Source organism: Carcharodon carcharias, chromosome 23, assembly GCF_017639515.1.
Source record: "Carcharodon carcharias isolate sCarCar2 chromosome 23, sCarCar2.pri, whole genome shotgun sequence".
Lineage (NCBI taxonomy): Eukaryota > Metazoa > Chordata > Chondrichthyes > Lamniformes > Lamnidae > Carcharodon > Carcharodon carcharias.
In genome coordinates, this window is record NC_054489.1 from 10,699,279 (window position 1) to 10,843,457 (window position 144,179).

The following is a 144,179-nucleotide window of genomic DNA, read 5'->3' on the forward strand; positions in this document are numbered from 1 at the left end:
TGTTTGTTGTTGGTGGACAGAGTGAATGTTTGTGGATTGGGTGCCAAACAAGCGGGCGGCTTTTTCCCAGATGGTGTCAAGCCAATGGATCAGATCTAAACTCTGCAGTCCTCCACATCATTTGTGAAAGATGGTGGACAATTAAACAACTCACTGGAGGAGGAGGCTCTATAAATATCCCGATCCTCAATGATGGGGGAACTCAACACATCAGTGCAAAAGATAAGACTGAAGCATTTGCAACAGTCATCAGCCAGAAGTGCCAAGTGGATGATCCATCTTGGTCTCATCTGGAGGTTCCCAAATGCCAGTCTTCAGCCAGTTTGATTCATTCCACGTGATATCAAGAAATGGAAGGATCCCCTAGGAAACAGAGACCATAATATGGTAGAATTTAGCATTCAGTTGAGAGTGAGAAAGTTGGGTCAGAAACAACTGTGCTAAACTTAAATGAGGGTAATTACAATGGAATGATGGCAGAGTTGGCTGGAGTGGACTGGGAAAGCAGTTTAGCAGAAAAGACAGTTGATGAACAATGGCAGATGTTTAAGAAAATAGTTCATGACTCACAACAAAGATATATCCCAGTGAGGAAGAAAGATTCAAGGAAGGAGATAAACCAACCATGGTTAACCAAGGAAGTTAAGGACAGTATCAAATTGAAAGAAAAAAAAAAGATTAGTGGTAAGCCAGAGGATTGGGAAAGTTTTAAAAACCAACAAAAGATGACCAAAAAATAAAAAAGAGTGAGAAAATAAACTTTGAGTGTAAACTAGCAAGTAATACAAAAACAGACAGTAAGAGCTTATTTAAATATATAACAAGAAAAAGAGAGGCCAAGATGAACATAGGCCCCTTAGAGAATGAGGCTGGGGAAATAATAATGGGGAACCAGGAAATGGCAAAGGAACTGAATAAATACTTTGCATCAGTCTTCACGGTAGAAGATACTAATAGCATTCCAAAAATACTAACTAATCAAGCGGCAAAAGGCATAGAGGAAATAAATACAATAACTATCACTAGAGGAAAAAGTACGAGGGAAACTGATGCGGCTAAAGGCCGATAAGTCCCCTGGACCTGATGGGTTGCATCCTAGGATATTAAAGGAAGTAGCTACAGACTGGTAGTGATCTTCCAAGAATCCTTAGATTCTGGAAAAGCCCCAGGGGATTGGTGAATGGCCAATGAAACATCCTTATTCAAAAAGGGAGACAAAACAACAGGTAACTATAGGCCAGTTAGCTTAACATCTTTCATTGGGAAAATGTTGGAGTCTATTATAAGGAATGTAATAGCAGAGCATTTAGAAACACATAATCTAATCAAGCAGTGTTGGCATGGCTTCATGAAGGGGAAATCATACCTAACAAATTTATTAGAATTCTTTGAGGAGGTACCAAGCAGGATAGATAAAGGGGAACCAGTAGATGTAATATATTTGGATTTCCAAAAGGCTTTCGATAAGGTACCGCACATAAGGCTACTTAATAAGATAAGAGCCCATGGTGTTTGGGGAAGTATATTAGTATGGATAGAGGATTGGCTAACTAATAGAAGACAGAGAGTTGGGATAAGAGGGGCATTTTCAAGATGGCAACCTGTAACTAGTGGAGTGCCACAGGGATCAGTGCTGGAGCCTCAATTATTTACAATATATATTGATGAATTAGATGAGGGAAGTGAATGTACTATCACCAAATTTGCAGATGACACAAAAATAGTTGGGAAGGCAAGTGGTGAGGATGACACAAAGAGTCTACAGAGGGCTATAGACAGGTTAAGTGAGTGGGCAAAAACTTGGCAGATGGAATATATGGGAAAATGTGAGGTTATGCACTTTGGCAGGAAGAATAGAGGAGCTGAATGTTATTTAAATGGAGAAAGACTGCAGAAAGCTGCAGCACAGAGGGATTTGGGAGTCCTTGCGCATGAATCACAAAAAGCTAACATACAAGTTCAACAGGTAATAGGGAAGGCAAATGGAATGTTGGCCTTTGTTTCAAAGGGAATGGAGTATAAAAATAAGAAATAATAAAATTGTTAAAACTATACAAGGCACTAGTTAGACCTCACCTAGAATGCTGTGAACAGTTTTGGTCCCCTTCTCTAAGCAAACATATTGGAGGCAGTCCAGAGATTCTGGGTTGATACTGGGTTTGAAGGGATTTTCTTATGAGGAGAGGTTGAGGAGGTTGGGCCTGTACTCATTGGAGTTTAAAAAAATGAGAGGCGACTTTATTGAAACAAATAAGATTCTTAGAGGAAAAAAACAAAAAACTGCGGATGCTGGAAATCCAAAACATAAACAAAAATACCTGGAAAAACTCAGCAGGTCTGGCAGCATCTGTGGAGAGGAACACAGTTAATGTTTCGAGTCCGAATGACCCTTCAACACAACTCAGTAAAAATAGAAGAGAGGTGAAATATAAGCTGGTTTAAGGAAGGGTGGGACAGGTAGAGCTGGATAGAGGGCCAGTGATAGGTGGAGATTGCCAAAAGATGTCATAGACAAAAGGACAAAGAGGTGTTGAAGGTGGTGATATTATCTAAAGGAATGTGCTAATTAAGGGTAGAAAGCAGGACGAGCAAGGTACAGATAGCCCTAGTGGGGGTGGGGTAGGGTTGAAGGAATCGAAATAGGCTAAAAGGTAGAGAAAAAAACAATGGATAGAAATACATTTAAAAATAATAGAAATAGGTGGGAAAAGAAAAATCTATATAAATTATTGGAAAAAAAAGGGGGGGTCGGATAGGGGGTGGGGATGGAGAAGGGAGTTCATGATCTAAAGTTATTGAACTCAATATTCAGTCCGGAAGGCTGTAAAGTGCCTAGTCGGAAGATGAGTAAGGTAATCAAAGGTTATGGGGAAAAGGCAGGAAAGTGGAGTTGAGGATTATCAGATCAGCCATGATCTTATTGAATGGTGGAGCAGACTCAATGGGCCGAACGGCCAACTTCTGCTCCTACATCTTATGGTCTTATGGCTAAAAGCATTGGATTTGCAAAAGCTATGGGCCCTGACAATATTCCGGCATAATACTGAAGACTTTTGCTCCAGAACTTGCCGTGCCCCTAGCCAAGCTGTTCCAGTACAGCTACAATGCTGGTATCTACCCAGCAATGTGGAAAATTGCCCAGGAATGTCCTGTACACAAAAGGCAGGACAAATTCAACCCGCCAATTACTACCCCATCAGTCTAATCTCCATCATCAGTAAAGCGATAGAAGGGTTCATCAACAGTGCTAACGAGTGGCACTTGCTTAGCAATAACCTGTTCACTGATGCTCAGTTTGGGTTCCACCAGGGTCACTTAGCTCCTGACCTCATTACAGCCTTGGTTCAAACATGGACAAAAGAACTGAACTCCAGAGGTAAGTTGAGAGTGACTGCCCTTGACATCAAGGCAGCCTTTGACCAAGTTTGGCATCAAGGAGCCTGAGCAAAACCAGTGTCAATGGGAATCAGGAGGAAAGCTCTCTGCTGGTTGGAGTCATACCTAGCCCAAAGGAAGATGGTTGTGGTTGTTGGAGGTCAATCATCTCAGTCCCAGGACTTTACTGCAGGAGTTCCTCAGCTTAGTGTCCTAGACCCAACCATCTTCAGCTGCTTCATTAATGATCTTCCTTCCATCATAAGGTCAGAAGTGGGGATGTTCGCTAATGATTGATCAATGTTCAGCACCATTCACAACCATGCAGATACTGAAGCAGTCCATATCCAAATGCACAAAGAACTGGACAATATCCAGGCTTGGACTGACAAGTGGCAAGTAACATTCGCGCCACACAAATGCCAGGCAATGACCATCTCCAACAGGGGAGAATCTAACAATCGCCCCTTGCCATTCAATGACATTACCATTGCTGAATCCCCCACTATCAACATCCTGGGGGTAACCATTGACCAGAAACTGAACTGGACTTGCCAAAAGACTATTTTTAAAATTCTTTCATGGGACCTGAGTGTTGCTGGCTAGGCCAGCATTTATATTGCCCATCCATAAATGCCCTGGGGAAGGTGGTGATGAGCTGCCTCTTGAGCCGCTGCAGTCCATCTGGTGCAGGTACACTCACAGTGCTCTTTGGAAGGGAGTTCCAGGAGTTTGACCCAGAGACAGTGTAGGAACAGCGATGTATTTCCAAGTCAGGTTAGTGTTTTGGCTTGGTTGGGAACTTGCAGGTGGTGGTGCTCTCAGTGAGTGATTACACAATGAATGTTTAGAATTTGGAATGCGTTTCTTAACAGGCTGGTAGACACAGATTCAATATTGGCTTTTAAAAGAGTTAAAAACTCGGGAAAAAATGTGTTATGTGCAGGAGAAGTGGGACGAACTGGATCGCTCTTTGAAAGAGCTGGTGCAGACTCAATGGGCTGAATGGACTCCAGTTGTGCTGTACTATCCAATGATTAAATATTCTGTAAACTTTAAAAAAATAGTTGGTGCCTTTGCTGGAGATTAAAGTGTTTCATGTTGCTCAGGACATATTGAACAAGAATTTGAGCTGTATGAGCTGAACCTTATTCCGAGGAATGTTGGACACAACGAAACACTGTAAATAGCACCTGGTCCCCCAGGTTTGGAAAAAAAAAACCTGTTTTGATTTACTGTAGGCATCGGGGAGAGGAAGTCCCACCTTCTTCGGTGCCATTGGTTCAAACAGGAGAAAAGACACACAAAACATGCCAGTGATTGGCTCCGCAGCCTGTCACTGAACCTGATCTTGCTGGGGAAATTAATGCAACAAATAAATACTAGGGGCGATATGCGCTAAATGAGATTCAATTCTGATGTGGCTTTTGGTGCCATAAGTGCCTTGTAACGGGATTTCCTCTATATTTGCCTCCCCACTGAATCATAGCATTCCCCTATTTCACAGTTGCACCGCGAGCTGTAACCTTAAATAATTGTATGCCAACGCCGGTGATGATGTGCGGATGAAAGGTCGGTGTGGAAAGGGGAACCACTGACTAATCCCATGACAGGACATTCTTATCGGACACGACATTTGGGGAGGATACAGCCAAGTGGCGGGGAGCCGAGATGCACCAGCAATCGGACAAAGCTGCCCCACTCTTGGTGCCAGTCTCAGGGATTCACGTTTTGACCTTCGCTGTGAACAACTGATGTGCCTTTTTCTGTCGGAGCCCCCCCGGGTGGGGAAAAGAAAAATTCCATTTGGATTAACAGAACAAGAAACGTTTTAATTTGCCTGGTGCATTTCAACAACCCGTCTTGATCGCTATGGCCCGTTCCATATGTACCCTGAGATTAATGCTGTTAAGCTTTGGGATTCTCATTTTCCTGTGTGGGATACTTGTTGTGAATTTTGAAGAGCTGCTTCATTACAGGTATGTAATTATATCTTTCAACCCCCCAAAAAATACTCCTTTTGGCTGAATGCGGGTTAGTTTACAATTGGACTTCTGTTGCAGGACGCATTGTCATGTACCGCAGTCTGCGCTCTGCTGAAGTTTTTGACATGTCTTTTGTACACAGGATGCAGGCCATCTGTCTCTATGGAGGATGCATAGGGTTTTCAGTTCAGAATAACTGCGACCCCGTGCAGAAAGGTTTCCCACTCGCTTCTGTGGTGCCACTGAATTTTCCGACAGAGACCCAACCAAGTCTCGTCAATCGCAGCCCCAGTTTTCTCTTTCCTGAACGTGGAAACTGTTTAAGAAAGTTTGCTTTGAACGATCACGCCTGCGCGCTGTTCTCTCTTACTTAAGATACACACACACACACACACCTGACCCTCGAGAGCTGTTTACATTCTGCTCCTGAGTTTTGGATTAAGGTTTCCTAATAAAACCAAATGTCTTGCTGAGGGTTGTGGGGACTATTTTACTGCTTTCTTTAGCGGAACTGCAGGGGAAGCTGGTGTGTGATGATGTGCTACTGGCTGTTTCTGACCTTGACTACACGATCAGCAAAGTGAGAGAGCCTCGGGCAATTCTCCACATGATAAGAGACAGATTTAGATGAAGTGCCTCCATGGGAGCCTTCTTGTACGTATTCTAGTAATTGGGTTACTGAACAACATTAACGTAGATATGGGAACAGGATAGCTGCCTGATATCTCAGGCAAGCCTTGGCATTTGAGTTTGGGAGGTCTAAATACAAAGAGAAAATTAATTATATTTTTGTTTATAAAAATACAAAAGGGCAATTGCTCAGTATCGCAGTGATAGTCTCTCATCCCCACTTTAGCCACGAAGCAAGACCTGCAATGTTGCAAATGCCTGTGTATTCCCTGATGACATGTTTTCTAAAATAAAATAACATGTTATATTTTTCATGTTGGGCGAGGCAGTACTTTGTTTTGCATATTGTGGCAAAGGATGTTTTCTGCTGACTAACCCCTCACTAGGGAAGTTTTGTGTTTGAATGCTAACACTGAGTAACTCTCACTATCCAATGATACAACCCTGAATGAGGTCATTTGGCCCATCATGTCTGTGCCTGGTTCTTTGGTAGAGCTATCCGATTAACCACACTCCCCTGCACTTTCCCCATCACCATATAATTTTATTTTGCATCAAGCGTTTAATCTAGATATCTATCTCATGTGTCATGTGCCCTACCTTATGACTTGTGCTACAGTTTGTTAATGCTGTGCCTCAAATATAAAGTCTAGTTATGTAAATATTATCTGTAGAATGTGGGCGTGTCACCATAATGAAGAAGGTCCCACCTCCAATCCAGCAACTACCACATAGGCCAGTTGAAGAGGAGAAGATACACAGCAACCACAGAGACTCAGGCTTTCTTTAACCGGTTTTATTCAAGCTTATGCAAGGGAACCTAAGAATGAAGACCCAGCTCCCTGATTGATTACATTTCGTTACTTTTGTACTTTTTCTTATCATTATACAATTGAGTACATTTGAAAACATCCAGTTGGTAGCCGACATGTTAACACTATCCTATTGAGTACATAAACATGTGTTTTGCTAACCAATTACTCTAAAGGATGTATACACAATTATATTATCCAATCAAAATTAAAACATGTACTCAAAGACCTTGGTTCTCACAACTCAAGACTGTTTGTGTTTCATCAAAGTCCCCTCTTTGTCTATTGTATGTCCTCCCATATCTAAGCTAAAACCATCTGTCCCTTCCCTTTCTGAGGGAGGAGTATACTTAATCCAACTTTATGCCATGTTTTATCTCCAGTCTAGCTCTCAAGGCTTCACCACATCATTGAATTGTCCTGCCTGTTACTGGACATTAGCTCATCTCTTGACTTCTGTGTAAATCACACAAAACCTCAAAGCCTCTTTGTGTGCAATGTCCATCTGCTTATCTTCAACTGTTAATACGCTTAGCATCAATGGCTGCCTGGAGTTTTTAAGTATGTTCAGCAAATTCTTACTGTGTTCTCTGTTTTTAATATATATATTTAATTCCCCCCTAACAATAGCTACTAGCCATGATGTATAATATTGAAAAATGTAGCTGTAAATTTTGAATCTGTTAACAGCTGAATAGAGGAGTGTATATCTCAAAAATGACATGTAAGTGCAGGTCATATTTGAAATGCAAAGAGGATAATCAAGCAGGTCTATTGTTGCTCAATTTAGTTGTTATCATAATAACCATAATTTACAAAATAGTAGAATACTGGCTTACTATGAAAACCAGATTTGATTCACATGGACTCACTCATAAATCCTGTGAATTTGTAAAACAAGAAATACAAGTTCAGCATCGTATTGTATTACTGATCATGATGTAATCTGTTTAAAAATTATTTCCTGGAATATGGTCATTGCTGGCAAGGCCAACATTTGTTCCTTCTCCACTTGTATTTGAACAGAGGCTTGAACAATCCCCATCCAACACCACACTCCCCCACCTTCCCTCACTGAATAATTTCTCCTTTAACTTCCTCTCACTTCCTCCAATTAAACGGGTGTGGCTATGGGTACCTGCATGGGCCCCAGTTATGCCTGTCTTTTTGTGTGGTATGTGGAATATTCCTTGTTCCAGTCCTACTTAAGCCCTCTCCCACAGCTCTTTCTCCGGTACATTGACGAATGTGTCAGTGCTCTCGTCTGGAACTGGTAAAATTCATTAATTTTGCTTCCAATTTCCACGCCCCTCTCTCCTTCACATGGTCCATCTCTGATACTTCCCTGCCTTGACTTCTCTGTCTCCATTTTTGGTGATAGGCTGAATACCAATTTTCATTACAAGCCCACCAACTCCTACAGTTATCTCGACTACACCTCCTCACACCCTGCTTCCTGTAAGGGCTCCATTCCATTCTCCTAATTTCCCTAACTCCATCTCATCTGTCCTGATGATACTACCTTCCACAGTGGTGCTTTTGACATGGTTTCCTTTCTCCTCAACCAAGGTTTCCTCCCTATGGTGGTTGACCTTTTCCCTCAACTGTGTCCAACCCATCTCCCGCACTTCTGCTGTCACCCCTTTCCCCCCACCTCTCAGAACCACAAAAGGGTTCCCCTTGTCCTCACTTTCCACCCCATCAGCCTCTGTATTCAAGGGATCTCCCTCTGCCACTTCCACCAACTCCAGCATGATGCCATCACCAAACACATCTTCCCCTCATCTCCTCTGTCAGCATTCTGAAGGGACTGTTCTCTCTGAGGCATCCTGGTCCAATCCTCCATCACCCCCAATTTCTCATCCCCTTCCCATGCAATCACAGGAGATGTAATAACTGCCCCTTTACCTCCTTGCTTCTAACCGTCCAAGGCCCCATACACTCCTTCCAGTGAAGCAGTGATTTATGTGCACTTTGTTTAATTTAGACTATTGTATTCGCTGCTCACAATGTGGTTTCCTCTACACTGGGGAGGCTAAATGCAGACTGTGTGACTGCTTTGCAGAACACCTTCACTCAGTCCACAAGCATGATCCCAACCTTTCTGTCACTTGCCATTTCAATTCACCATCTTGCCCTCATGCTCATATTTCTGTCTTCAGCCTGCTAAATTGTTCCAATGAAGCCAAATGCAAATTGCAGGAACAGCACCTTCTCATTTTCTGATTAGGCAATTTACAGCCTTCTGGACTCAATGTTGTGTTCAATAACTTTAGTCCAATAACTCAATTTTCACATTTCACCCCCCGCCCCCACCGCCGCCCCTGTCCAATGCCAGTCTGTATCTTGTTCTCATGGTTTGCTTTCAGACAGTGCTGATCTTTTTTCTGCTAGTAACACCTGCTTTAGTCTTTAATACTATCCTTACCACTTTCTTTGTCCATGACACCTTTGTCACTTAATCTCTCCTGCCCTCCAACCTATCCCTCACCTTCTATTTTGCTCCTCCTGCCCCGCCCCCCTTTTCGACACCATAAAACCCATCACATTTATGCATCTCCCCAGTTCTGATGAAGAGTCATAATTGGAGTCAAAATGTTCCTCTCTCCACAGACCGTCTGAGTTTTTCCAGTATTTTCTCTTTTTTAATTTCAGATCTCCATCATCCACAGTATTTTGCTTTTATCCCAATTTCCCTTGAATTGAGTGGCTTGCTAGGTTATTGCAGTGGGCAATTAAGAGTCAGTCACACTGCTGAGGGTCTGGTGTCACATGTAGGCCAGTTTTGGTAAAAATGGCAGATTTCCTTCCCTAAAGATTGTGAGTGAACCAGATGGGTTTTTATGACAATTGTTGATAGTCTCAGTAATGATGATCATGAAACTATCTTTATGTTCCAGATTTTATTAATTGAATTTAAATTCTACCAGCTGCCATTGTGGGATTTGAATCCATGGCCCCAGAGCATTAACCTGGCCTCTGGATTACTAGTCCAGTGACATTACCACAATGCCACCATCTCCCCTTAACAGCCTCTATAACAGTAGGAATTTTAGCAAAATGATTTAAGACAATCGCCTAGAAATTACTGCTGATAATGGATGGTATAACAATAGCAACCTTTCACCTCTCTGGATGTGGTTTCCAATCTTGCTCGTACTGATGTCAGGATGGCTGCCATGTACCACTTGTGAGAGTCCTATGTAGAATAAGTTTGAACAGATTCAACCCAAATCTATGTGGGCACATATTAGTACAAGGTATCTCTGTATTGCTGATGTCGTTTAGAAATGACTATTGAGAGAAATAGGAGGAAACCACACTGATGAAATACTATGGTGCTAAGGTTGGGAGTTGACACAAATTCGAGGCATCTGTGTCTGAATGCTATAGCCTGCAAGTGCTTCTAGAAAACATGTTCAGGTCACCTCTGACTGACATCCTTTAGCTTACATATATCTATCATAAATTGCACAAAAAGTGCATAACAAAATCCGGGAGTCAGTGATCCATTGTTTTTCACACAACCGCTGGTGACTGGTGAAAGATATAAAATGGTACATAATTTGTTCTTAAAGCTAAAAGTCCTAAGGTGTTCTACTATTTGGTGTTCTATTATTTGAGAGTAGTTTAGGTGGAAGGCCAAAAGCATGGCTTGAGAGAAAGGCTTTGCAGAGGATTTTGGGGAGAAAATCGAAGTCTTGAGTGGTTTAGGAGTGGTTTGGGGATATTTTGGCTGATATTACTGCAACCAAAATGGAGGAGTAGGTGGGGAGACACAGTAGGCGACAGTGGAGGATGAGCGCTGTGACATCAATTTGGAGACTCCTGAGGGACTGTGGAGCAATTTGAGGATTTTAAAGATCAGGAGGGGGTAAGGGAGTACATTGGAGGAATCAAACATACAGATGATGAGGATGTATTGGAGGGTTTCAGTGGCGGCATTGAGGTAAAGGTCAGGGGCATGTGGTATCGTGAAGTATTTTTCACACATTTTTAAATTCAATTGACCTTGAACTGAGTGGCTTGCTGGGCCATTTCAGGGGGCGGTTAAGAGTCAACCACATTGCTGTGGATCTGGAGTCACATGTAGGCCAGACCAGGTAAGGATGGAAGATTTCAAAGGGCATTAGTGAAAGAGATGGGTTTCTACGACAATTGATGATAATTTCATGGTCACCATAATTGAGAATAGATTTCAATTCCAGTTTTTTTTTTAAATTTATTGAACTTAAAATTCACCAATTGCCATGGTGGGATTTGAATTTGTTTCCAGGGCATTAGACTGGGTCTCTGGATTACTAGCCAAGCGACATTAACATTACACCACCATCTCCCCAAAAGTGGAGAAGAAGGTGATTTTGCTGAATGGCTTGATGTGGGTATCAAAGTCCAGCTCCAGATCAAGCACAATACTAAAGTTGGGTGCCACTGAGGTCAACGTCAACTGGTTTCCCTGAAGAGGAACTGAATCTTCATTTAAAGTGCTGAATTTCTAGTGGGAAATGAACAGGATGTTTGGGTCTTGTTGATGTTGACTGCTCCATGATTCATTATGGAGAGGGGAAAGTTTGGGTATTTTCAGCATATATATGGAAATTGTCTCTGGTTGACCAATGCCAAGAGCACCATTCTCTCCTTTTATGAAAGCTTATGCTAACTATTTCCCACCCTGATCTTATTGTCTTAACCCTGAAGGCCATTGTAAATGTGAAAAAAAAAGAGTACAGGGTCTTTGCCAGAGTATCTAATTCCTAAGCAAATGTACAGGCAATAGAAGGAAAGGAACAAAAGAAGACATGTTATGAGGTAAAACATGTAACTATTAATTTAGCATTGTAGGTCTACCTACACCACACAGACTGTAGCAGTTCAAAAAGGCGGCTCATCACCAACTTCTCAAAGGCAATTAGGGATGGGCAATAAATGCTGGCCTTGACAGAAATACTCATATCCCAAGAACAAATGGGAAAAAAAATATATTTGGACTAATTCAGATTTAGGTTATACAAGTTTGATGCTTCTTCTACATATGGTTGCTGTTGGTTCCTGGATGTGAGTATAATGTTGGCTACCTGCCTTTATACTTTTTGATATCCATTTATAAGGGTGTTGGCAGCTTGGAGTCTGATGCGTGAAGACACGTAGTGATTTAGTACATGTGTGCTTCTGACTCCTTGCAGTTTAGTGCAGGATACAAGTTATTTCACTAATAGCTAGGTGCCCATCAAACCTAAGGCTGCTGAGTGCATCTTTGGTCTCCAGTTCTCAGGTTTCAATGCCAATATGTGTCAGTTCTTGATGGTCTTGTGATGGCTATGAAAGAAAAGATGAAGAACAAACTTGCACTTTTGTCTTTCACATGATTAGAACATCCCAAGGCACTTCACAGCCAATGAAATAATTTTGAAGCATAGTCACTGTCCTAAAGTAGATGGTCACTGATATTACAGCAGTGGAGCCTAGTTGAGTGATGGAATGGAAAGGATGTTTTTTTCCCAGCACTCTGACTGTCCTGGAAAACTCTTATATCAAACTGCTTTCCAGGACATTCTAATTTTGGACATCCTTCCTGAACCATGTTATACTGCATTCATTGTTTTACCCTTTGTACAATTTGTGGGGATTATTTGAGCCCTTACATCATCCACTATGGGCTATCTGTTTTAAAAAGAAAAATGAACAGGAAAAGGAAGAATTGTTCTATGACAAAGAAACATGTAGTATTTAACAACAATGCACATTAAATGATTTTATCTTATAAATGTCTCAGCTTTTAAAGTTCTAATCCTCCCTAGGCCGTTGCCATTCCCTATCTCTATACCTTCCTACAACTCTCCAAGATCTCTTCGCTCTGCCATTATCTTGTGTATCCCCAATTTTAATTGCTGCACCATTGCTGGCTGCGCCTTTGTCTGTCTGTACCCAAAGTGAAATCTGTCCTATTCCCTCTCTAAACCTCTCCACTTCCTTGGCTCTCTTTCCACCTTTAACATGTTCCTTTTACAACCTAGCTCTTCCCTGTCTTAATATCTCTTTATGTAGCTTGTTATGTAGCAAATTATGTTTGATAACACTCTTGTGAATATTTCAGATTCTAGCGCCTTCAGTTGCTTAGGGCCTAGGTTCTGGGATTCCTTCAATACATCTCTGCATCTCTCTATCTTGCTTTCTTCCTTTAAGACACTTCTAAGCAAGTTTTGGTCATCTGAATTAATATCTCCTTATGTGGCTTGGTGTCATGCTTTGTTTTATAATGCTCATGTGAAGCACCTTGGGATGTTTCTTTATCTTGAAGGCACTATATAAATGTGAAGTGTTCTTGTTCTACTACTATGTTAAGGTGTTGTATAACTGCAAGTTATTGTTGTAGCTGTTGTGTTTTATTGTTGTCTGTGATCAAAATGTTTTAATGTGAGAAGATAGTGTATTTTCTTACCCTTGGTGAATTGTCCCAAGTTAAATAATTTCTAGCAGCAAGCTTTTGTGAATTTAAAAATAAAGAAGATTTTTTATGAGCATACATTTATCCTTGAGATTTAAACATGACATTATACACACACTATTACACACACAATGACTAGATACAGATGAAGAGAAAAACAATACGGTTCCAATCTGAAATGATTTCAGTTTCATGCGTAGCAGGCCTGTAGCTTCTTGGATGAATTGATGAGTGGAGGTCTTGTGAAAACAGAGGATTCTCAGTAAGCTGTGAGGCTTCTTGTAGTTGAATTCCCAGGAGGTCTTCTCATCTCACGGGTATAGCTGTTTATTAAATTGGCTGTGTAGCTATCCGCAGCTGCTTTGTTGGCTTATTTCTATTTTTTCTATTTTAGAACAGCTTCTACTGTTATATTTTCAAAAGCCGGTCACAGACATTGCTGTCTTACCCATGTGACCACTGACAACTTCAAAGTCCTTTTCCAAATAAGATGTTGTGTTAGATCGTTAACCTTCCTGTGTTGTGGCCTTTCACACCTGAGAGTTTCAGACAATCAAAGCCTTTGTGTTTGAGATGAGGAGTCAGAACAACACACTGAAAGGTCGAAGAGATCCATTTCATATTCGTCTAACACCCATTCGGTTTTGATGTCTCTGTTGTCCATGGTCTTTTCTGTTGATGGACCCTCCTTAACAAAAGGAATGGGTGAATTTCACAAGTGGCTATGATTGCCCATATGTACTTAGATATTTGCTTGCATTTCAGGTATGTATGGAGCTGTACACTGCCAAGTCACAGGATATGCTACAGCTGTCTTAAACAGCTTTTGGTATCCACTACTAAAAAATATATCTTTAAAATTTGGAACATCTTCATGTCTGTACTGGGCATGACATAGTAAAGAAACCGCAGTAAGAAAACCATTGTGTCCATTGTCACTGATGCTTTGTTGCTGTTGCTATCGGCTTGGTGGCTGTTTTGTCTTCCAGGTTTACACAGCGGCTGTCAAAACTGAAGCTTAATTATGTGTTTGGTTCAAGGTTACAAGTCAATGACACTGAAGCAAAGAGAATAAATTACAGTGAGAAAAAAGCAGGTGACAGAGACTGCGACACGTGTACTTACAGGTAAGAAGCTGGGTTGAATTTCTACAATTGTTTCCACTGATTATTGTCATAACTTGGCAGAAGATCCCTGGAGAAATGGCAAAAATTCAATCCTAGTGGTAGAGTTTATGAGCTGACCATAGAACTGATAGTTAGAGAGAAAGTTTTGAAGGAGACGGAAATGAGAAGAAAATTTATTGGTTATTGGTCTGTTCAGTAGGACAGAAGACTTAAGCACATAAATGAAAATGTAGGAAGGAACAATGTTCAGTCACCTCATTCTAGTGTTTCAAATGCCGTTTCAAAGTGTGTTGTGACCGTCTTTTTTTTTGTTTCCCATAACACACGCATACTTCTACTCCTTTTTTGAAGTGACAAACTGGTTCAGTTTCCTTTCAAATGCATCAGCTGCACTAATGTTTATTGCTTGACTTAGTTATCCATCTTACAGGGTAGAAATTTGGCCACACAATCCCCATGTTTCTGGTGTTTAATGGCGTCTTAAGCCTGCAATATGGAATCCAGGAAGCACATGCTCACCATGAGCTGGAAGTGGACCAAAAAACCGACATGCATTGTCCATACCTGAAAAAGGTGTTCAACTCCTTTTGAATATACAAGGGGCCATCTGCCTCTTTGAAGCCCCCGCACCCCCCCCTTGCATGATTGATTTTCCCTGAGGAAAACCAGACCTTAACCAACATGATGCATTTTTAGAACATACTTAAGATGAGTGGGAATGTTCTCTAGATGATCCATAAATTGCATTCTTAGATTGTGACTGATCCTTTAACCATATTGTGTGGTTCCTCAGATCTGGTTCTGCACAGGGTAATGCTCTGTAGATCCATGATCATCTACTTTCATTATTTTGGATAGTCTTTGGATCATGTTCATCTTTCCTTAACATTTTTCCCCATTTTCTTTCATCTTGAAATCTCTCTGTGCCACACTCATTCCAGAGTCCAGTAGACAACATGGTGGCCAGTTTTTGAATGTCCCATTAGAACCACTCCCTGGAGATACCAAGGGTATCCCTGGAGGATTTGCCTTCTATCCCTACCCTAACTGATATTTCCCTTGCTCCAACAAAGGGTGCTGGATCCTATTGTTACTCCAGCTCAGATGAGAGTAAAAACAGGAGCATTTTCAAGAAATTCAAGAAAACCTCAGCTGACTCAGTGTTCTTCAAATCATTCATGGGATGTGGGTAACACTGGCAAGGCCAGCATTTAATCAATTTAATACATTTTGATGAATCAATGCCAATGTCTCAATGTAATCTTCAAACAGGTGATCCTCATTGACTGAATACAAATTGGAAAATTGCAAAGTTATTTTCTTGTTCTTTTCTTTCAATTACCCCGGTGTTTTTTGATGAAACATTAATGCATGTGAATGACACACACTGTTTATTAAGCTGCTGACTAATTTGCACATTGTGCTGAGGAAGAGATGCCCGTGAATTGTAAATCATGAGAAGTTGCCAGATGATTTGTGCTGTTCCATGAACTTTACAACAGCAATGTCTTGCCCTCAGTCTCCGCAGGATTTTCATGAATTTACTGCATTTGCACATTAGTTGCCCATTAACCTCACCACAGAATGTTAGGGCTGGTAAGTAATAGAGTAAGTACCCTTTGAACAATATAATGATTGCCAATCAACTTTCCTGGTCCAGAAAGTGACTAGTTCTTCAGGCATAGAATTGTTACTGGAGATTTCAAAAATATAAAATATCAAATTAAAAATTTATTTTTGTTCTTTTCCTTTCTATTCCTTCTTCTATCTCTTAATACAACATTTCTTTCCATCTCTTGATTTCTCTTTCTTGATTTGACATTGAATTCCCCCACTCTAATTCACCAGCTTTCTCAGTTGCCCCTCTGTTCTCTTAATTGTCAATTCTTAAATCTCACTGGTTAAGGAGCTACACTGTTAATGTCATCATTCACCAAGATCACATACCACTTGCCCCTGCTACCCTGTTATCAGTTCACACTTTCAGCAACTTCGTTATGGCACAGTTGATGGTAATAGCTGAGTTGTTCAAATCCCAGTTGTTCAAATAACTACAACTAATTTTGAAATTTGTATGTTTTGAGATGAGGGCTTTGAATTCAATAGTAATAAGACCAAGTCTTATAGGCTTTTACAAAACATTTATTAATAAGAGAAATGATTTAAAACACATACATAGATCTACAAATTACTACTATGATAACTTCTAAATTCCGTATTTAATCTAACCCCCAGTTACACTTTCGTTAAGGCAACAGTTATACACATAGATTTTAAAAGACCAAGGCAAGTAACACACAATATCCTGAACCAGTTGAATTCAAAGTGAGTTTTCTTAACTTCAGTTCTTTGAAAACAGCAGCTTGAGGCATAGATGCTGAAGGCTTTTCACACTTGTTAGATCTTAAAAATGCCTACCCTTACACACAGCTTTCACTCCTTTATACGTATTTTCCCCTTTGAACACAAATTCCCATTGTTTCACTATGTCTTTGGACTTTATCTTTCTGATAATAGAACTATCTCATTGCACTAGATTTTACCAGTAAACTTTGGGAAAAATAAACACACTGTTTCTAAACTTCACCTGGCTCGGTGACGCATTTCACCCCTCCTTTCAAAACAATCTAGACTGGTTTATTTGAGAAAGCAAATGTCCTTTTACACCTTACATTCTAAACCTCCCCCATGTTTACATCAAAGCCTTCAGACCAGCTGCTTTTAATCCAATTAAGTCTCACACATATGCACACACACACACACACACACACATACAAACACAGATATCACTATTTTACAATAAATTCCAATAACAGTATGAGAATTACTATATCTTCCTGACACTTCTAAGGCAAAACATTTATGAGCTGAAATGTGCAGGAAAATGTCTAACCAATCGGGAATGCCACATAATAACCCACTCTAGCAAATTCTGGCTTGTTAATAGGCAGCACAATTTTCCTTCAGAATAGAAGATAGCAGGTAAAACTCTCCAAGACTAGCAACATCCACACAAGTCCAGTACTGCCAACTCACTTGAACCAGCCTCTTTATTACTATCTCTTAGAAAAGGTAAGGATTTTTAAAATAAACTGATTAGCAAAGAACAGTGAATTCAACTGGGGAAGGTCCCAATCAGAAATCCATTAAGATACCAAAACCCATAAGTGTACTACAACTTAAGGATGTTGAAATTGGACATTGGCGGAGATGCAACGGAGACAGAATCTCATTGCTCATGTGTTATAGACCCCGCCTAATATTCAATTCCATTGACTTTGTTCAGTCTTTGTTCAATTTCACCTGCTATAAGTTTGCTCATTACAAAGCATTGAATTATTTTAAATCTATGGACTATCACTATGGTATTAGATGACGCACTGAGCAGGGGCAGTATGACATATTATAGCTTCATTAGTGGCCCATTTAATCCTCTTGCCTTTTCCTCTCCAATTTATTTCTCCTAAAGGCACCAATCTGTATTGGGGAACAGTAGTCCCAGCGGCACTTGCTGCACTCTGTTACCACCTCCAAGTAACCATTGTTCTTATTGCTGTCTGGCTGAAATTAGCGTAAAGTGGCAAGTTATGCAATGGGCTCTTAAAAACATAGAAACTAGGAGCAGGAATAGGCCATTCGGCCCTTCGAGCCTGCTCCACTATCCATTATGATCATGGCTGATCATCCAACTCAATATCCTGCTCCCACTTTCTCCCCATACCCTTTGATCCCTTTCGCCCCAAGAGCTATATCTAACTTCTTCTTGAAAGCATACAATGTTTTGGTCTCAACTACTTTCTGTGGTAACGAATTCCACAGGCTCACCACTCTCTGGGTGAAGAAATTTCTCCTCATCTCAGTCCTAAATGGTCCACCCTATATCCTCAGACTATGTCCCCTGGTTCTGGACTCCCCCACTATCGGGAACATCCTTCCTGCATCTACCCTATTTAGGCCTGTTAGAATTTTATAGGTTTCTATGAGATCCCCCCTCATTCTTCTGAACTCCAGCGAATATAATCCTAATCGACTCAATCTCTCCTCATATTTCAGTCCCGCCATCCCAGGAATCAGTCGGGTAAACCTTTGCTGCTCTTCCTGAGCTTCAATGATTAAATACCATTAGTAAGGTGCAGAACTATTGTTGTTTAACCGTAACGTGTTACAAAGGATTCTTCATGGGAGAATTGTTATTTATATCAGATGGTTCATTCTAAATGCAAAGAGCTTTTGAGGCAACGTGTTGGCCACTGTAGAAAGCTTGTGCCTCAACAAATGTTATCACTGTCTGATTGAAGCACAAACATTTACAATAAAGTGGCCTTTATCTTAGACAATTATTATATCTCACCTCCCTTTCTCCATTCCTCGAAGGTTGCATCATGTAAACTGATGGTCAGCTGACCTATTTCTGGTTTTCTAGCTTTGCCACTCTTAGGCCAATCATTAAGGTGCATGTAAGAGTTTCCACAGCCCGATGTTCTTCTCGCCCCTCTGAAGAACTCATTTTGTGCTTGTTAACTGCCCATTCCATGTAATCCAAGATGGCAGAGAAGTCTCCTACAAGCCATCCAATGGCAGAATTTATGAAGCATTGAATCATCAACAATCCTTCCTCTTCACTGCATTCCTGAAATAGCCCTGCCAGAAATCTGGACAATGAGAGAACTGGGTTATATTTTATAATATAAACTCCATAGAATACTGTATGTACCAAGTTAGTGATTACATAGATTACATACTTACGGCACAGTTCTGCACTTAATGACACTTTTTTGTTTAGTCAGGTGCTGAACTTCTGGCAAAAGCAATTAACAAGATGTGTGAGGATTTACAGGGAGATTGCATCATCTCCCATTCAAGGGTGAGACATCCTTTAATAATTTCTTAACACCCTGCATTCTTGCAAGCAGTCTCAAAAAGGAAATGCTGATTAGATTCACAAGTGACATGCTTATCTCTGCGAAGTTTGCAGTTCTATTTCTGTCCTACCTCATTAATTGTTACTTTCAGGCTAAGTTCTATAGCTCAAGACAATGCACAGGTGAAAGGATGGGTAGGGTGCCCTGCTCCTATTGTTGCTCTTTGACTGCCAATGAGGTGATGTACCAGAGCAGCATGGGCATAGTGGAGGAGCCCACACTCTGTTTTACCACTGTTTCTTGGGCCTGGCTTCCAGCCAACAGCCTTCCATCTCCAGATGGCCAGGAAGAGAACTTAAACTCTGTCAAAACACATCCCAAAGCATTCTGTATTTCCATTCATAATTCTTCCTTTCCATAAACATGCCATCTTCCTCTCACTATCAATGTGTATCATTATTGTCATGACGATTAGTGCTCTGTAACTCAGACATGCCGAACAGCTTACGGTAGGAGAATCCCAACATAAATGGACACACTATTACAGCGAACAATACTTGAAAGACAAGAAAGTGACATAGAGAACCTAGGAATTGCTGGATGACAATGAACCAAAGTTCCACCTTATTTGCCGTCTACCATCCTGGTTGGCACACGCAATGATGAATGACTTCTTTTGAAAAATGTAGTTATCAACTAGTCTATAGCAGACTCAAAAATGACAAGTGGAGAACTCCAGTGGTGGAGAGCTTTGGGCACCATAGGTCCAAAGTCCCCTTTTCCCGTCCAAGTGTGCTTCACTCACCCACACAAGAAGGTTATTGCAATGGGCATCAAGCTGTTTATAAGGGTCAAAATCCTGGAACTCCCTCCCTAACAGCACTGTGGGTGTACCTACACCACAGGGACTGAAGCAGTTCAAGAAGGCAGCTCACCACCACCTTCACAAGGGCAACTAGGGATGGGCAATAAATGCTGGCTTGGACAGCGACGCCCACATCCTGTAAATGAATTTAAAAAATCATTTTACATTCCAACTACTTGGAGAATGAGGTACCATGTTCTATTCCTTTATCACATTAAAGGGACACTGTCTACATAAAAACAGGGTTTGACAATCTGTTCTTTATTGATTTCCAAACAAGCATGCTGCTATGATGTCAAATGGAGGAGTGCTACCATGGTACTTGTTGATGAAATCATCGAGAGGTCAGTTTTGCAGAGGCTCTTTATTCTCTCCGGATGATAAAAGAGTTTACCCTAACTTGGCTATATCATTCCAAGAAGCCTTTTTAAACAAAAAGACTTCATCTTTATATAGTGTCTTTCGTAGCTTCAGGACATCCCAGACCCCTTAATAGTGAATAAAATAAATTTGAAGCATAGTCACTGCTCTAATGCAGGAATCATGGCAGACAAATTGTACACGGCAAGCTTCCACAAACATCGGTGTGGTAATAACCAGACAATTTGTTTTAGTAATGTTGATTGAGGGATAAAAGTTGGACATAGGTTAACTCCCCTGCTCTTTAAAATAGTACTGTGGGATTTTTACATCTGCTTCAGTTTAATGTCTCATCTGAAAGATGACTTCTCCGATCATGCAGCACTCACTTCGTCTGCACTAGAATGACAGCCTAGATTTTTGTGCTCAAGTTTCTGGAGGGGGTTCTTGAATCTACAACCTTCTGACTCGGGTGAGGGTGCTACTAACTGAGTCATGAATGACACATAGACAAACTTAAAGGTAACTGATAAGGAAGCAACGATTAAAAATTCACTTTGGCATGAGGTGCCATTTTCTGGTTTGGGATAAAGAAGATATCTAGGGTCCAGTCAAAGGGTTTTAGTCTATAGCTGGCTATCCTATGGCAGTGCTTGACCAAGCCAGAAAAAAAGTTCTACTGACCAGCAAAATAAGTGCAAAATAGGCCAAATCTTTTTCAATGCAGATAGTGTACACTTCAAAGTGTTTAGTAGAGAGACAAATATTCTAACAAGGTAGTAGATGCATTAGTGCTAATTTTCCAAAATTCCCTAGATTCTGCAAAGGTTCCATCAGACTGAAATGTAGCAAATATATCCCCTCTATTCAAGAAGGAAAGGAGGCAGAAAACAGGAAATTATAGGCCAGTTAGCTTGAAGTCTGTCATGGGGAAGGTGTTAGAATTAATCATTAAAGAGGTTATAACTGGGCACTTAGAAAAACACAAAGTAATTGGGAAGAGTGAGCGTAATTTTGTGAAAGGAAAATCATGTTTAACGAATTTACTAGAGTTCTTTGAAGGAGTAACATATGCTGTGGATAAAGGGGAGCCTGAAGATGTACTGTACTTGGATTTCCAGAAGGCATTTGATAAGGTGCCATATCAAAGGTTATTTCAGAAAATAAAAGCTTGTGGTGTAGGGGGTAACATATTAGCCTGGATAGAAGATTGGCTTGCAGGCAGAAAGCAGAGAGTATGCATAAATGGGTCTTTGTCTGATTGACAGGATGTGATGAGCGGAATCCTCTAGGGGTCTGTGCTGGATCCTCAACTTTTTACAATTTATATCAATGACTTAGCTGACAGCAGTGAAGGTTTGGTAGCTAAATTTGCAGATGACACAAAGATAGGTATCAAAGTTTCTTGTGAAAAAGATATAGGAAGTTTGCAGACGGATATAGATAGGTTCAGTGAGTGGGCAAAAATCTGGCAGATGGAGTATAATATGGGTAAATGTGAAGTTGTTCACTTTGGCAGAATGAATAAAAAAAGCAGAATATTACTTAAATGGAGAATGACTGCAGAATTCCGAAGTGCAGAGGGATCTAGGTGTTCTCTTGCATGAGTCACAAAACGTTAGTATGCAGGAACAGCAAGTAATCAAGAAGGCTAATGGAATGCTATCCTTTATTACAAGAGGAATTGTCCATAAAAGTAAAGATGTTATGCTTCAGTTATACAGGGCATTGATGAGACTGCGTCTCGAGTAGTGTGTGCAGTTTTGGTCTCCTTATTTAAGCAAGGATGTAAATGCATTGGAGGCGGTTCAGAGGAGGCTTACTAGATTGATACCTGGAATAAACGGGTTGTCTCATGAGGATAGGTTGGACAGACTGGGCTTGTTTCCACTGGAGTTTAGAAGAGTGAGGGGGTGAGTTGATTGAAGTCTATAAGATCCTAAATGGTCTTGACAAGGTTGGTGTGGTGATTCCAGAACTAGAGGGTACTGTTTTAACATTGGAGGTCACTTTTATGGGACAGAGATGAGGAGAAATTTTCTCTCTGCGGGTTGTGCGACTTTGGAATTCTGCCTTAGAAGGGCAGCGGAAGCGGGGTCACTGAATATTTTTAAGGCAGAGATTCTTGTTAGGCAAGGGAATCAAAGTTAATTGGGAGTAGATGGGAATGTAGAACTTGAAACAGAAGCAGATCAGCCATGACCATGAATGGTGGATCGGGCTTGAGGGGCCGAATGGCTTACTTCTGCTCCTATTTCGTATGTTCATATGAGATGACATCCTGTCTTTACATCGAGCATATCCTCCATCGTGTTGTGTGGCATTACCGTCATGCTAAGTGGGATAGATTTCAAACCGATCTAGCAACTAGAGACTGGGCATCCATGAAGTGCTATGGACCATCATCAGCAACAGGATTGTATATGCCACAGTCTGTAACCTCATGCCTGGCATATCCCCCACTTTACCATTACCACCAAACCAGGGGATCAACCCTGGTTCAATGAAGAGTGCAGGAGGGCATGCCAGGATCAGCACCAGGCATACCTAAGAATGAGGTGTCAACCTGGTGAAGCTACAACACAGGACTACTTACCTGCTAAACAGTGAAAACAGCATGTGATAGACAGAGCTAAGCGATCCCACAACCAATGGATCAAGTCTAAGCTCTGCGGTCCTGGCCACATCCAGTTGTGAATGGTGGTGGCCAATTAAACAACTGATTGGAGGAGGAGGTTTCTCATATTTTCCCATCCTCAATGATGGGGGAGCCCAGCACATCAGTGTAAAAGACAAGGCTGAAGCATTTGCAGCCATCTTCAGCCAGAAATGTTGAGTGGATGATCCATCTCAGCCTCCTCTGGAGGTCCCCAGCATCACAGATGCCAGTCTTCAGCCAATTCAATTCACTCCACGCGATATCAAGAAACAGCTGAGGGCACTGGATACTGCAAAGGCTATGGACACTAACAGTATTCAGACAATAGTACCGAAGATTTGTGCTCCAGAACTTGCTGCGCCCCTAGCCAAGCTGTTCCAGTACAGCTACAAACTGGCATTGACCAGGCAATGTGGAATATTGCCCAAGCATGTCTTGTCCAAAAAAAGTAGGATAAATCCAATGCAGCCAATTACCACCCTGGCAATCTACTCTCAGTCATCAGTAAAGTGATGGGATTGTTGTTGGCAGTGCTACCAAGCGACACTTACTCAACCATAACATGCTCACTGACACCCAGTTTGGTTTCCGCCAGAGTCACTCAGCTCCTGACCTCATTACAACCTTGGTTCATGGACAAAAGAGCTGAACTCCAGAGGTGAAGTGAGAAAGACTGCTCTTGACGTCAAGGCAGCATTTGACTGAGTGTTGCATCAAAGAGCCCTAGCAAAACTGGAATCAATGGGAATCGGGGGAAAGCTCTCCACTGGTTGGAGTCATACCTAGCACAAGTGGCTGTACTGAAACATTTAAGTTATGAAGAGAGGTTGGATAGACTTGGGTTGTCTTCGTTGGAGCAGAGAAGACTGAGGGGCGACCTGATTGAGGTGTACAAGATTATGAGGGGCATGGACAGGGTGGATAGGGAGCAGCTGTTCCCCTTAGTTGAAGGGTCAGTCACAAGGGGACATAAGTTCAAGGTGAGGGGCAGGAGGTTTAGGGGGATGTGAGGAAAAACTTTTTTACCCAGAGGGTGTTGACAGTCTGGAATGCGCTGCCTGAGAGGGTGGTGGAGGCGTGTTGCCTCACATCCTTTAAAAAGTATCTGGATGAGCACTTGGCACGTCATAACATTCAAGGATATGGGGCAAGTGCTGATAAATGGGATTAAGTAGGTAGGTCAGGTGTTTCTCACGTGTCGGTGCAGACTTGATGGGCTGAAGGGCCTCCTCTGCACTGTGATTCTGTGTGAAAGGAAGATGGTTGTGGTTGTTGGAGGTTAATTATCTCAGTCCCAGGATTTCACTGCAAGTGTTTCTCAGCGCAGTGCCCTAGGCCCAACCATCTTCAGCTGCTTCATCAATGACCTTCCCTCCATCGTAAGATCAGAGTGGTGGAGGCACCCACATTCTATTAATGAATTTTTTAAAAATTCTCTCAATGAATACCATACATAATTGAAAGTGGTTATTCATCTCCTGGTTATTCTGTACTGATGTCAGCCCTCATTGTCACTGCACCTGAGATTGTTTCACTTGACACTTCTGGTCTTATGAAACACTTTGAGACTTCTGGATGTGATAAAGCAGTACTTAAAAATAATTCATTGAATATAAAGCATGGTGATCGTGAATGGCGCTACATAAATGTAACTCTTTCTTCCTTTCTCTGGTACATGTAAGGCTGCATTGAGGATTTTCGGGCTCAGTATGTCTGTGGTTTTATAACAACTCTTTCAAAAGTGACATCATTTCTCCAGGGTTACAAGAGTGGGTGCTGCAGAAGAGAATTACAAGAAGCACAAGATATTTATAAAAGTGAAAATGTGTTAAAGCTCTTCGCAAATAGATGTAAGGAAGATGAATATTCTATTCCAGATAGCCGGTTGGTGAAGGACAGAACTTGAGCCAATCTTTACACACTCTTATAAGCGTTTATTTACAGAGCCACACATCACAAGCACACACGTTCTAAGTCAATAATCTCAGTTTCAGTTTGTGACTATTCTGTGTCTATTTATAGGGGCACAAATTAATCTCCATTACCTGTGTACAATTAAACGCAAGTAGTAATGAATGATGACCTAAGAGGGGTGTAATTGAAATCTTGGCCTAAGAAACAAGCTTTTTAAAGGTAGAAACGGGTGGAAAGATTTAAGGAGAGAACTCCATATAGAGTAGAATTTAGCTGGCAGAAGATTCTGTCATCAATAGTAGGACATAAGGAGGTGATGGAATGCAGATAAGGAGGGCTTATAGAGGGCTGTCTGAGATTGCAGAGGTAGAGTAGACAAAGACCATTGAACAATTTATGGACAAACATTTTTAAAAGTGGTCTTTTTGGAGGTTGAGAGTCAGACTAAGTCAGGACAGGTGAGTGGGTAATGGAACATGTGCAGCAGAAAAAAAGAGATATGCGTTCAAAGCAAACTCATGTATGGGCCCAAGACCACCACTTTCAGCCTTGAAAAGTGTCCAGTCTACCTCAGATTACCCTGAAAGTGTAAGGTATCTCAAAAATTTGAGCAACAGGGGATGTTTGTTATTTCACACTGTTACTATGTGGAGGAGTACGAGTGGTATTCTCCACCAACAGGATGCTGTCATCAAGCCAGAAAGACATTCTGACTCTCACACAAATGAATAATGTGGAATTTGAATTTCAATGCCAATGTAATGTCAGGTATGTACATTGTACATCCCAATGACTGACAGATCATATCAAACAGCAGGTTCCTTTGGCCGTGTGCAATGGACAAAGTATTGACTGTACCCAACCAGCCCGTGCTTGCAAAACTCAATACAGTGTCCAACATTAGATGTGATTCCATGATTGGGCGATACTTGCTAAACAGCCCTGATTGTGCTAAGGATTACACAAAGTTAATTTCAGATTATCAGTTAAGCTTGCAGTGTAACTCACTTATGTGTGCTAGAAGCTACAGATATTCACACACAGGGCCCTGCCCTTTACAGACAGAAGGCACACATTCACACATTATGCCTTTTCTAATTAAACAAAAGCTTGGTGGACCGCCATTCCCTGGTTCATTCCTCATGGCAATGCCTTGACCAATCAGACTTGACCTACCTGGTTTGAATTTGAAACAAAAGCTTGGCAGTTAACTGTTTTCTGCTGCATTCTCCATGGCAACACCATTACCAATCAGAATTCATTTGTCAACCAATCAGTATTCTCTTCTCATGCAGTATAAACTGTTGTTCCCTTTACTGTTGGTTTATCCTCCGTAGCTATCCTGATGAGTGCAACATGAAAAGCTTTAACCGCATGTCTCTTTTATCAGCAATACGGAAGCTCTGTATGACCAAATGACTATGTTTAGCAAGTTTTGCACCAGTTGGTGTTCATGGAGGATGGAGAAGGGGAGTTCAAGAATGAAAGCATCAGAATATTAAACTCTGGGGGTGGAAATGGTATGGATAAATATTTTGGTGGCGGACGAGTTGAGGAAAATGTGGAAGTGGACAATGTTCTGAAAATGGTGATGTGGCAAAAAGGGTGTTTTTTAAATTATTTCATGGGATGTGGGCATCGCTGGCTGGGCCAGCATTTATTGCTCATCCCTAATTGCCCTTGAGAAGGTGGTGGTGAGCTGTCTCCTTGAACCGCTGCAGTCCATGTGGTGTAGGTACACCCACAGTGCTGTTAGGGAGGGAGTTCCAGGATTTTGACCCGGTGACAGTGAAGGAACGGCCGATATATTTCCAAGCCAAGACGGTGACTGGCTTGGAGGGGAACTTGCAGGTAGTTGTGTTCCCATCTGCTTCCCTTGTCCGTCCAGGTGGTAAAGGTCACAGGTTTGGAAGGTGCTGTCGATGGAGCTGCAGTGCATCTTGTAGATGGCATACACTGCTGCCCCTGTGTGTCAGTGATGGGAGGGAGTGAATATCAAATGGCATGCCATCCACAAACAATCAAGCAGATTTTTTTGTCCTGGACGGTGTCAAGCTTCTTGAGTGTTGTTGGAGCTGCACTCATCCAGGCAAGTAGAGAGTATTCCATCACACTCCTGACTTGTACCTTGTAGATGGCGGACAAGCTTTGGGGAGTCAGGAGGTGAGTTACCCTCTGCAGAATTCCCAGCTCCTGACCTGCTCTTGTAGCCACAGTATTTATATGGCTGGTCCCGTTCAGTTACTGGTCAATGGTAACCTCCAGGATGTTGATAGGTGTAAAGTTCAGCTCAGGGTTAAACAGAAATTCAGTTCAACCTGAGACAATGGCTGGGATAGGGGGAATGGAATCATTTAAGGGAGTGAAGTTTGTTGCTTTGATTTTAATTGAAGCTAAACTTGTCGAACTAACTTGATGTTGATGTTCCTGTTCAAGTATTTATCCACTTCCCTTTTGAAAGTTACTATTGAATCTGATTCCACCATCCAACAGACACTGCATTCCAGATCATAATAACTTGCTGCATATATATACGTATATAAAAAAAATTGCCCCCCCACCTCTCCCTCTTTGCCCAATTATCTTAAATCTATGGCACAAAAGCAATCAAAGCATTGAGATGCGTTGAAATAAGAACAGGAAATACTGGAACAACTAGCAGGCCAGGCAGCAGCTGTGGAGAACAAAACAGAATCTGGCTGAATATTGCACAAATTTCAGCTCAATGGGATTTTGTCAGGGGACAGGTATAGGATTTTTTTATGGATGATGGGATTGATGGAATGCAGGAGAACATTTAAGCAAGATACTGAAAACCTGGGAAGAAAGTCTGTTAAAGTCGATTGGAAAAAATTTTGAAATCTTAACATTGGGTAAAACAAACATCAGTAAAAGACAAAAAGGAAAGAGTCTGCCATCCTGACTTTACACTGAGGTAGGAGCTCGATCCTACTTCTGATCCTTTCTGCATTCTTTCATAAGAATAGAGCAAGGACAAGCTTTTTTGACCCATCAAGACCATTCCTTCCAGAGGCCAGTTATCACTGAACCTCTCAGTGACTTTCCTCAAAATAATTAATTACCCCAGGGGTAACTTGTGTTTAATACTCTTGGATCACCGAAGGGAATTGAGGAAAATTCCAAAAAATTAATTGGTGCTTGCATCTCCATGACTCAGCCTGGCCTGTTGCACTTTGTAGAACCAAACCCAATCCAGCAGCACAAAATCTATGGTAGCCATAAATGGATCCTGCAGCGCTGGAGGTGGCTGTCTGGCCCATCCTGCCTAAGCTGACTCCCTGAAGAAGCCATCCCAATTAGTCCCACTCCCCTGCTCTTTCCCCCTGGCCCTGTAAATGTTCCTGTTCAATATTTATCCGCTTCCCTTTTGAAAGTTTGAATCTGATTCCACCATCCAACAGACACTTCATTCCAGATCATAATAACTTGCTGCATATATTTAAAAAAAAATTGCCCCCTTACCTCTCCCTGGCTTCTTTGCCCAATTATCTTAAATCTATGGCGTCTGACTATCCTGACTTGTAACCCTATAATTCTTCCTATAACCTGCAATCACAATCCCAACTAGCTATTTATCCAAAAAGAAATCATCAGCTCCACCTTGGCTGCTTTTGCTGAGAGTCTATCCCACGTTCGCAGAAATAAAGTGCAAGTCGGGGCAAAAAAGCACTTTTTTGAAAGTCAATGGGAACTTGTCCATTTGAGACTCCTCTCACTCTTCTGTTGCTGACAGCCTAAGTCAAATAAACTGCTTATATCATCATGTCCTTCTGCGTTTTGAAGAAATCAATAATTCTCTTCTCTCGAAGCCCCTCATCTGTTTTTTTTCTCTCTTACATTCAATTGCAGGCAGACTGAAGAGGATGTTATTAAAAATATCACAGAGCTTCAGAAATGCCCGTGGCACAAACAGGAGCTAGCAACTGAAGAATTCAGGTACCACCCCAGGGCTCTAAGGACAAGTGAAATCTTTAAGATCTTTTATGGAGTGTTTCACATTATTTATCGTACAGAGCAGGCCGTTTGGTTCGACAGGTCCTTGCCAGTGTTTTCTATGTTCCATACATGTCTCTTCCTATCCCTCTCCAGCTGACCTCTTAATCATATCCTTCTACTTCATCCTTATTTAACTTTGCCTTGAATTCATCCAACTCCACAACCTTTGAGATACCTGTGCTGCCCTAATTCTGACTTCTTGTACATCCCCAGTTTTAATTGCTCCTCCATTGGTGGCGTTGCCTAGGCCCCAAGCACTGAAACACCCTCCCTACACCTCTGACCCTCTAGCCCGCTTTCTTCCTTTAAGTCCTCCCTTAAAATCTTCTCCTTCGACCAAGCTTTTGGCCATCTGACCTAACATCTCCTATGTGGCTCGGTGTCAAGCTTTGTTGTATAATTCTGCTGTGAAGTGCCTTGGGACATTTCATTACGTTGAAAGCGCTATTTAAATATAAATTGTTGTTGAATTCATCCATGCTATTTGCCTCCACCACTCCTGCTGGTAGCAAGTTCCACATTCTAACCACTCTCTGTGTAAAGGGGTTTCTCCTGAATGACACATTTGATTTACTAGTGACCATCTTATATTTATTGCCATTAGTTCTGGTCTCACCCGCAATTGGAAATACCACCTCAAAGGATATCCTACCAACCACTTCCATAATCTTAAAGATCTCTCTCAGGTTAATCCCTTCTCTACAGAAAAGACTGTCAGCCTATTTCAATATTTAATGAAATGGTTACCTGCAGAGCTCTGGACCACCAAGAAGAGTGTTGTTCACTGTTAAGAACAGTGAACAGTAATTATAAGCATAATAATCCATAATAGAAGGGGCATCTGAACTGTAATTTTAAATAGGTGCTTCTGAATTCCGATAAAGGGTCCCACCCTAAAACGTCCACTTTGTATTTTCTCATTTCACATGTTGAAGAGCTCGCTACACTTTGTCAGTATTTTCTATTTTCAATCACGTCCCTTCTTAGAAATGTTATGAAGTAAGAATTTGGAAAGGAGGAACCATACTGAAACTGTTAATCTGTCGGTGGGAGTCGGTTAGCTTGGATGGCTGATTAGTGACACCAATCAGTGTTGGTTCAATTCCTGTACTAGCTGAGGTCATCCATGAAGGCCATGCCTTCTCAACCTTGCCCCTTGCCAGAGTGGTGACCCTCAGCTTAAACTCACCACCAGTCATCTCTCTCTAATGAGAGAGCAGGACTAATGTGACTTTCATAATTTGTTGGCAGGTCCATAAAAATGTCTGGCTCGCTGCACCAACTAGTTTAACATATTAAGTGAGCTCATGATCTAATATTAAAACATGGGTATTAGACTTGATCCCACGTAGAGTCATTGAATTTTACAGTGCTGAAGCAGGCCATTCAGCCCAACAAGGTTGTGCCAACTGTTTGAAAACAGCAATCCAATTAGTATCATTCTGCTGCTCTTTCCCTACAGCCTGAAATTTTTTTCTCTTAAAATATTAAATAGTTCCCTTTTGGAAGTTATTATTGAATCCATTTCCACCTCCCTTTCAGGCAGTGTGTTCCAGATCATCAGAACTTGCTGCGTTTAAAAAAACCCCTCCCAATCTCACCTCTGGCTCTTCTGCTTGTTGCCTTAAATTTGGTTACTCACCCCCCTGCCAGTGGAAAATGTTTCTCCTTATTGGCGTTATTAAATCCTTTCATAATTTTGAACTCCTCAATCATATCTCATTATATTCTACACTCAGGTGTCCATTTTACTGTCCTTTGAAGGCATTTACTTTGCAAGAATGCAACACATTAAAATTCTTGGAGTTGAGAATGCTATTATTGGACCAAGTGTTCATTTGGCGGCACTCCAGCTTCCTGAGTTGGAAGGTTGTGTTTTCAAAGCCCACTTCAGGGCCCAAGCACATAGCTAGGCTGACACTTCAGTACGACTGTAAGGTAGTTCTGTATTGTTGGAGGTGCCACCTTTTGAATGAAGCCTCTTGGAGACCAGTACGAGAGTGTGAGAGAAGTGGTTTAAGATGTCTTCAGGCAGAAGTGTTTTTTTTAAAAAAAGGAAAAAACTGTGGATGCTGGAAATCCAAAACAAAAACAAAAATAAAAATACCTGGAAAAACTCAGCAGGTCTGACAGCATCTGTGGAGAGGAACACAGTTAACGTTTCGAGTCTGAATGACCCTTCAACAGAACTAAGGAAAAATAGAAGAGAGGTGAAATATAAGCTGGTTTAAGGGGTGGGTGGGACAAGTAGAGCTGGATAGAGGGCCAGTGATAGGTGGAGATTGCCAGAAGATGTCATGGACAAAATGACGAAGAGGTGTTGACAGTGGTGATATTAGCTAAGAAAAGTACTAATGGTGACATTAAGGGTAGAAAGCAGGACGAGCAAGGTACAGATAGCCCTAGTAGGGGTGGCGTGGGGGAAAGGAATTGAAATAGGCTAAAAGGTAGAGATAAAACAATGATGGAAATACATTTAAAAATAATGGAAATAGGTGGGAAAAGGAAAATATATATAAATTATTGGAAAAAAGGGGGATCGGAAAGGGGGATGGAGGAGAGAGTTCATGATCTAAAGTTGTTGAACTCAATATTCAGTCCGGAAGGCTGTAATGTGCCTAGTTTTATTTATTCATGCCTAATTGCCTTTGCTTAGAGGGCATTGCTGTGGGCCTAGAGTCACATGTAGGCCAGAGCATGTAAGGACAGCAGATTTCCTTCCCTAAAGGACATTAGTGAGTCCAAAAGGTTTTTAACAACAATTGGCAATAGTTCATGGTCATGATCGGACCAGATTTTTATTGGATTTAAAATTCAATATGCGCCATGGTGGGATTTGAACCCAGGCCCCCAGAGCAATACACTGGGTCTCTAGAATACCAATCCAATGATACTCAGAGGCAGCTGAGCACATACATGGCTGTGGGCCCTGACAATATCTTACCGGAAAAGAAAATTGCATTTAAATATCATCTTTCACACCCTCACAATGCTGTAAAATACTTTACAGCCATTGGATTACTTTGTGTAGAGTAAAAGTTTAACTCTCATAAGAACATACTCAGCATGTGCAAATGAAGCAATGCTGCAGTGATGTCACTCACAGAGAGGATGTCTGTATAGCAACTTAGAGGGCATCTCTATTTATATGTTAGTCTTATTTAACCTTTGTAAATAGTTAGCATGTAAATAAATGTTTTTTGAACAAAGACCATCGCCTCCAGTGAGATCTCTTCCAGAATAAGGGGCTAACGAATCCCAGGACATCATAACCAACTTTGGAACTTTTATGCTGTAGGAAACCCAGCAGCCAATTTGCATATGGATAATGACCAGCTGATCCATCTTTTGTCCTAAACTGATATTGATTGAGGGATAACTATCGGTCAGGATACCAGGGAGAATTCTCCTGCTCTTCCTTGAAGTAGTACCATGAGATGTTATATATCCTCCTGAGGGAGAGAGCAGATAGGACCTCGGTTTAACATCTCACCTCAGAGATGGCATCTCCAACACTCCCTCAGCACTGGAGTGTCAGCTTAGCTTTTGTGCTCAAGTCCCTGGAGCGGGACTTGAACTCACAACCTTCTGACTGATAAACGGATCCCAAGCCAGATGGTGAAGTATCTTTTTCTTGATAGTCCCTTTATTTACAGAATGCAGCTTTACCTATGTCTCGGTAATTCACTAACCCAACGTCCTAGCAGTCTCTCCTTATAGTCTGAGTAAAACAAATCAAATTGACATCCCCTTAAAAGGGGCACTGTGACAAAAACCCAAACTTTAGAGGAAACTTATATAATTTAGGTTAAAATAATGTTTTGGGGGAGATGATGCATTCCAGCCCCTTTGGAATAACCTCCCTTCATACACTTTTTTGAGTACCACTGGAAAATTAAACTAATTAGCCAATAAAGAAAAGCCAATTAAGCCAAGTGATAGCCCTTTAAGGGGCACTGCAATTAAAAGAAAATTTAAAGGAATCTTACATAATTAAATAAGAATGTTGTTTTGGGGGCTGATAATGCACTGCAGTCCCCAAAACCCATTGCTCAAAGGTTGTGGAAGGCCTCAAGAGCCAGGGGACCCCGTGTGCTCCCCCTCCAAGGACACCCAGATGTGCACGTAGCTGTGGAAGAAGGGGCAGACAGTCCAGCTGGGCAACCCCACTGCTTGGACCTATTAATGGACAACTTGGCCAGGCCCAGGAGCAGGCTTACAAGGAGGTCCTCCCCTCTTCACATTCCCCCCACCCCCACCCCTTCCCCTCTGCACCAGGCGGCCAAAGGTCAGGAGCATGGGGCTGAAGTGCAGCCAAAACTGGAGGAGCAGCCCCTTCAAAAAAAAGCTAAAGAGGAGCTGCAGGCTCTTGCACTGAGTAAGCATGGATACAGACTTTCCAAGGCCACTGAAAATACAGACAGCCTGAGAGTCCATGAACCATCATAGGCTATGGTTGTATGGGACAGTCTCTCTTTATATGCTCTTTTAAACAAAACCATAAATCAATAAAATAAACTAAAAGAAGGGTTGACAGCCCCCGATGGGGCACTATAACAAAAACAAAAACTTTAAAGGAAACCCACATAATTAAATTCAAATGTCATTCCCGGGACGGATGATCCACTCCAGTCCCTGTGGTGCCCACTGGCCACAGAAGGCCCCAAATGCACCAGAGGACACCCCGTGCTCCCTCTCCAGGGAGACCCAGCTGTGAACACAGCTGCAGAAGAGGGGCAGTCAGGCCAGACAACCCCCTCAACCGCCTGCTGCCTGGACCGGTTAATGGCCACCTTGGCAGGGCCCAGGAACAAGCTTACATGGAGGCCCTACTCCCTCCTCACCACCACACATCACCCCTGCACCAGGTGGCCACAGGTCAGGAGTGTGGGGCTGAAGTACAACCAAACTTTGAGGAGCAGCCCCTTCAAATAGTTAAAAAAGGGGCTGCAACCTCTGACACCATTTAAATATGGAACACAGACTCTAGGGCAGCAGAAAATACAAGCAGCCTAGGAGTCCGTGAACCATCTTAGCCTCCTATTGCACAGGACTGTCTCTCTTTATACTCTTTTCAACACATCAGTTAAAAAAATGGGCAAATTAACAAATGCATTAAAGTGTTACAGTGTGCCTTAAACAGACACACTGTAACAAAAACAAAACTCCAAAGAAAACTTATCTAACTAAATCAAAATGTTGTTTTGTGGGCTGATGAAGCACTCTAGCCCCCGTGGTGCCCACTGGTTGCGGAAAGCGTCAATGCCAGTGGACACCATGTGCTCCCTTTCCAAAGACACCTGACTGCTAACATATCTGCAGAAGAGGGGCAGACAGTCGGGCCAGACAACTCTCTCAGCCGAGTCTCTTTTCGTATTCTTTTGATCTCAAATTATATCAGGTGGGCAAATTAACAAAACAAATTAAAGTGACAGCCCCTTAAAGGGGCACCAGACCCCCTTTATACTCTTGAGCGTATCAAATAAGCAAGAGGTCAATTTAACAAGTTACCAAAGTAATTTAAAGTAATAGACCCTAAAGGGTACAGTAACTAAAGAAAAAATTCAAAACAATTTTACCAAATCGAACTAAAATATCATTTTGGGGCCCACCAGCTGCAGAAGGCCTCAAGCCACTGGACACCACATACTCCCTCTCCAGGGATATCCGGCCACGAACGTAGCCATGGAAGAGGGGCAGGCAGACAGTCAGGCTGGCTGACCCCCTTGACCGAGTCTCTTTATATATGCTCTCTTAAGAAAACAATAATCAACTAAATAAACTAATGAAAGGGGTGACAGCCCCTGATGGACTCTGAGTTTCTCTTTATATGTGCTCCAAGTACTTAAACTATGCCCTTCATCTGTGTATCATAACAATATAATTAACATACCATTAACACTGACTCAGTGGCGACAGTGCTACCTGCTGACCATGATTGACACTATAAAAGGCCTTGACACCAGAAGTAACAGTTACCCTAGACAAGCTTTTCCAGTATAATGATGACATTGTCATTAACAAAATAACGTGGAAGATTGCCTACAAGAACAAAGACTGATCTAAAGTTATTGCCCTTTTTACACTCCTGTTAGCTGACCCAGTAAACTGATGCAAGGTCTGCTATTGTTGGGTTGTCTCCAAAGACATTGTAGTAAGAGATCTAGCTATAAATAAAGTTCTTTCCTTATAAGTACTTTTACTTACATGACTAACTACGTACAAGATTGCAGAACATCAAGACAGAGCTACTGCTCCTCGTAAGTTCTTCGTACTGATCTCTCGCTGAGTGACATCATGACTTAGCTTCTTACGCATATACTCAGTAGCTATTATTAGAGTAGTGTTAGACTTAAACCTTTACTCTACATCTCCCCCCAAATCTTTATCCCTACGTTATCATACACACATCCCCCTACACCTCTCCCAAAAGCCTCTATTTTTAAAGGGATAGTCTCCTTGGTGGTTTCACCAATCTCTCTGAATGTATTCAGGCTTCTTTCTGAGGTTGTTGTTGATCTGCTCACTCCAAACTCATTCCATCGGAATGGCCACTCCTTGTTTCCCTTGTTAGTGGTTCTTTAGGTGTACGTTCTCCTGAGGAGCAGGATATGCAGCCCATCCTGTTCATGGTTTCTTGTTCATTGAAATCAAGGCACTCCTGTCTCTTTGGATGACACCTGTCTCTGGCCCAGATATGACCTTGGTTCTTGTAATTTCTCCATTAGGATACCTTCTCACTGCTGGTCTCCAATCCACACTATCTCTCCCTTCTCAGAGTGGGAATGTCATGAACCCTGTGTTGTTGGTTAAAAGTGTGGGCTCAGCCTGTTCTATGACTTTCTTCCTTTTGCCTGGCATGGCCAAGGTCTTCTAGTGTGACGTCTGGTTTCAATGTGTAGGGAAGGAAAGGAAGTTGACCTCTTAGCCTGCGGCCCATCGAAAGTTTGCATGGGGTGAAGCAGTCCTGCAATGGTGTAAAGTGATAACTGAGCAGGGCTAATTCAAAACCATTGTTTTTTTCTGGGGAGGTCTTTAATGGTATGTACCCCTCTCTCAGCCACTCCATTGATTGAGGGTACTTTGGCGAACTTATGACGTGGACAAATCCAAATGAAGCTGCAAAGGATTGGAAACACATGTTTGTGAATTGTGGTACACTGTCAAAGATGACAGTGTCCGGATTGGCACGAGTGGAAAAGATCCTCGTCAGAGAGATTATAACAGCCTCAGAGGTGAGGCCAAGTAGCTTTTGCAGCTCTATCCGATGGGAATAATAATCCACAATGATAAGAAATACTTTCCCTTTGATTTCAAATGGATCCATATCAAGGCAATCCCGTGGCCTGGGTCGGAAAGACGAGGACAGAAGTGGCTTTTTCTGTTCCCATTTGTGAATGGTGCAGGTGACACAGTTGGAGATCGTGTCTTTGACTGAGCTGAGATACTTGGACCACATTATGGACTGTTGTGCCCTGGCTCGACACTTGGTAACACTAAGATGTCCTTGGTGAATCTTCTGGAAGGTTTCCAGGCAGAGAGCCTGTGGTACCGTCAACCGCTCATCATGGACCAAGAGGTCGTCTATGATGCTAATATGGTGACGTTGTTCAAAGTACTGCCTCAGGACGGGGTTGCTAGCAATGTACTGGGGCGATCCATCAAGGCAGTATGTGCTAATATGCATACATTCTTCATCTTGCCTTTGAGCCCCTCAGTTCTTGCAATCTCCACCCTGCGCTGGCAAATATTGAGTGATTAAGGTCATGAAGGCCTTGACTTCCTCAATGACAGTTTTACCCTCTTGTTCATTGACTTCACCTACTTTAAGGACTAAGTTCAGACCAGTTTAACGCTCAACAAAGAGCGTTCCTGATTCTGAATGACATATCGTGTCTCAGACATTTTTCTATCTTTGTATTTTAATGTTGCTAATCAGGCTAACCTTTGAGGCTTAGCATGATTCCTCCTGGACCATGGAGTTGGAGTGAGGAAGGTAGCAGAGTAATTTTTTGCAGCCACTGAACTCTATCATATAAAACTGAGACTCCAGCTCCTGTATACAATTTAAATTATGTATGATGTCCATTGACTTCTAGAACTAGGGGTCACTGTTTAAAAATAAGGGCTTGCCTATTTAATAGATGAGGAGAATTTTTTTTTCTCAGAGGGTAGTGAGTCTTTGGAACTCTCTTCCTCAAAAGGTGGTGGAAGCAGAGTCTTTGAATATTTTTAAAGCAGAGCCAGGTAGATTCTTGATTAGCAAGGGGGTGAAAGGTTATCGGGGGGTAGGTGGGAATATGCAGTCGAGGTTACAATCAGATCATCCATGATCTTATTGAATGGCGGAGCAGGCTCGAGGGACTGAGTGGCCGACTCCTGCTCTGAATTCATATGTTTGTATGTATGTATGTCCCTATGTTCAAATATTAGCACTCCAGTATTGGCTTTTTATTTTCTTCTGTTTCCACTAGAAAGGTGATTTCCTGGTTGTCTGGTTCCTGTATTTCTTGTGTAGGGCTTCTTTGAAAAGACTTTGCTTTTTGGTTTGTTTTTTTGAATGAAGTACTGTTTTAAAATGACCAACCTTGCCACGCCCAGGGCACTGTGCAGTTCAGACAGGTCATTCATCGAGCCTGTGAACATTCTTTCTGCCACAGCCGGGAAGTTGGAAAATGGTGGCTCCTTCAGTGCACTTCCCTGATTGCTGCTGCGATGCACTTTCAGTTTTGCACCCGACAAACTGAATGACTTCATTGGACTGTTCTTGAGGGATGAGAGAGGGCTTTCTCTCTCACCCCTTACAAGGACTTGATTTTATCGTTATTCTTTGGCCTGCCTAGCCAGTTGTAGAGTTTTACTCAGTGTCAAATCTTCTTGAGATTGTAGAAAGACTGACATGGTTTCTTCTAAAACACCGACCACTGTTCTATCTCTTAGCAAGTTGTCTTTCAATGTTCTGTACCCACAATTGTCAGCCAAACGGCAGAGGTAATTTATGAATGAATTGATTGCTACACCTGGTCTTTCGCTTCATTGATTAATTTTGCCCTCTCTATTATGATCTTTCGACGGAGACCAAAGGCTCCGATGACATCCTTGTAGGAAGCTGTCTCTTCATTCACCCCTGGTCTGGCCAGCACATCATTTGCATGCTACCAACAGCATTTAACAATGTGCTAACCTGGTCCTTGTTATTCTTGCTTGCAAGGCGCAAGGTGCAAGGCATTGCAATAATGAGTGAAACGCCTTCTCCAGTTTTGCCATTGTTCAGCCTGTCTGGGGTCCTCTACGTTCTGGAACGATTCTGGGAGAGATAAGGTAGAAGTCATTGCTCACCCTGGGTCAAGGTTCCCATTTTTCCTGCCGCCTTCTGTGCTAGTTGCTGGGCTGTTCTTGTGGTTTCTAACTACTGGGTGGCCTTGAGGCCTTGAAGTCCTTCAGCCGCTGCTGTCTGCTGCTGCTGGGCTTCACTTCAGGCTGTTTCCTCCCATTTTGTACTGTTTCTGTGTGGGGGTAGTCATTGCTGTTATCTGTTATTGTTGGCTGGTTTCAGAAGACAATGGGTGTCTTCCCCTAGTATGAGATCTGGCTGGCGGCAAAGACTTTCCTTAAAAGTACTTTTACTTACATAGCTAACTGTAGAAACAGTTTATTTACACGAGAGCTTCTGTGGCTGCTTGTATCCAGCCAGCCCCTCATAGTCATCTTTTTTAATAGGAAATCCCTCCCTAGGAATTATTCCCCTGTGCTAGCCACACATTGGTTGAACAAATCATTGACTCCTACTCAGTTGAACTGATCTTAAAGTGACAGTCATCACACTAACGGTATACAAGTTTGCAGAACATCAGAACAGATGTTCTCTTTGGGAGAGATGAGAAAGAAGAACCTGAGTGACATCATTATGACATTGTTCCTCATGCACATGCTCAGTAGCTATTCTTAGTGTTAGAGTTCATCCTTCACTCTAGACAGGGAACTATATTTCTTCCCATTAAACAATACCAAGCCTCCAAACAAGCTGGCACAAAGGCTCAGTTTGGGTTCTGCCAGAATCACTTGGCTCTGGCCATTGTCACAGCCTTGATCCAGATATGGACATAGAGCTGAATGCCAGAGGAGAGGCAGAATAGGGTAGAGTGAAATGCCAAGGAGACTTGTAAAATTGAAGTCATTGTGCATTAAAGAGAGAAAAACTCTCAAGTTGGCGGAGGCTTAGGGAGTGGGAGGTGGCCCTTAAATTGGCAATTAATTGCTTCAATTGGCTCCCACCACTGGCAATACATCATGGCAACAGGAAAAAGTCAAGCTCCCCTCCTGACACCTTGCCCTGCCATATTGCCAGACCTCCTTCCTCCCAGCCAACCTCCAAAGGGCTGAGAAAATTCAGTCCCTAGTTGCTGTTCCTCCCCCTTCTTAGCCATGCAATACTGAAGGCCCCACAGTCACCCTTGTTGACAACAGTTACGTCAACATAGTGGATCAGTCTATGGTACTGTGCCCACAGCGAGAGTCAGAGCTTTGAGGGGTGTCAGTGAGAAGTTGGAAGGGAACAGTAATGATGCTTGAAAAGGGAGAATTCCAACTTAGATTGTTATTGAATAATTTTTTTCAGAGCCTCATTATGACTTTCACTGCCTTATATAGACTACAGGATGGTGTTTGTATCACATTGTCTTGACGGTTCATGATTTTAAATAGAGTATAATTTGCAGAAAATGTTAGTTTTGAGAATTTAGCATCACATTTAAGAATGGAAATTCCATTCATGTTTAGTCTGAAATCTGTTCCTTTATTCAGCTGTATAAAGCTCAAACAGTCTTATTTATATGTTCATATACATTAAATAATCCAAATAATGCACGTTCAAGTTTGTTTGAATACCAAGACAAACCAGAACTCCTGAAAATTGTTTTTTTTGGAAGCGGTGTCTGCTTATTTATGCAGTTGAATGAATTAAGAATTGAATGACACATTGGACTGGATTTTCCAGTCTGACCCTGTATGACATTGGAAGGAACTTTGGTGGCAGACAAAGACAGGCCAACTTCTCACTGCCACCCCTCAAGGTTCTGACTCTCGCGGCGGGCACAGTACCATAGACTGATCCACTATGTTGAAGTAACTGTCGTCAACAAGGGCGGAGGTGGGGCCTTCAGTATTGCATGACTAAGAAGGGGGAGAAACAGCAACTAGGGGTTGAATTTTCTCAGCCCTTTGGAGGTTGGCTGGGAGGAAGGAGGTCTGGCAATATGGTGGGACAAGGTGTCAGGAGGGGAGCTTGACATTTTCCTGCTGCCATGATGTATTGCCAGTGGTGGGAGCCAATTGAAGCAATTAACTGTGAGCCCAGTGTCCTCACACCATCCTGACCCAGACGGACCTCCACCCTTCATTAAGTCTCCCTCATTGGGAGTGCCAATGGCTGCTTCTCCTTTATTTGCTGCATTCAAACGACAGGACGGGGGTAAAACATTCAGGGTGATTGTCCTGGTTTCAGTTCAAGTTACTGCTGCTTTCTGGGCTAGGGTTGCCAACCCTCCACGATTGTCCTGGAGACTCCAGGAATTAGGAACATGGCTGTGAGCAAACCCAGGAGAAAGATCACAGGAGGGGTGTTTAAAAATAATGTGGATTTCCTTTTCAATTTCTTTACAAAATAAAAATTGGTGGTGGGTTAAAAGAGATGCCCAACTGGACAGAGCAGTCAGAGACAGGGAGATCATTTGATGAAATGTCCCAGAATATGTCCAACCAGAGTTAGGAACCTTACTGGAGTCGACAGGTAGAAGGTGTCTGTAGGTCAAGGAGGAGTAATGTCCTCGAGGAAAGGAAAAATAGAGTTTAAATAGAGGCCACATCTTGGGCCCAGCACCTGCCCATTGTATTCCTCAATAGAGGCTTTGATGCAGAATCTGGGGTGTGTGTGTGTCTGTGTGTGTGTGTGTGTGGCCTGAAGAGCTAAATGGGCCCCTCCTTCTCTTCCCATTTTTTTAAATGGAAAAGGAAAGGCCTTCCAAAGGTAAGTAGGAATGTGCCTCCAGAGCATGCAGAAAATCATCTACTACCCCAGGACCCCCACCTACCACCTATGGGTCCCCCACAACTGATCTCACTGACAATGGCTCCAGATCAATTTCCAGTCTTCGACCTGGCTTTAACCCACATCAAGATACTTCTCTACGTGCTGGAAAGGATCCTACCCACAGGGAAGTTTAATTAGTATTGAGTTACTAAGAAAAACAGCAATTACAGACAATTACAGATCAAAAAGTCAAAAGATTATTTCCCCTCTAAACTCTGCTCAGCATGATCCTGATCAACACATCTTGTTCAGACTTGCACAAAAGCAAAATGATTGGAATCTGAAATTAAAAATGTAAAACAATGGAAGATCTGAGGCAGTGTCAATGGAGAAAGAAACAGAGTTAACATTTCAGGTATCTGACCTTTCATTGGAAACTAAATTTAGAAATGTTTTTATGCAAGGACAGAGTCAGGGAAAATGTGGTGAGGGTGCAGACGGACGGAAGGAAAGGACATAAGGGAATGTCTGTGATAGTGTGGAGGACGGAATGATTAAATAACAAGAGGGATGATGGTGCAAGCTATGTCCTTGAAATGAGTAAACAAAAGCAAAAATACCTGGAAAAACTCAGTAGGTCTGGCAGCATCTGCGGAGAGGGACAGGGTCACTCGGACTCGAAATGTTAATTGTGTTCCTTTGTACTCGAAACGTTAACTGTGTTCCTCTCCGCAGATGCTGCCAGACCTGCTGAGTTTTTCCAGGTATTTTTGTTTTTGTTTTGGATTTCCAGCATCCGCAGTTATTTGCTTTTATTGAAATGAGTAAAGATGGTCTGGAGGAAGTGTAAATGGTTACAGCAAAATCATTATTAGCACCTTCTGACCAAGAAAATGAAAGCAATGGTTATGATTTAAAGTTGTTGAAGCGAATGTTTAGCCTGGAAGGCTGTAAAAGTGCCCCATCCAAAAGTGAGGTGGCATTTCTTGAGTTCGCATTGATCCTGGTTGGAACAGTGTTGGAGACCAAAATTAGAATCAGAATATTAGGAAATTAAGATGACATTTTTTTGTTTCTGTTTTTGTTCTGACCTCCCTCCATCTCCCCTGTGCAAAAATGATCACAGGCACTGAGATCTCGCACGTTAGTGACATTAGTATTGGTTGAATAGTCGCTAACTGTCTGCTTTTCAGATCAGAACTGAAGAGATGCTGTAATGCTGCTTACAGCTGCCTGGTCACTCAAAAGAACACACCAGTGGGGACCGAGCTAGCTTATGATGCAGAGCCCAAGAAGAAAATAAAAATCACTCATCAGATTTTTACGATTTTTCCCAAGGTAAGTGCTGTGCATTTAGACTGCACACCATTGTTCTGCAATTGGCTTGAGTTTCTTTCCCTATGAAATGTTGCTTGCAGTGTTGAAAATTGTTCCTGTGCCTCTCTCAACATGGTTGCTTGTCTTACGGCAAGAAGCCAAGGTTGCATATTTTTCTGCCCAGGTATGACAGTTTGGCGGCTGCTGAAACTGCCCTCATCTGACGATGTGTTGTTTCAGCTTATCATGCACACATACTAAAGCTGTCTTGTCCAACCTGTTCGCTTAGGGGAAGTGGAGGAGCACATTTCCATTCTTTCCTCACTCAAGGCGCCATGAAGCCAATTTCGGAAAGGCAAGGTTCGGCGCAACTTTAAACCGAATTTCAAAAAAAAAGGTTGTGGTATTAAGAAAAGAAACAACATGCTGAGCAATAATGAAACAATGTCTAAGCAAAAAATTGTTCAGTTAAAAGAATAGTAATTAATAAAAATGACCAGAGTGTGAGAGGGTCAAAGTGCCGTGTGCCATGCTCACTCCCAGTTTCAGAGTGCTCACTCATTCGCTCCCTCAGCCCCACCCTCTTGGTGAGCGTTTGTTGCTGTCTGGTGGTGAGTGTGAGTGAGAAACCTGAGACTGGGAGTTAGGCAGGCACACAATAACACTCTCACTCACTCTCTCAGTCCCACAGATACACATGCACTCACTTTTTCACTCCCATAGACACACATGCACTCTCTCTCTCACTCCCACAGACACAAATGCCCTCATTTTCTCCCTCCCACACATGGAAACACACATACTCTCTGACTCCCACAGAAACACACGCACTCACTCTGTCCCACACATGGACACACATGCACTCACTCTCACTCCCATAGACACAAACTCTCATTCCCACACACACACTCTCACACGTATATACACACTCACTCCCCTCACTCCTGTACACACACATCAATCTCTCACACCTACCAACCATCCTCTTCCCCACCCTCCCTCCTCTGATCCCAAGCTCCACAGCATCTGACTTCCAGGCCTCACAGCCAGCCTCCCTTTCCCAAGGCCCCAGCGCTCTCCTCACCCACTGCCCATGGCACTCTCTTTCTCTCTGTGGTCTGTCCTTCCAACCCACCTGAAAGAAAGCCTCTTTACCAGCAAACCCATGGCCGCTGGTGTTCACTGCTCCTCCAATCACTGACTTTTTCTCTCCTGCGTTCGCTTCATCACTAGCGAGCCCATTAGCAGCAAATAAGGGAGATTCCTTGCAGAATCTTCCACTCCAACTTACCTGTTTGACCAGCATTTTGAAAACTGGCTCCGGGGGCTGTGTGGAGGGGCTTTGGGGGCCGGATGCAGCTGTGGGATGCTGGTTGGACAGACCTGTTCTAAAGGGATCTGACACGCCCTCAGAGAAATGCTTCCACATAAGGAAGGAAGGAAAGGCCAACTGGTCCATTTTTCCTGGGCCAATTCCCTCAGTCTCAGGAGCCTAGACCCAAACTGGTTTTGGCCAAATTTAATAGCTGGGGGTGGGTTGCCTGGGATGAGTTAATCAGCAAAATATATTTAGCTCTGTATTTCTTTTGGAGCAAGGTTCGTCCCTTCATTTATGTGCATTGGACTTTGCTCCTTCCCTCTGTGGTCTTGCCCCCCCCCCCCCCCAACGTCTCTGTAACATGCCCTGGCCTCCGAAATCTCTGCACTCCTCCAATTCTGCCCCCTTGTGTATCCCTGAGATTCATTGGTCCCCCATTGGTGGCTGTGCCTTCAGCTGCCTGGGCCCCAAGCTCTGAACTTCCCCACAAGGAAATCCTAAAAGTCTTCACTTAAGGTGCTCTTCAAATTCTACCTCTTTGTCCAAGCTTTTGATCACCTGTCCTCATATCTCCCTACGCGAGGCTTGCCGTCAAATTTTGTTCAAGTGTGCTCCTGTGAATTGCTCGGGGTTGCCTTATTATGGTGAAAGGTGCTATCTAAATGTCAGCTCTTGTAAGGGGAAGCACTGAATCACTTTCCCTGCTTTGATGTCTTGTTCTTGGTTTGCAGGAATCGTCCTTCAGCAGCCGGCAGTACAAGCGATGTGCAGTCATTGGCAACGGCGGGATTTTGGTCAATAGCAGTTGTGGGGCTGAAATTGATCAGGCTGATTTTGTTTTCCGGTAAATTTTTCACAGAAACAAACAAGGCTTTCTGATGGCTCTGCCAACTGAATGAGTCCATTCACCAGGAAAAGAGATTATGATCCAGAGGAGGGGAGGGAACAGGACCAACAATCAAACTGAGATGTACAAAATGAACAGCAGAATCCTGCTGTACCAGCATGTTATTCATCCACTTTGCAAACAACGATTATCTGTATTAAAATCAGAACTAACTCATTTTTGCCCAAGGACTTAAAACTGTGAAACTCTTGAGTCATTTTGTTTTTGTGTGATAGTGTAAAATGGGAAAGGGAGATAGAGGAGAGAGAAAAGAGAGAGCGAGAGAGAGAGAGAGAGAAATTGGCCTTTCACAACCTCAGGTTATCCCATAGAACTTCAGGGAAAGGTGGTGGCTTAGTGGCCATGTCATTGGACCAGGAGCTCAGGCTAATGCTCTATGGACAGGGGTTCAAATCCCACCATAGCAGCTGGGTTAAATTTAAATTCAATTAATAAATCTGGAACCTAGGCCGGGATTTTCCGGCCCTGTCATGGGTGGGACCTGCCGCAGGCGATGCAGCTCCCCAGCCAGAAGTCCATTGACTTGCGGCAGGACCCAAAGATCCTGACAGTGGGCGGATCTGGAAAACCCTGTGTACCATCTACAAGATGCACTGCAGCAACTCACCAAGGCTCCTTCGACAGCACCTTCCAAACCAGTGACCTCTACCACCTAAAAGGACAAGAGAAATTTTTGATGGCCCTGGGTATAAAAGGATATGGAGGCAAGGATGGAGTTAAGATAAGATCACTCACCATCTCATTGACCGGCAGAACAGGCTTGAGAGGCCAAATGGCCAATTTCTGATCCTGTAATTATAATTAAGCACTAAGTACTGTTTTGAAAGTGTGGATGGTATGGTTGGGGCATTGGCGGTGAGAAGTGGGGCAGATTACTTAATATCCAATAGCTCTGAGTGGGTCACATTCCCACTCTGTGAAGGACCAGGACTGGAAGATTCTGGTGGCACTAGCAGGTATTAATGGGACACTCGTGGAGAGGTGAATGTAATTTTACAGTTTGTCCAAGTCATGATGCCAGCCTCCCAAGTATGAGCCCTTCTGTGGAGTTCTTGAGCTGAATGTTCATGTTCTTTTCCAGGTGCAACCTCCCTCCCATAGGTGGGGAGTTCAGCCAACACGTGGGAACAAAAACTAATTTGGTGACGGCAAATCCAAGCATAATCACGGAGAGGTGAGTGGACACTTCCACCAGCTGCCACGTTTCAGATACTTAAACCTCTCTAGTGGGCAAAGGGGGAATTAGTGGTTTGTGGAGATGGGGCAAGGCAACACCGTGATTCCTTTAGGGAAGGAAATCTGCCGTCCTTGCCTGGTCTGGCCTACATGTGACTCCAGACCCAAGGCAATGTGGCTGATCCTTAACTGTCCTCTGTAATGGCCCTAGCAAGCCATTCAGTTCAAAGATAAATAGGGATGGGCAACAAATGCTGGTCTTGCCAGTGATGCCAACATCCCATCAAAGAATAAAGACAAAGATGTTTTTGGTTGTATTAAGGTGTTGGGGATGACACACCAAAGAGATGGCAACTTAACCCATAGGGAAACATTGGGGATAGTCTCAAAAGGTCCTCTATTATTCAAAATTGATGCATCCTACTGCTGTTACCATGATACATTGTGTTATCGCTACCCTTGGCAGATACTGCTTGGACACAATGAAGCAGTCTTGTATAAGCTACAAGGAAGTTTTTTTTGCAAAAATACACTTTATTCATAAAATATCTGAAAGAATATTACAAAATATTTCAAAATGGCCATCACAGAAAGTGCAACAATATTCAAGTTTTCCACATCGGTCATGTCACACTCCGAGATGCTTCAGTACAATCAAGGATCATTACAGACATTTTCAAAATAGTCATAACAGACAGTCAGACGGTGCAATGGTATTTAAATTGTCTCCATAGATCATGTTGCACTCTGAGGTGCTTCAATACAATTGTGATACTTGTAATATTCACTGCGTGCATTCAATGTGAATCATACAGCCCGGGGTGGGGGGTGCCTATACAATTCCCAGCCCCTCAGTGCACTATGGCTGAAAGGTCTTAGACAGCCCATAGAGCACAGAGTCCTGTGTCACAGAACTGCTCGGGATGAACCTCGACAAAAACCACTGCATCTCTCTCCAGACCTTCTTTGCAAAGGCTCGTTCCACAAGGAGGTGAACAACGGTCTCTTCCCCGCCATAGCCACCTCGAGGGCAGTGTGCGGAAGGGGGTGAGACTCCTGGTGTGTAGGAAGGATCTGACGGGGAGGGCCTTTCTCACCACCAGCCAAGCTACATCTTGGTGCTTGTTGGAAAGTTCTGGTGATGAGGCATTCTGCCAAATGACTTTGTCAGTCTGCTCGGGGAACCGTCCGACAGGATCCACCCTCTCCTTTCCCCGCAGGGCCTCTGGGACGTTATGTGCCGACCACTGCCTGATGGACTTGTGGTCAAAGGTGTTTCTCTGCATAAATTTTTCCACATGAGACAGGTGGTACAGCACGGTCCAACTACTTGGAGCGTTCCACAGCAGCGTGGCCAGACCCATCCTTCGCAACACCGGGGACAGGTAGAACCTCAGCATGTAGTGACACTTGGTGTTTGCGTACCGAGGGTCTACCCACAGCTTGATGCAGCCGCACACAAAGGTGGCCATCAGTATGAGGGCGATGTTGGCCACATTTTTTCTCCCCTTTAGAGGCTTGTACATCGTGTCCCTGCGAACACGATCCATTTTTGACCTCCAGATAAAGCAAAAGATGGCTCGGGTGATCGCCATCGCGCAGGAGTGAGGAATGGACCAGTTCTGTGCCACGTACAGCAACAGCCTCACACCTGGTGACCAGGTTCTTACCTGCAATGGAGAGGGAGCGTCACTCCCACATTCCAATATTTTTTCCACCATGGCTACTCGCTCTTTCCAGTTTCTAACGCATACGCCAGTCCCTCCGAACCATATCCCCAGCACCTTCAGATAGTCTGACCTGAAGGTGAAGGGAACAAAGGATTGGTCAGCCCATTTCCCAAAGAACATGGCCTCACTCTTGCCATGATTTACTTTGGCTCCTGAGGCCAGTTCAAACTAGTCACAGATGTGGATAAGTCTGTGCACTCACAGTGGACCCCAGCAGAAGACGGTGACATTGTCCATGTACCGGGATACTTTGACTTAAGTGCCTCCACTGCCTGGGATTGTCACTCCTCTTATGCCCAGATCCTTCCTGCAAAGTGTTCTATGCAACACAAACAGGACAGGGGAGATAGGGCAGTCCTGCCTGACACTAGATTTAATCAAAGTTTTCTGATTCCCACCCATTGATAGAGACTGCGCTACTGATATTAGTGTAGAGCAGTTGGATCCAATTTCCCATTCCCTCCACAAACCCCATTTTGGAGAGCACATCCACGATGTAGGTGTGCGATACTCTGTCAAAGGCCTTCTCCTGGTCCAGGTTGTTGAGGCAGGTGTCCACACCTCTGTCACGTACATCGGCAATCGTAGCCTTGAGTAGCACAGAGATTTTCCCGCTGGGCACAGTGCAGGTCTGGTCAGGTGGATCACCAACTCCAGAGCAGACTTGACCTGATTGGCGATGACCTTGGACAGAATCTTATAGTCCACATTCAACAGTGAAATGGGTCACCAATTTCTAATTTCCTCCCTTTCCCCTTTCCGTTTGTAGATGAGGGTGATGATGCCTTTCCTCATGGATTCTGACGTGCTGCCGGCCAGAAGCATACTCTCGTACACTTCTAGCAGGTCTAGGTCGATCCAGTCCCACAGAGCCAAATACAACTCCGCCGGGAGTTTTACTATTCTTGAAGGACTCAAGGGCCTTAGTCAGTTCACCCAGAGTTAGCGGTTTGTCCTGACTCTCCCGTGCACAGGATCTTTATTAAAATGCTTAACTGTGTACATATTTACAGTAGGTATGGAGTGGACTCCATATTAGGTCCTCACACATTGCTACTTATCTCTAGATAGGCCTAGCTCTCAGTCATGTGCCTTCTTACCTCACAGTGTGGGCAGTACTGTATTCATTCTCATGTTAACCCTTTAAATACCAGACCCTTCTACTACAAAAGGGTCAAACCAAAGGATGAGTCACTTAATGCACTGCCCAGTGGATGATTTGCAAGGAGGGGCTTATGGGTAGTAGGAACCCATGAAGAAATCACAAGTCATCTTTCGATTGGTGATTGGAGCCAGAAACTCAGAAAGAGGAGTTGGATCTACTCCATTCAGTGATCATTTATTGGTAATTGTTTATGTGTAATATTGTTTATGTGTAATATTCCATGGAATCATTCAATTTTAGCATTCCAGGCTGGTAGAAAAGTAGGGAAAATCTTATCAGTAATTAAGGGCTTCAAAACATTGTTAAGTAAGTGGGCTTGTATCGATATTAAATCCTCCAGATGAGCTTGAATTTAAAGAAAGAGAGAGCTCCCTTGTTCTTCTTTAAATTGTGTTACGGGATCTTTCACATTATATGAACAGACAGTTAGGGACTGAGTTCAATCTCTCATCTGAAAGGTGGTCCCTCTGAAGTTGTTTGTGAGAGGCCTACACGGTGGTCAGTGTACAGAACAAGAATCACCTTCTTAGCCGTATCCAATATCTGACTGAGTAGAGGCTTAGGAATAGTTGGTATTGCTGTCACTTTGAGTTTGGAATGATCTTTAAGGTGGTTGGGGTTTGGCGGGGGGGTGGGGGCGGTTGGTGTTGGTAGCTACATTTTGAATTGGTGAAAATGTTGTGATGTAACAATGGGTGTTTTCTCTGATAGGTATTCAGAACTCCACGCCCGGAGACGACCATTTTTCACAAACTTGCTCGTCTACAATGATGCCCTTCTCCTCTTACCTGCCTTCTCGTACACCATAAACACAGATCGCAGTTTCAGGGCTCTTTACACTCTACAAGACTTCCAGGCCAAGCAGAAAGTTGTCTTTTTCAACCCAGTGTACTTGAAGCGCTTGACCGAGTTTTGGCGTGCCAAGGGAATTCAAGTGAAACGTCTCTCTACTGGCATAATGATCGTAAGTCTTGCGCTGGAACTTTGTGAAGAAGTGTGGATTTATGGATTTTGGCCCTTTAGGAAAGATGCTAATGGCAAGGTCATACCACATCACTATTTTGACAATCGGCTGCCGAGGGCAGCTGTCCACTCAATGCCAACAGAATTTCACCATCTTCTACAAATGCACAGCAAAGGAATTGTCAAACTTCAGATGACTCAGTGCCAGGTGAATCCAAAGTAAATAGGCAACCTGCACGTTCGAGTTTAATAACATTAGATCACTGTCAATAGCTGTTAAATGAGCAACGAAGAGCTCGACTTTCAATCAGTAGGGTTTTCAGGTCCTTGGTTGTCCATCGCTTAAGTTCACTTGTCTCAGTTGGTTGGGTATGTCTGGTTTGCTTTGTTTGGAAACATTTATATTTTGGAATGTAGCTAGAAGTAGTGACATGGTCATTGACAATTAACCAATTAGAAAAGTAGGATCATCAACAAATGCCAACCTCTTGCATTGGAAATGGGGCAGGCCCAATAAACAGCTCCAGGCAGGAAGGATAATCCTTAAGTACAATAACCAAAGAAGCAGCTTAGAAACCAAATCTATCTTGCTCCTTCCCCAAACCTCAGGCCACTCCGGTCTCATCAATTTTTTTTTACCCATTCAATTCCTCATTCCTAATGCTTTCTGCCAGTTCCTCTTTCAGTTTGGAATTCAAATCAATTTGATCTGTAGATTTGAGTTCCAGATTTTAATTGAGCAGCTGGCTAGATAAAAATGAGCTGGTTACTTACTGATTATAACTTGATCCTTCTGACTTTTAACCCGCAAGTGGCTGGAACACCCACCTAAAGTATATAGGTGGGACCATATGAATTAGGCAAATCAGGAACTTCCTACATCATTAGGACTCTGATTTCACCTTAGCTGGGGCCTTGAGTAGGAAACCAGGCACATGTTTCTGCCAGACTGAAGCAGGATGGTAGCTGATCTGGAGAAAGGAAACTCTCCAGCATAGGTGTACAGCTTTCCTTTATGGAGTCAGGAGGGGCAGGAATGCTCCTTCACAACTCACAAGGTAACCCCTGAATTCTGCTCCCCCAGACTCCTTCACCCCTTTCTGCTACCCTGACACTCTCTTGAAATCTGGCATACGAGTGAAGATTGTACAGTCTTTCACTGTCGGCCGCCCCTCTGTACCTTTCTCCTGCCTGGAACAGCAGGAACGGTGACATTTAAATGAGGCATGTTGGTTAAAATCACTATGATGTCACGCTTTTGCTGATGGGAGGGGGAGATATTTATCAAAGTGGTTTGTTGATGGAATGCCCATTCCTGGCTTGGAAAGCCAATGCTAAGCATGTAACTGTACAAAATGCCTCATCCGTGGTGTCCTCCCTTTTTTTGTTAATGAGCTGCTAGAAAAATCAGGAGATGTCCCACCTTCAATCTGTGCATTGTGATGAGAAAACCGAATTGAACCAGAGCAGTAAAGAAAGCAAAAACTTACATTTATATAGCGCCGTTCATGTTTTCAGGACATTCCAAACCATTGAAGTACTTTTGTTGTGTAACTGTTGTAATATAGGAAAAACACAGCTGCCCATTTGCACACAGCAAGCTTCCACAGATGGCAATGTGATCATGAGATTATAGGTGATGGTGGAGGGATAAGTATTGAACTGGACACAAGAAATTCCTTTGCCTTTTTTTGAATTTTTGCCATGGGATCGATTACATACACTTGAGGGGGCAGACAGGTTTAACATCTCATTTGGAAGATGGTATCTCCAACAGTGCAGCACTCCTTCAATACTGTTCTGCAAGCATCAGCCTAGATTTTGTTAAAGGTTCTCTACGACCTTCTGATTAAAAGGCAAGCATGCTACCATCTCGACTAAAGGTGACAAACTTTTAATACGTTTGTGTGACTCTGTCTGGAGACAAACCCATTTATCTTGATGTCACCGCTAAAGCCCCAATCACATGATTGCATTAAAGGTTCATCACTAACATTATCAATAGTACAAACAGAAAGAAAATATTGGCCCTGGTAGGATGCAATGCCAATTCACTAGAATAACTGAGGTGAAAGGGTTAAATTATGATAACCAGGTGCAAAGGTTTGTATTCTCTTGAGTATAGAAGATTAGGGGTGATCTAACTGAGGTGTTTAAGATCATTAAATGTTTTGATAGGGTAGATTTTTAAAAAATTATTTGTTCATGGGGTTTGGGCATCGCTGGCTAGCCCAGCATTTATTGCCCATTCTTAATTGTCCTCGAGAAGGTGCTGGTGGTGAGCTGCCTTCTTGAACCGCTGCAGTCCATATGGTGTAGGTGCACCCACAGTGCTGTTAGGGAGGGACTTCCAGGATTTTGACCCAGCAATAGAGAGAAACTATTTCCTCTCGTGAGGGAGTCCAGACCAAGGAGCATAACCTTAAAATTAGAGCTGTACCATTCACACAAAAGGGTAGTAGAAACCTGGAACTCTCTCCCTCGGAAAACGGTTGAGACTGGGGGTCAATTGAAAATGTCAAAACTGAATTTAATATGTTTTTTATTAGGCCAGGCTATTTGGGATTAGGTTACCAAGGTAGGTAAGTGGGGTTAAGATACAAGTCAGCCATGATCTAATTGAATGGCAGAGAACAGGCTCAAGGGACTGTTACCCTGTTATCCTGTTCCTACATGAACTATTAATGCACAGATTTATTACCCTGGCTAGTGCAGTGTAGTAGAGAGATTTCTGTGCTCGGCTGATGCTATTTCACAAGGGATGACAAAATCCTTTTACTCACCAGTTCATGCCTTTGTCTCTTGCTTTGGTTATGACATTTTATGTAATTCTAACTCCCACCCCACCCCTAACCATCCCTCTCAGCTCCTCACCACCACCCCCCCACCATAACTCATGGTTTCTCGTATATCATGTGTTTAGAAAGCTGCTAACCTGGGTTCTGCTGGAAGTTGAAACCCTTCACACCAAAGTGTTCTCAGGCTCTGGGAGTGCTGACCCCTTTCCCTATACAGAATGATAATCTGCTCCTGACGTAGCCTGTCATTTCGAGAGCAGAGAAGGAATCAGCTCATGTTCGGATGTCACGAGATTTGCTTTGGATCAGAAACTTGGTCTCCAGAGAGCTTCAATATGACACTAATAGCAGACTTGGATAGACTTCTAACTGCAGCTTATTTTTGTGTAGTTTAAAAGAGGCAAAGTCATTAAGGATCTTTAAAGAAAGATTATTTCCAAACAGCAGCAAAACTTTCATTCGTTTAAAGGCACTTTGGAAAAAATCCAACTCGTAATCAGCTGCTGAATTACTGCAGCCCCTAAAATTGGCCTCTTAAAATTGTGTGTTCTATTTGCACATGTTTGTATTTGTCTGCGTGTCTGCAGGTATGTTTGTGTGTGTGTGTGTGTGTGTAAGCGTGTGTATGTGTGTGTGTGTGTGTGTATGTGTGTGTGTGTGTATGTGTGTGTGTGTGTATGTGTGTATGTGTGTATATGTGTATGTGTGTATATGTGTGTGTGTGTGTATGGGGGCCATTTTGGGAAAACAAATGTGTACAATGTTAAAATTGACCAAGTTATTTACTTGCCATGTACATGTTGCATCCAGATAATGTCAATGTCAATGGAAAGTTGCAATCAGGAAAAGGGAGTGAGTTTCTTGCCAGGCCAAAGCAACAAGAAAGCAGCTTGGGGCAAAATTTTGGTTTAAAGTCCTTTTGGGTCCAGGAGGAAGTAGGATTGTTATGCCAAGACCCACAAAATAGGTTTGGACCCCTCCCCAAACAAACCCCTGATTGCAGGACATCCTGTGGCCATGGGATTACCTGGCAGCTGATCATGCCACTTGCCCCCTCTTGGTGATCGGCCTCCCAGCCACACAGGGTTTTCTGCTCCTGCCCAGCTATATCAGGTGGCACAGTGTATGGTGAGATTTAAAGGTGGTCTAGGCATTAAATTGTCTGGTCTGATTCTGCACTAGAAAACCACTGGACTGGACATCAACCCCGGGAATGTAATTTTAACTTGACTTGTTCAATTCCCTTTCAATTTTTAGTTCAAGTTATACTTCATTAGTGGTGCTGCTTCAGGAAGGGGGCATTTAATTGATTCTACCGTCTGTCCATCATTGAAATGAAAGATTTAGAAAACCACTGAAATCTGGCTTTACGAGTATGGGCGTGTTCTTGCTTCATATTGATTTGAGAGCACATCACTGCCAAGGCCAGCATTTGTTGCCCATCTCACCCTTGAGAAGGTGGTGGTGGATCTATGTCTTGAACTGCTGCAGGCTGTATGAATGTTCCCACAGCACTGTTACGTAGGGAGTTCCAGGATTTTGACCCAGACACAATGAAGTGTGCATATGTATATATCTTACATATGTGTACATTATATTATGTGTATATAGGTCTGTGTGCACATGTGCCTATATATATATACATATGAAATATGTATATATGGTATAAGTGTACATATGTTTACTCATCTGTGTATACATATGTATGTAAATACATCCACCATTTGTGTAAATACTGGGAGAAAATGTACCACTGCACTGGTTTGTAAATAAGGGTACTGTACAATTTTAAAAACAAAGGCTTTGTAAAAGTAAAATCTCTATCCTTATAAGAGGGACTGATTATCACAAATGAGTTTCTATAATGACAGCAAGTGTATTTGTGGTTTTTTTTGTGTGTGTTTGTTCTTCCTTCGCACCAAGTAGCAATGGCCCTTGGTATTGCTGCAGCTGTTAAATTCACCCCATTTACACTTGCACACCGATTCTGCAGCAAGAAACACAATTATACATGTGTAATTATTTAAAAGTTGCAATAGGGGTCCAAACTCTAGAAGGCTCTTATGGCAAATCTTGGTCAAACAGAAGTTGAAGCTGAAGATGTAACAACAATAACTCGCATTTAGATAATGTCTTTAACATAGTGGTACATGCCAAGCCAGGTCTTGTGGTGCAGTGGGTAGCACCCCTATCTCTGAGCCAGAAGCTTTGGGCTTCAGGATTTGATGGCTATTGAAGGTGCGTTCATAACTTGACCAAACGGGTTGATTATCAACCTGTAAATCCTTCTCAATATGTCTGTGGCAGGCAAAAAGTGTGGGAGGGTCTCCTGATCAGCCAGAACTGGTAGCTGCAGTGCAGCAGCCATCCCATGTTAAAAAACTCCCTGTGCAGGTTCTTATCATGGGCTGCAAGCTCCATGGGTTCATGGACTGCAACTGTTCAAGAAGGCAACTCACCACCCCTTCTCAAGGGCGATTAGCGATGGGCAATAAGCATTGATGATATTGATGCCGGAGATGAATTTTTTAAAAAGTGTCTTCTCTACCTTGAGGGACTGCTAGAGAGAGAGAGAGAGACATCCTAGGACAAAAGCATGATCAAACAAAATGTGACACTGAGCTATTTGAGGAGATATGAGGCCAGATGATCAGAAGCTTGATTGTAGAGGTAGGTTTTAAGGAGTGTCTTAGAGGAAAGAGATAGCTGGAGAGGTTTAGGGATGGAATTCCAGACTACCAATATAGTCCTGGTTTTCTGACTACACTGCAGTTTTCCAAGGCTGCACTCTGCAAACGTCACCTCGCTGAACTCGTTTAGGGGCTGGAGCTTTGCTTTCGTTGCTCAGACTTAAAGTCTCATCTTAGTTAATCGCAGAGAAGAAAATTGTCAGAAAGGGTCACAGGTCTGAAGTGGAGCCTATACAAATTTCCTCCCATCTCAGATAAAAGTTAGCCCACTGAAAATCAAGTAAGTGAGCTAAAGCTGTGTTAAAACAGCCGACATAGAATTTCAAACAATTCACATATTTGCAATGCAAAGCAAAATTTCAGAATGCAGAGTTGAATGTTCCAACCCTTGTACAGTTGCCCTATCCTAAACACCTGCCTGACTCGAACACAACAGTTTGATTTCACACTAGATATCCTGTAAGTGGAGCCATAGGATCTACATTTGTAAATGAACCTCGTGTCCCCTACGGAATGTGCCTTTACCTTCGACATTTGCGTGAATGATAATGAGATTGAACAGAGAATTTTGCCACTTTTCTCAAGGTTACAGTAAGGCTCCACCTGATTTCCCCTCAACTTCAGGAAACAAATTAAATAAACTGAAACTCAGGCTATAAACCAATGTACCAGATACATTAACTGAATTCTGGCCAATGGCCATAGAGTCAGAGTCATAGAGGTCCTTCGGCCCATCAAGTCTGCATTGGTCAAACAAGTACCTAACTATTCTGAGCCCATTTTCCAGCACTAGGCCCATGGCCTTGTATGCCATGGCATTGCAAATGCACATCCAAATACTTCTTAAATGTTATGAGGGTTTCTGCCTCTACCACCCTTTCAGGCAGAGAGTTCCAGATTCCCACCACCTTCCTCAGATCCCCGCTAAATCTCCTGCCCCTGACCTTAAATCTATGCCACCTGCTTATTGATCCCTCCACCAAGGGGAAAAATTCCTTCAATCTCTCCTCATAACTAAAACTCTCCAGCCCAGGCAACATCCTGGTAAATCTCCTCTGCACTCTCTCTAGTGCAATCACATCCTTCCTATAATGCGGATTCCAGAACTGCATGTAAAACTCTAGCTGTGGCCTAACCAGTGTTTTATACAGTTCCAGCATAACCTCCCTGCTCTTTATTCTATGACTCGGCTAATAAAGGCAAGTATCCCATACGCATTCTTAACCACCTTATCTACCTGTCTTGCTACCTTAAGGGACTGGTGGACATGCACACCAAGGTCCCTCTGATCCTCAGTACTTCCCAGGGTCCTGTCATTCATCATGTATTCCCGTGCCTTGTTTGTCCTGCCCATGTGCATCACCTCACACTTATCCAGATTAAATTCCATTTGCCACTGATCAGCCCATCTGACCAGCCTGCCTATATCCTCCTGTAATCTAGGGCTATCCTCCTCACTATTTACCACCCGACCAATTTTCCTGTCATCCGTGAACTTACTGATCAACCCTCCTACGTTCAAGTCTAAATTGTTCCTATATATACCACAAACAGCAAGGGACCCAACACCGATCCCTGTGGAACCCCACTGGACACAGGTATCCAGTCACAAAAACATCCCTCGATCATCACCCTCTGCTTCCTGCCACTTAGCCAATTCTGGATGCAATTTGCCAAATTGCCTTGGATCCCATGGGCTCTTACCTTTGTTATCAGTCTCCCATGCGGGACCTTATCAAAAGCCTTTCTGAAGTCCAGGTAGACAACGTCAAATGCATTGTCCCCATCTACACATCTGGTCACCTCTTTGAAAAATTCAATCAAATTGGTCAGACATGACCTCCCCTAAACAAAACCATGCTGACTGTCCTTGATTAATCCCTGCCTCTCCAAGTGTAGATTAATTCTGTCCCTCAGAATTGATTCCAATAGTTTCCCCACCACTGAGGTTAGACTGTCTGGCCTGTAGTTCCCTGGTTTATCCCTTCCTCCCTTCTTGAATAACGGTGTCACATTGGCTGTTCTCCAGTCCTCTGGCACCTCTCCTGTGGCCAGAGAGGTATTGAAAATTATTGCCAGCTCCCCTGCTATCTCATCCAGTGCCTCACTCAACAGCCTGGGATACATTTCATCCGGGCCTGGGGATTTATCTACTTTTAAGCCTGCCAGACCACTTAGAACCTCCTCTCTTTCTATGCTAATTTCTTCAATTATATCACAGTCCTTCTGCCTGATTTCCATACCCATGTCGTCACTCTCACTTGTGAACACCGACACAAAGTATTCATTTAGAACCCTTCTTACGTCCTCCAGCTCCACACACAAATTACCACTATGGTCCTTAATGGGCCCTACTCTTTCCCTTGTTATCCTCTTACTCTTAATGTACTTGTAAAATAACTTTGGATTTTCCTTTATTTTACCTGTCAATGTTTTTTCATGCCCCCTTTTTGCTCTATAATTTACTTTTTAAGTTCCCCCCTACACATCCTATCCTCCTCTAGAGCTTCCCCTGATTTCAGCCCTCGCTATCTGCCATAAGCCTCCCTTTTTCTCTTTATCCAATTCTGTATATCCCTAGGCATCCAAGGTTCCCTGGATTTGTTGGTCCTACTCTTTATCTTTACTGGAATATGTTGGCCCTGTACACTCCCTATTTCCTTCTTGAATGAGTCCCACTGCTCTGATGCAGATTTATCTAAAAGTAGCTGCTCCCAGTCCACTCTGGCCAAATCATATCTGATCTTATTAAAATCGGCCTTCCCCCAATTGAGAACTCTGATTTCTGGCCCATCCTTGTCCTTTTCCACAACAGCCTTGGAATCTAACGGAGTTATGATCACTATCTGCAAAATGTTCCCTCACCGATACCTCTACCATTTGCCTGGCTTCATTCCCTAAAATTAAATCCAGGACCACCCCCTCTCTTGTAGGACCTTCTACGTACTGGCTTAAAAAGCTCTCCTGAATGCATTTTAAGAATTCTGCTCCCTCTAAACCTATCACACCATGACTAACCCACTAAATGATGGGGAAGTTGAAATCCCCCACTATTACCACCCTAATATTTTTACACTTCTCTGAAATTTGCCTACATATCTGCTCTTCTATTTCTCTCTGATTGTTTGGGGGCCTATAGTACACTCCCAACAATGTGATTGCTCCTTTTTTGTTTTTCAGTTCTACCCATTTGGCTTCATTTGAGGAGCCTCCTGAGATGTCATCCCTCCTTTCTGCTGTAATTGATTCCTTGATCAATATTGCGATATCCCTTCCTCTTTTACCTCCTTCCACTTAGAACCTCCTCCCTTTCTATGCTAATTTCTTCAATTATATCACAGTCCTTTGCCTTATTCATCAGACTCCTTGCATTAAAATAAATAGCATCCAACTTTGCCAAACTCCCTTGTGCCTTAACGGGCCTATAATTTCTATACCTTCCAGACTCACTTGCTCTCTCTTCTAATTTTGGCTGTGCATGTCCCCCTGCTGAACTTCCTCTCAGAATCCCATCCCTCTGCCAAGTTAGTTTAAACCGTCCCCAACAGCACTAGCAAACCTCCCCGCTAGGATGTTGGTCCCATTCCGGTTCAGGTGCAACCGTTGTACAAGTCCCAATGCCCCAAGAATGATCCCAATGTCCCAGAAATCTAAAGTCCTCCCTCTTGCACCATCTCTCCATCCATGCATTCATCTGGACTAACCTCCAATTTCTATACTTACTAGCGCCTGGCACCGGAAGTAATCCAGAGATTACTACCTTTGAGGTCCTGTTTTTAAATCTGCTTCCTAGCTCCCTAAATTCTGCTTGCAGGACCTCATGCCTCTTTCTATGTCATTGATACCAATATATACCACGATCTCTGTCTGTTTGCCCTCCCCCTTTAGAATACCCTGCAGCCGTTCAGTGTCATCCTTGACCCTGGCACCAAGGAGACAACACACCATCCTGGGGTCACATCTACAGCCACAGAAACGCCTGTCTGTTCCCTTTACTATCGAGTCTCCTACCACTATTGCTCTTCCCCTCTTTTTCCTCCACCCTGTGCACTGAGCCACTCACAGTGCCACGAACAAGGCTGCACTCCCCAGAGGAATCGACACTCTCACTGTTTTCCAAAACAGAACGGTTCTCAAGGAGATGCACCCTGGTGGTTTCCTGACTACCTGCTTGACACCTTTCTTCTGACCGATGGTCACCCATTCCCTCTCTGTCTGCACTTCCGTAAGCTGTGGGGTGACCACGTCTAAAAACGTGCTATCCACGAAATGCTCAGCCTCATGGAGAGATGGTGCAAGAGGGAGGGCTTTAGATTTCTGGGACATTGGGATCATTTTTGGGGCATTGGGACTTGTACAATGGTTGCACCTGAACCGGAATGGGACCAACATCCTAGTGGGGAGGTTTGCTAGTGCTGTTGGGGAAGGTTTAAACTAACTTGGCAGAAGGATGGGATCCTGAGAGGAGGTTCAGCAGGGGGACATGCACAGCCAAAATTAGAAGAGAGAGCAAGTGAGTCTGGAAGGTATAGAAATTATAGGCCAGTTAAGGCACAAGGGAGTTTGGCAAAGTTGGATGCTATTTATTTTAATGCAACCTCAGTGCCTCCAGCTGCTGCTCAAGCTCTGAAACTCAGAACTCACGTAGCTGCAGCTGGTGGCACTTCCTGCACACATGGTTGGTCAGAGCGCAAGGAGCATCTAGGACTTCCCACATGGTGCCGATGGTACATAACGTGGGACTGAGCTGGCCAGCCATGCCTCTAGTTGAAAGAAAACCCCTTACTTTAAGTTAAATACAGTAAAAAAAAGTTAAATTATTTATCTACTTTAAATAAAAACTAGATCTCTTACCTTTCCTTAGCTTAATCTATTTTAAACTGGAGAAAAAACTGGAGCAAAACATTTATCTACTACTCATCAATCAGCTCTCACCTTTGTGCTGATGTTACTTTTTGAAGCTTCCCCGCACTTACGCTGGTTCTGATCTCTCTGCCACTTTCTCGTGCTGTCTTGTGATGTCACTCTTGTTATTTTCAACAAGAACTGACTATAGGACACTCTTCCCAGACTGCTTCACTGTGATGCTGACTACAGAACACTCTTCCCAGGCTGCTTCACAGCAATGCTGACTACAGGGCACTCTTCCCAGACTGCTTCACTGTGATGCTGATTGCAGGGCACTCTTCCCAGACTGGTTCACTGCAATGCTGACTGCAGAACACTCTTCCCAGGCTGCTTCACAGCAATGCTGACTGCAGGGCACTCTTCCCAGACTGCTTCACTGTGATGCTGACTGCAGAACACTCTTCCCAGACTGCTTCACTGCGATGCTGACAGCAGAACACTTCCCAGACTGCTTCACTGCGATACTGACTTCAGGGCACTCTTCCCATGCTACTTCACCATGGTGCTGACTGCAGGACACTCTTCCCAGACTGCTTCACCACGATGGTGACTGCAGGATGCTCTTCCCAGACTGGTTTTATTGTAATTTATAAAGTTTCTTAACCACCTTGATTTAAAAAACAAATTCTTTCATGGGATGTGGGTGTCACTGGCAAGACCAGCATTTGTTGCTCATCCCTAATTACCCTTGAACTGAGTTCATTGCTATGCCGTTTTAGAGGACAGTTAAGAGTCAACCACTGTGGCTCTGGAGTCACATGTAAGGCAGACCGAGTAAGGATGGCAGATTTCCTTCCCTAAAGGACACTAGTGAACAGATGGGTTTTTACAACAATCAATAATAGATTCATGGTCATCACTGTTGAGAGTAGCTTTTCAATTCCAGATATAGCAAAACAATAAGGAAATTACCCCTGAGCACCTTTCAACCTACAACAACTTGCATTCATATAGTGCCTTTAACAAAGTTTTCCACTATCCTTGCTGCAGAGCTGAGACAGGACAAAGTAGTGCAAAGTCAGAACCTTTCCATGGACCGTGCATAGTGTAACAATCCTAGTGCAGCAAGTGACTTCTACGTTTCAGCAAATGAAGACCAGGTTCATTCATAAGATGCGGACGCAACTGGCAAGGCCAGCATTTGTTGCCTGTCCTTCGTCGCCCTTGAGAAAGTGACAGCGAGCTGTCTTCTTGAGCTGCTGCAGTCCAAGTGGTGTAGATACACTCACAGTTAGGGAGGGAGCTCTAGGATTTTGAGCTAGTGACATTAAAGGAATGGCAATTTTTCCGAGACGGGATGATTTGGAGGGAAATCTGGAGTCGTTGGTGTTTCCATGCGCCCTCTGCCCTAGAAGTCTTGACGAGTTGCCACAGAGAGATGTTCAGGACAGAGGGAACCAGAGTTACACACAGGAACAGATAACACTACAGCCACATGAAGACAGACAATGAAATTCACAGGCAGAGAGGGAAAGAGCAAATATGAATACAGTGACAGAGACAGAGTCACAGATAGAAACATATCAAGACAGACCAAGATCCATATATACACAGGAAGACAGAGGAAACTATTGACCCACAGAAGGAGAATCAGACTTATAGAACAGAAGTGGGAGAGAGTCATAAATACTGAGGGAGAAAAAGAATCACAAAAAGGGAGACATGGACAGTACAAGCCATAGACAAGAGACCCACAGAGACACAAAAGGACAGAAAGCGGGAAAAATATTACAGTTCTGTTGAAGGGTCATGAGGACTCGAAAAGTCAACTCTTTTCTTCTCCGCCGATGCAGCCAGACCTGCTGAGTTTTTCCAGGTAATTCTGTTTTTGCTCCCTATCCACCCTGTCCATGCCCCTCATAATCTTGTACACCTCAATCAGGTCACTCCTCAGTCTTCTCTGCTCCAACGAAAACAACCCAAGTCTATCCAATCTCTCTTCATAACTTAAATGTTTCATCCCAGGCAACATCCTGGTGAATCTCCTCTGCACCCCCTCCAGTGCAATCACATCCTTCCTATAATGTGGCGACCAGAACTGCATAGAGTACTCCAGCTGTGGCTTCACCAAGGTTCTATACAACTCCAACATGACCTCTCTACTTTTGTAACCTATGCCTCGATTGATAAAGGCAAGTGTCCCATATGCCTTTTTCACCACCCCACTAACATGCCCCTCCGCCTTCAGAGATCTATGGACACACACACCAAGGTCCCTTTGTTCCTCAGAACTTCCTAGTGTCATGCCATTCATTGAATAATTCCTTGTCAAATTACTCCTTCCAAAGTGTATTACCTCACATTTTTCAGGGTTACATTCCATCTGCCGCTTATCTCCCCATTTGACCATCCCATCTATATCTTCCTGTAGCCCAAGACACTCCACCTCACTGTTAACCACCCGGCCAATTTGTGTGTCATCCGCAAATTTACTAATCCTACCCCCCCACATAGTCATCTATGTCGTTTATATAAATGATGAATAATAGGGGACCCAGCACAGATCCCCGTAGTACACCACTGGACACTGGCTTGCAGCCATTAAAGCAGGCTGAGGAATATTCATCTCTGTTGGTATATGGTCAAGTGTCAAACCACAATGCCTGATTACAGGCCAATATTAATAGTGGATTATGACAAAGAACTAGATTAGTATTGGATAGTTTAGAATGTTTACTGCTGCAGCACTCAAATGATATATGTGAAGGTTGTAAAACAAAGGGACTTTGCAATGGATGTAATTATTTACTGGATTTGGTGAGAAGATTTACATGATTGGCATCCAAATGGGCATATAATTATATTGCTATTAGAAATCATATTCCAAAGGAACTTTTAATGAACATATATTCAAAGAGGACTAATTTGCAGGCTTATGGGGAAAGTTTGGGATGTAGGACAGTAAATTAGCATATTTAAAAGTTATACTAAATAAGTAGTATATTCATGGCTGTTTTTCAATATATTTGGGAATATATTCCAGATGGATTTTTGATCTCTCAGGGAATCAAGGGATATGCAGGGCAGTTAGAAATGTGGAGTTGAGGCATAAGATCAGCAATGATCGTATTAAATGGTAGAACAGGCTCGAGGTGTTGTCTATTCCTGCTGCTATTTGTTATGTTCTTAAGTTGCACAGAGATCCAGCACAGGCATGAAGGGCTGAATAACCTCTTTCTGTGCTTGTAAGGTTCTAAAGAAGGACCAAAAGCAACCACAGCAGCATTTGACAGCACTGGCGTTAATTGGAATTATACTGAATGGGTGAACAGATACTCCACTGACATTGAATGAATGGGAACATTTATTGAATTGGCTTTGAATCAATGGGATAATTCACATTAACGCCGGAGATTTAATAAAACGAGTGAGTAACAGATCAGCAATGTAATACTGATCCTTTGCAGTAGGATGATGAAATACATTTGGATGGAAGAGTAGAGGAAGGAGCTACAACTTAAACAGTAATATTTTAAATAGAAGAGGGGCCTTGTTTTGTTGATATCCATGTTTACAGAGAGTAAGAGAGGAATACACAGAATTACCAACATCATCTCATGGGCATGTATTTTGTTAGCCAATCTCGAACTGAAGTATACAACCAAACAGTCCTGAACTCTAAGCTATCAGCATGAACAAAGCAGCGCGTAGCTAGGTCACAGTATAAGGTCAATGAAACATGCAGCATGCTGGAAGCCACATATATTCACATACACGGCCCTCTCCTTTGCAGACAGAAGGAACATGTCCACGCATTGCACCTTTTTCATCTAAACAAAAGGTTGGGGAACAGTCATTCCCTGCTTCATTCCCCAAGGCAATGCCTTGACCAATCAGAGTCGGTTTGAATTTGAATAAAGTTGGGCAGTGAACTGCTCTGTGCTGTGCTCGCCATGGTAACGCTTCCACCAGTCAGCACTCTCTTCTCATGCAGTATAAAATTGTTGCTTTCCCCGTTACAGTTTGTTAACTTCTTACAAGGTATCCTGGTGCGTACAAGATGGAAAACTTAGATAACAAGTCCCTTACTTAAGGAAGCATGTACTCCAAGTAGTTGGATCGTGCCGTACCACCTGTCCCTCGTGGGAAAATGTATGCAGAGAAACACCTTTGACCACAAGTCCATCAGGCAGTGGTCGGCACGTAACGTCTTAAAGGCCCTGAGGGAAAAGGAGAGGGTGGATCCTGTGGGATGGTTCCCTGAGCAGACTGACAAAGTCATTTGGCAGAATGCCTCATCACCAGAACTTTCCAACAAGCACCAAGATGTAGCTTGGCTGGTGGTGAGAAAGGCCCTCCCTGTAAGATCCTTCCTACACGCCAGGAGTCTCACCCCCTCTGCAAGTTGCCCTCGAGGTGGCTGTGGTGGGGAAGAGACCGTTGTTCACCTCCTTGTAGATTGTGTCTTTGCGAAGAAGGTCTGGAGAGAGATGCAGTGGTTTCTGTCGAGGTTCATCCCGAGCAGTTCTGTGACAGAGGACTCTGTGCTCTACGGGCTATTCCCAGGGACACACACCGAGACAAACATTAACTGCAGCTGGAGGATCATCAACTCAGTGAAAGACGCTCTTTGGTCTGCCCGAAACTTGTTGGTCTTCCAGCGCAAAGAGTTGTCCCCGACTGAGTGTTGCAGACTGGCACACTCCAAAGTCCAGGACTACGTGCTGAGGGACGCACTAAAGCTTGGGGCAGCCGCCGCAAAGGCGCAATGGGGAAGGGTCGCTGCCTAAGACCTTTCTGACACAGTGCACTGAGGGGCTGGAAATGTAGTTGCACTGGAGGCGGTTCAGAGGAGGGTCACTAGATTGATTCCAGAGATGCGGGGCTTGTCTTATGAGGACAGAGTGAGCAGTTTAGGCCTATACTCGTTAGAGTTTAGAAGGATGAGAGGAGATCTAATCGAGGTATATAAGATGCTAAAGGGGATGGACAAAGTAGACATGGAGTGGATGTTTCCCCTTCTGGGGCATTCTAGAACAAGAGGCCATAATTTTAGGCTAAGGGGTGGCAGATTTAAATCAGATGAGGAGGAATTACTTTTCTCAAAGGGTCATGAATCTGTGGAATTCACTGCCTCAGAGTGCAGTGGATGCTGGGACGCTGAATAAATTTAAGGAGGAGATAGACAGAGTTTTAATTAGTAACGGGTTGAAAGGTTATGGGGAGAGGGCGGGAAATTGGAGTTGAGGCCGAAATGAGATCAGCCATGATCGTATTGAATGGCGGGGCAGGCTCGAGGGGCTGAATGGCCTACTCCTGCTCCTAGTTCTTATGTTCTTATGTTTTCTCAGCAATACTCAAATAAATGAAACTTTTCGTTCAATATGCAGAAGTATAGAATATAACATCACCTTACATTTATATAATACCTTTAATGTAGTAAAATGCCCCAAGGCACTTCAGAGCAGCTTTATCAACAAAATTTGACACCGAGCCGCATAAGAACAAACATTAGGACAGATAATCAAAAGCTTAGTCGTAGAAATAAGTTTCAATGAATATCTTGAAAGAGGAGAGGGAGGCAGAGAAGCAGAGAGATTTGGGGGGGGGGAGGGGCGCAAAATTGCAGAGTTTAAACTGCAGGCAGCCAAAAGCACGACCACCAGTGGTAGAACAATTAAGATAGGGGGTGTGATATTAAACTTATACAAATTCATAGTTAGCGCTTAGCTGGATACAGTCATGACATCCCATTAGAAGAATGATATAAAAGCAATGGATGAATTGCAGTGAAAGTTAACAAGTAAGAGAAATACAAGAAACATAAGAAGCTGAGAAAGTTAGGGGGAGACATTATCTTTCACATTATAATAAGCAGTGACAGATTGTTCTCGCTGGTCAATGAAACAGTAACAAGGGGGCACAGATATAAAATAATCACAGGAAGAATTAACGGTTAGAAAAAACATTCTTTGCATGAAAGAGTGCAGGCGAAGGTTAGAGTGCAGATTTCTTTTCCACAAACCATTGTTCAGTGTAGAATCCGTGAACGGTGTCAGCAGCTAAATTAGATTGTGGCTTGGAAAGAAGGATATTAAAGGGGGTGGGGTGTAATTTAAACTAAACTAGTGATTACTGTTCTGCTAAAGGCATTTTTTTTTATTATGTCAACGGCCTTTTCACCAAGCTGAAGGCTTCATTCCATCAGCATCCAGCAGGTGGCAGTACTCCCAAGGCTGATAAATTCAAAGCATCACCATATGAATTGATTGCTAAACAGAATGTCTGGCTTGCAGACTTTTATTTATGTGGAATAAGCAAGAATAATTGTGAAAATACTTACATTAACAAAAAATGTTCAAATCTCCCTTTTGGTTAACCTTGCTCAGGAAAGATGTCAATAAAATCTATAATCTAGGTCAGTGGAAAAGCTGTCAAACTAACTACTAAGTACCTCAGTGCAAGTGACTCTCCAGTAATGAACTTAATAGGACAAACTATCTAACCATCTCCCCTTGACATTCAATGACATTACCATCACTGAATCCCCCACTATCAACTTCGCCATCGACCAGAAACTGAACTGGACTAGCCATATAAATACTGTGGTTACAAAAGCAAGCCAGAGACTTGGAATTCTGCTGAGTGTAACTCACCTTCTGACTCCCCAAAGTCTGTCCACCATCTGCAAGGCATAAGTCCGGTGTATGATGGAACACTCTCCACTTGCCTGGATGAGTGCAGCTCCAACACTCAAGAAGCGTGACACCGTCCAGGACAAAGCAGCCCACTTGATTGGCACCACATCCACAAACATTCACTCCCTCCACCACCGACGCACAGTAGCAGCAGTGTGTACCATCTACAAGATGCACTGCAGGAATTCACCAAGGTTCCTTCAACAGCACCTTCCAAACTCACGATCACTACCACCTAGAAGGACAAGGGCAGCAGATAGATGGGAACACCACCACCTGGAAGTTCCCCTCCAAGCCACTCACCATCCTAACTTGGAAATATATCACCATTCCTTCGTTGTTGCTGGGTCAAAACCCTGATACTCACTTCCCAACAGCACTGTGGGTGTACCTACACCACATGGACTGCAGTGGTCAAGAAGGCAGCTCACCACCACCTTCTCAAGGGCAATTAGGGATGGGCAATACTTCCCCAGCGACACCCCATCCCATGAAAGAATAAAGTCAAGAAAAAAGCACCACTTTGCCCCATGAGATGCTCAAAATTCAAAATGTAAAGTTGACTGGCTTAATGGAACAAACATTGAAATGCTGGTATCAGGCTGGGAAAGAATTATTGCCCTCCTCCACAGTTCAATTTAAAGAGGCAACCTTGGGTTTGAACACTATGTCAGGAGTTGCCAGAAGTTTTGATAAAGGTTTCAGTGGCAGTGTCGGTAGATTAGGGCTGGAAGCAGATATGACAGAGTGATCGCCGTCACGGGCAGAATATGGAGTTTGAAGCTTCTCTGTGCCTTAAACAGAATGTCGGAGTTGCACACGGGGAATGGAGTTAGTGACCAAAATTTTTGTCAGGTTTTGGTCTTACTGATGTGCAATTGGAGTAAATTCTGGCCCATCTATACAACTGAATATCAGACAGACAGCATGCAGCACAGAGGTGCATGCATGGTCTAGGAAATTGAAGAGAAAAAATAGCTGGATGTGAAAGCAAAGGGAAACATACCGACATGGGCGTGTTTGTCTGCTTGCTGTCTGTGATGCTCCTGAAATAAGTGTCATTATCTCACAAAACTGAAGTGCTAAATATGGAACTGTCCTTATGGAAAGGTGCTTTGGTCTGGGAAAGGAGAAACTGTTCACATCATTATCCACATGATGGTGGCATCAAGTGACCTGCTAATGTGTTTAACAGAATTTTTGTGTGTTTATGTTTTTAAACAAACTGAAAGCTTTTGCCAAATAAAAATGCAATGTTCCTTTAAATTATATTCTTCACTGCAATTTAAATAAAAGTTTTATTTTATAATCAAAATGGAAAGTTTAGCACCAGCAACATCTTGAATTTTTCCATCGTCTCATTTCCTTGTGCCTTGAAGCCTGATCGAATGACAGGCTGTCTGTGTCTTAAGAGGTACGTGCCGACTTGTTTATGGGGCTTACATCAGCCTTTGGGCTTGGCATAATAACAGGTTTGAAACATCACCATGTATAAATAAGAAGCACAACACTAAAGCTAGAACTGTACAAGACACTAAGGTGGATAATACAGCTGCTCTTTTTTTTACTTTTACACTCCCAGCCCATGATGGTGTTGGATCCCCATGTTTCTGATAATCAGATTTGATCAATAACCACACAAAATTTGTTTATAGGTAACTGTAATCGAAGCAGCAAAGCATGATAGCTAAGGTTGTTCACAAAATATTAAGATTATGACAGGACTCATGCTATAGTGCTGTTACTCTGCTCAGCAGTTGTAGAAGGGGAAGTCAGATTAGATGGCTGAGTTAGAGTTCTCTAACCTGGTTTGCATGTGAGAGGGAGGTCAATGGCATCCTTTTTGATTCTTCTAAATGAATATCTATGTATTTATTTGATGTAACTGCAAGACACTGATGAAGACTAGCTGAGTGTTAGAATGTGCAAACATGACAAGGTGTATCTCTACCTGTTGGTGTGTGGCTCAAGAAGGGACCTAGACCTTTGAGTAAATGTTGGAAAACATGTTTTTTTTCCTTTACAAAAACAAAAATACCTGGAAAAACTCAACAGGTCTGACAGCACCTGTGGAGAGGGATACAGTTGACGTTTCGAGTCTGTGTGACCCTTCATCAGAACTAAGACACATAGAAATGAGATGAAATATAAGCTGGTAGAAGGGGGTGGGACAGGAGAGCTTGACAGGGGGCCAGTGATAGGTGGAGGCCAAGAAGAAACTGCCAAAGACGTCATAGACAGAAGGACAATGGGGTGTTGACGGTGGTGATATTATCTAAAAGATAATGGGAACATTAAGGGTAGCAAGCTGGTTGCAGATGGCCCTAGTGGGGGTGGGGTGGGGGGAAGGGATCAAAATGGGCTAAAAAGTGGAGATAAAACAATAGATCGAAATAAATTTAAAAATAGGTGGGAAAAGAAAAAAATATATAGTTGTTAAAAAATTATATATTATGGGAAAAAGGGGGATTGGAAAGGGGGTGGGGATGGAGGAGCGAGTTCATGATCTGAAATTGTTGAACTCAATATTCAGTCCGGAAGGCTGTAAAGTGCCTAGTCGGAAGATGAGGTGCTGTTCCTCCTGTTTGCGTTGAGCTTCACTGGAACATTGCAGCAGGCCAAGGACAGACATGTGGGCATGAGAGCAGGGTGGAGTGTTGAAATGGCAAGCGACGGAGGTCTGGGACATGCTTGCGGATAGGCTGAAGGTGTTCTGCAAAGCGGTTACCCAGTCTGCGTTTGGTCTCTCCAATGTAGAGGAGACCGCATTGGGAACAGCGAATGCAGTAGACTAAATTGAGGGAAGTGCAAGTGAAATGCTGCTTCACTTGAAAGGAGTGTTTGGGCCCTTGGACGGTGAGGAGTGAGGAAGTAAAGGGGCAAGGGTTACACCTTTTGCGGTTGCATGGGAAGGTGCCGTGGGAGGAGATTGAGGTGTAGGGGGTGATGGAGGAGTGGACCAGGTTGTTTTTTTTCATTTTCCAAGTTTAAACAAGTAATAAAAATGTGAAATTGTGGAAAGTGGTTGATGCCAGCAGATATGTGAGGCTGAGGTACTCTGAAAAAGAATAAGAAACATGTATGGGGCTTCCGCGCTGGCCCATACCATAGCTATGGATAACTGATGAGGTAATCTTGGCTCAATCATGCCAATCTGAGACAACAATAGCCTAATATGGCTTAAGGGGTACTCTGAACAGGGTAAAAGGGAGAGAGCCTTAGACATCATTGGCATACCTCAAGACAAGATAAGACTAGAGTCATAGCGGTCCACAGCACAGAAAAAGGTCCTTCAACCCATTGGGTCTACGCCAGTCAAACAAGTACTTAACTATTCTAATCCCATTTTCCAGCTCTAGGCTAATAGCCTTGTGTGCCATGGCATCGCAAGTGCACATCCAAACACTTCTTAAATGCTATTAGGGTTTCTGCCTCTATCACCCTTTCAGACAGTGAGTTCCAGATTCCCACCACCTTCTGGGTGAAAACATTCTTCCTCACATCCCCTCTAAACCTCCTGCCCCTTACCTTAAATCTATGTCCCCTGGTTATTGATCCCTCCACCAAGGGGAAAAGTTCCTTCCTGTCTACCCTATCTATGCGCCTCATAATTTTATACACCTCAATCATGTCGCCCCTCAATCTCCTCTGCTCCAAAGAAAATAACCCCAGTCTATCCAATCTCTCCTCATAACTAAAACTCTGCAGCCCAGGCAACATCCTGGTAAATCTCTGCACTCTCTCTAGTGCAATCACATCCTTCCTATAATGCAGATTCCAGAACTGCACATAATATTCTAGCTGTGGCCTAACCAGTGTTTTATACAGTTCCAGCATAACCTCCCTGCTCTTATATTCTATACTTCGGCTAATAAAGGCAAGTATCCCATATGCCTTCTTAACCACCTTATCTACCTGTCCTGCTACCTTAAGGGACTGGTGGATGTGCACACCAAGGTCCCTCTGATCCTTGGCACTTCCCAGGGTCCTACCATTCATTGTGTATTCCTGTGCCTTGTTTGTCCTGCCCATGTGCATCACCTCACACTTATCCAGATTAAATTCCATTTGCCACTGATCAGCCCATATGACCAGCCCTCTGTATCCTCCTGTAATCTAAGGCTACCCTCCTCACTATTTACCACCCCACCAATTTTCGTGTCATCCGCGAACTTACTGATCAACCCTCCTACATTCAAGTCTAAATTGTTTATATACAGCACAAACAGCAAGGGACCCAACACCGATCCCTGTGGAATCCCACTGGACACAGACATCTAGTTACAAAAACATCCCGGGACCATCACCCTCTGCTTCCTGCCACTCAGCCAATTCTGGATTGGGACCTTATCAAAAGCCTTACTGAAGTCCAAGTAGACTACGTCAAATGCATTGTCCCCATCTACACATCTGGTCACCTCTTTGAAAAATTCAATCAAATTGGTCAGACATGACCCCTTAACAAAACCATGCTGACTGTCCTTGATTAATCTCTGTCTCTCCAAGTGTAGATTAATTCTGTCCCTCAGAATTGCTTCCAATAGTTACCCCTCCACTGAGGTTAGACTGTTTGGCCTGTAGTTCCCGGGTTTATCCCTTCCTCCCTTCTTGAATAATGGTACCACATTGGCTGTTCTCCAGTCCTCTGGCACCTCTCCTGTGGCCAGAGAGATATTGAAAATTATTGCCTGCACCCCTGCTATCTCCTCCCTTACCTCAACAGCCTAGGATACATTTCATCTGGGTCTGGAGATTTATCTACCTTTAAGCCTGCCAGACCACTTAGAACCTCCTCCTTTTTTATGCTAATTACTTTAATTGTACCACAGTCCTTCTGCCTGATTTCCACATCCATGTCATCCCTCTCACTTGTGAACACCGGCACAAAGTATTCATTTAGAACCCTACCTATGTCTTCCGGCTCCACACACAAATTACCACTATGGTCCTTAATAGGACCTACTCTTTCTCTAGTTATCCTCTTACTCTTAATGTATTTGTAAAATAACTTTGGATTTTCCTTTCTTTTACCTGTCAATGTTTTTTCATGCCCCCTTTTTGCTCTCCTAATTTTTAAGTTCCCCCTACATATTCTATATTCCTCTGGGGATTCCGCTGTTTTGAGCCCTTGGTATCTGCCATAAGCCTCCCTTTTCTCTTTATCCAACCTTGTATATCCCTCGACATCCAGGGTTTCCTGGATTTGTTGGTCCCACCCTTTGTCTTTACTGGAATATGTTGGCCCTGTACACTCCCTATTTCCTTCTTGAATGAGTCCCACTGCTCTGACGCAGATTTACCTAAAAGTACCTGCTCCCAGTCCACTCTGGCCAAATCATATATGATCTTACTAAAATTGGCCTTCCCCCATCCTTGTCTTATTCCATAACAAACTTGAATCTAACAGAGTTATGATCACTATCTGCAAAATACTCCCCCATTGATTCCTCTACCACTTGCCCAGCTTTATTCCCTGAAATTAAGTCCAGAACTGCCCACTCTCTTGTAGGATCTTCTACTTACTGGCTTAAAAAGCTCTCCTGGATGCATTTTAAGAATTCTGCTCCCTCTAAACCTATCACACTGTGACTAAACCAGTTAATGCTGGGGAAGTTGAAATCCCCCACTATTACTACACTATTACTTTTACACTTCTCTGAAATTTGCCTACATATCTGCTCTTCTATTTCTCTTTGACTGTTTGGGGGCCTATAGTACACTCCCAGCCATGTGATTGCTCCTTTTTTGTTTTTCAGTTCTACCCATTTGGCTTCATTTGAGGAGCCTCCTGAGATGTCATCCCTCCTTACTCCTGTAATTGATTCCTTGATCAATATTGCAAAACCCTGTCCTCTTTTATCTCCTTCCCTGTCTCACCTGAAGACCCTATATCCTGGAATATTGAGTTGCCAATGCTGCCTCTCTCTCAGCCATGTCTCTATGACAGGAATGACATCGTACTTCCATGCATTAGTTTGTGCCCTCAACTCATCTGCCTTATTCATCAGACTCCTTGCATTTAAATAAATATTATCCAACCTTGCCAAACTCCCTTGTGCCTTAACTGGCCTATAATTTCTATGTCTTGCAGACTCACTTGCTCACTTCTAATTTTAGCTGTGCATCTCCCCTTGCTGAATCTCCTCTCAGGATCCCATCTCCTTGCCAAGTTAGTTTAAATCCTCCTTAACAGCACTAGCAAACCTCCCCGCAAGGATGATTGTCCCATTCCTGTTCAGGTGCAACCCGTCTGCCTTGTACAGGTCCCACTGCCCCCAGAAACAGTCCCAATGTCCCAGAAATCTAAAGCCCTCCCTCCTGCACCATCTCTCCAGTCATACATTCATCTGGACTAGCCTCCAATTTCTATACTCACTAGCGCGTGGCACCAGAAGTAATTCAGAGATTACTACCTTTGAGGTCCTGTTTTTTAATCTGTTTCCTAGCTCCCTAAATTCTGTTTGCAGGACCTCATCCCTCTTTCTACCTATGTCGTTGATACCAATATGTACCACGTTCTCTGTCTGTTTGCCCTCCCCCTTTAGAATGCCCTGCAGCCGTTCAGTGACATCCTTGAACCTGGCACCAAGGAGAAAACACACCATCCTGGAGTCACATCTACAGCCACAGAAACGCCTGTCTGTTCCACTTACTATCGAGTTTCCTACCACTATTGCTCTTCCCCTCTTTTTCCTCCCCCTGTGCAGCTGAGTCACTCACAGTGCCACGAGCGCGGCTGCACTCCCCAGAGGAACTGTCACTCTCACCATTTTCCAACACAGAAAAGCAGTTCTTGAGGGAGATGCACCCTGGGGATTTCCTGACTACCTGCCTGACACCTTTCTTCTGACTGATGGTCACCCATTCCCTCTCTGTCTGCACTTCCGTAAGCTGTGGGGTGACCACGCCTAAAAACGTGCTATCCACGAAACTCTCAGTCCCAAACTACAGTCAACAGAACTCAGGGGACATGCAGGATTACGTGCTGAGGGACGCACTAAAGCTTGGGGCAGCCACCGCAATGGGGAAAGGTCGCTGTCTAAGACCCTTCTGCCATAGTGCACCGAGGGGCTGGGAATTGTATAGACCTATCAGGCTGTATGACCCAGAAGCAATGTATGCAGTGAATACAACATGTGTCACAATTTTATTGAAGCGCCTCAGAGTGCAACATGACCTATGTAGATAACTTGAATACCATCTCACTCTCTATCTGAAGTGTCCATATTGAGATGTCTGTAATGTTCATTGATTGTATTGAAGCACCTCATGATCTATGTGTAAAACTTGAATCTGATTGCACTTTTTGTGATGGTCATTTTGAAATGTTCTTTCAGATATTTTATGAATAAAGCATATTTTTCCAAAAAAAACTCAGAAGACATGCCCTAGTGATTTTGACAGCAAAGGCCAGAGTCCACTGTCACAACTACTGCCATTGTTAAGTATTAATTTTCATATATTAATTGAACTTAATAAACTTGTGATACTAATCAAATATTCAGTGTCCATAACTGTTGGATCAAGGAGTGGTTAAGATCCTAACACCTACCTCAGATCTTTACAATGGACTGGAAGTTTTCTTAGTTTTATGTCCCAATGTTCCTTCACAGTTTTGTTTTGATAAACCATTGTCAAATGCATCTGATAACACAAATCAATGATCTTAATTTAATATCACACCAACACTACACAGTCAACTACAGCTGTTAGATTGGTCCAGCAGGTAGCAATTTACTTAAATCACAAGTTTGTGAATTCAAACCTTAATTCTAACCATTTGATATAGAATAAAATTCCTGTGCATTACCCCAAAGGCTTTACTTTTCAGATGGAATATTAAAGGTAGGTCTTACCCTTTTAGCTAGGCAATAGATCCAATACACAATTTGAAGAAAAGAAGATTCTCCCAGAATGCTGGCTAATGTTTATTCCTCAATCAACATCACCAAAAATAGATTAACTAATGATTCATCTCATCTGCGGTCTGTGGGTCTTGCAAATTGGCTAATATATTTGCCTGAAGTGAGTGATGACTGCACCTCAGAGGTTGTAAAGCACATTGGAATATCAGATTATAATTAAAAATCCATAATCTCTCTTATTTGGTATAATGTTCATTGTCAAACTCATTATCCTGATGTGATTTTTGTACACCCTGTGCCTAAACTCAACTAGCTGCGCTAATATCCACTTAAGTCATCACAACAGACTGTGACAAGGGTGCGAACAGGCAGTTAGTTTTGTCCAATTGAATTACTACATGATAGTATTGATATCAGAAAGTATTTTTTTCATATAAAGGCGAGGCTGCTCTGTGAGTATTGTTATGATGTTACTGGACCAGTAATCCAGGACCCTGACCTCATGATCTGGAGAAAGTGTTTAAATCTCATCACAGCTGGGGAATTTAAGTTGTTAATTAAATAAATCTGGGATAGAAAGCTAGTCTCAGTCATGGCGACCATAAGCCTATTAGATTGTTGTTTAAAAACCCATCTGGTTCACTAATGTTCTTTAGGGAAGGAAATCTGCCATCCTTACCCGGACTGGCCTACATGTGACCCTGGACCCACAGCAATATGGTTGATGCTTAACTGCCCTCTGAAATGGTTTAACGAGCCACTATGTCATATTCAATGTCCCTCATTTACCCCTTTATCAAGGGCAATTAGGGATAGGCAATAAATACTGACCTTGTCGGAAATGCCCACACGCTGTGAATGACTAAAGAATATTAGTGTACAGAATAAACCTCCAGGGAGAATATTGATGGTGGAAACTCTGAAATCATTTAAGAAACAATTGGATTCAAGTCCCACTTCAGAACTTGATGGCCATGGAAGCTGTGTTCATAATGTGGCCAAACAGGTTAACAATCAGCTTACAAATCCTGGCAATATGGCAGGTGGTAAGAGTGGGAGAGTCTTCTGGTCAGCCATACCGCAGAAGGCAACAGCAAACCACTGCAGTACTTTGCCCAGCATCGTCATGAATGCAGTTCAATCAAAGTCCATGGTTGCCAATGCCCTTTTAGGGCATAGTACCTGAAGGAGCATTGGTGGGGTGGAGAGATTGCAAGGTGCTTCTGGATGGATGAAAGGAATGAGATCTTTCTCACCTACAGCTATCTTATAATTTTTGAATGTTGAATTAAATGAATAGTTTGCAAGCTGCAGGATTTGATCCCTCCCACAAGTTGCATTTCTCTGTAAACAGGGATGTATGGCAAAATGATCCATTCAAATGCATTGTGGGAGAATGATGAACTTTACACCAATTTGACATCAGAAACATCACAAGATTGATTCAGATGAGATGCTGTTTTAATATTCACTGGGGGCCATGATAAAGTTAAAATGAAAATATTCTGAAATGAATTTACAACTCACCCCAAAAAGCAACTCTTTCTCAAACAGGATAGAAACATAGAAACTAGGAGCAGGAGTAGGCCATTCGGCCCTTCGAGCCTGCTCCACCATTCATTATGATCATGGCTGATCATCCAACTCAATAGCCTGCTCCCACTTTCTCCCCATACCCTTTGACCCCTTTCGCCCCAAGAGCTATATCTAACTCCTTCTTGAAAACATACAATGTTTTGGTCTCAACTACTTTTTGGTAACCAATTCCACAGGCTCACCACTCTCTGGGTGAAGAAATTTCTCCTCATCTCAGTCCTAAATGGTCTACCTTGTATTCACAGACTGTGACCCCAGGTTCTGGACTCCCCCACCATCAGGAACATCCTTCCTGCATCTACCCTGTTTAGTCCTGTTAGAATTTTATAGGTTTCTATGAGATCCCCCCTCATTCTTCTGAACTCCAGCGAATATAATCCTAATCAACTCAACCTCTCCTCCTATGTCAATCCCGCCATCCCAGGAATCAGTCGGGTAAACCTTCGCTGCACTCCCTCTATAGCAAGTACATCCTTCCTCAGATAAGGAGACCAAAACTGCACACAATATTCCAGGTGTGGTGTCACCAAGGCCCTGTACAATTGCAGCAAGACATCCCTGCTCCTATACTCGAATCCTTTGGCTATGAAGGCCAACATATCATTTGCCTTCTTTATCACCTGCTGCACCTGCATGCTTACTTTCAGTGACTGGTGCACAAGGACACCCAGGTCTCGTTGCACATTCCCCTCTCAATTTATAGCCATTCAGATAATAATCCGCCTTCCTGTTTTTGCTACCAAAGTGTATAACCTCATATTTATCCACATTATACTGCATCTGCCGTCTCACTCAGCTTGTCCAAATCACACTGGAGCATCTCTGCATCATCCTCACAGCTCACCCTCCCACCCAGCTTTGTGTCATCTGCAAATTTGGAGACATTACATTTAATTCCCTCATCTAAATCATTAATATAAATCGTAAATAGCTGGGGTCCCAGAACCGATCCCTGCAGTACCCCACTAGTCACTGCCTGCCATTCGGAAAAAGACCCGTTTATTCCTACTCTTTGTTTCCTGTCTGCCAACCAGTTTTCTATCCATCTCAATACACTACCCCCAATCCCATGCACTTTAATTTTACGCCAATCTCTTATGTAGGACTTTGTCAAAAGCCTTCTGAAAGTCCAAATAAACCACATCCACTGGCTCCCCCTCATCAACTCTACTAGTTACATCCTTGAAAAATTCCAGTAGATTTGTCAAGCATGATTTCACTCAGAATAATTCCAAGATGAATCCCATATGAGGAAGCAATAGTATAGTGGTGTTACCACTGCACTTGTAATCCAGAGACCCAGGGTAATGCTTTGGCGAATGGGGTTCAAATCCCACCATGGCAGATGAATTCAATATGGAATTAAAAGTCTAACACCAATATCCTATCTACTGGTCTATATGTGATTTCAGACCTATATCAATGTGGCTGGTCTATATGTGATTCCAGACCTATATCAATGTGGCTGGTCTATATGTGATTCCAGACCTATATCAATGTGGCTGACTCTTGAATGCCCTGTGAACATGGGCAATAAATGCTAGCCTAGCCAGTGACCCCCCACATACCATGTATGAATAATAACAAAAATTGCTGTAAAAACTGACAGCATCTGTGGAGAGGAAGATGGAGTTCACGTTTCGAGGCTGTGATGGAAATGGTAAACAACCTCCTGATCTTAATAGAGGAAGGGGCTTTAAGAATATTTTGTGCAGCTGTCCGAAGGTTTCTGATCATGAATTTTAATCTGGACAGATTAACTTCCACGTGAAAAGTTCCTGACCACCCCCCCACACCGCCTGTTGTCTTTCAAAAGCTGACTATTACCTACCATACGGCTTTCAGTTCCAATCTACTCAGTAGATCCTTGTTTTGTCCAATTGTTGGAGTGGAGTGGAGATACAGCTGTGCTTAACGTCCCGCTGACTCTGTAAATGCATAAATAACAAATATTTGCAGGCTCTCTCTCTCTCTCTTTTTCAGCTGGAGAGGCAGAGGAGGATGGAGGTTGAGGATAAATTATTAAAGCCTATCCGCTGTGACTACCCAGGCTGTTTGGCCACGTTCACCAGGATTTGGAAACTGCAGCAACATCTGAGTGTCCACACGGGGCAGGTGAGGTGTCCGTTGAATGCGAGTTTCTTTTTGAAGTCGTTATTCAAAACTCTTGGTCAACAGACTAAAAATTCTCTTTGTTAGAAGCCTTACAAGTGTTATCAGGAGGAATGTCAAAAGACTTTCACCCGAAAGTCTCATCTGCAGCGACATACACGCCAACATTTGGGACAGAAACATTTCAGGTAAGAATTGGAGGGTTGAGGATAAACTGGACACTGAGTGTGGAGCTAGTGGGCAGTTGAGGTTCCTTTGAGGAGGGAAAGGGGACAAATTGAGTTAAGAATCTCTGCTCTTACCCAGTGTGTGTGTGTTTAAAGCTTCTTTGTTGATTAGTCAATCTGAGGGAAACGTTTTTTTAAAAAACGCACACAAACTTTATGAACAGACTTGTGATTCTGGGTCTTATGCCATGTTGATCTAATACAATTAAAAGTTGTAACCCACCCACGGCCTAACTGAATAGGAAATAGACAAAGGGGAATCCAACACCCACTGCAAGTATCCATGAGGCCCGAATTTAGTGGTAAAGATAAAATACATTCCAAACGTTCTAATTTTAAAGTGTGTAATAATATCTGTTGGTAAAAAATGGCTATAAGTTACTGTGACCATGAAGTGAAAAAATGGCTATAAGTTACTGTGACCATGAAGTGAAGTGGATTATTACCGGTTAATTCCATCGAATTTGGGATGTAACTGCGAGTTTTTGCTTGCCACTAGATGGAACTATACCGACACTGGAGAATGTAGAGATAGTCATTTCCCAACGAACACGAGACCGAGTGTTCTCGTTGCCTGAGGTGTAACTAACCCTCTCTTCGGCTCATTTCCTCTCTTCCCAAAGACAGAATAAATAAAGAAATAATGAGCATTTGTGCTAAAAACTGCAATCTCCCGTAGTGTCTAACATGAATTGTAGAATAAGTTACAAGTTTGCCTATCAAATGTTAAATGAGCAGAATATAAAACTTTAGTCTTTATGTAACAAGGTAAAGACTTGTTGCCTTTCATTTCCAAACATTTACCGCACAACTGGGCCAAAACCTGACAAGCATGCCCATGCAAGCTTTCTCCTCACCCCCACCACCCTCTCTCCTTATCAACCATCTCTCCCTCACCCACTTCAGCTTTCCCCTCCATTGTGGTAACTTGGTAAAATGAGAGTTGCCTTACACAGGGCAAGGTCCCATGAACAGTGAAGATGGCCTGATTTGTTTTGGTGATGGTTGAGGAATAAAATATTGTCAGGATACAGAGCCCCCTCTACTTGCCAAAATAGTGACATGGGAGCCTTCACATCCAGCTGAGGGGTCAGACGGTTTAATGCCTCCACCTGAAAGATGCTAGTGTGCCAACTGGGAATCTGAATTATTGACTAAAGTCGCGAGTGGAATTTGAACGTGTTTTCTTTGACTCAAAAGGTTGACGTCCATGTTACTCCGTTGCCCTAAACAAACTGCCCTTTTCGTAGTTGAGAATTTGTTGTCTCCTATTGACTGCCTCAAACCATAAATTCAAAATTGGACAACCCAGATTCTGAGCTTTGCGTGAAGTAGCCAAATCACTTCAGCCACTTCTCTATAGGAAATGTACCTTTTCTTTAAAAATGTGGTGATTTTTCTTTTGCAGGTGTACAGCTGAGGGTTGCATAGAAACTTTTGTTAGCAGTGACCGTTTAAGGAAACACCTGAAGTATCGGCATGGCAACAAAGAATACTTCAAGGCAAGGAAGTAAAATCATTTAAAATGATCAGCTTCAGTCAGCATGACTGCATTTATCATGCAATTATAGCTGTTGAGGCTTTTCAGACTTCATTGTAATGCATATGCAGCAACTATAATGTTGCTTTAGAACAAAATGTGGCCAAATTGGAATGAGTCAGATTTTTGTCCCAGATTTTTGTGATTTATTGTTGATTTTTATGGATCAGCTTTAACTTGGGATTTCTGAACTTGCTGAAACAATGGAGTTTTACTCTTGTGTGGGGTGGAGTGGGGGGTGTTGGGGTGTTGGGGTGTGGAATGGAATGGAGTGGGGGAGGGGGTGGGGTGGGGTTACCCTAACCTGGGGGAGGGAAGAGCTTGGATAAACTAGAACAAAAACAGAAAATGCTGGAAAAACTCAGCAGGTCTGACGGCATCTGTGGGGTGAGAAACAAAGTTAATGTTTTGAGTCTGTCTGACTCTTCAGAGCCAAGGGTCATATAGACTCAGAACGTTAACTGTTTTTCTCTCAGCAGATGCTGTCAGACCTGAGCTTTTCCAGCATTTTCTGTTTTTGTTTCAGATTTCCAGCATCCGCAGTATTTTGTTTTTATCTTGGATAAACTAGGTTGACTCTTGGTCTCAACTTGGTCTTCCCCCTTTTATTCCCTACCCTACCCTCTGCCTGGTCTACAATTCTAGCATGGATTACCTGCCTTGCTACCATAACCTTTAATATCCTTGCCCATCAGATCTATCATTGTTGGTCTAGCTGAGCATGCCTGGCCAGTGACTGCTTGGGTGTTGAGCAGGATTGCTGAGCTGTTTGTGTGTAGGGCTGTGTTCATAAACCTGGTGGTGCTTTGGCACCTCCCACTGAACGTTCCAGCAGAGATTTATCCTTCTAAGATGAAGGGAAGCATTAGGGTCTCTTGGAGGGTGGTAAAGCACTAGTTGGCATACACACCTGCCTGGCAAGATCCCACCTACAGGCCCTATTGATAATCCTATATTGAAGATTCTCTGAAATACTGCTGGCAAAAGTTTGCTGCTTCATGACCTGAATAATAACTTGGCTGTTCTTTAACATCCACCTGTAATGACATTTCTGTTCAAGGTACCTGTCTTTAGGCTTATTCTAGCAAGGACTCATCAAACCTGGTCTAGAGCCACTTGCCCTTGCTGCAAAAGTAATGGTGTTGGGACACTGGAAAGTGGGGATGAATGTTGTCAGATGTAAGCTGCCTGTGTTCTCTCCTATAGCCCATGCTATCCAGGACCTAAAATTGTCAGCTCCCAACATGGTGCAATTGGATGTTTAAGGGTGGTTGTCTGTGTTGAATGGTTTCATCTGATCGAGTTGTTGGTGCAAAGTCATAATCTCCACCTCGTAGTTGCTTGAACTGGAATTTTCTTCCTCTGTAAAGGGATTTTTTTTTTCTTCTTGACTTAAATTTTCCATCTTTACTTTATGGTTGGACATCACACAACTCAGCTGGGTGGGGGTGGTGGAGAGGGAAGGCAAGTTACCCAGTAGAATTTCTGGAGTTCTCCTTATCAACTCTGGGGCCCTGGGTTGGGAGAGTACTGCATAGTGCAGTAATGTATATTCAAGCTACTATTTCAAGTCTGATTACAAAATTTAACATCTCAGAAGGAATAATACAGTTTGGATCAGTGATCTTTCCCAGTTTTTACTGCTTTTCCTTCTAGGGTGGCTCGGATGAAGTGATTTCAAAATTTACCATTAGAAGTTGCAGCCCCCTTTTATAGAAGCTCTTCCCCTCAACCTTGGCTGCATTTCTCATCCATGCTCTTTATTCACCCTGTGTGTGAACCAGGGAGAAGATTATCCACCAGAATTGCTGGGAGGGTATTGATTGTGTGACTGGAGTATTGGCTAATGTGATGCCCACCAGTGCACTAGAAGCTTTGCAACCAGAGGGCAACATGCCACAGATTCAAATGATCAAGCTTAAATGTATATGTAGTCTGAAATGGAGTATGTCCTAAAGGGGGATTCACTGGATTGAAGTTTGCCAATCGTTTCATGAACTTATTTGTGCTACATTTTCTTGCAGTGTTCTTCTGAAGCTTGTGGAAAGACCTTCAAGAAGCGTCGAGATTTCCAGGTCCATTGTTACGAGCACAGTAAAGAGCCTGCTTTTGTGTGAGTGCAAAGATATATGTTCTGAAATACAATCTGCTTGCACCCTCTTCCACGTTCATGCTTAGCATGGCTGATTTTTTTTTTCTCTCGAAGGCTCAAAGTTAGTGTATTCGCTGTATTATTCAAGTAATACAGAATGCATAATGAGACTGCGGAGGCATATAAAGGCAGTAGCTTTATTAGAACACATCTTGCTGCTGTTGCTACATCTTACCGTGAGCCTGCACAAGACCAAATCTGTTGCATCACTTCTGTGATGTACACAGTATATGATTAGCATAGAATCAGAGGTCTACAGCACAGAAAAAGGCCCTTCGGCCCATCAAGCCTGCATCAGTCAAACAAATACCTAACTATTCTAATCCCGTTTTCCAGCACTAGGCTCATCACTTTGTATGCCATGGCATCGCAAGTGCACATCCAAATACTTCTTAAATGTTGAGGATTTCTGCCTCTACCACCCTTTCAGGCAGTGAGTTCTGGATTCCCACCGTCTGGGTGAAAAAATTCTTCCCCACATTCCCTCTAAACCTCCTGCCCCTTACCTTAAATCTATGCCCCCTGGTTATTGATCCCTCCACCAAGGGGAAAAGCTCCTTCCTGTCTACCCTATCTATGCCCCTCATAATTTTATACACCTCAATCATGTTCGCCCCTCAATCTCCTCTGCTCCAGGGAAAATAACCCCAGTCTATCTAATCTCTCCTCATAACTAAAACTCTCCAGCCCAGGCAACATCCTGGTAAATCTCCTCTGCACTCTCTAGTGCAATCACATCCTTCCTACAATGTGGATTCCAGAACTGCACACAATATTCTAGCTGTGGCCTAACCAGTGTTTATACAGTTCCAGCATAACCTCCCTGCTCTTATATTCCATACCTTGCCTAATAAAGGCAGTATCCCATTTGTCATCTTAACCACTTTATCTACTTGTCCCGCTACCTTAAGGTCCCTCTGATCCTTGGTACTTCCCAGGGTCCTACCATTCATCGTGTACTCCTGTGCCTTATTTGTTCTGCCCAAGTGCATCATCTCACTTATCCAGATTAAATTCCATTTGCCACTGATCAGCCCATCTGTCATCCTGTAATCTAAGACTATCCTCCTCACTATTTACCACCCCACTGATTTTTGTCATCTGTGAACTTAACTGATGAACCCTCTGACATTCAAGTCTAAATCATTTATATGTACCACAAATGGCAAGGGACCCAACGCCGATCCCTGTGGAGCATATTAAACAGAATTAACTCATTACACTACAGTCGGCACTGTAAACCTTGTGTTGGAGGAAACTTGAGTGTGGAAGGAATGAAATTGAGAATTGCATGTCAATCTTTGCATGTCAATCTTTGTACTATCAATTTAAAATTGATAGTACAATGTGTATGTTGTTGGAGTCTGCAGTCAAAGGTCAACAATGGCATGTGGAAACTTAGCAGTGCAGACTGCACTCCAACATCAAAGTACCAATTTCATTTAAGAGATGGCTGAACTATCAACCAATTTCTTTAAATTTGGGCTTTTGAATAAGTCTAGCAGTAAATTCCATACATGCCTTGTTTCAGGACAAGACTTAAATACAGTGAACTTTGCTTACTGGGAGCAATCTGTAACCAGGCCAAAGTGATGGGGGATTAAAACGATAAAATGCTGGAAATGCGCAGCAGATCAGGCAGCACTTGTGGTGAGAAAGTTAACATTTCAGGCCTGTGACCTTCAGAACTGAAATGTTAACACTTTCGCACTGGGATGAATTTCTGGCATTTTGTTTTTGTTACTGGCGTTGGAAATCTGAATTTTTACCCTGGAGCCAAAGGGCACTTTTGGTTTTATTGCTTGTTACGGTATATATTTACTGGTATGTCCCACTGATCTTGCCTGTTGTAATTGCTACTCACTGTAATATGTGAATAAATCTTGCCAAGGAAATTAGAATCTGCCCAATTGTTTTCTGCACTAGGTGCCAGAAGGATGGATGCGAAATGAAGTTTAAGACCCCAAATGAACGCAAAATGCATGAAAGAAAACATAATGGTAAAAGGATGTAGTTAAATTAAACAACTTCGTAAAGTAATCCTATGGTGAGAGTTCATATACGTATGCTAGTTTTCACAGCCTGTTTTCCATTTGCTTGTAACTTGCCAGCATCAGCTGTCTGTTTCTATCCTGTATCAAAAATTATTTCTGGATCCTGGCTTTATTTTCCTGCTTGCCAATTGCTTTTAGTGAAGAAAACTTAAAAACTGTCTCAAAAGGTTCCCATCCTCTTGTCACACTGTTGTTGAACTCACTGGAACAGGATTTGAACCTGCAACCTGACTTGAGTATTATTGCCCACTAGAAAACAGCTGATAGCTCTTAACCAAATGTTTCCACCTTCCTTCACTTCCTTCCCAACCATGAGGGGGTGTTTTCACTTTAAACTTTCCGAAGGAAGTTGGACTAATTAAACCTTGGTTTTTATACGCTTAAGTATTAAATCACAAGCCTTTAAAAATAGTTTACATAACTCTGGCAGTATTTTCTTTTGATTTTTCCCCTCAGGCTACTCTTGCAGTTTTAAAGAGTGCCAGTTTGTTGCCACTGCCTGGACACAACTACAGAAGCATCTGAAAACTCATCCAAGTAAGAGATTCAGTGAACTGGAGTTTTTATTTGTATCTGATTTCCAGCTCAATGAATGTTGCCTATATAAAAAAAAAAATACATTGTAGCTTCTAAATTTTGACTAAAGCAGAATTATTAACTACTTTCTTGACCAGATTTTTGTCCTGAAACTTGCAGATGAATTTTTATGATGTGAAAATTTCTTTCAGTGAAATATCAAGAATAATCTGGCTGGAGCGTACAGCATCTTTGTCTTTGATTTAACATGTTGACATCTTGGATAAGCTCATGTTTCCACTGAGTTTAGTGTTTTTAATTCTCCTTTTGGCTTGTATAAACTTGGGGTATTTTAGAAGTTTTGCCTTACTCCAGTTTTAAATTGAGTGCAACCTCTGGCTAAAATGTGAAGACTTTTCATGCATTGTGGCTGAGACACTGGATTAGAATGGAAAAATGCATTTCAGGTAACTTGATGAAGGGTGTCCTGCCTGACCAATTATAGCAGCAGTACTACTGAAAATTGGTTAACTTGACACAGACCAGCTGATACAGCCTACAATCTGGTTTGTGATCTATTGCTGAGCCATCATGATGAGATTGGGTAAACTCCAGTGTTGCCCTATTGGCCCTTTTCAAATTAGTCTGAGCCACTGAAGCTCAAATTCCACTGCAATGAGTCTTAATAGAGAAGAACATTTCAGTGACTTGTTGACTTTAATTCCTTAGCAATAACCTCTCTTGATTTGGGGCACAGGAGAATTAAACTTCAATTTACCGTATGCCTACACAAGTGCACTTGAATTCACTGGCTATAAAGGTTGTCCGGTGCTAGGGGATATTGAGGACATAAATGCTATATAAGTACAAAACCAGTTCTACTATAATTGGAAGTTTACTTTTTGAACAAGTGCCAGACTGGAATATTTGGCCACTTGTGTTTTAGCAGTCGAGTGATCTATGCAAAAAGTGCAACTGTTATGTTGGTGCACCCAAGAATTAAACATCTGGTTTAACTGCCCTGTCTGGCAAGAAACAGTGGGAGCAAATAAAATAATGCAAGCCACTCGAACCCCCACAACCCTTCGATCCTGCTATCAGAGTTTAACCTTGGCAGGTAGGTAGCATGCAAATCAAGTCAGAATTCAGTCTGCAATTTTGATCTGTGCAATGGGGGCAGTCAGTCGGGCAAACCTGTCAGGAGCTAGTTGCTGAGCCAGAGTTTATGGTAGCTCCTGAAGCCAGGCTAATTTTTTTTTATTTGCCTTCACCCCCACCCACATGTCACTGACAGCAACCTCCAACTTTTGGATGCATATTAGTAGGTTTATTGTCTGGGTCTAGCTGTGGTTTTGAGTAAACTTTTAATGGTTTATTATAAGGTTAAACTGACAGAATCTGCATTGATCATGCTTGCTGAACTGTCTGCCTATAGTTGAATACAGCTGTATCTATTGTGAAAAGAAATTGAAAGGCTCAAGTGCCCTCCGTAGACACAAGCGGACCCATATGGTACAGGGCTCTGAGTGGGCTTGTCCAATGGACGATTGCAAACTGAATTTCAGAACTGCCTTTAACTTGGAACATCATATCCGAAAAGACCATTTCAAGATCCTGGAATACAAATGCAACTTCCCAGACTGCCAGAAGGCATTTGCAATGAAAGTAAGTATTCCAGGGCAGGGCATTAATTAAAGCAGCATTTAAAATAAACAGGTACAGCCCCTTTTTAAAAAAAAAAAGCTATAATCTTGTTAGTTCTTAGTGGATTTGTTAAATGGTATTTTGAGGGTTGAGGCAGTGAACTGCTCTGCAGTGCAGAGACTGTCAATGTGAATAGGTTGACCTGGAATAAAGCAGGGACAGAGAATTAGGTACTAGTGTGGAGGGTAAACATAATAGATTAGTTGGGCCAAATGACTTGTTTCTACGTTACAATTTCTGGGAGCTGACTGTCATTTCTTAAGTTTTTTTTTTGAAATCATGAACTGCCATCCCTTGGGGAAACTTCAAGCTGGATAGAAAATTGAAAAATGCCTATTTGAGTTGAAATGGGATTTTTCCTGGGTTGGGGAGGTGTTTGGGGACATTTGCTTGACAAACCTGCTTGATTTAGTCACTCATTGACTTGGCACTGAAGATGCCATGCCCTCTGCCTGATCCATCAGTCAGTGAGAGCATGGCTGATCTTCTTTAACTCCACTTTCCTGCCCTACCCCCATTCCTTTAATGTCCCAGAAAATTTCTCTTGCACGTACTCAAAAACACAACATTGAGCCCTCTGGGTTAGAGAATTGCAAAAAAAAAAAAAATGCAGAGTTCCAAAAGGTCATGTGCAAATACCAGAGTGGGTCTTGATTGTCCCATAATGCACCTTCAGTCCTTCCATGTTTGTACTCCCCAACTTCAGAATATCCTCCTCATAATTTTACTGGAGTACTTTAATGTAGTGTTTATGACTATGTATTATGAGTATTGTGTTTTGAGTCAAAAGTGAGTAGCAAATAATAGGATAATGCTCTATACTCCCTAAAATGAGGGAATAATTAAGGAAACTTACTTGTGATTGAACATTACTCTGGAGCTGCCAAAAATTCATTCCTCAATATTGATGAGTTAATGGCTGTGCCATCTTATCTATGTATAAGAAATCTTACCCTGTCCAGGTTGTTGGGCTGTTATTCTGCAAGGAATTAAGGAATTAAAGTTGGGAGTGGGAGATATACCAAAGTGATATCCACTAATCCGGTCTGCATTTTAATCAATCAGATCACCAATATTTAAGTGTTGCACGTTGCAATGAGCTAATGTGCATTTATCCAATATTTTTTCTTTTAGGAAAGTCATCTCCGCCATCTTGTGGTGCATGATCCAGAGAGGAAGAAACTGAATGTAGGTCACAAATTTTGCTTGGATTAAGCTTTTGCAGCTGTTGGTTACATTTTGGGGTTTGACATTCACATGTTAAATGCCAAGTTCACACTCCTTAGAATGAAGGGAGCTGTGTGGATTAGGTCTTCATGCTCCTGCAGGAGCTTTGAAAATCTTAAGATGCCAGGATTTCAGCTTGATGGATTTTGCTGTCACCTGGTGCCTGGACCTTTGGAGAAAACTTCTGGCCTTTGATTTGCTGCCTTAATTTCATTCACCTCCTGTCTCTTGTCCCATTGTGCAGTCAGGATTTTCCACACTCTGGCTTTCTTTGTAGTTAATCTTTGCTATTGCATTTTGTGTGAACTCTGATGCTATTAAACCCATTGCATTTGAGAACAAATCCCAATGATCCTGCTATTTGTTCTGTATCTTCCTCTGCTTCAATCCCTCGCTGAAGTAATTCTCTCTCTGGAAAAGCATCCTATAGATCTCAACTAATTAATAAATTGCCCCCTTATTACTGACTCCCATACATGGGTAAATTGGGGAAACATTTAAAATCCTTCATTTTAGAATCTATTGGTTTTTAATTTCAAGGAATGCTCCTTTTTAACCTTGGCACAAAGCATTCTTACTACTATTTCCTCCTAAAATGATTTGTTCTCTTAACCTGTGCCGGTAGTGCACAGATATCTTTGTCACTGAGATTGAGACCATCTGACTGGCTGCCTCTGTCACCTTCACTCACCTCCCAGAACAAATATCCTCCAAACCTACTGCCCTATTGGATGTCCCTATTCCCACTAAACTGCTGACCACTCCATTTCTCTTTCTGGCTCCCATGTTGCCTGATGGTTTGTCTTTCAAGTCTGTCTTCTTTCGTGGGATGTGGTGGCAGATCCAACACTTGCTGCCCGTCCCTAATTGCCCTTGAATGGAATGGTTTGCTAGGCCTTTTCAGAGGGCCGTCAGGTGTCAACCACATTGCTGTGGGTCGGGAGTCACATGTGGCCAGATCAGGTTAAGGATGGCAGATTTCCATCCCCGAAGGAACCAGATGGGCTTTTACAAGAATTGATAGTTTCATGGTCACTATTATTGAGTGGAGCTTTCAATTCAATGTTTATTAATTGAAGTTAAATTCCACCAGCTGCCAGAGTGGGATTTGAACCTGTGACCTCAGACCATTAGCCTGGGCCTCTGGATTGTTAGCCCAGTAACATTACCATTATGCCATTGTCTTCCCTCAAGTCTGTTGAAATCAGCCTTCTGTCCTTGCAGAATATCTCCCAAATCCACTCATTGTTTCCAGAACTCATGTTCTGTGGGGTGCAGAGCCCCTTCAAATGTTGTAAATATGCACATAAATGTAAAAGGATCTGATTTGTGTGCAGCCTGTATGGGGACTTTTCATGTTGCCACTCATTAGCTCAGTACCACAATAGCCCTTATCGAAGTCACAAATGATACCCGTATGGCTGACTGAAATAAACTATCCCTCCTTCTTGACCTATCTGCAGCCTTTGAAACACCATCATCCAAAGCCTCTCCTGCATCATCCAACTGAGGGAAGCTACATATGCCTGGTTCCACAGAATTGCGTGCAATTCCTTCTCTTCCTGCTCTTCCACCATTAGTTCCAGTGTCCCTAAAAGGATCTCACCTTGTTTCTCTCTCTTCCACCCCCCACCCCCCCACTTCTCACCTACATGTTGCCTCTCAGTCATGCAAAAAACACCATCTGTTTCCAAATGTATGCTGAAGATACCCAACTTGATACTACTGCCACCCCTCAACCTTCACTGCCTCCAGATTGTCAAACTGCTGGTCAATATCTAGCGCCAGATCAGTAGAAGCTTCCTCCAATGAAATATTAAGACCACTATTTCTCACCACTTAATGACATCATTCTAACTGCAGCTGAATCAGTCTTTGATTTAGTTGAGCTTCCAACCATATTCTGCACCATCTGAGGCAGCTTCCTTATCTCCTGATTCTGTCCCAAGTCCTCATTCATGCTTTTATCTCTGGCCTTGACAATTCTATCCTCAAATATGGAAGTTATTTGAAGTTCTGCTCATCATCCCACTGCCTCCCCCCTCATATTTCTTCAAATCTCTCTGGCTTTTCCTCTCCATATCTCTAATCTCCTCCAGTCCCAAAACACTCCAATATCTTTGCTCCTTTAATTCTGGATTTTTGTGCAACACTACTTGACTATTTGTGGCTGTGCATGTGGAATTTATTTTTCTATTTTAGACACTCCCTAAAAACTTTGACCAAACCTTCGGTCACTGGTCAAATGTGGCTGAGAATTTTTAAATGCTTCTGTGCACCTTGGGACACTGGTATTTAAATATTGAAGTTCTTCCTGTCTCCATACAGTTGAAGACCACACAAACCCCCTGACCCCACCCAAAGTGGTGCTAGGGAATCCCTTAAATCCCAGTGCAATGACTCTGGGGAATTGCCCAGGAAGTTTGGGCAATTCCCCTGTTCTCTGGGACCCTCCCAAAGTGTCCCATTCAAATTTACCTGAATTGTTACCCAGGAAATGCTACATTAAAACCTAGTTTGACACCTGGGTAACTACAACTGATAGGCACATCAGCGCCCCCCCCTGCAAAAAAAAAACCTCCAATCACTCATTGACCTCCCCCAACTCTCCCCTCTGAACCTGGACTCTCCTTTTTAGCCCCCCCCCCCACCCCCTAACCACAAAACTAGACCTTGCCATCACAGCAACTCACCCCACCCCAGTCAACTGTGTAGCTTTTCAAAAAACTAGAATATGGCAACTAGTGCTGAAGAATTGAGTGGATTGCTCCCTCTAGAGGTTTCTGCACTGACAGTTCTGCAGGATCTGACTAGGAGGATCGCCCTGAAAAATCAAAGGAGGCTGTGTTTTTTAGCTTCCTTGGTCAGAGTCCAACCCTGAAGTTTTGGGCCATTGTGTTCCCTACAGTAAATCAGTGACCATATGCACTTGTCACTCCTGCATTTGCTTATGGGTGTATTCCTAGATGTGTGCTGGAAAATAGTGCTAGTATTTTGGGATCTTGATCATCTGTAAACAGTAGTCTGTAGTCCTGTACTGTACTTAATTGGTGAGTTCAATAGGGGAAGAAATGATGGCCCTATCCATTTGATTCTGGTTCATTTAAGCTTATTTGGGCCTACTGTATAATTCAGAATAACTCCTTTAATTGCAGATCAATCATGACTGTAGACAAAAACGACGCCAAGGGCGGAGGAACTTGGTTATCGAAGAGAAGCTGACTAGGCTCTTCAATGAGAAAAAACTCTTCAAATCGAAAAGTAAGATTGAGAGTGACCTCTCTGGTCTCTTCAATGAACGTAAAATTACACATCCTGTGACTATTGAAGCCAATCTGAAACAACTATTTGAAAACCAGCTGTTTCTACCAGAAAAATAGCTTAATGGTAACTTTGTTTTACAATGGATGAGAAGATGTGATTTATTTCAATTTGTAACCAGCTGAGCACTCAGCTTGTTTGAATAGTTCCCTAAGTTTAAGTGCTATTGTTGCCTTAATTTCTAAACAATTTTTAATGCTTTGTTCAGTTATCTGGTTAGCTAATTTGAGATGCTGGTATTTTGATTTGGAAGTTTTATATATAAAAAAAAAAAATTGAGTCTTGGATCTAAAGTGTAGAGTCTTGATCACTTGACAAATAATTCAGTCTTGGAAAACTAGTTTTGAGTTTGGAATTAGTCAAGAAAACTGTTGCCAGTACATTTTGTGAAATGAGTTTTGTTTAACTTTCTGAAAATACAGCAATGTTCAGATTTGCAGGAATGTCTGCTTAGAACTTCAATATTGCTCTTGCATCTCTTTCCCTCCAATCCTGCACCCCCAAATTGTCAATCTTCCTGGCCTGTAGTTGTAAGCCATCCTCTTGGTATGTGCAATAGACAAACATTGTAAAATTATCTGCAGAATTGCCTGTCAAGCAGGGGTGTGCCTGGTAACATTTTTTGCTTAAGTTAGCTCCTGTATGAGTGTATCCCATAAGCTGAAGATGTCCTGAAATGTAATTGGCTCTAGATGTGTATTTAATTCTCAACTTCCATTGTTAAAGCTTTGTCAGCTTTTGGAGTAGAGGGAACACAACACTTTGGGAAGAAGGGTGCTTCATGATAAAATACTTCAACTACTGGGCTTTTAAAGATCTTTCTTTGATCATGGGATTGGCAAAAACTGGCATCAATTGCTCATCCCTAATTCACCTTGGAAGGTGGTGGGTTGCTGCCTTTAACTTGTAGTCTGTGGTATATATATTGGACCTACCAGTTAATTCATCAGTGGTGGAATTTGGTGCTGTGGAGTTGCTGATATGTGGCTCGAATTTGAAGCTGGGCTGCATCTATTATTATTTCAGGATGTAGTCTTCAATTGTTGCATGTTCCAATGAGGCTATGGACAATGAAGGCTAAATGTCAGAGGTTTCAAACTGGTTAACAGATCCAAGAGTGCTGCCAAGTACATTTTGTTAAGCCAAGGTGGTTTGATTTTATTTTCTGTAGTAAAACTCTGCAAGTGACGTGTATTGTAACATGTGGTCCTGTGTTAATAAACATGCAAACTACTTTACTCTGTTTAAGTGACCTGGGCTGTGTGCATTTTTTTTAACCTCTTGCAAATCTCCACTCCTGGATGTTTAACCTTGTGTGCACAGTACAGACCACTCAAAGCCTGGGCCCATGGTGCTGAAATCTGACAATGAAATGTATACCAGGCTAGAAACTTGACAAAGCTTCATCAGTTAAAGCACTGCCTGACTATTTAATTCTGGATGTTCTGCTTTTGAGCCTGGAAGACCTCTGGCTAGGGTTTTGATGTACTTAGGAATTAAATTCAGATCTGACTATAGGCTGCCCCATTTATAGCTGCTTTTGTGCATGTGTGCTATGGAAAAGGGACAACTTTCCAACCAGTGGTAACTTGCTGATCTGATCCAGGAAAAAAATCACAATTGCTTGCATATATTAAACCATTCGCTTTATTAACTCATACAATGGGATAATTGAATTTTTTCTCCTAAGGGGCTAATCATTACCAGTGCTCCTGATGCCTTGGGGGATTACGGGCTTGCTTCTATATTGCTACTTGAGCAGTGAGCAAGATCAATGTTAAATAACTTTGGGGTCCTAGCTACTAATCAAGAGGCCTGAGCTAACGATTCGGAGAGGGTTCCCAGCAAAGTTATTCCAAAGCTAACATCCCTGGACTTGAGTCAAAATCGAGAAGCTGTCAGACCAGTTAAGCAACAGCCTTAAAAGACATACTTGGGTATAATCATCCTAGATTCTATCAGAAGGAAAAACCAGTTCAAAATTTTCCAATTTGATTAAATCAGTAATACTGGAGTTTCTTTGAGGTACAAAAGACCACTCTGGACAAGTTTTACTGGTACCCCTCATTTTCAAGTTTTTGATTTTTTTTTCCCTTTTCTCATGTACTTTTCTGCACAGAAGGCAGACCCACCTGACAGGGCAAGTCGGTGTGTCCCTGGGAGGTGGTAGTATTGACTAGAGCTTTGTTTGCCTCTTGGCTATGCAGGTTTCTAACATGGTCTACACAAGCCAGTAGAGGGGGCTACAAGCCCATTACTGTAGGCAAATTTGTCTGCAAAGTATTGATGGTTTAACGATAAAATTGGGTAATGTGTAGCAGTGATCAGCCTAACCAAAGCTTTAATGCCTTACCTTTCTCACACTGCTTCTTGAAGCTTACTTTTGATGTATCTAATTTACAAATTTGCATGAATGTGTTTATATCTAATGCAGTGATTCCCAAACTTTCCTGGTGTGACCCCATTTTAATGCCTCTGACCCTTGAGACCCCAAGGAGTGGAGGTTTTTGGTGGGGGGGTGGGGGAAGGAAAGAGATGTGTTGAGAGTTGTTAGAAGGGTTGGGTGTGGATGGAATTGGTCAGTTTTTTCTTCTCTGCCGATGCTGCCAGACCTCCTGAGTTTTTCCAGGTAATTTTTTTTTGGATTTCCAGCATCTGCAGTTTTTTTATCCCTATTCATGGGCTGCTTTGTTTTGTAATTGGGCCTCAGAGCAGTCTATTAGATCACATTCATCAACAAAATGTGGATTTAAAGGGTCCTCCCAGTTGTCAAGTAATTGAGCTCCAATGCAGCCATTGCTCCCTCAGCTTGTGACCGCTGGGGGCCATGACCCAGTTTAAGATCTGATCTAATTGCTGTGCCTGTACGCTATCATTTTTTGACAGTAGATGAGCTCAACTGAAGTTTTGGCATTGTTCTCCCATACCACTTAATGAATGACTAAAGACATTATGAGCATTTTCTTCAATATGTATAAACTATACTACCCACCTATCATTTCAAGTCTGTGTACTTGCTGGTTTTGTAGTTGAACCCTAATGTAGTTTAGAACCCAAAAGGGATGGAAATTATTTTCCAGGCTTATTTTGAATGTTACCTACACTAGTCTGTGGACTTGATTTGACAGAATCTTCTCCCTCTTGTCCTCTCACTCCCTCCCCACCCCCAATGTTTCTGCTTTAGGTATCAGTTGGGAGGTTTAAAAAAAAAATCAACCAATGAATTTAATTTAGCCATTCAAAAGACTTCTAACTTTCAGTCCTGCTCTGTACAGCTGTCACTTGGTGGGTCATGGATAGAAGTGGGTTGGGTTTGCTAGGTTAAGTACAGCCCTGGGATTTGATGGGATCTAAAGTAATTTTTGTTGAGGCAGCCTTTGAACTGCTATTGATTTCTTTCACTTGCCCTTTTCTCACCTGTTCAATACAATATTTGCAAGAATTCTCCACTGGCATTAATCATCTGTGCCCTTGAATCATCAATTGAGGAGTAATGGCACAGACCTGACCGTTGCAGTCTGTTATCTCTAGCCTGTGATCTGGGCTCAGATTGGCATTGTACCTCCTTTATCCCACACCACACTCATCCTATTGGTAGCTTTATTTGGGCTGGTGGTGAAACACAAGACCGCAGTGAGAATTCTTCCTTGTTTCATTTTTTCTTGAAGGAACAATGGGACAGGTGAATTTATACTGAATATTGAATTCAACAACTTTAGATCTTGAACTCCCTCCTCCATCCCCACCCCCTTTCTGTTTCTTCCCCCTTTTTTCCCAATAATTTATAGATTTTTCTTTTCCCACCTATTTCCATTATTTTTCAATCTTTTATGCTTTGCTAGCCTTTCCACCCCACCCCCACTAGAGCTGTACCTTGAGTGCCGTACCATCCATTCTTAATTAGCACATTCGTTTAGATAATATCACCTTCAACACCTGTGTTCTTTTGTGACATCTTTTGATTATCTGCTCCTATCACTGCTTGCTTGTCCCTACAACCACCCCCCACCCCCCCCCCCCCAACCCCCCACCTTAAACCAGCTTATATTTCACCCCTCCTTATATTCGCTCAGTTCTCTGGAAGGGTCATGAGGACTTGAAACATCAACTCTTTTTCTTCTGCCAATGCTGCCAAACCTGAGTTTTTCCAGGTAATTCTGTTTTTGTTTTGAATTTATCAACTTGTATAGAATAATGCAGATACTAGAAATACTAAGCAGGTCAAGTGACATCTAGGGTAAGGGAAACAATTAATATTGGGTCTGTCTAGTGCCTAGCTTCTGTTGCTAAATGCTAAAATACTATGAACCCAGGAGGAAACCATTTGACCCATCCTGCTTCTGCCAGGTCTTTGAAAGAAGAATCCAATTAGTCTTGCATCCTAATTCCATTTACCCACTTTCCTTGCATCCCAAGGTATATCACTCGGGTGTAATGCTAGGTCAATTGTTAAAGTTAATTGCCGGTTCTAAGTTCCATCCTTCTATAACCATTTGCATGTAAAGTTTTCTAATTTTCCACAAAGGTTAGTTCTAACTTTTTGGGCTGTTTAAACCACCAGAAAATTGATTTTGTTTTCCACCCAAGATTAGCATTAGAGCTGCTAATTCCAGGAAATATACAAATTAGGATTGTATTTCCTTGTAATTGGCCCTTGAGTCCAAATTGACTTTAATGTTCAGTCTCTGCTTCGTAAGGTTCAAGTCCATTCCAGAGACTTGAGGACACAGCCTAGATTATCAGTGCAGTGCTAGGGTGTGCTGCATGTCCAAGGTGCTGTCTTCAGACAAGATCGTAAACCAAGACCCCATCTGTGCTCACATGGATGTGTAAGACACACTGTTGAAGAGCTGTTCTCCTTGATATCTTGGTTAATATTCCTCAATCAAATGGTTTTATCAGATTGTTGCCACATTGTTGAAGTGTTTTTTCATTCAAGGGATGTGGGCTTCACTGGCTAGGCCAGCATTTATTGCCTATCCTGAATTGCCCTTGAGAAGGTGGTGGTGGTGAGCTGCTACCTTGAACAGCTGCTGTCCATGTGGTGTAGGTACACCCACAGTGCTGTTAGAGAAGGAGTTCTCAGATTTTCACCCAGTAACAGTGAAGGAACAGCGACAGGTCCAAGTCAGGATGGTGAGTGGCTTGGAGGGAAACTTCTAGGTGGTGGTGTTCCCACCTATCTGCTGCCCTTGTCCTTCTTGATAGTTGTAGTTGCGTTCTGTTCAGTTATAGAAAATGCAGCCAATACATCAAAGTACTTCATTAGCGGTAATATACTTTGGGGCATGAGGTTGTGAAAGACTGTATGCAAGTTCTTGAATCTTAGATATGTGATTTGCTACTTGAGGTTTTTATGCTGGGGAGGGCCTCTTGGAAATGCCCAACTGACAACTGGGTGGGTGTCAAATCAGCATAGACTGAGGGAATTGTCCTATTGTTTTAGCCTAGGGCCCTTTGATGTAAAATTAATAGTGGGAATGAGCAGTATTTTTTAGAGGAAAAGTTCTTGAGGCATCTTGGTTAGGTAGATATCCATATGAATAACTAGTTGCTTATCAATGAGTTATTTTACACTCCAGGTGCTGCCACCTGCTTAAGCACTTCCAAGAATTTCCAACAAAATTGGTCATATGGAAATTGGGAGGGGATGAAGTGACTGTCCTTGAACATTAAATCTTAAAACTGTTTAAACTGGACCATACTGACAAACTTACAGGAACATTTGGCTTTGAAGCATGGAATTTAGGATTGTGACCATTGGGCTGCTGATTAGAAAAAAAATGAAGTTTCCACCTTTTTCTGAGCTCTCTGGCATCTGTCAATTATCAACTGAAATGGTTATTTTCTAACTAATAATGCAAACACTCGAACTGCATTGTGTTTTTTCCAATTCAAAATGCAATTCGCATTTTGAGAATTATTGTTCCAGGCATGAAGCATCACATGATAGCGATGCTAATTCACAAAATCCACTCTAATGAGGAGGAATATTCTGTAAGCAATGAAAAACTTGACTATCTTGTTGGATTTAACTACTCTGCTGGTTTCTCAATTTGCAGGTGTTTTATGACCAACTGTGAACTTGCCAGAGATGGGCCTTGCCTAAAAATATTTACTTTGTCTTGGATCATATGCGTGGTGTATTTAATTTTTGTCATGTAGAATTTTTTTAAAGTCTGCTGGGTAAAAATGCATAGTGGCCGTAGTTTGTGCAGCTACAGGAAAAAAATCACTGCAGAAACCTTCCATGCTTGTTTCAGTAGCATCTCTTGGCCCAATCTGTGATGTTACTATCGCCTCCCAAGCTCCTGTGTCTTGCACCATTTTGAGATGCACATCCATTAAAATTGGCCTGTTTAATCTGGTTTTTCAATTTTGATTGGATTTTTTTTGGGGGGGTGGGGGAGGGGGTGCAGGTGGCATGCATTTTATCCATCTTTCATGGGATGTGGGCATCACAGGGGAGCCAGCATTTATCCCTAATTGCCCTTGATTTGGGTGGCTTGCCACACCATTTCAGAGGGCAGTTAAGAGTCAACAATATTGCTGTAGATCTGGAGTGCCATGTAGACCAGACCAGGTAAGCGTAGCAGGTTTCCTTCCCTGAAGGGCATAGCAGTTGATTGTTTCATGGTCACTGTTACTAGTTTATGTTCCAGATTTATTAATTGCATTTAAATTCCATCAGCTGCAGCAGTGGGATTTGAGCCCATGTCCTCAGATCCTTAGTGTAGGCCTCTGGGTTACAAGTCCAGGTGACATTACCACTATACCACTGTCTTCCCCATACACTGGGAGTAATCAAAAGATATTTTCATTTGATGGACCAAAATATCTTTTCTCCTCTCGTTATTGATTATGTTCCTTCAGTTGGGCCACCATCCTACGATTCCTCACCTGACAACTGATGTAGGACCTCGAACCAGTCAAGGAGACATCCCGCTACCGCTAACTTCTCCAACCAGCGATGGATGGATCAGTGTGGACTTGCTAGTACTGCACAGCCTAAGAAGCTTCCCTCTTATAAAATAAGATGCATCTTCGTAACTTGTGAAGGAAGGTTGAGAAGCTGGAGCTTTACTGTCTGGAAAGAAAGTAGTAGGGAGGAGGAGGCATTGTTGAAAGCAAATAATAGTGTGTGTATAGGTCCAGCCAAATCATTGAAGTACACCAGTAATGCTGAATAGCAGAATATAATTTAATGAAAAGCAAATTTAGAACAAAAATACCAGGAACAGCTTCTGTTCCAAGTGATGGTTTGCAATCAAAACATCCACAAAAGTTCTCTCACCTCTGATCATCTGTTTTATCCCACTCTGTATTTTCCATTTGGCACTATTATCCAAATGCTGTTGCAAAGCACCCTCTGCTTATATCTAGCTTTAATATGAAAATTAATATGCTGCTACATTCAGTGGGCTGAATGGCCACCTCACCTTCCAATGTGAAATGGCTCTCTGACCTGTATGCCTCTTTACTTCCTTTCTAGAAATCCAGGGTGACGTTTGGACAAGATGGAATGATGGCGCTGAATGCAAGATTTTGACAACTTTGGGGGAAAATAAAGAGCAGAGGACTTTACCAAATGCACTCGCTCTCTCTTATCTACTTCTAGCATAGCCAACCCCATAGTCTTGCCTGTGTAATTATACATTTCACCAGCTGCTTGAAATATTTCTGGGATTAAAATGTCAGGTGTACAATTAGACTTTATTGCATCATTTTTGGAAGAACAATTGGTCCCTGTTGCTTGCTTTCTTGCTGCAAAGGATTGTCTCAAAAGTTAATTTTTGCACTAGAGACTTTACTCTCTGTGCTGCTGATGGAGGCTGTGAGCTGAATGTTGAAAGCCAGCCGATGATGCTAGTGCATAAATTTAAGTAAAGTTGAAGAATGATTGGCTGAGATTTTTTTCAGTTTCCTCTCCCCACTTTGCCTTTACACCAGGCGTGGGGAACCTTTTTCTTATCAAGGGCCACTCACACAGACAAACTCAGTTGCAGGGCGCCACACACAGAAAAGACAACTTAATTAGCTTTTTTCTAAGGGGGAATAGAGAAACGTTCAACTCACCCACTGCTTTAATGTGATGGCTGTGTTTGCTTTCCCTTAATGACTAGCACAGCTTCTATGTCTCAATCACAGCACTTCTAAAATTCAGCTCAACTTTTTGCTTGCTTTCCTTTCCCATTTTCTCTCTCTCCTTTCCCACATTCTGTGCCTCTTTCCCTCCTTCCCCACTCTCTCTCTCTCTCTCTCTCTCCCATATTGTCTGTGCCTCTCTTCTCTCCCTCCTTTCCCACTCTGTCTCTCTCCTTTCCCTTTCCTGGCTGGAGGGTCGTCACCCACACTTTACACTGACCCCTCTGCCACCAGCCCCTTCCCTCCCCCCCCACCCCCCAACAAACTCTGCCCCCAATCTTTCTCCAAATGTTGCTGTGCACTGGGATAAGATTTCTATAATGACTGCTGGCTCTCTCTCTAATAACCTCGCCCAAGGGGCTATTCTTTGAGTGGACATTGACAACCTGTATTTATATCGCATCTTTAATGCAATCCATCCCATGGTGCTTCACGAGTTATCAAACCAAAATATACAGAACCAAAGGAGACTTTCTAACAGGTGCTCAAAGCTTGGTGAAAGATTTTAAACAACTCCTTGAAGGAGGTTTGGGAAGGGAATTTCAGAGCTGGAGGATAGCTGAAGAAACAGCCACCAATGATGGGTCAAAGGAGGTGGCATTGCACTTTTGGCTAGAGATGGAACAATGCAGATTGTTCTCAAAGATGTGGGGCTAGGATGTTACAGAGATGGGGATGGTGAAACCATGGAGCGGTTGGAACATCATTTTAAAATGGAAGTGTTGTTGGATTGGGAACCAATGCTAGTCAGTGAGTATGGGGATGAACAGAATGTCATCTGGTGCAAGTTAGGAAGTGGGTAACAGAAGTTTCAGTCAGATGTTTGACTGTGGAAGTGCCCTGGGTGGGAACACTTTTTTCTGGAGTCTATTCCTGAAATTCTGGAAGGGATTTTAATTTTCAAGTCTTGCCTTGTTTATTGACCTATTTCCCATATCACATGACCATGAATTTGTATGATGCATCATGTCTACTCATGCACTCACAATTCCCCAGACTATTTTCTCTATTCACTCCACGTAAAGCTTATTGAAACCTATTGTTGAGATGAATTGAAAACGTTGTCACGGATATATGAATGTCTATTGCTCCTTACAAATTCTCCTCTTCCCTTTCAATCAGGAGGTGAACCCTCTGTTACAGAAAGAGAGGGGTGTGTGTTTAGTATTCACATAGCAACAATGCCAATCATTTTTACCTGATTCTTATTCAGATAGTTCAAATGGTTGCTCATGATTCTTTCCCCTTTTATAGCTGAAATGCCCAGGCAACAACAACTTGAATGTATATGGCACCTTTAATGTAATAAAATGTCCCTAGGCACTTCACAGGAGCATTCTAAAACAAAATATGACTGAACCATATAAGATGATATTGGGGTAGGTGGCCAAAAGCTTGGTCAGATGTAGGTTTTAAGGAGCATCTTTTAAAGGAAGAAAGAGGGAGGTTTAGATAGAGTATTCTAGAGCTCTGGATCTAAAGGCAACTGAAGGTACGGTCACCAATGGTAGAGCAATTAAGACTGGGAATGTCAAAGAGGCCAGAATTAGATTGGTGCAGAAATCATAGCAGATTGTGGTACTGGAGAAGATCACAGTGATGGAGGGGGGCAAGGGGAGGGAAAGGGGGGCAAGGGGAGGGGAAGGGGGGCAAGGGGAGTGGAGTGGAGGGGGGTGGGGGGTGAAGCTATGGAAACACTGAAAAGGGAGCATTTAAAATTGAGGTATTGCTTGACATGGTGCCAATGTAGGTCAGTAAGCACAGGGGGTGATGGGTGAACAGCACGAGTTAGGCGGTGGACAGCAGAGTTTTAATTACCTCAAGTATATGGAGGGTAGAATGTGGTAGGCTGGCCAGGAAATCCCAACATTCAACCTATGCTAATTCTCTTTATGCTTGGCTTGTTAATCTGATCGCCGAGATGGCTAGGAAAACTGACGTGTTTTTTTTATTTAGTAGCATCGGGAAGGCTTACAGGCTGAGTGAAAGCTAGCGTTTTAGAAGCTCTGGATGTAAACAGTATTCAGAAGATATTTCATTCTGTGTGTTTTGCAGTGGCCGCTTCGAAGATACCCAAAATTCTGAAACCTGGGGCAGAAATTTTCAGCCGGCCAAGTGGGGGCAAGTCCGACATGCCAATGGGTAAAATGACGTGCCATGACATCGGGCGTGTGTCCCGAAGTCATCACGCAGTCCCCCGCCATGTTGTTCAGCAGGCGCGTACCAGAGTTGGCTGTGCGCCCGCCGAAATGTAAATGGCCTGTTAAGGCCATTAACAGTGATTATTGTAATTGTTAACGCTGCCCAAACTTAAGGTTGGAGGGCAGGTGAAAAGCACAAGTGGCCTCTGCGTTTTTTAGGAAACCTCATCCAAGAGCGGGATGAGGTTCTCTAAAGCTTTTATTAAATAAATCTTAAAATTTTCATAAATATAAAAAACATGCCCCAACTCATATGACAAAGTCACATGAGGGGACGTTTTAAATAAATTTTTAAACCATTAATAATTTTAATATCGATTCAATCTCTCTGAGGAGCTCTGTGCCTCAGGGAGATTAAAGTGCTCTTTAAAGAACTCTGATCCTGACTCTCCCTCCTTCCCCCACCCCCCCCAACCTGCACAGGTAGCGCTGAGTACTACTGCTCGTGTCTTAGGCTGGGTATGTCTTAATTGGCTCCCGCTAAGCCTGCCTGCCATATGGAAAATTCTGCCCCGGTTTCTATTCTTGACATGTTGCAACATGTTGACAACTCATTTCCTGCACCTTAAGCACTAATTTTCACTTTTGTTCCCTGCTCCTGTGCAAGTGTTGACTCCTTGTGGTTCCAGGAGCACTCTATTGGGCTAAAAGTTCAGATGTTAATTCTGGATTTTAAGAATGCTGCATCGTCTCAAGGCAACTTGGAATGGTCAATAAATCAGTAGAACCCATTCCACCATGGAGGGAGGAGGGCATCAGAGCTCAACCTGATCCTACCCTCACTTGGCACCCACACAAGTCCTTTCCCACAGGGACTGCTGACTCAAGCAGGAACAGGGGTGCCGATAGGGGTGCAACTAGGCCATTGGAGTTGCAACTTTGACCTGTGACTAATTCAGCAGTGACTGGGATAAGAGGATGGGTGGGAGTGGGGGGGGGAGGGGTGCAGTGGAACTATGTAGAAAGAGCTGGGGAGTGGCACTAATGGGATAACTCTTTCAGAGAACTTGCATAGGAGTGATGGGCTGAATGGGCCTCCTCCTGGGCTGTATGATTCTAAAAATATGGGCTCATCTTGGTGGGTGCCTCAGTTGCACTGTGGACACTATTTGTGAACTGAGCCAATACACCTAGATAGGAGGCTCCATGTGCAATGTGTATTATTTAGTAACAAAACACCACAGCTAGATTCACCCACTGAAGGTGTCGCTGGCCTCTAGCTGTTGATTTGTTGCAGAATCCAATGCACAATTGTACACAAGTAAATATGGTCTTAGACTTGCTGTTTCTAGAATTATGCTGTAATAGATTGAGATTATAGGTTGCCATCCTGGGCCATTTCTAGTTCTTTATAATGAGCTATTCTGTTCCCAAAATAATCAGACCAGTGGGAACATAGTGCTAATTGTAGAAGGTATTATTAGGGATCTCTGATGAAGCACATTAAGGCAGATTTATGGCACTACAAAAGTAAAGCCTTATTTTTAAACTGATGCAAAATTAGATACCAACTTTGCAAAGAATATGGATGCAATGGCTTATAGACCATTGAGGTAGAAACTTGTGTTTTTAGTTTGTCCACAATTAAACCCCTTCAGGTCTCACAAGTTCCCTCAAAGAGAAAACTGACTCAATAACTAAGCCTGCCCAGTTCAATTGTCCTGACATCTGGAGTGGAATACCACCCATGGAATAGTATTTTGGAATCATATGCAGGAACCGATCCTCTGCAAACAAAAAGAATTTGTTCAAGCCTTGCACCTAGTTTGAATTACCTGGAAGCGTGGGGATCCTATAGTTCCCTGTTTCTTTCTCCATGGCAACACCTCAGCACTCTATTGGGCTAAAAGTTCAGATGTTAATTCTGGATTTTAAGAATGCTGCATCGTCTCAAGGCAACTTAGAATGGTCAATAAATCAGTAGAACCCATTCCACCATGGAGGGAGGAGGGCATCAGAGCTCAAACTGATCCTACCCTCACTTGGCACCCACACAAGTCCTTTCCCACAGGGACCGCTGACTCAAGCAGGAACAGGGGTGCCGATAGGGGTGCAACTAGGCCATTGGAGTTGCAACTTTGACCTGTGACTAATTCAGCATGAGAGTCGACTTGCTAATGACTCAGCACCCTTTTTCCCTGTAGTGCAAATTGTCGTGATCATTTGAAATTTGGTATTCTTGTGTTTGTCCTGATGAGGGCAGGATGGAAAGCTTCAGCAAAATGTCTCTTTTTGCAGCAAGAATCGTATTTTCTTTCTTTACCTCCTTACTGCATGCTCTCTCTCATGTGTTCTCTTAACCATGGTTAGCTTAAAAAACATTTCCCTTTCCTTTTCTCCTTGTCTTTTGTGGAAGTATTAACTGATGCGGGGATATGGTTCCATAGGCACCAGCTGCCCTCTGGCACTTTGCCAGGAGTCGATACTTCAAGTGTAGTCCTGGAACGCGTGTATTAGCAAGGTGCTGACCAAAGGTGAGTGGATAGGACATGTCCATCCTTGATGTTCCCTTCATTCTGGATTCACACAAATCTCCTTTCCAACAGGGGCCACTGATTAATGATCAGCAGCAGGAATTTGGACTGTTCTCTACACCACCCCTTTCCTCACACACAAGGGATATTGAAGAAAGAACTTGTATTGTACAGCGCATTGAAATGTCCTGCAGTACTATCGTGGTGTGATGTAGGAAATGCAGCAGCCAAGTTGTATACAGCAAGCTCCCGGGCGTAGCAATGTGATAATGACTATATAAGTTGTTTTACTGATGTGAATTCAGCGATTTAAAAGTGGCCAGGGCACCAGGATGACTTTGAAACAGGATTTTGAGATTTTTTTTTGCATCTACCTGAGAGACCAAGCGTGACCTTGCTTTGATGGCTCACCTTAAATAGAATTAAGGCCATTATAGTAATTCCATAATCCCTGCTCCATCTAAAATCAGAATGGAATGGGATTGAACTTGGTTTGTTTATAAGGGCCATAGATTTAACTGTTGATTCACCAGAGAAGGACTAGAAGTTAAATAGTGATTGGAATCACAAAGAGGCCACAGGAAAGCTGGGATGAGAAACTGAAAAATATCACACAGTAGCGACTGGAGATTTAACTCAGCTGTATAACATTGTGACCGGACCTAGCTAGAGTGGGGAGGTCTTGTGGTGCAGTGGATAGTGTCCCTGCCTCTGAGCCAGAGCCTCTGGGTTTGAAACCCACCCCAGGACTTGATGGCCAAAGAAGGTATGTTCATAATGTGGTCAAGCAGGTTGATTGTCAACTTATATATCCTTTCAATATGCCTCTGGCACTAAGAGTGGGGGGGTCTTCTGGTACTGCTCTGTTAAGGATCTTTCCCTGCTCCTTGTTAGCAGATGATAGGAACCAGGACTGATGATAGAGTCCTGATGACCCTTCTTGCACATGTTAATTAGACCGCACTGGCATTTCTGTTCAATGCAACTTCTTCATGATCAAATCGCTAGCTGCAGGCCCCAGACTGGGATGAGTCACATTGAAACCATTCGGGCTCTTAAAATTTTCCAACAAAGGGTTTCTTTTATCTGTTTAAAATAACACACCATATTTGGTGATATGTGAGTTGTCTTGCAAATCATAACTTTTGGCAGCTTTTCCATGACTTTTTAAATAAAGCTTTTTGGGAATTAAGCATTGTGGGTCAATACTACCTGGAAGCAGTGTAAACTTCCCTGTAGCTCTTTGGCCACTGAATCTGACGGGTGTTTTTACAAATCCCACTACAGGACTTTGAGTGTATACTCCAGGCATGAAATTCTGGTTTACTGAAGGAGTGCTGCACTATCTTGAGTGGCCATCTTTTGGATGCCATGACAGATGGATGTAAATATCCCATGGCACCATTTTTGAAGAAGAGCAGATGAGTTCAGTCTGATATCCTAGCCAATGCTTACACCTCAACCAACACCTAAAAACAAGCCTCCTGGTCATTTATCACACTGCTGTTTGTGGCAGCTTGCTGTGTGAAAATTGGCTGCTGTTTTACCTACATTTCAACAATAACCTCATTGATTATAAAGAGTTTTGAGATGTTCTCAGGTCAAGAAAGGCAATATGTAAGTCTGTGTACTATGCTGCAACCATCGGCCTCAATTATTACATAGAAACATAGAAAGATTCACAACACAGAAGGAGGCCATTCAGTTCACCATGTCTGTGCTGTTCAAAAAAAAATATCCAGTCTAATCCCGCCTTCCAATTTTTGACCTCTAGCCCTGTGGGTTATGGCACCTCAAGTGCATAACAAAATGTTTTTTAAGTGTGGTTTAAGGTTTCTACTTCAACCACCCTTTCAGGTAGTGAGTTCTAGACCCCAACACCCTCTAAAATGAAAAAATTCCCCAACTCCCCTTTAATCCTTCTACCAATTATTTTAAATGTATGTTCCCTGGTAACAGAAAAAGATCTATCTTATCCATTCTTGTTTTCGCCTGTGTCCAAGATGAGGCAGGTAAAGTGTGTTGCTAACATTTTCTGGAACTGTTTGCTAGAACCTATAGTTTGAGGGACTCCACAGCAGTAGATGCTCCTGCTCTTATATCTACCATAGGCACATTGGAAGGATATACAAGCAGATAATCAAACTATTTGAACACATCGTGGACATGCCTTCCTTGGCCATTAAGTCCTGGAGTGGGAGTTGAACCCAGAGCTTCTTAGCTCAAAGTCAGGGACACTATCCACTGCACCACAAGACCTCCTCACTCTAACCCCCTGTCATAATTTTATACAGCTCAATTAAATCTCCCATCACTCCTGCGTGATATTTTTCAGTTTCTCAGCCCAGCTTTCCTGTGGCCTCTGTGTGATTCTCAATTTAATAATGCACCATCTTAATTAATTTCTTTTATATTACTGGGTGATGAAATACAGATAACAGAATTTGAAAGGAGTGTGGGTGAATGAATATCTATTGTGGTTTGCACAGCTGTTAATCGACAAGTACATGGCCCTAATTCACATAGCTTTGTGGGTTTTCATTTTTTTAAAATAATTATATCCGAGCTTCACTTTAATGTAAATTATCAGCAGGTTCTGTCACAGTGAGCAGTGGAACTCAGTCATCTGAAACTAACCTTATTCTCTGTGTCGCCTGCTCCTCTCGATTAATAACATCTAATTATCTTTAATTTCACAGAAAAATTGCTGATGTCATCCGCTCGCCCAATGTTCCCGCCTGAGTGGAAATGTAGGAATTAGCATAAATATCTTGCAAATTGGATTCAAACGATATGCAGCCTTGCTGAGTTGCACGTGATTGGAAGTGGGGAGGGAGAGAGGAGGTCACTGTTTCTACCTGCAGTGTGCAGGTATTTAAAATGCTGCCCTACCCTTGTTCAGCTTCTCGCATGGACCGATGTCTTATTCTCGTGAAAACTCTTTGCATCAAAGAGAGTACTCCACCAAAAGCATGTAAACAAAATTGCTATTGCTGATCTCTGATTTGACTGGAATCTTGCACCCCTGCTGGATCTTTGATAGACCTTAGCCCCACACCCCATGGCTCTATAAATGTTCCCTTTCCTAATATGTATCCAATTCCCCACTGAAAGTTATTACTGAATCTTCCCCATTGACCATTTTGGGCAGAGCATTTAGATCCTAACTTGCTGCATAAAAAACTCTTATCTACTCTTTTTTTGGCAATTATCCTAAATCTGTGTCCTTTGGTTGCTGACCCGCCTGCCAGCATCTAAGCCCTAAACTGTGGAATTCCCTCCCTAAATCCCTCTACTTTTCTATTCTCCTTTTAAAACACTCCATAAAACTATTTCATTGAGCTTTAGGTCACCTGTCCTAATGTATGCGGCTCGTTGTGGAGTTTTTTCTGATCATGCTGCTATGATGCTTTAATAATTTTTGTTTTTCTATTTTTTTAAAAATTCATTCATGGGATATGGGTTTTGCTGGCTGAGTCAGCGTTTATTGCCCATCTCTAATTGCCCTTGAGAAGGTGGTGGTGAGCTGCCTTCTTGAACCGCTGCAGTCCATGTGATGTAAGTACACCCACAGTGCTGTTAGGGACGGAGTTCCAGGATTTTGACCCAGCGACAGTGAAGGAATGGTTATATATTTCCAATTCAGGATGGTGAGTGACTTGGAGGGGACCTTCCAGGTGGTAGTGTTCCCATGTGCCTGCTGACCTTGTCCTCCTAGATGGTAGCGGTCGTGGGTTTGGAAAGTTCTGTCGAAAGAGGCTTGGTGAGTTCCTGCAGTGCATCTTGTAGATGGTATGCACTGCTGCCAATGTTCATGGGTGGTGGAGGGAGTGAATATTTAAGGTGGTGGATGGGGTGTCAACCGTGCGGCTGCTTTGTCCTGGTTGGTGTCAAGCTTCTTGAGCGTTGTTGGAGTTGCACTCATCCTGGCAAGTGGAGAGTATTACATCACACTCCTGACTTGTGCCTTGTAGATGGTGGACAGGCTTTGGAGAGTCAGGAGATGAGTTACTCGGTGGACGATTCCTAGCCTCTGACCTGCTCTTATAGCCACAGTATTTACATGGCTAGTCCAGTTCAGTTTCTGGTCAATGGTAAACCACTGGATGTTGATAGCGGGGAATTCAGCAAAGATAATGCCATTGAATGTCAAGGGGCAATTGGTAGATTCTCTCTTGTTGGAGATGGTCATTGCCTGACACTTGTGTGGCGCAAATGTTACTTGCCACTTGTCAGCCCAAACCTGGAAATTGAACAGGTCTTGCTGCATTGGATATGGACTGCTTCAGTATCTGAGGAGTTGCGAATGGTGCTGAACATTGTACAATCATCAGCCAACATCCCCACTTCTGACCTTATGATGGAAGGAAGGTCATTGATGAAGCAGCTGAGGATATTTGGGCCTAGGGCACTACCCCGAGGAACTCCGGCGGTGATGTACTGGAACAGAGACGATTGATCTCCAACAACCACGGCCACCTTCCTTTGTGCTAGGTATGATTCCAATCAGCAGAGAACTTACCATCTGATTCCCAGTGATTTCAGTTTTGCTAGGGTTCTTTGATGACACACTTAGTCAAATGCGACCTTGATGTCAATGGCAGCTACTCTCACCTCACCTCTGGAGTTCAGCTCTTTTGTCCATGTTTGAACCAAGGCTATAATGAGGTCATGGGCTGAGTGACCCTGGTGGAACCTAAACTGGGCATCAGTGAGAAGGGTATTGCCAAGCAAGTGCTGCCTGATAGCACTGTTGATGTCACCTTCCATCACTTCACTGATGATGGAGAGTAGACAGATGGGGCGGTGATTGGCTGGGTTGGATTTGTCCTGCTTTTTGTGTACAGGACACGCCTGGGCAATTTTCCACTTTGCCAGGGAGATGCCAGTGTTGTAGCTGGAACAGCTTGGCTGGGGACACAGCAAGTTCTGGAGGACAGGTCTTCAGTACTATTGCTGGAATATTGTCAGGACCCATAGCCTTTGCAGCATCCAGTGCCTTCACCTGTTTCTTGATATCATGTGGAGTGAGTTGAATTGGCTGAAGACTGGCATCTGTGATGCTGGGAACCACTGGAGGAGGCCAAGATGGATCATTCACTCGGCACTTCTGGCTGAAGATTGTTGCAAATGCTTCAGCCATTTCTTTTGCGCCGATGTGTTGGGCTTCTCCATCATTGAGGGTAGGAATATTTGTGGACCCTCCTCCTCCAGTGAGTTGTTTAATTGTCCACCACCATTTACAACTGGATGTGGTAGGACTGCAGAACTTAGATCTGATCCATTGGTGGTGGAATTGCTTAGCTCTGTCTATTGCTTGCTGCTTATGCTGTTTAGCATGCGAATAGTCCAGTGTTGTAACTTTACCATGTTGACACCTCATTTTTAGGTGTGCCTGGTGCTGTCCTCCTGCACTCTTCATTGAACCAAGGTTGATGCCCTGGCTTGTTGGTAGAGTGGGAGATATGCTGGGCCATGAGGTTACACATTGTGGTTGCTGCTGCTGATGGCCCATAGCGTCTCATGGATGCCCAGTCTTGAGTTGCTAGGTCTGTTTGAAATCAATCCCATTTAGAATGATGGTAGTGCCACACAACATGATGGAGGGTATCTTCAATCTGAAGGCAGAGCTTCATCTCCACAAGAACTGTGTGGTGGTGACTCCTACCAATACTGTCATGGACAGACGCATCTGTGGCAGACAGGTTGGTGAGGATGAGGCCAATTATGTTTTTTTTTCTCTTGTTGGTTCCCCAGTTTAGCAGCTATGTGTTTTAGGACTCAGCCAGCTCAGTCTGTAGTGGTGCTACCCAGCTGCTCTTGGTGGTGGACAATGAAGTCCCCCACCCTACACTGCCCACCTAAGTGCTTCCTCCAAGTGGTGTTCAATGTAGAGTACTGATTTATCAGCTGAGATGGGGGAGTGGAGGAGGGGGTGGGGGGAAGAGGCATTGGTGGTGGTGGGGTTGTAAAAAGGTAATCATCAGGCAGCTACTTGACAGTTCTCACAATTTTGGCACAAGTCCTCTGATAGTAAGGAGGACTTTGCAGGGTCAACAGGGCTGAGTTTGCTGTTGTCATTTCCAGTGCCTAGATGTCTATCCATTTTCATTCCTTTTAGGCTTCACAGTAGTTTGATGCAATGGAATGAGTGCCTTACTAAGCCATTTTAGATTCTCAACAATCTGGAATCACAGGTAAGGACACCGATTCCCCAAATGGGCAATCCCCAATCGACATGGTTAGACTTTTGATTCCAGGTTTTTATTGAATTCAAATTCCACCATCTGCCAAGGTGGGATTCAAACCCATGTCCCCAGAGCATTACCCTGGGTCTCTGGATGACTACTCCAGTGACAATACCAATACGCCACCACTTCCCCTTGTAAACGCATTTATATTGACAGACAGCAAGGTAGTTGGAACATGTTGTGGTGCATTGCAGAGTTCCAAGAGATGGCATCTAGCCCTGTTTCACCCTCCTGCTCATTGCGCCAGTTTTTCTGTACATAAACACAACCTAAGTGAGGCTTAGGTTGCAAAGTTGCAAGATTGAATTGGCTAGACTCTCTTCATGCTCCAATTCGCTGATATTCCCAACAATCTTGGGTGAATGCCTGTCAGCCCTGAACCAATGGAAGAATTGTATAGTTTTAAACATTTATATTACACCAAAAGACTTCTTGCACCATTAATTAAATTTTCTTTCAAAATAGGTCAGCCATAAATTGTGCAGTTGCAAGCAAGGCTTTATTTTTTTCCCAGCGCTGTTCTGTAATTTCCCCTTCAACCTCTTGACAGAATTAAACCTTTTAGCCAAGAAAGAATCTCTTGCTGTTGTGGGGAAATGCAATCTTCAAATGGGGAAAAATAACAATACCCCAGCACTTGAAAATAAGTTGCAAAGAAATAGAGATATTGCAAAATGCATAATTTCAAGACACACATCTGGCCTCAATACTCAGTTTTTTTGCTCCTATTGCTGTTCAGTGATGAAGTTTGCAGTTTAAGTATCTTGGGGGTGGTTTACTATGGTGATGACACTATATAAGTGTAAGTTGTTGTTGAAAATAGTTTGTGTTTGGATGTTGGATGAGAACAGGATTGGACAGGTATCATTGACCAAAGGGTAATCATGGAATTGTAACACTACAGGAGCTTTCAGAGAAAAGAATGAAGCAGGGGGATGGGGTGGGGTGGGGTGGGGTGGGGGGATGGGGGCGGGGAAAGGGGGGTGGTGGTGGTGGTTATAGGGTGCAGGGGGAGGGGTGGGTGAGTGGAATGAGTGACTTGGACAAAGGGACCAAATTTATGGTGGCTAAATTTGCTTTTGATACAGGCAGTGAGGAGACCAGGATGATTTTTGTGCTGAGAGGAGGCCGCAGAGAACTCCTCTCTGAAACCCCAGCTTGATGAGTTAGGGGTCCCTCTTTATGGGGTCGTCAAAGAAAATATCAATAATGAATTAAAGGATAGGTAGGAAAGTAAGTTGTGAAGAGGACATATGGAGTCTGCAAAGGGTAGAAAAGCACCATGTTATTTAAGTGGAGAGAGATTGCAGAAGGATCTGGGTGTCCTGGTACATGAATCACAAAAGATTGGTATGCAGATTAGGAAGGCAAATGGAATGTTATAATTTTTTGCAAGGGGAATGGAATATATAAGAATAGCGGTGTTTTGCTGCAGTTGTTTAGGGCATTGATGAGAACACATCTAGAGTACTGTGTACAGTTTTGGTGTCCTCATTTAAGAAAGGATATAAATACATTGGAGGCAGTTCAGAAAAGGTTCACTCGACTGATACCTGGGATGGGGGGGGTTACCTTATGAGGAAAGGTTGGACAGGTTGGGGCTGTATCCATTGGAGTTTAGAAGGTTGGACAGGTTGGGGCTGTATCCATTGGAGTTTAGAAGGTTGGACAGGTTGGGGCTGTATCCATTGGAGTTTAGAAGGTTGGACAGGTTGGGGCTGTATCCATTGGAGTTTAGAAGGTTGGACAGGTTGGGGCTGTATCCATTGGAGTTTAGAAGGTTGGACAGGTTGGGGCTGTATCCATTGGAGTTTAGAAGGTTGGACAGGTTGGGGCTGTATCCATTGGAGTTTAGAAGGTTGGACAGGTTGGGGCTGTATCCATTGGAGTTTAGAAGGTTGGACAGGTTGGGGCTGTATCCATTGGAGTTTAGAAGGTTGGACAGGTTGGGGCTGTATCCATTGGAGTTTAGAAGGTTGGACAGGTTGGGGCTGTATCCATTGGAGTTTAGAAGGTTGGACAGGTTGGGGCTGTATCCATTGGAGTTTAGAAGGTTGGACAGGTTGGGGCTGTATCCATTGGAGTTTAGAAGGTTGGACAGGTTGGGGCTGTATCCATTGGAGTTTAGAAGGTTGGACAGGTTGGGGCTGTATCCATTGGAGTTTAGAAGGTTGGACAGGTTGGGGCTGTATCCATTGGAGTTTAGAAGGTTGGACAGGTTGGGGCTGTATCCATTGGAGTTTAGAAGGTTGGGCAGGTTGGGGCTGTATCCATTGGAGTTTAGAAGGTTGGACAGGTTGGGGCTGTATCCATTGGAGTTTAGAAGGTTGGACAGGTTGGGGCTGTATCCATTGGAGTTTAGAAGGTTGGACAGGTTGAGGCTGTATCCATTGGAGTTTAGAAGGTTGGACAGGTTGGGGCTGTATCCATTGGAGTTTAGAAGGTTGGACAGGTTGGGGCTGTATACATTGGAGTTTAGAAGGTTGGACAGGTTGGGGCTGTATCCATTGGAGTTTAGAAGGTTGGACAGGTTGGGGCTGTATCCATTGGAGTTTAGAAGGTTGGACAGGTTGGGGCTGTATCCATTGGAGTTTAGAAGGTTGGACAGGTTGGGGCTGTATCCATTGGAGTTTAGAAGGTTGGACAGGTTGGGGCTGTATCCATTGGAGTTTAGAAGGTTGGACAGGTTGGGGCTGTATCCATTGGAGTTTAGAAGGTTGGACAGGTTGGGGCTGTATCCATTGGAGTTTAGAAGGTTGGGCAGGTTGGGGCTGTATCCATTGGAGTTTAGAAGGTTGGACATGTTGGGGCTGTATCCATTGGAGTTTAGAAGGTTGGACAGGTTGAGGCTGTATCCATTGGAGTTTAGAAGGTTGGACAGGTTGGGGCTGTATCCATTGGAGTTTAGAAGGTTGGACAGGTTGGGGCTGTATCCATTGGAGTTTAGAAGGTTGGACAGGTTGGGGCTGTATCCATTGGAGTTTAGAAGGTTGGACAGGTTGGGGCTGTATCCATTGGAGTTTAGAAGGTTGGACAGGTTGGGGCTGTATCCATTGGAGTTTAGAAGGTTGGACAGGTTGGGGCTGTATCCATTGGAGTTTAGAAGGTTGGACAGGTTGGGGCTGTATCCATTGGAGTTTAGAAGGTTGGACAGGTTGGGGCTGTATCCATTGGAGTTTAGAAGGTTGGGCAGGTTGGGGCTGTATCCATTGGAGTTTAGAAGGTTGGACAGGTTGGGGCTGTATCCATTGGAGTTTAGAAGGTTGGACAGGTTGGGGCTGTATCCATTGGAGTTTAGAAGGTTGGACAGGTTGAGGCTGTATCCATTGGAGTTTAGAAGGTTGGACAGGTTGGGGCTGTATCCATTGGAGTTTAGAAGGTTGGACAGGTTGGGGCTGTATCCATTGGAGTTTAGAAGGTTGGACAGGTTGGGGCTGTATCCATTGGAGTTTAGAAGGTTGGACAGGTTGGGGCTGTATCCATTGGAGTTTAGAAGGTTGGACAGGTTGGGGCTGTATCCATTGGAGTTTAGAAGGTTGGACAGGTTGGGGCTGTATCCATTGGAGTTTAGAAGGTTGGACAGGTTGGGGCTGTATCCATTGGAGTTTAGAAGGTTGGACAGGTTGGGGCTGTATCCATTGGAGTTTAGAAGGTTGGACAGGTTGGGGCTGTATCCATTGGAGTTTAGAAGGTTGGACAGGTTGGGGCTGTATCCATTGGAGTTTAGAAGGTTGGACAGGTTGGGGCTGTATCCATTGGAGTTTAGAAGGTTGGACAGGTTGGGGCTGTATCCATTGGAGTTTAGAAGGTTGGACAGGTTGAGGCTGTATCCATTGGAGTTTAGAAGGTTGGACAGGTTGGGGCTGTATCCATTGGAGTTTAGAAGGTTGGACAGGTTGGGGCTGTATCCATTGGAGTTTAGAAGGTTGGACAGGTTGGGGCTGTATCCATTGGAGTTTAGAAGGTTGGACAGGTTGGGGCTGTATCCATTGGAGTTTAGAAGGTTGGACAGGTTGGGGCTGTATCCATTGGAGTTTAGAAGGTTGGACAGGTTGGGGCTGTATCCATTGGAGTTTAGAAGGTTGGACAGGTTGGGGCTGTATCCATTGGAGTTTAGAAGGTTGGACAGGTTGGGGCTGTATCCATTGGAGTTTAGAAGGTTGGGCAGGTTGGGGCTGTATCCATTGGAGTTTAGAAGGTTGGACAGGTTGGGGCTGTATCCATTGGAGTTTAGAAGGTTGGACAGGTTGGGGCTGTATCCATTGGAGTTTAGAAGGTTGGACAGGTTGAGGCTGTATCCATTGGAGTTTAGAAGGTTGGACAGGTTGGGGCTGTATCCATTGGAGTTTAGAAGGTTGGACAGGTTGGGGCTGTATCCATTGGAGTTTAGAAGGTTGGACAGGTTGGGGCTGTATCCATTGGAGTTTAGAAGGTTGGACAGGTTGGGGCTGTATCCATTGGAGTTTAGAAGGTTGGACAGGTTGGGGCTGTATCCATTGGAGTTTAGAAGGTTGGACAGGTTGGGGCTGTATCCATTGGAGTTTAGAAGGTTGGACAGGTTGGGGCTGTATCCATTGGAGTTTAGAAGGTTGGACAGGTTGGGGCTGTATCCATTGGAGTTTAGAAGGTTGGACAGGTTGGGGCTGTATCCATTGGAGTTTAGAAGGTTGGACAGGTTGGGGCTGTATCCATTGGAGTTTAGAAGGTTGGACAGGTTGGGGCTGTATCCATTGGAGTTTAGAAGGTTGGACAGGTTGGGGCTGTATCCATTGGAGTTTAGAAGGTTGGACAGGTTGAGGCTGTATCCATTGGAGTTTAGAAGGTTGGACAGGTTGGGGCTGTATCCATTGGAGTTTAGAAGGTTGGACAGGTTGGGGCTGTATCCATTGGAGTTTAGAAGGTTGGACAGGTTGAGGCTGTATCCATTGGAGTTTAGAAGGTTGGACAGGTTGGGGCTGTATCCATTGGAGTTTAGAAGGTTGGACAGGTTGGGGCTGTATCCATTGGAGTTTAGAAGGTTGGACAGGTTGAGGCTGTATCCATTGGAGTTTAGAAGGTTGGACAGGTTGGGGCTGTATCCATTGGAGTTTAGAAGGTTGGACAGGTTGGGGCTGTATCCATTGGAGTTTAGAAGGTTGGACAGGTTGGGGCTGTATCCATTGGAGTTTAGAAGGTTGGACAGGTTGGGGCTGTATCCATTGGAGTTTAGAAGGTTGGACAGGTTGGGGCTGTATCCATTGGAGTTTAGAAGGTTGGACAGGTTGGGGCTGTATCCATTGGAGTTTAGAAGGTTGGACAGGTTGGGGCTGTATCCATTGGAGTTTAGAAGAGTGAGGGGGGGTGGGGGGCGATCTTATTGAAACATAAAAGATGTTGATGGGATTTGACAGGGTGGATGCTGAAAGGGTTTTTCCCCTTGTGGAAGAGACTAGAATTAGGGGACACAGTTTAAAAAGAAAGGGTCACGCTTTTAAGAAAGATAAGGAGAAACTTTTCCTCTCAGAAGGCTGTGGGTCTTTCGAGCTCTCTTCTGCAGTGGAGGCTGGGTCATTGAATATTTTTAAGGAAGAGATAGATAGATTCTTGACGAACAAGGGAGAGTCAAAGATTATCTGGTGGCAGGTGGGAATGTGGAGTTGAGGTTACAGCCAGATCAGCCATGATCTTATTGAATGGCGGAGCAGACTCAAAGGAGGCAAATGACCTACTCCTGCTCCTATTTTGTATGTTCATATGTATGTATGTTCGTAAATTAACTGCCAGGCTGATGGATCACTGATGGTGGGGGTGCAACTGGCCCAAAAGATCAATGGATCATAGTGTCTTGCTCCCCCTGGCAGCCATTTGTAAAACACATTCAGTGACCACCATGTACAGAATGCAAGGAGTTCATATTTAGTTTCTTCGGTGCTGCTGGAGGATTGGTGGGATCTGGCTGCAGACCAGTGACTTCCTTGTTTCTCGCACTGCTTACTGTATTTTTTGCTAGAGGAGAAAACATGAGTGAAAGGGAGAGGTGGAGGCTCAAGGGGTCATTTTCACTATAATGTGGTTGCGAAGCTGTGATGTAAAGAAACAGTTGCTAAGATTTTGGCTAGAGGATGGAGCCTCAAACCTCACCATCCCTCATTCCCCCTCCACCCCTCCACCCCTCACCTGTCGTTCCTTCCCCTCCTTTCCTGAGGTTCTGGCTTATTTCGGGATGTAATTTCGCAAACATTGGAACGTTTCTATGACCGGACTGCGGTCCTTTAGTTACAGTTGTAGGGAGCAAAAAGAAAAGAAAAACCCCAAGGCCAAGAAGAAATGGCTTCAATGGGTTAAAGAGTTAGATTCTTGGAACTCTCGTTCAGTCATCCCACCTGCTTCCTGACACCCAAGCATATACTGCAGGAAGTTACTGAGACAGCAACGTTAGGACTTTAATACACATCCCGAATATGAATTTATATTCTTCAAGATATGGTAATTGGGATGACAGGCTACATCTGTACGGTGCCATCTTGAGAAAGAAATGAGACATGAGCAACATCCATCAATTAGAAACAGTCCCAAATTAATAGGAGGAAAAGAAGGATGGTTAGTTTCTCTTTTAGTGAATTTAATGACTCATTAAGGAGAAAGCTTGGCAGAAATAAAAGAAACTGATGAATATGTGCAAGGTTTTTAGGTGTGATAGTGCTTCAGCTTTTGTTTCTTTCAAATGCTTGTCGCTTTTGATCCAGAAGGGCATGTTAGCGGAGGTGGAGTGGCCGCATGTACAGACCCTGGAGCTGGGGGAGGGACAGAGCTAGAGCTGGTATCAGCACAAGGGAGGATTACTGTTGTTCAACATTTAACCATGCAAACTGGAACCTTAATTGGCCACTTATTCGCTTCTGGTCAGTTGATCCAGGAAGCAATTGAGGCCACAATGTAACTCCAGGCAGCTGTTTTTCTGTTGGTCAGCTGCCTCCCTGGGCTGTGTCCTATTGAACGTGGAATCCGAAAGTTGGGATGCATTGGATTAGGGTTAGGCTGATGAGTCATGAACCTGTGGTTGGTATGTGCTGATGGCTGTGTGCTCTTAGGCTAAGGCAGCTGCTTCCCAGATCGAGCAGCCCGATTCCCAAGCTGCTTGGTGCAACCTGCCCTGTTAGGGTGGCACCATGGCTGATGTTGGAAGGCCAGAGGCATGTCTGATGCAACTGCCTGAAGTGGGGACCGAAAACAATGGCTTCCGTGTTCCCAATATTTAACTGGAGGGAATTTCTGCTCATTCAGTTCTGGATGTAACAGTCTGATAATTTAGCAATAGTGGAAGAGTTGAGAGAGGTAAAGCAATAAGCATGGGACAGGAGCCATGATGTCTGTGGCTCAGTTGGTAGCACTCTTGCCTCTGGGTTGGAAGGTTGTGGGTTCAAGTCTCACCCCAAGTCTTGAATGTGTAAATGAAGGCTGATGACCCAGTGCAGTACTGAGGGAGTGCTGCACTGTTGTAGGTGACATCTTTCAGGTGAGATATTAAACTGAGGCCCAGTCTGCCCTCTCTCAAGTGGATGTAAAGGATCCCATGATACTAATTTGAAGAGGGGGGGAGGTGGTGGTTATACCTGGTGCCCTGACCACTGGTTACTCCTTGATCAACATCACAGAAACAGATTATCTGGTCTGGCCAGAATTGCATGGCTATTTGTGGGATCTTGCAGTGTGTAAATTGGCTGCCTCTTGCTGACAGCACAGTGTTTGTTTTCACATGTATGTTGAGACCTGGCTTTACCTTATCACCACCTCTCTCAACTCCCCCACTGTTGCTAAATTATCAGACTTACATCCAGAACGGAACGAGCAGAAATTTCCCCCAATTAAATATTGGGAAGACTGAAGCCATTGTTTTTGGTCCCCACTACAAACTCTGTTCCTTAATTACTGACTTCATCCCTCTCTGAGGGAAAGGTCTCAGACTAAACTGGACTATTTGCAACCTTGCCGTCGTGTTTGACCCAGAGATGAGCTTCCAACCTTATATTCACACTGTCATTAGGACTGTCTATTTCCACCTCTGTAATATCCCCCCCAACTTCACCCCTCCTCATCCCACCTGCTACTGAAACCCTCATTCATTCTTTTGTTACCTCTAGACTCGACTCTTCGAACACAACTCCTGGCTGGGCTCTCACATTCTACTCCCCATAAACTTAAGGTCATCCAAAACTCTGCCCGTGTATTAATTCAGGTCAAATCCCGTTTACCTGTCACTCCTGTGTTCACCGACTTATATTGGCTCCCAGTCAGGCAACATTATCCTTGGGCAGAAATTCCCCCCCTTTGTTTGGAGGGGGGGTGGGGGGGGCGGTGGCGGTGGTGTTGTGCAGGGGTGGTCGCGAACCCGATTGGCGCCCCCAATTAGGGACGGGAAAATGCTGACCCTTGTTTTCAAATTCCTCCCTGGTTCACCCCTTCCCATCTCTATAATCTGCTCCAGCCCCACGGCTGTCCAAGATACCTATACTCATCCAATTCTGACCTCTTGAGCATTCCTGGTTTTAATTGCTTCAACATTGGTGGCTGCATTTTCAGCTGCCTAGGCCCCAAGCCCTCGAATTCCCTCCCTATATTTCTCCTCTTTCTACTTCGTTTTCTTCTTTTAAGGCACTCCTTAAACCCCACCTCTTTGACTAAACTTCTGGTTACCTGACCTAATATCGCCTTATAATTGGCCCGCCAGCGTGAAACACGCGCTGAGAAAGCTCAGCATGGCTGAGGGAGGGCAGAGGGGGGTGGGGGGGGTGGGGCGTGTGGCGGGTGGGGGGAGGTGTGTTGGGGGTGGGGGGGGGGCGGGTAGGGGGAGGGTGGTGCGGGAAGAGGGTGGGCGATGATGTCAACACAGACGCCAGCCAGCCACTGGCAGAAAGCTCCCTGAAGGCAGAGAGAGCTGACTCAGGGAGCTGAAGACCAGAAACAGCAAAACTAAAGGTTTCAAAAGCTGAAAAAAAAAGTGTCCACGCATCATAATCAATCACCTGAAAATTTAGCTTACATGGAAGCTGCCCACAGAAATTTATTTATATTTTATTTCATTACGGAAATCTCACCCCAACCCGTGGATGTGGTTTTGCTGATGAATGCAAAGGCCACCTGGCTGAATTGCCTGTCCGTAAACCATGAGGTTGGCCTGGCTATGTAAAATGACAGACAATTGCGCCATTCATATTTTGTTTCACCTTGGGACATCTTCTTACATTAAAGGTGCTATATAAATGCAACTTTTTGCTCCTATTGATTCATCATGAACTCCGTGAGCTGTAGATCGTTTATGGATGCCTCTTTAACCAACAGTTTTTAACGAAATGCTCCTCTGAAGCACCTTGGGGGTGTTTTATTGTGTTAAAATGTGCTATATAAACATAAGTTGTTGTTATTGAGCTGACGATATGGTTGGACATTTATTCTTGAATACGTGGCATTGAAAAATGCAAGCACTAAATGGATATAATCATTAGTGATTGAAGTTATTAATAACTGTAAAATTAAAGCAAAATATTAATTAGAAAACACTCAAGTCCCTGATGCTACAAGATATAAAACCAATTAAATATTAAGCATGCAAATCTCTCCGGCTTGTCAAATTGCTCTGTTGCAATATTGCTTACAGGCACATCAAAAGTCCGACTGATCTGTGACCTTTTTTTGGATTAATAACGCTGCTTATACATTTTAAGTTTTAATCAAAGTACCTTAAAATCGAAAGAGGACTATTTTTAAGTTAGAGAAATATCACCATTTAAACTTCAAGTCAGGAAAAGAAATGTTGGGCATTACACAAGGGTATGTTCATTGCACTATCCGCTTGAAATTTCAATTCATGAGAAAGGGAAAATGTCGTTGAGGTGAACTCCCAGGTGGATTGTGGAAAGTCATCTGTCAGGGGTACATGCCGAGTCCCAGAATGTTCCCAAGAATGAACAACAACAAAAAAAAGTCCCAGAGGTCCTCCAGCAGAATTCTCACGCAGGCTGCTGCTAAAGCTTAAAATAATAGAAATTCAAGATTTAAATAAAAATAAATTACCTGAAGGGAAGAAAGAAAAAGAGACTTTTTTTCATTTATGCAGCTCTTTTCGTGACTTTGGGATGTCCCAAAATGCTTTCAATTAATTAATCAGTTAAGTACTTCTGAAATATAGGCCATTGTTTTCTGGTCTCGACCGTGATGGGATGGAAAATTTGATGGACCAACCAAAGGTCACTTGACTTCAGGCGGGAATTTCCGGCCCCCTGGTGGTTGGGAGGGGAAAATCCGGCTGCAATGTTGGGTATTTGGCAGCCATATCGAGCATAGTGAGCTCCCTCCCACAAGCAGCAATGTGATTTCAGTTTGCGAGACAAGTATTGGCCGTGAGGCTGACGTTTGTTATTTTAGGGTGAGCTGAGGGCAGGCGTATGATTCCTAATCCGTAACGGAAACTCGGGTTCAGATACTCCGCATCAATCGGTTAAAATTCCGCAGATTCTTGTGTACTAGGGAAGGACCATTCAAGCCAGGAACTGCCAGGGGCCTAAAGAAGAGGCAAAATATAATCCATAAGTGTATGGAACAGCGGTGGATGAAATCTAAGCAGACAGGTGAAATTACACTACAAAAATAGCCATAATATTTATACCATGGTGTTTGTAGAACCAGCTAAAGTTTAAAGTTGAAACTGCTTTGGGGGTGATGGTAGACTTGAAAATTAGCATGTTATTATCTCTGTGGAGCAGCGCTTTTCATGACCTCGGGGCTTTTGAAGTGTAGTCACTGTTGCAATGTAAGAAATGCTACAACCAATTAGCATACAGCAAGTCCCTAATTATCCCAGTGAGGTATATGACCAGCTAATCTGTATTTTTTATTCTTACATGGGATGTAAGCATTGCTGGCAAGGCCAGTATTTATTTCCTATCTCTAATTACCTTTGAGATGGCGAGGTGCCTTCTTGAACTGCTGTAACCCATGTGGTATAGGTACAGCAATGGTGCTGTTAGAAGGGAGTTCCAGGATTTTCACCCAGCCACAGTGAAGGAACGGCAACATAGTTGCAAGTCAGGATGGTCTGCGGCTTGGAGGGAACTTGTGGGTGGTGGTATTTCCATGCATCTGCTGCCCTTGTCCTTCTAGGTGGTAGAGATTGCAGGTTTGGAGGGTGCTGTCTAAGGAGTCTTATTGAGTTGCTGCATTGCATCTTGTGGATGGTACACACTGCTGCTACTGTGCGTCGGTGGTGGAGGGAGTGAATGCCTTAGGAGGTGGATGGGAAGGGGGCTGCTTTGTCATGGATGGTGTCGAGATTTTTGAGTGTTGTGGGAGCTGCACTCATCCAGGCAAGTGGGGAGTATTCCATTACACTCCTGACTTGTACCTTGTAGATGGTGGACAGGCTTTGGGGAGTCAGGAGGTGAGTTACTCGCTGCAGGATTCCTAGCCTCTGACATGCTCTTGTAGCCACAGTGTTTATGTGGCTAGTCCAGTTCAGTTTCTGGTCAATCTGCTGGAAGGGTTGTGTATATGGGTTTGTTTGGAGGCTTGTACGCTCACTCCAATGCTCCGACTTCGCCTCTGCATGTTCCTGACAAAGTCTCTCAATATGTTCAGTGACTTCCCGAATGACCTCTTGGTCACAAGCCAGAGTGCCCCATGAGTCAGCAAGTACATTTTAGACCTCTTCAGGAATGCCTTGAGGACTCCCTGAAGTCTTCCCACTGTTCTGCTGGGAGTCTCCCGCATGACCGAATTCCGAGTGGAGCTGTTGCTTTGGAAGCCTGATATCAGGCATAAGAAAAACATCTTCTGCCCGGCAGAGCTGGTTTTGAGTGATTAGCACCTTCAATGCTGGGAAAGTTGGCTTGGGAGAGGAAGCTGCTATTGGACCACCTTTCCTCCTATTGGATTTGGAAGATCTTGTGAAGGCACCACTGTAGTACTTTTCAGTGCTATGAGGTGCCTCCTGTAGGTTGTCCAAGCCTCCGAAGCCTATAGGAGCTCAGGGATCACTGCTGCCTGGTAAACCATGACCTTAGTCCCAGTCTTGGGATCCTGGTCCTCAAATAGCCTTTTCCTCAGTCAGCCAAAGGCTGAGCTGGCATATTGGAGACAATGATGAACTTTCATTGCCAATGTCTGCTTTCGTCGACAGGAGTGAATGGATAGGGAATGGCCACAAAGCTGGAGCATTGAGTTAAGAGGGAAGGCTGAAGAGACTGGTGTCTTTTGGTTTTGAAAAGAGGTGGTTGAGCTAATTGGGACTGATGGTCAACTTTTCAGACCTGAAGAGCCAGAAAAAAATAATTGTATCTGATAGGCAGCTGGTATTTTGCATTCTATAGAGATGGAGTCATTTATGTACAGCAAAGCCAGAATATTGTACCTGTAATTGAAGGCACTTTATGTTGGTTTAAAAAAAACACTAAACCTGGCCTACAGCATGGTTTCCCACACTCTTCTGTTTCTGTGCTGTTTACCATGGAGTTACTCCAGGATGTTCCCTGCAGTTCATGCTATCAGAATGCCTTGGCAAGCCAGGAGATCTGGCTGGTTAGAAAACTGATGTTTCTCAACAAAAAAGTTGTCCTTTTAAGTGTTTATGTGCCACAGCCTGGGTCTGGAACGAGGACTGCAGCCTCAGGCTCGTACTCGAGAACAAATCCTTTTCTATTGCCAGTCTTCCTTCCTGTTCATTCAGTTCTTTACTTTAGTATACAAATTAGTTTCAATAAACATGTCCTGGTCTAAATAGCTTACATATGGAATTATTTAACTAACGCAACAATTTCTCGTCACTGGCTCCAGGCTGCCCACTTCTCTCCGCTTTATCTTGATATCGGAGTGCTGCCGATCCACACTGGACACCGTTTCTCACTCCCTGCTGCTACCATCTTGGCTCTGCTTGCCTTCACTTCTCAAGGATTGGCTCCGGCTGCACAATCAGTAACAGCCACATTCTCACTGATTTGACAGGCACACTACAGGCCATTTGAATTAGGGGGAGAATTATTTTTCAGTAACAGGTCAGAGCTGGATAGCAGGTCATGTGATGGTCACTTATTTTGTTTAGAAGTGTATAAAGTAACAACAGTTACAGCCCAGAAGGGGGCCATTCACTCTGTTGTGCCCACGTCGGCTGTTTGCAAGAGCAACTCTCCTGGTGCCACTCCCCTGCCTTTTCCCCGTAGCCCTGCAATTTTTTTGTCTTCAGATAAATATCCAATTCCCTTCTGAATGCCTCCATTAAATCTGTCTCCACCACACTCTCAGGCAGCACGTTCCAGATCCTAACCACTTGCTGCGTAATAAAGATTTTCCTCATGTTACTTTTGATTCTTTTGCCATCACCTTACATCGGTGTCCTCTGGTTCTTGAGCCTTCCACTAATGGGAACAATCTCTCCCCATCTACTCTGTCTAGACTCTTCATGATTCTGAACACCTCTATCAAATATTCAGAAAAGAAATTAACAAAATAAAATAGATAAAATAAAGCTGGAGCACTACTTCAAGACAGGTCAAGATACCAAAACAAAAATGCATAAGAGACAACTGGTGAAAGACCAGGACTAATGTCAAAAAGAACATCTTCTTTACACAAATCATTAATAACCCAGGAGAGGGTAATGGAGCTAAATGACATTAAATGTATTTGGTTATATAGCAGTTATATAATGCGATGGGAGGGGAGAACAGTAGTTTATTTTCCCTCTTGGTTGGTGAGCTAAGATGGGTGATGTGCTCTTCCTGTAATTTACCTCAATTGAAAAATTCCCATCCTTGTTTTCAAATCTCTCATGGTCCTGCTCCCCCCTCCTTATCTCTGTAACTTTCTTGAGCCATGCGGCCCTCAGACCTCTGCACTCCTCCAGTTCTGGCCTCTTGAGCATCCCCATAATCTCTCCATCATTGATAGATGTACCTTCAGCTGTCTAGAGCTTAACTCTGGAATACTTTCCTCTCTGTTCCTTTACCCCATCTCCTCCTTTGAGAAGCTCTTTAAAATCTACCTATTTGGCCAAGCTTTTGGTCACTTGTCTTAACATCTCCTGTTGTAGCTCGGTATAAAGTTCTGTTTGATAACATTCCAGCGAAGCACCATAGAACGTGTTACAATGTTGTTGTTGTAGTCTTAGGGATAGATGTTACATACCAGTGGTGTGGATGGAGCAACTTGACAAGCCTTTTGCCTCTGAATTCAACTCCAGCTCAACTTGATGGAATAAAAGTCTCACCTCTTGTTTGTTGACCGTTAATGGTTCTCTGGGATGGCCTTAACCCAGTTCTCAGTTGGTTAGAGCACACAGCATGGAACTAACTTCTGACTCTAGATTGGAAAACTCACAAGAGAGACCATGATGGATGATGTGACATATAGAAAAATGCCATGCTTGGTCCAATAGAGTATTATTCTGAATTTGGGCCTGTGTCGCATTGTTGCGGCAAAATAGAAGGAGCATTTTTCTATACCTGTGTTTGATCTGGAGGATAACAGATGACAATATTGCTCCTTCATACTGAGTCCCTGATATGGAAAAACATTCAGTACACTATAGCGAATCTCTCTCAGATTGATAAGTTCAAATTCACTTACACAAGTAGATTGTGAGAAGTAGGAAGAGTGTTTGAAAGCAAGGGAAAATGAGATAGCAAGTTCAGTGGGGCAATGACCATTATGGTATTGATTAATAATGGAAACAAGTTAAGGTTGTAATGGTGATTAAAAAGTTGGAGGCTAACAACTGAGAGAATAATTGCATGGTAATATAAGAGAAGGTTCAGAAGGCCATATAAAGGAGGTGGATTAAACTGATAGAATTGGAGAGCATAGAAAGAGTCCATTCATCCCATAGTACATGTGCTGGCTCACTGAAAGAGCTATCAAATAGTTCCATTCCCCTGCTCCTTACCAATAGCCATGCAGTTATCTCCATTAGAAGTAGAGATCCAATTTTGAATTGAAAGTTACTGATGAATCCATTTCTTCCACCTGTTCAGGCAGCACATTCCAGATCACCATAACTCACTGAATAAAAACTATTTTATCTCCCTGTCTTTTGCCAATGATTTAAGATCTGTGTCCTCTTGTTACTGATCCTCCTGGAAACAGTTTCTCCCCGTCTACTCTATCAAAAGCACTCATCATTCTGTTAAGTCTCCCCTTCATCTTCTCTGGTCTAAGGGGAACCATCCCAGCTTCTCCAGTCTGTCTACATGACTGCAGTCCCTCATTCTTAATAAATCTCCTTTGCAAGCTCTCTAATGCCTTGAAGACCTTTCTACAGTGCAGTGTCCAGAATTGGACACAATACTCCAGTTGGGGTCTAGCCAGTGATTTATAAAGATTTGGCAAAACTTCCTTGATTTTATACTTTATGCCTCCTAGGGAGGCAGTAGCCTTTATGCTGCCTAGGGGAGGTGGTGGCATAGTGGTATTGTCACTGGACCAATATTCTAGAGACCCAGAGTAATGCTCTGGGGAGCTGGAGTTTGAGTCCCACCACGACAGAGGGTGAAATTTGAATTCAATAAAAATCTGGAATTAAAAGTCTGATGATGACCATGAAACCATTGCTGATTGTCATAAAAACCCATCTGGTTCACTAATGTCCTTTAGGGAAGGAAATCTGCTGTCCTTACCTGGTCTGGCCCACATGTGACTTCAGACCCACAGGAGTGTGGTTGACTCCTAAATGCCTTCTGAACAAGGGATGGGCAATAAATGCCGGCCTAGCCAGCGACACCCACATCCCATGAATGAATAAATAAAAAAAATTGAAGTGAAGTATCCTGTTTGTTTTTTTTTATAGACAGTTTTATCAACCTTCAAAGATTCATCAATGTGAATAGACTTAGGGACTAAAATTCCAGGTTGCATGTTCTGCTCTACTGCTGGAAGCGTGATGAATGGGGACTTGTGGCTGCCAGTATATCACAGACCATCACAGATCCTGGGTAAGAGTTGTTCGCACTGGGGGTGTGGATGGGGTGCCTGGGTGGGGGAAGGGGTGTATGTTGGTAGCCCACATCATAGGTGCATCACTGACGTGGAGATGCGACGAATTTCAGATTGACAGCTTGTTACCAGGTTAATGGGCCAATTGTTCTGGCAAAAGATTAATTATTTTTTGAAAAGGGACACTAATTCAAAGTTACTACTTTCCCAATGACCACTGTGATTACCCTCCAATCACTGTTAGGAATCTAGCATTTAATGTAGTTGTAAGCCCCACTTCCACCAGAATTTGGTTCCAACATATGCAGGCATGCTTAACATTGTGGCTGCTGTGGACAGCACTCAGGGTTTTTCTATCTGGAATGGTACCTGCCTATTCTGCTGACTCCCTGTTCCCACAGGGGCAGAAGCTTGGAGAGAGGACACCCAACCCTCCACTCTGGAGCTATGCAGGTTAGGTTGCTATGCACTGTTAACCCCAACCCAACCCTCCTTCAGCCTGAGACCAGGAACTTTAGGCCTATGATCTTCATAATGAGTTGAGGGCTGTTGAAAAGCAAAGAAGTGTTTAGTATGAAAGAGGAGAGTGGCTTGAGTGTGAATTTGACGTTGGTGGGAATTTGAGATGGCACATTCAAGATCAGGGGAGATGGTGAGGCCACAAATGCCTATAGATGAAAAGGGACTGAGGGCAAGTTAGCAGAATGATAAGTGACAAGCTTTTTTAATTGGACTTTCAAGAGTTGTGAAGGAACCATCACTAAAAAATTAAAACGTGCTAATACTGCCATAAATATGGAATTCTTCAGTTGTACACTGAAGAACCATTTTTATATTTTTCATGTATGAAAATTTCAGTATGTTATTACTGGATGCCTCAGTGAATTACAAGATAGGAATCTAGTTTCCGATCTCAGATAATGTTATTGGAACCTCTCAATTGAATCATTACATTGTAATTTGCTGGGAGGCATTCAATTTTCTCCACAAAAGCAAAGAGACGTGGTGTTGCATTGATTCCCACCAGCGTAGGCTGAAAGATAATTTGTGGTGATTGAAGGAAACCATTCGGATGAGCAGAGATTTCCTCCAAAATATTGTGAAATAAAATTCAGCCTGTTCTGTTTACTCTTGCTTTGGAAACAGTGGATGGTTTTAGAAGTTGCGATTTTAAAAGTAATTGGAATGACAGCAGCCCAAGAGCCTCCCTGAGGATGTTGGTAAATTAGAGATCAGAGAATTGCAGATGTTTCCAGGTGTTGAATGGATTGTTTGACAAGGGTGTGTGCCAGATAGCCACACCTGTCTGTTTCTTCCATTTATCTGCCTTTATCAGGGGTTTATCTAATTTAATTCCTATCTGATCAAACTTGGCAAAGAAAATGGCTGTGATAAACTGTTCATTGATTCTTTGTTAGATTGTGTTTATTTGAAATGGCACAAAACACCTCTGGAAAATTCAATCCATTTTACTGCTATTTCACTGGAAAGGACTAGCATTTACTGGTTAATCTGCTCAAAAGAGAGTCATTCAGTATCTATCAGGATTTTACTCAATTTCTAGTTTTGTTTGAGTTGCTCAGCAAGTTGCAGGACATTAATGCTGGAGAACACAACTTTTTAACTAGGGCACTTCATAGGAACATAGGGAATAGGAGCAGGAGTAGGCCATTCAGCCCCTCAAGCCTGCTCCGCCATTCAATTAGCTTACTGCTGACCTCCTCCCTCAACACCATGTTCCTGTACTATCCCCATATCCCTTGATGTCTTTAATATTTAAAAATCTATTGAGCGCAGGAGAAGAAGATGATCAAGGCCCATGGATCCCTGGAGCAGTTAAGTCCAGGGTCTTGGGCTGGGAGGGTTTGGGTAGGTCGGGGAGAGGGAGTGGGTAGGAAGGAAAGGGGGTTTTCAAACTAAGGGGAGGGTGCTGCCCTGCAATTGGCAAAGGGCAGGCCCTGAAGAGCCATCCCCATTTCTTCCCATTTAAGCAAAAGAACCAAGCTTCTTGCCCCTGCCTGGCTGCCCACGCCAAACACTTTACACTTGATAACAAGCCTAATTGACCCTTGGTCACTCATTTAAATATGGTGGGCAGGCTGCCGATTTTGGTGCTCACTTGCACTGGGTTAGGGGTAGGTGCCCACCTATTTTACATGCAGCCCGTCCGTGGGAACCATGCCTGCCGGGGGCATGTAAAATTGAGCCTTGGTTGTAGATTTCCCCCCTAGTCCTGTAAGAATTTTGTATGTTTGAATGAGACCACCTCTCATTCTTCTAAACTCTAGAGAATACAGGCCCAGTCTCCTTAATCTCTCCCCATTGGACAATCCTGCCATCCTAGGAATCAACCTGGTGAACCTTTATTGTACTCTGTCTATGGCAAGTATATCCTTCCTTAGGTAAAGGGACCAAAAATGTACACAATACTCCAGGTGTGGTCTTACCAAGGCGCTATATTGCAGCAAGACCTCTTTATACCTGTACTCAAATCCTCTTGCAACAAAGGCCAAAAGATCACATTAGCACTAAACATCTCTTGATTGGGTGTGGTTAGAAGGAGAGTAAAGCTCTTGCTGTCTCAGCTGTCTCTGGCACCAGTTAATCTTTGATATTTTTCCATCCCGTTAATGATTTCTCAATGGGATTTCCAATCAGAATCGTATGCTTTGGGCTCATGTCCCATGGGAAGTGTAATTCAGAATGCTTAAACTCATTCAACTGAATTTCAAGAGGGTTTTTGTAGGGCTATAAAGCCTTTAGTCTTTGGATGGAGCCAGCCAAAAAATGTCTATTAGTGCCACATGGGTTAAAAGGTTGTAGTGCTGTACTACCCACAGTTTAACATAAAGTGGCAGTTTTCGGTTTGTTGAATTGAGTTGAAATCATCTCAAGTTATTCCAGTAGGTCCCTTGTAGTCACCAGAGAAGGGAAGCCTTCAGTACACTACCCTCAGAATCACAGAATCACAGACTGGTTACGGCAGGGAAGGAGGCTATTTGGCCCGTCATGTCTGTGCACCTACTGCCACTACCCATAGCCCTGCACACTCTTCCTTTACAGATAATAATCCAGCTCCATCTTGAATGCCTCCACCACTCTCTCAGGCAGTGCATTCCAGGTCTTAACCACCCGCTGTGTGAAAAAGTTTCTTCTCATGTCTCCGTTGCTTCTTTTGTCAATTACTTCAAATCTGTGCCCTCTCGTTCTCGATCCTTCACCAGTGGGAACAATTTTTCATTACTCTGCCCAGTCCCCCTCGTGATTTTGAATACCTATCCTGGACTAGATTCAAGCCCAGATTCCAGAGGTAAAGAAACGTTGTTGGGAGGGTGGGCAAGAATGCTGGGATTAAGCCACAAATTAGTAGATGGGTGGAGTGACAGGAGGAAGAAAGTGACGCACGTCGGCTCAATTGGCCAGACTAGGTGACCGGGAGGCAGTGAAAAGCCTGGGAAGTTGATTACCAGTAAGAAACAAGCTGGAACTGGTAACCAGGCAGGAATACACCTGTTACACCTACCCCCATGTGACCTGTGAAAGAAGAGTAATATTAATTGATACATGAATAAAAGTGAAGGAAATTCTGCAGCATAATGCTCTCAAGCCAAGCACCAATGTTGGCATTGGAGTATTCCATGAACTGGAATATGTACCTGAAAGGGTGGTGGAAGCAGATTTAATAGTAACTTTTAAAAGGAAATTGGATACATATTTGAAAAGAAAACATTTGCAGGGCTATGTGGGAGCGTATGATTGGGACTAATTGGATAGCTCTTTCAAAGAGCTGGCACATATACAATGGGATGAATGGCCTCCTTCTGAGCTGCAAGACTTTATGGACACTCCTGTTTTATGCTGCTACTTCCCAATAACGTGGGTACAGTCATTTTGGTTTGAAACAATATGGTGCAAAATGGCTGATAATGACTTCAATGGAAATCAAAACTAGGAAATATGTCCAATCTTGCCCAAGCTTAAAATGATCACCCTGTTGACATGTTTATGTCAAGGGTCTGATCTAGTCTCTATTGTTAGTAATTTTTTTGTTGCAAAGTTGGGATGTGCTCCAAGCTGATCTTTTTATCTCGATAATTTCACTTTTATCTTTACAGTCCTGCTGGGTGTCAGTGTTTCAAAATGAACACCACATTTTCCTGGACATACCATCCATCATTTTCTCTTGACGTATCAGTCTAATGCAAATGTTGCACAGCTGCTACTAAATGACAGGTTGGGAATCCAATCCTGACACAATTGGAGCATCTGTCCCTGCAAGAGTGAAGTGATTGATTTTGATTGAAAGTCGTTCTATCATGAAATGGTTGATGGATGGTGACACCTTGTGTTAGACACCTCAAAAAACAATGTCATTTTGGTGCCGGGTCACAAAACGCTTCCCCATTTCAGCTGGGACTCGAAGAAAAATATTTGATTGTGTTATTAAAACACATTAATAAGCTCCACTCAATAATTTACATTGTGGAATGACTGTTTTTTAAAATTCTATCATGGGATGCGGGCATCGCTGACAAGGCCAGTGTTTGTTGCCCATCCCTAATTGCCCTTGAACTGAGTGGATAGAGGACAGTTAAGAGTCACCAACACTGCTGTGTGGCCTGGAGTCAAATGTAGGCCAGACTACAAAAACCGGTGATGGGTGTCATGGTCACCATTACTAAGACTAGCTTCATATTCCAGAGTTATTAATTGAATTTAAATTCCACCAGCTACCCTAGAGGGATTTGAATCCATGTCCCCACAGCACTGGCCTGTGCCTCAGGATTACTAACTTGGTGACATTACCACTAAACAGCTCCTCGAGGTAGAGCCTGTCCCAGCACTGTCCCCCAACTAAGGGCCAGTTAATTTGTTAGCAAGTATACCTGCTCTATTTTGAAGAGTGACATTGGTAGCACTACACCTCAGTCTGAAGGTTCTGGGGTTCAAAAAGCAGAATGCTGTGGATGCTGGAAATCTGAAATAATAACAGAACATTCTGGAAACCTCAGCAGGTCTGTGTAGAGAGAAACAGACCTCAAGGGCGGAATTTTTAACATGGGTGAGCTGGGGGTGGGGCCCGCTCGCCGACGTGAAAATGATGTGGGATGACACTGGGGGGAACCCCTGACGTCATCCTGCCCCATTTAAATACTCAGGAAGGCGGGCAGACAGAGCAATCAGCTGTCCCCCCGCCGACCTGTCAATGGCCAACTGAGGCCATTGACAGGGTAGTTAAACCAATTAAATGCCCTGTCTGTCCAACCTTAAGGCTGGCGGGCAGGCCAGGAGCCCCAGCGACAAATAGAGAAAACATGAAACCTCGTCCACCGGCGGGACGAGGTTTCATGTCTGTTTTAAAAACTTCAAAAATAGAAAAATAAAAAAATTATTAACATGTCCCCCCTCACGCGACAATGTCACACGAGATGGGACATGTTAATAAATATCACATAAACGTTATTAAAGTTGATAAAACTTTCAGCGCTCTCTCTGAGACAGCACTTGGTCTCAGGGAGATGTGCGTGAAAGAGCGCACTCTGAGAGTTGGGGAATCCGCCCCCCCCAGCCGACCCAGCACAGGGAGCGCATGGCACTTCCCATCGGGCAGGCCGCTGGGTGGGCCTTAATTGACCCACCCACTCAAAATGGCGGTGGGGACCGTTTCGGCGGCGGCGATCGGCTGCCCTCCCATCGCTGAGCCGGTTGTGCCTGCCCGCCCACCAAGGGCAAAATTCTGCCCCAAGTTTCAGATTGATGGCCTTTCATCAGGACCGGGAAATGTTGGAGATGTGACAGGTTTTGAGCAAGGGGTGAAGGGAACAAGGACAAAAAGGTCTCCCACAGTGCCAAAGGGAACAGAGATGGGGCAGGTGTGCTGTTGTCTGAAAGCAAGAATAATACAAAAACAAAAACATGGAAGAAAAGGAAACAAAATTATTTGGGGGGAGGGGGCGGTGGGCGAGACAGAGTTTATGCTCTGAATTTGTTGAATTCAATGTTGAACCCAGAAGGCTGTAAGTGCCTCATTGAAAGATACGCGCAAACATATGAGTTAGGAGCAGGAGTAGGCATTTCGACCTCTGGAGCCTGCTCCACTGGTCAGTAAGATCATAGCTGATCTGATCTGGTCTCAACACCACATTTCACTTTCCCCCCAATAACCTTTGACTCTCTTGTTAGTCAAGAATCTACTTAAAGCTATTCAATGATCGTGGGGAAGACTCTTCCAAAGATTCGTGGCCCTCAGAGTGGAAATTTCTCCTTATTTCCATCTTAAATAGGAGACATAGCTGATGGGGTGTGGGCATCACAGGGCAGGCTAGCATTTATTACCCATCCCTAGTACGGAGGGCATTTAACTTAGTTAAAATAAGAGAAGGTCAACCATATCACAGATAAGGACAGCAGATTTCCTTCTTTCAAGGGCATTAGTGAACTAGATGGGTTTTTACAACAATCAGCAATGGTTTCATGGTCGTCATTAGACTTTTAATTCCAGATTTTTATTGGATACAAATTCCACCATCTGCCATGGTGGGATTTGAACTCAGATCCCCAGAGCCAGTTACCCTGAGTCTCTGGATTACTAGTCCAGCAACAATACCATTGCACCATTTCCTCCTCTAGTTCTAGTCTCTCCCACAAAGGGAAACCCTTTCAGCATCCACCCTGCCGTGTCCCCTCAGGATCTTATATGTTTCAATAAGAGCATCTCTCATTGTTCTAAACTCCAATGGAGACAGGCCCAGTCTCCCCGACCTTTCCTCATAAGATAACCTCATAGATGAGGTGCTGTTCTTCAGGCTTACGTTGAGCTTCATTGGACTAGTGCAGCAGGACAAGGACAGAGATGTCACCGCGAGAGCAAAGTGGCGAATTAAAGTAGCATGCCACTGGTAGCTCAGGGTCATGTGTGCAGACTGAGTGGAGGTGCTCTGCAAAGTGGTCACTTGACCTGCATTTGGTCTCCCTATTGTACAGGAGACCGTATGGTGAGCAGTGAATAAGCTAATTTGAAAGAAGTGTACATAAATCACTGTTTCACCTGGAAGGACTGTTTGGGTTCTGGGATGGTGAAGAAACAGGAGGTAACAGGGCAGGTGTTAGATCTCCTGTGATTGCACGGGAAGGTGCCATGCGAACGGGATGGAGCATTGGGCACGATTAAGGATTGGACCAGGGTATCATGGAAGGAACGTCTCTTTGGAATGCCGAAAGGAGAGGGGAGGGAAAGTTGTGTTTAGTGGTGGCGCCTCACTGGAGATGGGAGAAATGGTGGAAAGTGGTTCTGGGTTCAAGTTTCAATCAAGGACTCGAGCACAAAAATCAAGACTGACTCCTAAGTGCAGTACTGAGGGAATGCTGCACTGCAGAGGTGCTGTCTCTCAGATGGCGTGTTAAACCGAAGTCCCATCTGCCCTCTCAAGCAGATGTAAAGTACCTATATCAAAGGAGAGCAGGGGAGTTTTACCCTGGTGCCCTGGCCAATATTTATACCTCACTCAACATAACAAAAAACGATTATTGAATGATGTTTTTGGGAGCTTACTGTGCGCAAATTGGTTGCCATGTTTCCTATTTTACAGCAGTGACTATACTTCAAAAATACTTCATTGGCTGAGAAGGGCTTTGAGATGTCTGGTGGTTGTCAGATGCACTATGTAAATACAAATCCTTTTTTTTCAAGTAAGAGAAAATGGAGGCCAAAGAGAGAAAATTAGAAAGATTTGTGTCTAATTCCTCCTCTTGTGCATTCTATTCGCAGAGAAGAGTAACAGTAATAGATGCCTGGGAGCTGGCTGCCTGCCATATATTTTGTATACATAAAAAAGAACCCTTCCATCTCATCCTAGAGAATACATTTAGATGATAAATTCCAGAGATTCTCCCATATATAGAATCCCAGTGATCTGACTTTGTTCAGCTGCAATTTGCTTGATCTTGTACACCACCAAGTTATAAGTATAAATATTTAGATAAAATAACTCGGCACTCATTCTGGTTTTAATTTAGTTAGCCAAGTGTCCAACGTGGCACTGTAGTGACTGTGCTATAACAGAATAATAAAATATTGGGCTAGCAGCCCAATGTTCGCTAATTCAAATCCCACCATAATAAGCTGTTCAATCAACTTGGTGATTTGTGGGGTGGTCCTCAAAGGAAAATAATAACTGCAAAAGCCACTGCTTTGTTGGTTAATAACCAAATGGTTCACCAACATCCTTCAGGGAAGGGAACCTCTCCATCCCAATCTGAGCTCTATTCAATAGTGACTTTCGAAAAAGAATTGGATTAATACGTGAAAAGGAAGCCTTTGCAGGGCTATCGATAAAGAGCACAGCGGTGGAGCTAATTGGAAAACTCTTTCAAAGGCATGAAGGGCTGAGCGCCCTCCTATTGTACTGGATGGTTCTATGACTTCATGTGATTCTATGTGACTCCAGTCCCACACTATTAGGTTGATTCTTAATGTCCGCTAAGGGGCCAGTATTCTAAAAATGAATGTAGAAACCAGTGGCTAATATGAAATCCACATGGGAACGTTTCCATTCTCCTGACATGAAGAGCATAGCCCTGACCTGTAGGGACATTCGCCATTTATCTCAACCCGTAGGAATTAGGATTGAGTTTAGTGTATTAGGAATTTCCTCTACTGGTCTAGCTGCAAGCACATTTCTCACTTTCAGGGGTATCTGTAGCTGAGCAGGAAGAATCTCAGCTCTCAGTGACAAGAATTTATGAAGTAGATACATCAACCAATGCTGTCTCGGAATACAAAGGCCCACTCACACATGTTAAAATTCCACTCCCAATACTTCTCCTAGCTTATTAGTAAGCTCAGCAGTTTCCATAGGAGTGAACACAGGGACAGAAGGGAGGCCATTCAGCCCCTCAAGCCTGTCTGATCTGTGTCTTAATTCCATCTATCCACCTTCATTCAAAGAAACTAGGAGAAGGAGTAGGCCATTTGGCCCTTCGAGCCTGCTCCGTCATTCATTACGATCATCCAACTCAATAGCCTGCTCCCGCTTTCTCCCCATACCCTTTGATCCTTAACGTCTGTGCCTAACAGTTAACAATCAATCTCAGTTTTGAAATTTTCAGTTGACCTCCAGGCCTTAGCAGCTTCTTGGGGGAGAGAGTTCCAGATCTCCGCCGCCCTTTGCAAGAAGAAATGCTTCCAGACATCATCCCTGAAAAAACTAGCACTAGCTCAAATTATACCCCCTTGCCCTGGCCTCCCCGATCAGAGGAAACAGTTTCTCTTTCTTTGAGTATAAAATTTAATCACCTTAAACAACTCAATTAGATCACCCCATACCTTCTACTCAAAGGACTAGAACCCTTCTTTACGCAAACTGTCCTCATAATTTAACCCTTTTAGCCCTGGAATAATTCTGGTGAAAAATTGGTTTGCATTTCTTGCAAGTGTCACACTTCCTGTCACACTTTCTGAGCAATGCCACAGGAGGCTGGCTATCAATGAAAGGAAAAGCTGGTTCAACTAGAACAATCCCTGTTGCTTTACCTGTCCCAAAGGTTATCATATGTTTGCGCAAATGTCCTGTTCAGAAGCAGGAGGGTTTACTTGGTGTATGAAGACTCCCGTGCTCCAAGGGGTTCATTTAGCAGTGGCTTTGCTTTGCTCCATCCAGCAGTAAAATGATCAAATATGACAAATTGAAAATTGCTAACAAGTCCAGACCGACCTGTGTCTTTCTCGTGGGCAGAGGAGCAAGATGTTGTCCTTGGGGAGCAGTTGGTAGTGGAATTGTTGCATAATCACTGCTTGGGGAGTTCGGCCTACTTTATATATTCAGTTGTGCCCCATGGAGAAAGAAAGAGATAAAGAAACCTCCCTGGGGGTCAAAGTCTTTTTCCTCTGAAGAAATCAAAAATGAGTTTGAGATCCTTCCTTGGGGGGGTGGTGATGAAGAGAATCTCACAGGTACTATTTACAAATCAAAGGGAAAATATAATGTAACCTGCCTTTTTAAAAATTAATTTACAGGATATGGGCTTGGCTGGCTGGGTCAGCATTTATTGCCCATCCCTAGTTGCCCTTGAGAAGGTGGTGGTGAGCTGCCTTCTAGATCTGCTGCAGTCCATGTGGTTTAGCTATACGCACAGCATTGTTAGGCTTTGTAGCAGTTTCCTGCAACTGAGTGGCTTGCTAGGCCATTTCAGAGGGCATTTATGATTCAACCACTTTGCTGTGTGTCTGGAGTCACATGTAGGCCAGACCAGGCAAGGACGGCAGATTTCCTTCCCTAAAGGACATTTGTGAACCAGATGGGCTTTTACAAAAATGGCTCCATGGTCATCAGTAGACTTCTAATTCCAGATTTTAATTGAATTCAAATTCCACTGTGGCAGGATTTGAACTTAGGCTCCCAGAGAATTACCCTGGGTCTTCCAGATTACTAGTCCATCAACAATACCACCAGACCATCACCTCCCCTAATAGACTGGGCACTGATTCTAGTTATTGGAAGGTTGAGAGAAGGGGCTAGGAAGGTTTCAGTCTTCTCAATATTGTCCTTGTTTGGTACTTAATCATCTCTTTACCTGTTTGTCTTTCCAAAATCTCAGGCTGGGGACTTCCTTGCCAAAGAGAAATTGGGGACTAATTCCTTAGTTACAAGGACTGGTGTAGGTCTGGTTGGGATCAGAAACTGGCTTCAACCCTTCCTCTCATATCAATTATAATTCAAGGACAGCCTCTATTTGTTAATGTTTTTCAAACCGAAATTGAATGGGAGGCAGCACAGAAGAGGAAAGCATCCCCAAGATGCACATTCTGCAACTGTGCAAATTAAAAACAAAACAAAATCTGAAAGAACTTGTATTTATGTGGTGCCTTTCACATCCTCAGGGCATTCCGGAGCACTTTACAGCCAATTAAGTACTTGGAAACGTGGTCACAGTTATAATGTAGGTGATGCAGCAGCCAATTTGTGCGCAGCAAGGTCGCACAAACAGAAATGCTCAGATAATCTGAGGGATAAATATTGCCCGCAGGATATTATTGCTAATGCTGCTTGTATTCAAAATACTAATACTGAGACTTAGTAATATTTGGCTATCCACCCTCAGTGGAAGAGGTGTTGTGATCTAACACACTGAGAGTGACGGAATAATTTTACATATTTTATCTCACAGAAAGAAAAATGAACAGAAAACCTGTACATTTTGAGTATATTAAAAGGGCAATGCAATAATTAAAGGTTTTGCCATGCCTATATATATATATATATATATATATATATATATATGTGTGTGTCCAACATCGCAATATTAGAGCACAGGCTGGAATTTCCCAGCCCCTTAGGCCAGTGGGGTCTTCCGGTCCCGCTGATACGAGCAGAGATTTCAATGGTGGAAGGTGGGGCTGGAAAATTCCGGCCATAATTTACTTCAAAATTAAATTGCTGTTGCGGTGAATGACATCTCATTGAGTGAGGTCTTTTAACAAAACGTTTTCCAAGTAACCAGAGAGGAGACGGTTTAATGTTAGTACGCCCCAAATAACTGCGATCTTAATGATCTCCAGCTGACAGGATAGTGCGTTCCAATGTGAACGGTGGTGCTGGAGATAATTCTTAAGTTTGGAAATAGACCGCTGGCAGAATGTTCTGTTCAATGGGCGGGTCTGGGGCCGGTGATCAGCCCCCGATTTCACGCTGACTAGCCAATTAAGGCCTGCCTAGCATGAAACATGGCTCCCCCCGGTTGGGAAGGGCGTGTGCGGGGTTGGTGGGGGGGTGGGCGGGGGGGTGACAGGGGCCTGATGGCCGCCAGGTCCAATAGCAACCCAGTGGCCGGTTTAAGAAAAGCGCAGGCTGCCAAGGAAGAACGTCTCTTGTTACCTAACATGATGGAGTCAGGTACGGCTGGAGATGCCAGACGGGAGGGCAGATCAGATGGGCACTTGGCCCTCCGCTTTTCGGATGAGTGCCTCATGGTCCTCCTGGAGGAGGTGGCTGCACGAGGGAGACCCTTGTCCCCAGAGATGGGAGGAAGAGGCCACTGCAACTCACCAAGAGGGCATCGCAATGGTGAGCAGCCATGATGTGGTGCGGTGCACATGGTTGCAGTGCTGGAAGCGCTTCAATGACCTGCTGTGCTCAGGTGGGTGAGTACTGTGTTTGCATGGATCAGTGTGCAGAAGTATAAAGTGTTGCTGTCCCCCCGTGGAGTTAGGGGTGCTAGAGTCTGAGTGCCAACTGTCAGCGATGCTGGAGCTGGCCAAGTGGGTGAGCTCTGGCTGCTTGGGCTGAATGTCTTGTGGCTCTAGGGTCACGAATCAGCTGAGCCCTGTGAGGTGTTCCTCAGTTGGCCAGCTGCAGGTGGAAAGGGGACTCATCAATGCTCCTCTCTCCTTTCAGGAGAAGATGAGCTACAACCAATCAGAGAGGTCATGTACAGACGGAGGCCCCGCCCAACCTGCTGCTGCTGACCAGATTCGAGCTCAATGTGCAACCGGGCGTGGAGGGGTGGGGGTGCCAGGTGAATGTAAGAGTGCAGTGCAGAGAGGTGAGAGTTTCGGATTCTGGTGCAGTCTCTTCATTGAGGACAGCCTCAAACCTGGACCCCCATTGATCATTGAAAGACGATGGCATCGTGATGCAGATCATCATTATCTCACCAGGACGCCTGACATGCAGAGTGACAGTGTGATGACGTTAACTAATGACATGTCCTTATTCTGCCTTAGATTCACCAGCACATACTCACTCTCTGGACACCGAAGGTCCAACACTGACACCGGAGGACCACCAGGCTTCATTTACACCTGCATCACACCTGCTCTCTGAACCAGGCGCCAGCGCAGATACCAGCATCTCGGTGGGCATTAGATTGGTGGCTAGAATGTTGGCACACAGCAATGAGGGCACTTTACACTCACATGAGGTGCAGGTGGAGGCAGAGAGTGCCCAGGGCACCGGCAGTTGGAGAACTGCTGGAGACCGGGACGATGCTGAGTTGAAGGCTGATGATGAGCCTCTAGAGTCACACATTAGATGGCCAGATGCTGGATGGCCAGCAGGATGTGTGGGAGGATCTAGCAGAGATCCATGAGGATCTGCATGCCATGGTCTCCGTTCTGGAGCAGTCCATGCAGAGCAAGAGCACTACGTTGACTCTCATGGCCGAGCGCATTGCCTCCTCCACTGAGAGAGTGGCAACTGTTATGGAGAGGCAGCTTCAGGAACAGAATCAGGGGTTCCTTGGGTTGCGTTTGGATCTGTAAGCACTCACACAAGCACTGACCTCAGCTGATCAGTGCCGGTGTGGGAGATGGATGAGGCACCCAGTATCCCAGCCAGGTGCCCGCCATCAATGGTGAGCAGGGAGGTCAGAGTGACCTCACCTTAGCGCACGAGCTGCTCCTCTCAGTGGACTCCTCTCAGGGCGCTCTAGATGATGGCAGCAGCTCCTCTGCCCCTCTGCCAGTGACTGTGGCATCTGACTGGGGAGATGCCAACCGTGGCACTGGCCACTCCCTCCCAGGTAGGGTCAGCACAAGCTTCACTGACCAGAGGGTGACTGCCAAGGTCATCAAGGCCAACAAGACAGCAGAATTAGCGGCCTGTCTCCAATGCTGGTGCCAGTGAGTGTGGGGGAGACCAAGATGCAGCACTGACAATCGTAAGTTTAAGGCACCATGAGGACAAGAGAGCAGGTCACAAGTGATTTTCTGTTCATTTATGTTTGGTTTATATGTCTGGTGGTGTGGACATCAACACCAGTAATGGTGATGTTATTATGCATCCAATGTGGCAATAACATTAAATTTGCTTTTGTTCTGATGGCCTGAGTATGCTTCAGCATTTTTCTTCTGGTGCAGGGTACAGCAATGTAATGCTGGACCTGAGCCGCTCGATACTTAACTGCGCAGGCACTGAGTGGATTTATGGATCTCCGGGGTGGAGATGGCAGCCCTGGCATGGGGTGGTAGTGTGCATTTGGCAGCCTGGCTGAAGGAGCGTTGGATCAAGACATCCCTGGTGTCCCTGCCTCCCTGCAGGTTACCGAGGTCTGCCTCCACACCCTCAGCATTCTCCTCACTGCGCTCCTCTTCCGACTCACTACTGGATTCATCCTCTGTGGCCTGTGAAGCTGCCTCAAGATCCTCTTCCTCCAATGGGTACCCCCTTGCCAGTGCCAGATTGTGGCGAGCGCATCATGCAACCACTATCAGTGACACTCGCTCTACTACTATCAGTGTATTGTAGTGCACTCCTTGAACAGTCCAGGCATCGGAAGCACATCTTGAGAAGACCTATGGTCCTTTCTTTTACCACCCTTGTGGAGGTATGAATCCTATTATAATGCAGTTCTGCCTCTGTTCTTGGGTGGTGGAGAGGCGTAATAAGCCACCTTTTCAAGGAATAGCCCCAGTCACCCAGCAGCCATCCATCCAGTCGGGTTGGAGCACTGAAGAGCCTCGGCACCTGGGAGTGTCTCAGGATGTAAGCATCATGGCAGCTGCCTGGGTACCTTGCACAGACTTGCAGAATCTGCATCCTGTGGTCACACACTATCTGCACGTTCATGGAGTGGAATCCCTTCCTATTGACAAAGGCACCCGGCTGACCCACTGGTGCCTTGATGGCCACATGTGTACAGTCGATTGCACCCTGGATGTGGGGGAGCCAGCAATCTCTGCAAAGCCTCTGGCTTGCTCAGCCTGGCTGGTCTCGTCTGTACGGTAAAGAATAAAGGTCAGTACCTGCCTGAAGAGAGCTTCGGTCACTTGCTTGTTGCAGCTGTGGACAGCTGATTGGGAGACTCCACACAGATCCCCCCACTCATCACTGGAAAGAGCCGGAGGCATAGAAGTTGTGGGCCACTGTGGCCTTCAGAGCCACTGGTATGGGATGTCCACCCACACAGTCAGAGCTGATCTCAGGCTCAATCATCTGACAAATGGAGGTCACTGTTTCTCTTGAGAAGTGGAGGCTCCTTCAGCACTGCAGCTCGGACATATTGAGGTAGCTGCATCATCGCCTGTAAACCTTGGCAGCAGGATAGTGGCATCTTCTGCGGCCCCTTCCACCTTGGACTTCCTGCTGGCCCTGCACCCCTTGTGCCTGTGCCTCTCCTCCCACAGGTCCCTCCCCGGAAGCTGAATAGAGACACCTGGCCTCCTCCCCCTTCTGCCCCTGTCTTCCTCCTCCTCAGAGAAGGAGGTGCCACCAGTGGGGACCACAAACCCCATTATCAGCATAACAGAAGGCTGTCTGATACCTGGAAGGGTCCATACAATCTGACTCCTCCGGGGGCCTTGGAGACACCAATGAGTCCTGATATGAAGCCTGGAAATGCTAATAATGAAGCCCCAAACAGAGAATAAGCTGCCAAGCCTATATAAGCAACCAGCCGCAAACAATCTCCAAAACTCCTCACTACTCACACCGGCAATGCTGCTGACCCTTTTTATCCCACCCTTGGATGAGGTTTAATAAATTGTCAGCTGGCCGCCTGTCTGTTTTACCACGCGGTGAGCGCAAAAATCGCACGGGCATTGTAAAATCAAGCTTATTTGTCTCTTTAACAGCCTTAACAGGGCCTCATAATTGATGGCGGGCGCAGCTCGGACTCCTGAAGCCCTCCTGCCGATGGAAATGTTGGACGAGTGCGCGATGACATCGGGACGCTCGCCCGACATCACTGTGCGCTATTTTACGCTTGAGCAGGTTGGAAGCATGCCTGCACACTCAGTGAAAAATCCTGCCCTATGAATGAAACCAGAATTGGTTAAAGTATCCTGCAGGTATTGTGGATTTTACCCTCAGTTAATAACAATGGAACACTACAGCAAAGAGGGGCTCGTTGAGTTTGAAATTTGCTGTTGCCAAGTGCTTGTGTGCCCATTCAAATCTTTTTGTTTTATTATTAAACTCAATCACTTTTACAAATGCTTGAATTGTTTGGAGTGTTTGCATTGATTGCAGGGAGGAAGGGTGAAACAGGGAAAAGGGTGAGATGTAGAGGAAAAAAAGAACAAAGGAATGAAAAATAGTGTCTGAAGGAGCATGCCTCCTGATTCATCCAGCAGTAGTGGATTTGTCTGATTCTCCCCTCCCACACAATGAGGGAACACGACAGAATATTGATAATTGCGACTTCCACTTGCTCCTTTACTTCTTATAACACACTCACCATATTCTACTCAGGAAGTTAGAAATGTCTGTTGCCAATATTAGACAATGTAATTCAGCGCTTTTGCATGGTATTGCCCATTATTTTACTTAATTGTTACAAGATCCAACTGACCTTATCGCCAGGCAGAGGTCAGGAGCTCCAAGTTCCCACAGACCTCGGGATTTTCTGTGCTAGTACAGATCAGGAGTGGGCTGCGCCTGGGAGTTCTCAGAGTCCCTGCAGGATGCCTTGCAGCCATACCTGGACAATATCCAAGCTTGGGCTGACAAGTGGCGGGCAACATTCACGCCACACAAGTGCCAGGCAATGACCATCTGCAACAAGAGAGAATCCAACCATCTCCCCTTGATGTTCAATGGCGTTACCATCACTGAATCCCCCATTATCAACATCCTGTGGGTCATTGACCAGAAACTAAGCTGGACTAGCCACATAAATACTGTGGCTACAAGAGCAGGTCAGAGGCTAGGAATCGTGTGACGAGTAACCCATCTCCTGATTCCCCAAAGCCTGTCCACCATCTACAAGGCACAAGTCAGGAGTGTGATGGAACACTCTCCACTTGCCTGGATGAGTGCAGCTCCCCCAACACTCAAGATGCTTGATACCATCCAGGATAAAGCAGCCCACTTGATTGGCACCACATCCACAAACATTCACTCCCTCCACCGCTGACACATAGTGGCAGCAGTGTGTACCGTCTGCAAGATGCACTGCAGGAATTCACCAAGGCTCCTTTGACAGCACCTTCCAAACACACAACCACTACCATCTAGAAGGACAAGGGCAGCAGATAGATGGGAACACCACCGCTTGGAAGTTCCTCTCCAAGTCACTCACCATCCTGACTTGGAAATAGATCACCGTTCCTTCACTGTCGCTGGGTCAAAATTCCGGAACTCCCTCCCTAACAGCACTGTGGGTGTACCTACACCACATGGACTGCAGCGGTTCAAGAAGGCAGCTCACCACCACCTTCTCAAGGGCAACTAGGGATGGGCAATAAATGCTGGCCCAGCCAGCGAAGCCCATATCCCGTGAATGAATAAAAAAAGAAAAAACGAAACAAGAAAGAGAAAGTGGCGCAAAAACCCCAAACATGTAACCCGAGGAGTGGGGGCACCATAATCAGAAAATGTCCTGGACAGGGAGAGGTCACAAAGGAAGTCCTAGACAGCAGACAGTGAGAGGGAATAGGGAGAGGTCCCAGTTAAGAAGAAAGCAAGAGGAGCAGAGAAAGAGGCTCCAAGCAGAAAAGGGGCTGTGCCTGGTAGGCTTTAAGTATTGGGGGCTTGGGAGAAGCCCTGGCGATTGAAGAAGGCAGTGGAAAGTTGGTGATTCCATGCTGCGGGTTGTTGGGGCAAAGGTACCCCTTGGAGCAACAGCATTTGCTCGGTGTCGCACAAGAGCTGAAGTGGTGCTTGTGAGTTGGTGCTGGAGTGCAGACCCGGGAATCCAGGGGAACGGAGTCTTGAGGGACGAGATGGAAACCCTGCGACATGGGCTTTTGTTGAGGCCGTCCGAGTTGGAGCGACTTTTGGACAGAATTCCAAGGTGAGGTCTTCGAAGGTGAAGACTGAAATCCCGCCTAAGAGAGACAGAGTTCCAACAACGTTGGTTGACTCACAATGTTTATTGACACCTGGGTGAGTTGCTGACAAATTCTGTGGGATCTGCCTTGGTTGCATTTTCTATTTCGTCTGCAGTGCGGTGTTTTAAACCAGTTTGCCTATTAATTCACGTGTACTTCATGTTAACCCTAAATTTTAGAATATAAGATAGATCTTGTAAGTGTTTTATCTTTGTGACCTTGTATAGGAAAGTTTATTTTGTTTGTTCAAAAATCATGGAATCTTGTGGCTTTCTCCTCTTTGTAAGTGCCTTGAATCTCAAACTTTGTCTACTTTAAAGAGTTACTGGTCCCTTGACTGAATCATACCAATCAATTGGTGGGTCTGATCCAGGGTCATAACAC

General features: G+C 43.5%; 2 protein-coding genes across 4 annotated transcripts; both read left to right on the forward strand.

Annotated features, from left to right (window-relative positions):
- The first annotated feature begins 4,873 nt into the window (after positions 1 to 4,873).
- LOC121294021 (alpha-2,8-sialyltransferase 8F-like) lies at positions 4,874 to 51,829 on the forward strand. 3 transcript variants are annotated; one of them, XM_041217507.1, is made up of 8 exons: positions 4,874 to 5,354; positions 14,237 to 14,374; positions 19,158 to 19,238; positions 28,905 to 28,991; positions 42,273 to 42,417; positions 44,446 to 44,558; positions 45,703 to 45,795; positions 49,404 to 51,829. In XM_041217507.1, the coding sequence occupies exons 1-8, from the start codon at positions 5,248 to 5,250 to the stop codon at positions 49,876 to 49,878; spliced, it is 1,239 nt and encodes a 412-aa protein (XP_041073441.1). In that variant the 5' UTR covers positions 4,874 to 5,247; the 3' UTR covers positions 49,879 to 51,829. The 3 variants fall into 3 exon arrangements, with proteins under 3 accessions (XP_041073441.1, XP_041073442.1, XP_041073443.1); XM_041217508.1 differs by having other exon boundaries at positions 14,288 to 14,374; XM_041217509.1 differs by lacking the exon at positions 19,158 to 19,238.
- Positions 51,830 to 78,151: 26,322 nt separating this feature from the next.
- On the forward strand, positions 78,152 to 91,062 carry LOC121269249 (P43 5S RNA-binding protein-like). Its single transcript, XM_041173807.1, has 9 exons — positions 78,152 to 78,265; positions 78,350 to 78,450; positions 79,898 to 79,991; positions 82,054 to 82,142; positions 84,108 to 84,181; positions 84,692 to 84,772; positions 86,187 to 86,416; positions 87,590 to 87,643; positions 90,838 to 91,062. Exons 1-9 carry the CDS (start codon positions 78,152 to 78,154, stop codon positions 91,060 to 91,062), a joined length of 1,062 nt encoding a protein of 353 aa, XP_041029741.1.
- The last annotated feature ends 53,117 nt before the right edge of the window (positions 91,063 to 144,179 follow it).

What these genes read in the sequence shown, in the direction of transcription:
- LOC121294021 (XM_041217507.1), top strand. Translation starts at nt 5,248, where the DNA reads ATGGCCCGTTCCATATGTACCCTGAGATTAATGCTGTTAAGCTTTGGG. An exon ending in TGCGACACGTGTACTTACAG is followed by an intron (nt 14,375 to 19,157) that starts GTAAGAAGCTGG and finishes TTTTTTGTTTAG; the next exon opens with TCAGGTGCTGAACTTCTGGC. An exon ending in CCAAGCATAATCACGGAGAG is followed by an intron (nt 45,796 to 49,403) that starts GTGAGTGGACAC and finishes TTTCTCTGATAG; the next exon opens with GTATTCAGAACTCCACGCCC.
- LOC121269249 (XM_041173807.1), top strand. Translation starts at nt 78,152, where the DNA reads ATGGAGGTTGAGGATAAATTATTAAAGCCTATCCGCTGTGACTACCCA. An exon ending in TGAGTGTCCACACGGGGCAG is followed by an intron (nt 78,266 to 78,349) that starts GTGAGGTGTCCG and finishes TCTCTTTGTTAG; the next exon opens with AAGCCTTACAAGTGTTATCA. An exon ending in CAGAGAGGAAGAAACTGAAT is followed by an intron (nt 87,644 to 90,837) that starts GTAGGTCACAAA and finishes CTTTAATTGCAG; the next exon opens with ATCAATCATGACTGTAGACA.